This window comes from Zonotrichia leucophrys, chromosome 1 (genome assembly GCF_028769735.1).
Source record: "Zonotrichia leucophrys gambelii isolate GWCS_2022_RI chromosome 1, RI_Zleu_2.0, whole genome shotgun sequence".
In the NCBI taxonomy this organism is placed as follows: Eukaryota; Metazoa; Chordata; class Aves; order Passeriformes; family Passerellidae; genus Zonotrichia; species Zonotrichia leucophrys.
In genome coordinates this window covers 100788518-100930122 of record NC_088169.1, presented here as the reverse complement: position 1 = coordinate 100930122, position 141605 = coordinate 100788518, and the positions used below count along the sequence as shown (strand labels likewise).

The 141605-nt window shown below is 47.2% G+C and overlaps 4 protein-coding genes and 1 long non-coding RNA gene across 12 annotated transcripts; 4 read left to right on the top strand and 1 right to left on the bottom strand.

The window, feature by feature from the left end:
- Positions 1 to 71148: 71148 nt before the first annotated feature.
- Positions 71149 to 74642, bottom strand: LOC135454087 (uncharacterized). 3 transcript variants are annotated; one of them, XR_010442026.1, is made up of 4 exons: positions 74051 to 74642; positions 73707 to 73811; positions 73026 to 73147; positions 71149 to 72317 (listed from the first exon to the last, which is right to left on the bottom strand). It is a non-coding gene; the product is annotated as an uncharacterized LOC135454087 (long non-coding RNA). The 3 variants fall into 3 exon arrangements; XR_010442028.1 differs by having other exon boundaries at positions 71149 to 72279; XR_010442027.1 differs by having other exon boundaries at positions 71149 to 72279; positions 73026 to 73811.
- Positions 74643 to 74763: 121 nt separating this feature from the next.
- RNF121 (ring finger protein 121) lies at positions 74764 to 90854 on the top strand. 3 transcript variants are annotated; one of them, XM_064725780.1, is made up of 9 exons: positions 74764 to 74857; positions 80602 to 80639; positions 82430 to 82571; positions 84266 to 84420; positions 84899 to 85006; positions 85431 to 85551; positions 87438 to 87571; positions 89156 to 89257; positions 89549 to 90854. In XM_064725780.1, exons 1-9 carry the CDS (start codon positions 74801 to 74803, stop codon positions 89667 to 89669), a joined length of 978 nt encoding a protein of 325 aa, XP_064581850.1. In that variant the 5' UTR covers positions 74764 to 74800; the 3' UTR covers positions 89670 to 90854. The 3 variants fall into 3 exon arrangements, with proteins under 3 accessions (XP_064581850.1, XP_064581867.1, XP_064581858.1); XM_064725797.1 differs by having other exon boundaries at positions 74770 to 74857; positions 89156 to 89254; positions 89535 to 90854; XM_064725788.1 differs by having other exon boundaries at positions 74770 to 74857; positions 87438 to 87587; positions 89131 to 89257.
- Positions 90855 to 90920: 66 nt separating this feature from the next.
- IL18BP (interleukin 18 binding protein) lies at positions 90921 to 101828 on the top strand. 3 transcript variants are annotated; one of them, XM_064725819.1, is made up of 5 exons: positions 90921 to 92108; positions 92320 to 92382; positions 92567 to 92632; positions 92869 to 92978; positions 98618 to 101828. In XM_064725819.1, exons 1-5 carry the CDS (start codon positions 92030 to 92032, stop codon positions 98702 to 98704), a joined length of 405 nt encoding a protein of 134 aa, XP_064581889.1. In that variant the 5' UTR covers positions 90921 to 92029; the 3' UTR covers positions 98705 to 101828. The 3 variants fall into 3 exon arrangements, with proteins under 3 accessions (XP_064581889.1, XP_064581880.1, XP_064581896.1); XM_064725810.1 differs by having other exon boundaries at positions 92869 to 92998; XM_064725826.1 differs by lacking the exon at positions 98618 to 101828 and adding an exon at positions 93107 to 93765 and having other exon boundaries at positions 92869 to 92998.
- Positions 101829 to 107523: 5695 nt separating this feature from the next.
- On the top strand, positions 107524 to 109498 carry EPCIP (exosomal polycystin 1 interacting protein). Its single transcript, XM_064703271.1, is given in 3 exon segments — positions 107524 to 107957; positions 107960 to 107996; positions 108985 to 109498. Coding segments are annotated over 3 exon segments (702 nt in total). The 5' UTR covers positions 107524 to 107678; the 3' UTR covers positions 109371 to 109498.
- Positions 109499 to 111906: 2408 nt separating this feature from the next.
- Positions 111907 to 134454, top strand: PAXBP1 (PAX3 and PAX7 binding protein 1). 2 transcript variants are annotated; one of them, XM_064725767.1, is made up of 18 exons: positions 111907 to 112483; positions 113254 to 113382; positions 114837 to 115013; positions 116087 to 116182; positions 116857 to 116960; positions 117311 to 117531; positions 118474 to 118663; positions 122591 to 122714; positions 124690 to 124789; positions 125305 to 125420; positions 127759 to 127958; positions 129367 to 129511; positions 129720 to 129841; positions 130418 to 130494; positions 130756 to 130822; positions 132300 to 132446; positions 132845 to 132999; positions 134167 to 134454. In XM_064725767.1, the coding sequence occupies exons 1-18, from the start codon at positions 112024 to 112026 to the stop codon at positions 134282 to 134284; spliced, it is 2748 nt and encodes a 915-aa protein (XP_064581837.1). In that variant the 5' UTR covers positions 111907 to 112023; the 3' UTR covers positions 134285 to 134454. The 2 variants fall into 2 exon arrangements, with proteins under 2 accessions (XP_064581837.1, XP_064581827.1); XM_064725757.1 differs by having other exon boundaries at positions 111909 to 112483; positions 116087 to 116308.
- The last annotated feature ends 7151 nt before the right edge of the window (positions 134455 to 141605 follow it).

Sequence of the window (141605 nt, the reverse complement as noted above, 5' to 3'; positions counted from 1 at the left end):
GGGACATTCGCTACATATGATCTCACGCCATATGATATTCAAAGTATTGTGGCAATGATTCTCACTGACACGCAAAGCCTTGCCGGGGAAAAAGGTGGAAAAAATATCTTGCTGAATTACGGAACAGATACCAAGGTGGACCAAATGCAAACCTCACAGAAGGGCAGTTAGCAGGAGATCCTCCAGATGACAACCCAGGGGAACAAGCAGCGCGGCTTCCACGAAGAGTGTTAACCGACATCAAGGAAGCAGCGCGAATGGCAATCATGCAAATCACACCAGCAGGAGCTCCAGAAGTCCCGTTCTCTTGCATCAAGCAAGGTCCCACAGAGCCATTCATGTCGTTCATCGATCGACTCACGCAAGCCGTGGATCGATAGAAGAAGCGAAGAGGCCTCTCTTGGAAAGCTTAGCTTTCGGCAATGCCAACCCGGATTGTCAACGGGTGATTAGCGCCATGCCAGGACGGCCATCCTTGGCAGAGATGGTGGAGGCATGCAGTAAGGTGGGAACACCTCAGCATGTCGCAGCGATTGTGAAGAACGAATTAAGAGAGGAATGGGAGAAACAGTTAAAGGGACATTCAGAAAGGCAAACAGAGGACAAGACACTGGAAAAGATGCTGGAAAAAATACTGCATCAACAGGATGAGAACATCAACAAAGTTCTTGCGACGATGCAGAAAAAGAACAATCCCCCAAAGGACAGAGCTACAGATGTGGGGAGTTTGGGCACATGAAAAGGAATTGTCCACGAACACATACGCCAGCGCCAGCACAGAAGGCGGAAAGGCCAGTTTGCGCACGGTGCGGAAGAGGAAGACACTCTGCGAAAGAATGTTATTCCCAGACAGACGTAGACGGAAATCCGTTACCGCATCCGGGAAACGCAAAGCACAGCGCGGGCCGGCGCGCTCAGACACAAGTACTGGCGGTGACACAAGAGCAGACGGGGCAATCTTCAGTGAGCGACAAGCAGACGCCCTCAGCAAAACCCTCAGCTGATTCCAAAGTGACCCAGACCTCCTCCCACCAGGGGCACAGTGTGCATTGGCAGCTTCAAAATTAGTATGCTTTCTAGATGAAAGTCATGCGGAGATACCAACGGGTATCCGCGGGGACTCATACAAGAAACAAGATTTCTTGATAATTGGACAAGATAAGTGCAGTATTCTTGGACTCATTGTCTATCCAACAGTTATCTCAGCGGACAAAAATACAGAGTTGACAGTATTGGCAAGAGCACTTCGTCCACCATTGACTGTACCAGAAAACACTGTGGTTGCGAGAGCCTTCGCACTGCAGCCACACGCAGTTGGAGTGGTCATGTCAATCTTCGACGAAGAAGGTTTCCCTGTGAAGGAACATGTTGAAGTATATGCAACATGGGTGAAGCACATAGGTCGAGACCGACCCATATCTCACATGCCAATTGACATGTGGGAACGGAACAATAGCGATCAGAGGTATGCTCGACACAGGGGCGGATGTAACGGTAATATCGTACATCTTTTGGCCACGCAGTTGGAGCTTGGTCGCGCCATTGGGTTCTCTCTCAGGCATGGGGGAGCATCTCTGTGTCTGCAAAGTGAGAATTCTGTCGTTGTCACGGGACCAGGAGACAAGACGGCGATCATTCGTCCTTTTATTGTCCAAAAGCCAATCACAGTCTGGGGTCGGGACCTTATGGCAAAATGGGGTGCGAAGATCGAAGTGGATTTTTAGTAGGGGTCACTGCAGCACTCGCCACATTGAAGCTGACATGGAAAACAGATGATCCAGTTTGGGTGGATCAGTGGCCCCTTGAGCGGAAAAAGTTGAGTGCTTTGAGAGACCTGGTCCAAGAACAATTGCAGAAGGGACACATCTAGCCAACAGACAGCCCTTGGAATTCTCCAGTGTTTGTCATCAAGAAAAAACTATCGGGCAAATGGAGGTTGTTACACGATCTCAGGAAGATCAACGAAGTCATAGAAGACATGGGACCACTTCAGTTGGGACTTCCATCTGTCTCAATGATTCCCAGAGATTGGCAGCTTGTGGTCATTGACCTCAAGGATTGTTTTTACAGTATTCCGCTCCATCCAGATGATGCTCCGAGATTTGCCTTTTCAGTTCTGAGTATCAACAGAGAAACGCCTCTGCAGCGGTACCATTGGGTCGTTCTTCCACAGGGTTTAAAAAACTCTCCGACGATCTGTCAATGGTACGTGGCACGAGCTTTGGCACCAGCGCGGAAGAAATTTCCGAAGGTAAAGATCATTCATTACATGGATGATTTGCTCATTGCAGCATCAACACAACGGGAGCTGCAAGAAGCTCGTGACTGTGTGATCGCAGAGGTGCAAAAGGCAGGTCTGGAAATCAGCATTTCGAAGATTCAAGAGGTTGCACCTTGGAAATATCTAGGGTGGAAAATTTCAGAGAGAACAATAAAACCTCAAAAAATGGAGATCAGCACCAAGATCAGCAATTTGCATGATTTGCAACAGCTTCTGGGAGAAATCAACTGGATGAGGCCGGTTTTGGGAATCACAAACAGCGACATCCCAGCGTTGCTCGATCTTTTGAGAGGAGACACAGACATTCGGTCTCCCAGGACACTCACGCTAGAAGAGAAAAAGGAGTTGGAGAAAGTTGCAGACGCGATACAGAAAAGGCAGGCACATCGATTTGTTCCAATGTTGCCTTTTCAGTTGGCAGTGCTGGGGAAGAAAACACAGTTCCATGGTTTGATCTTCCAATGGGACGAATCGCAAAAGGACTCTTTGATAATCATAGAGTGGGTTTTCCTACCACACAGGCCCGCAAAAACAATTCTTACAGATTTCGAGATGGCAGCACAGATCATCATAAAGGTGAGAACAAGGTTGCTGACAATGGCAGGAAGAGAATTCTCAATCATCAGGTTACCCTTGAAACAAGACTATTTCGATTGGGCAATGCAACAATCGAAAGACCTGTTAATCGCGTTGTTAGCGTTCCCAGGAACTTGCACAGTCCACTTTCCATGACAGCGAATACTGCAATCGCAAATATGCTATAGAGCAAAACCAATAATAAGTGAAGAACCTTTGGAGGGGATCACAGTGTTCACGGATGGCTCAGGGAAGACACACAAGTCAGTGATCACGTGGAGAGACTCAACGACAGGGGATTGGGAATCTGACGTGAGGATGGTTCAGGGCTCTCCACAAATTGTGGAGTTGGCAGCTGTTGTCCGAGCATTTCAGTTGTTCAAACAACCTCTCAATCTGGTGACAGATTCCGCATATGTTGCGGGTGTGGTCAAGAGATTGGAAGGTTCGCTCTTGAAAGAAGTCAGTAATGGGGTTTTATACTCCTATCTGACGAGCTTGAAAACACTGCTAGAGAGCAGGGAAAGAGAGTATTTTATCATACACATTAGAGCGCACACGACACTTCCGGGATTTTTAGCGGAAGGAAATGCTCGAGCGGACAGGTTGACAATGCCTATTTCGCAAACACTGCCGGACATTTTTGAGCAGGCAAGGTTAAGTCATGCGTTCTTTCATCAGAATGCGCAAGCGCTGATGGAGTCCTTTCGTCTCACAAAGAGTCAGGCGAGGGAGATCATTAGTGCTTGTCCAGACTGTCAGTTTGTGAAGCCACCTTCTTCCACCGGAGCCATCAATCTGCAGGGGCTGCAAAGTCTTCAGTTGTGGCAAGCTGATGTCACGAAATATCCATCTTTTGGGAGGCTCAAAAATGTTCATGTTTCTGTGGATACATTCTCAGGTGCAGTCTTTGCTTCAGCACATGCAGGGGAAACAGCAGACCATGCTTGCTGACATTTTCTGCAAGCATTTGCAGCATTAGGTGTGCCTCAGGAGATAAGAACAGACGATGGTCCAACATATACAGGCAGGATGCTTGACAGATTCCTGAAAAGATGGGGTGTCAGACACACGTTTGGTATTCAACATTCACCCACAGGTCAAGCGATAATTGAAAGAACACATCACACCCTGAAATCCCTTCTGGACAGACAAAGAAGGGGTGAACCAGAGGCAACACCTCACATGAAATTAAATAAGGCACTGTATGTGTTGAATTTCCTAAATAGCTCATCCTCAGAACCTAATCAACCAATCATGAGACATTTTCTAAACAGCACACAGGCAAAGCTAAGGGAAAATCCTTTAGTTTTGATCAGAAACCCAGAGACAGGACAAATAGAGGGCCATTTCAAACTAATCACTTGGGGCAAGGGTTTCGCTTGTATCTCCACAGATCGAGGTCTAAAGTGGGTGTCGGCACGGCACGTGAAGCCATTCCGAACGCGAGAACACGAGAACGCTGATCCGAGAAACAAAGAGACGAGTACTCAGACAGAAGTCGAGACTCAGACCGGAAAGAGCGATTCCGAAGAGAAATAAAAAGAAACTAAGGACTTCGGGGATTTTTATATAAGACCGAAATAATGAGTTTCATGATGCTTATGTGCATCATCCTTTCATTCATTGCAGTAAGCAATGGAGGAAATTTACCTGTTAGTCAACCAAGGCAAAATGTATGGGAGACTTTAGCTCAGGCAGCGAAATTGTATAGTATTTGCCTGACACATTCAAGGCCAGGGAAACCATTTTCAGCATGCATGGTTGCATTGCCAGTGGACGAATGGCCAGTTCCAGGGCACTCCGCAGTTAACATCTCGCAGGTCATTAAAGATCCTGTGAAAGAGTGGTGTGCTTGGACACATCTACTTCCTGTGGCTTCTACAGAACCTCAGGAATTGGAGATTTTTGGGTCCATGACAATGGAATTCTGCATGCAGTTTGAAGCTCCGAAGGTCACAAAGGCAAAAACTATCGATTTGACTCCCATTCATGAGTTTTATAAGAATGCATCAGCTTGTGTAAATATACAGAGAAAACTACCAAAGGATCGATCCAAGTCCCAGTGCAATCAATTGCCACGGGGTTTGTTCTTAATTTGCGGGGACAGAATTTGGCATGGCATTCCTGCTAATGCCACGGGACGTCCATGCAGCATTGGGGAAATTTCAATGCTGTCGCCTGATTTGAACATGCTAAGAGAGAAAAGGCACAGAGAAAAAAGATCAATAGAACAATATGCGGCAGATTGCAATGACAAAATATTTTCTGGGGACAAGAAAGCGAGTATTGCTACAGCAATTTTCTCACCTCAAACAGCATCAGGGGTGGCTTTGTCTCAGATCGACCGCATGGGTTGCTGGTTGAGCAAACATGCACGGTCTGTGTCTGTCGCATTGGATGACATGTTAAAAGACATCAGTGGTGTAAGACAGGCGACTCTTCAAAACAGAGCGGCGATCGATTATCTATTGCTCGCTCATGGACATGGGTGTGAAGAGTTTGAAGGGATGTGCTGCATGAATCTCTCAGATCATTCAAGGTCAATTCATGAAAGTATTAAAAATATAAAGGACAGCATAAATAAGCTTGGCGAGATCACAGGATCATGGATCGATCAGCTGATAGAATTCTTTGACATCTCTCCCATTTGGAGAGGAATTTTAAGAGTAGGGTTCTATGTTTTAATAGTTCTCCTAATCCTCATACTTGTCGTCCCATGCATATTTTCATGTTTAAAACGTGCCATGTATCGGATAGCAAAAGAGGTTTTCTTGGTGCAAACAGAAGGGGGAGATGTGGGATCTCAGCACCTCAGGACTGAGGTGCCGAGTCACCGAGACCACCCTTGGGGGGCTCGGGAGTCCTGGAATGTTGCCAGAAGTGTCTGGTGGCTGGACTTTGATCCTACACAGGAGACAACACCTGTATGAGGATAGGAGGATTTCACCGGGGTGAATGGTGAAGGGATTAGTTAGTTAGAGAGTGAAACACAGGGTTTAGGATTTCTGTACAGGGGGGTTTAGAGAAGTAAGATGGAGGAATTGGGGCGTGTCCTGTCCTTCTTCTTCTTCTTCTTCTTCTTCTCCTCCATCTTTTGTGGTGATGTTGGCACTTTAGGATTGGTTATTACTAAAAGTGCACTGGTTAATAAGGGTAAAAGGTATTGGGGAAAAATGATAAATATTGTATACGTAACTTTGAGTATAAAGATAGGTGACCGCCCCGGGGGTTCGGAATGTGCTCATGGCTGGCTGCTGAGCAGACCTCTGTCGGGCCGAGAGAAAATCTTTTAGATAAACAATTAATAAACACCGAGACCGAGAAAAGATCTGAAGCCTCTTCTCGTCCTTTGAAGCGCGGGCTGCCCAAGGCCTCCCCGGGCCTTTCCAGGCTATCTAAAGAGCTGGGAATCCGACACCCACCAACTGATAAGAAGGAAACACAAGCTTTCTTAGGTGCTATAGGTTTCTGGAGGATGCACATCCCTGAGTATAGTCAGATTGGGAGACCCCTTAATCTTGTCACCCGCAAGAAGAACGAGTTCCATTGGGGCCCTGAGCAGCAGCAAGCTTTCGTCCAGATCAAGCAGGAGATCGCTCATGCTGTAGCCCGTGGTCCAGTCAGGATGGGACCAGATGTGAAGAACGTGCTCTACTCTGCAGCCGGGAGCCATGGTCTGTCCTGGAGCCTTTGACAAAAGCTACCTGGCGAGACCCAAGGCCGACCATTGGGATTTTGGAGTGGGAGCTACAGGGGGTCTGAAGATAACTATACTCCAACAGAAAAGGAAATCTTGGCCGCCTATGAAGGAGTCCAAGCCGCCTCGGAGGCGATTGGTACAGAGGCACAACTCCTTCTGGCACCCCGACTACCGGTGTTGGGATGGATGTTCAGAGGAAAGGTTCCCTCTACCCACCATGCCACCAGTGCTACTTGGAGTAAGTGGATTGCCCTCATTACGCAGCGCGCTTGAATTGGGAAGTTAAATTGCCCTGGGATTCTGGAAATAATTACAAATTGGCCCGAAGATGAAAGCTTTAGTGTCGCAGATGAGGAACACGAGCCAGTGACCCGGGTTGAGGAAGCTCCGCCATACAATCAGTTGCCAGTAGAAGAAACACGTTACGCTCTATTCACTGATGGTTCTTGTCGCGTCATAGGGATGAAACAGAGGTGGAAAGCAGCTGTATGGAGTCCCACTTGACGGGTTGCAGAGGCTACTGAAGGAGAGGGTGAATGCAGTCAATTTGCTGAAATCAAAGCTATTCAACTGGCTCTAGATATTGCAGAGAGAGAGAAGTGGCCAAGGCTCTATTTGTATACCGATTCTTGGATGGCAGCCAACGCTCTATGGGGATGGCTGAAGAGATGGAAAGAGGCCAACTGGCAGCGCAGAGGAAAACCAATTTGGGCTGCGGAAGAGTGGAAAGATATTGCTACTCGGTTAGAGAAGTTACCTGTGAAGGTTCGCCATGTAAATGCCCATGTCCCCAGAAGTAGAGCTAATGAAGAGCAGCAAAACAACCAGCAAGTACATCAGGCTGCAAAGATAGGGGAGTTGAAGATAGATCTCGACTGGGAGCATAAGGGAGAGTTATTCTTAGCACGATGGGCCCATGATGCCTCAGGCCACCAGGGTAGAGATGCCACCTATAAGTGGGCACGAGACCAAGGGGTGGATCTAACCATGGACAGTATCTCTCAGGTTATTCGTGACTGTGAGACGTGCGCTGCCATAAAGCAGGCCAAGCGAGTGAAGCCCCTCTGGTATGGGGGGCGGTGGTCTAAGTACAAATACGGGGAGGCCTGGCAGATTGATTACATCACACTGCCTCAAACCCGCCAGGGCTAGCGCTATGTACTAACCATGGTAGAAGCCACCACAGGATGGTTGGAAACCTACCCTGTGTCTCATGCTACAGCCCATAACACTATCTAGTGTTGTGGTGTGTTGCAATATCCTGTTTTACCTTCTCCCTTCCCCTCGCCCCTCGCTGAGTGTGCCCTGTCAATCAGGCTAACATACCAGCAAGGCGTCGTGTGATTCGTCGATTTCAAAGGATGCTCCTCAGGCCTGGGGGTCATTGGCCTGTCTAAGTGTCATCCTCCCTTGAGACCCTGCCCCCTTCACCTGGTTGGTAACTCACCTGTCCCCTCCCCTTCCCCTGTCCCCGAGCTTATAAAATGTGAATGAGACCACGCGGCCTTTATTCTGTTACCAGCAGTGGCCCAGTGCAGACGTATCTGTACTCATGGAATAAACATCTGGCTACCTTCTAGCAGAATCCATTCCCTTTCTCTCCACCATCGCCAGAAGCTCTCTCCTGAGGAGAACGGAGTCCTGTCTTGTGCCCCGCTGCACTCTGCCGCCAGCCAAGGTATCTCTGCGGTTAAACACCGCAGCGCTGCCTCTGGCCCAGCAGCGAAGGTCAGAACTGGCCTAGGCACCATCTAACTGGTTATATTGGGATACCTATTCCAATATATTGGCGTCCCTGTGGGTGGCTCGACTCTGCAGCCCGAAAACAGACTCGCAGTTCCTCAGAGAAGCTTCTGCCAGCCGTGCATCCAGCTGAAAGGAGCCTGGCTTCAAGACTCCCAGCTAGAGACTTTGGGAATACTCCCAGAAAAAGTTTCGTGGACTGTTCGGCGCCTTTGGAAAGCCCTGCTTCATTGTGGTGAACAGATTTTCCAGAGGGAGAAAAGGGCAGCCTCTCTTGCACCCAGAGAGAGGTCCTTTTCCGGTGGAGACCTGCCTGCCTGTACCCAGCCTACAGCTTCCATTTCACGTGAGTATCTCTGCTTTCGGTAGAGCAGAAGCTCAAAAACAGACTCTGCCGCGAGTTCTGTTCCTTTTTTGCCTTTGCATTTTGGCTGCGCAGCCCCACAGACGAGAATTCATAGCGTTCTAGTTTAGCTTTCCTGCTGCGTGTTTCACTGTTTTTTAGAATTCGCGCCGGAGCGGGATCGCTCTCTGCCCTTCCCCCCCGGCTCAGCAGCGTGTTCAGACACGTGTTAGGAGATTTTCTTTCTCTTTCTCTTTGCGGGGGAGGGGGGGGCTCTCTTTCCACGTGGCCGGGGGATCTGCGGGGTCGGGCGTGCTCTGCACACGCGGCGGCGGGGGGGGGGGCGTCCCGGTTTCGGCTGCCACGTGGAGTGGCTGCTGTCTCTGCTCCGCGGGGGTGTTGCATTCCACCGCGGGGGAGGCTTTGTGTCTGCCTCTGTTCGGCAGGGCGTGCCCTGCTGCTGCTGCCCGGGAATTTTAAAAGCAGTATATACAGCTGCATTGTGAAGCTTTTGTCTGCTCGTTATCGCTTTCTATCTGTGGTTTTTTTTAGAAATTGGTAGCTGATTTTAGCTTTGTTTTTGGTCAGGCGGGATTAAGTACTTTGCTTTTTAACATGGGTTCCAAACTTAGCATTGTACAAAGGGGAGTGTATTATGATATTGTTAGCATTTTAATCAAGAGTAATGTGAAATTCTCTAAAGGAAAATTGAAACAGTTTATAAGATGGCTTTTTCTGCAGTTCCCAAATATTTCCCCTGAAGAAATCCACAATATTCAATTCTGGGATAAAGTTGGGAATGAATTGATAACCTTAGGACAATCTGGCAAATTATCCTCAGCTAAATTTGTGTTCTGGAGTTTACAAATTCGAACAGCATTGCTCAAACAAAAGGAAATGGAGAAAAAGCCAAATGTAAAGCCATGTGCCTCTGCTCTCCCTGTTCCTCCCTCTCCCTCTAAAACCCCTAAACCTCTTTCCCCAGAAAAATCCCGAGCACGTGTTAGCTTTTCGGAGAGCAGTGATGTCCAAAATGGCCCCCAGTCCCTAGGGGGTCTGCAAGATGGTGGATGCCACGTGGCATCTTCCCAAACCTGGTCTTCTTCTTCCCAAAATCCTCTTAAGCATCCCAAAATTCCATCCCCATCCCCTCTCCTCCTGTTCCTCGTGACACCTTCCCCCCTCCCCCCGCCTTTCCTGCAGTACCCTCAGCTCCGCCCCTCTACTCCTGCCAGGGGGCGGCTGCTGACGTGATGTCACCAGGTGACCCCGCCCTCTGTTCCCATGGTATCCCCGCCCCCTGCCAGCCCCTTGACTCCGCCCCTTGTTCCCACGGTTTCCCCGCCCCTTGCCGGCTCCCTGTCCCCGCCCCCTCCCCGGGTTCCCACGGTGGGGACACACCCACTGCCTGTCCCCAAACCTGTAGCTGTGATCCCAATGCTTCTGATTCAAGGGATACAGAGCAGGGGACAGCAGACCCAATGCATGGTGCCATGTTGTCACTGGCCCCTGTTACGTTTCAGCCTGCAGCTCAAGCTGGAGCAGCCCCAACTGCTAATTGGAGTTCTTTTGGACGACAATTGATTAAAGAGATCTGTAAATCTCATAAAGAATATGGTCCACACAGTCCATATTTCCGTGGCCTTTTAAATTCTGAATTAAGTAGGACTATTGTAGTTCCACATGATTTAAAACAACTGTTTTCATGTCTCATGACATCCACGGAATTCAAATTATGGGAATCAGCATTGAAACAACTGCTAAAAGATGCTCTCCAAGCTTACAGGCTGATCCAAACACAGCAAAAGACAACAATGGTAACCTTATTACTATTGACCACCTCTGTGGTGAGGGTCAATGGTCTTCTCCCTCAGTCCAAGCTGCTGCAATTCCTGCAGAAACACTTGAGAAAGTAAAGGAAGCAGCTGAAAAGGCATTCTTTTCCCTTCAACCTGAGGGGCCTTTTGAGCCCTATAGTAAAATCAAACAACTACCATCAGAGCCTTTTGTGAAATTTGTAGAAAGGCTAACTAGAGCCATTGAAATACAAGTTAAAAAGGAAAATGCAAGGGAAGCAATTTTAGAAGAAATAGCGTTTACAAATGCAAATGAACAGTGTCGAGCAGCAATCCTGAGCCTTCCTATGGAACCTTCCCCTACATTAAAAGATATGCTTCTAGTCTGTAACAGGAAAGTGCCTCTGATGAGTGTTGCTGAAGACTCCAGACCAAGGCTGCTGCCAAGACCACCTCAGCGTGTCGCTGTTGCCAGCCCTGCACCTTCTCTTTCAGCACAGCAGTACCCTGGGCAGCAGCGGAGACCAGCAATGGTTGAGCCCACTAAACCATGCCTGCTTTGTAATAAGCTAGGACACTGGAGTAACCAGTGCCCCCTGAAAAGGGAATTTGATGAATTTAAAAATAGCAGGGGAGGAGAACTGCAAGCCCTCCCTGGGGGTCAACAACAAAAAAACGAAGAATAAAGCGCCAGCCTGCCAGGCGTGCAGACATAAAAGGAGCAGGCCAAGAGAATAAGGGTAGCAAAATAAATCAAGCGCGCGATAATATTAACATTTGTGTAAGTGAAGCAGGTGCTTCAAAGACCAAGTCCGCTAGTCCACTGTTAAATGTGAAACAAAATAACCTTTGTTATGATTTAAGTGATTCTATATTAACCGCATCTTCTGTCAATGAGCCTTACAGGTTGCAGCTGACAGAGTCACTCCACCTGAAGGACACTGACTGGCATATTGTCTCTGTAAATCCTGAACAGAAAGGTACTTGGAACCAAATTCGTTGTAAGTACATCATCACTGGGGACAAAAACACACCACAAGAGATCGAAATTGCTCCGGGAATGACAACATCAGATCCCAAGCAATTTGTTCTCAGCCTGCACTGTTTCCACCCACCCCTGTTTCTTCCCAAGGGACAAATTGTTGCTCAAGCTATCCCTGTGCCATCTTTACCTGAAAATGTCGATAAACAAGGGCCCACAGTCGCCCGGGTCCAAGTTATTGGGACAGATAAACCCAAATTGTGGTGCAATGTCAGTGGGGGTGGGGAGTCTAAACGCATTGAAATGCTTGTAGACACAGGTGCAGACTGCACAGTGATTCCAGTACAAGACTGGCCAGCACACTGGCCTTTACAAAATGTTGCTGGTCACCTTCGAGGTGTAGGAGGTCTGCAATTGGCAAGGCAATCCAAAAGCATTATTCAATTCGAGGGTCCAAACGGACAATTGGCAAATATCCGTCCATTTGTGTTAGATTATTCAGAACCTTTGTTAGGGAGAGATTTAATGGCCCAGTGGGGTGTCACAATTAATATTCCAGACTCTCCACAGCATTTTTGTGCAGCAGTCATTAAACAACAGCGCCCCACCCAAAAACTTAAGTGGAAAACAGACGAACCAGTTGATGTGAAACAGTGGCCACTCAGTAAACAAAAAATAAAAGTGCTTGAAGAACTAGTACAAGAGCAACTAAGAAAGGGCCACATTGTGGAGACCATGTCCCCATGGAACTCTCCAGTGTTTGTCATCCAAAAAGCTGACAAAAAGAGGTGGCGACTTCTCTGTGACCTCCGACAAATTAATAATGTAATTGAAGATATGGGTTCTCCCCAGCCTGGTATGCCATCCCCAACAATGCTTCCTCAGGATTGGAAATTAGCTGTTATTGATATTAAAGATTGTTTTTTCCAAATCCCATTGCACCCTGACGATGCACCGCGTTTGGCATTCTCAGTCCCTTCTATCAATTCAGAAGCTCCTATGAAAAGGTACCATTGGACTGTTCTTCCTCAGGGCCTGAAAGTATCTCCAGCTATCTGCCAGTGGTATGTCTCTTCCCTGCTTTCCCCAGTTCGTGCAGCCGCAGAGAAGGCCATCATCTACCATTATATGGATGATATCCTTGTGTGTGCCCCCAATGATGATTTACTAACACATGCGCTTGACCTAACGATCGATGCATTGATTGTTGCAGGGTTCGAGCTCCAGGAACAGAAAATTCAAAAGATGCCACCTTGGAAGTATTTGGGCTTAGAAATTGGAAATAGGACCATTGTTCCTCAAAAACTAGAAATCAATCCAAGGATCAAGACCCTTGCGGATGTCCACAAGTTGTGTGGGTCTTTGAATTGGGTAAGACCATGGCTTGGTCTGACTAATGAAGACCTTGCCCCTCTTTTCAATTTACTGAAAGGGGGAGAGGACCCAGGTGCTCCTAGGTCTATTACCCAGAGGCACGGAAAGCTCTAGAAAAGGTTCAGATTGCAATGTCCACAAGACAGGCCCACCGATGCCGGCCTGATCTGCCATTCAAATTTATCATCCTAGGTAAGTTGCCACACCTCCATGGAATTATTTTCCAGTGGGAGGAAAAACAAACACCTAAGGCAAAGGACACACCAAAAAAGGACCGGGACCAGAGGGACTCTCTCTTGATCATAGAATGGGTTTTCCTCAGTCACAAAAGGTCCAAGAGGCTGACAAAGCCTCAGGAGCTGATAGCAGAACTGATCCGGAAAGCAAGGACCCGGATCAGGGAGTTAGCAGGATGTGATTTTAAGTGCATTCACATTCCAGTTGAGTTAAAATCAGGTCAAAATACTATGAAGATACTGGAACAATTGTTTCAAGAAAATGAAGTGTTGCAGTTTGCTCTGGATTCCTACTCAGGACAATTTTCGGTAGCAAGGCCGCTTGCAAATTGTTTGAACAAGATGTTCAATTTACTTTAAAATTAAGAACTGCTCTAAGTAGGAGACCTTTAAAAAGGGCTCTAACTGTCTTTACAGATGCGTCCGGGAGGTCCCACAAGTCCGTTATGACTTGGAAAGATCCTCATACCCAGCAGTGGGAGACGGACATTGCTGAGGTGGAAGGTTCACCTCAGGTTGCTGAATTGGCTGCAGTTGTTAGGGCTTTTGAAAGGTTCTCAGAACCATTTAATCTGATTACAGACTCTGCATACGTGGCAGGAGTAGTATCCAGAGCAGATCAAGCAATACTGCAAGATGTATCTAACATTGCACTTTTTGAATTGCTTTCCAAACTGGTAAAGTTAGTCACTCACCGAGAGCAACCCTTTTATGTGATGCATGTCAGGTCACACACTGACTTGCCAGGGTTTATTGCTGAAGGCAACAGAAGGGCAGATGCTCTTGCTGCGCCTGCAGTGATGGCCACTCTCCCAAATGTTTTTGAACAGGCAAAAATCAGCCACCAGCTTTTCCACCAAAATGCACCTGGCCTGGTTCGCCAGTTTAACATCACTCGAGAACAGGCCAAAGCGATTGTGGCCACGTGCCCAAATTGCCAACAACATGCACTTCCTACAGTGAGTACGGGAGCAAACCCAAGGGGACTGAACAGTTGTGAACTGTGGCAAACAGATGTAACACACATACAGGCTTTTGGACGGCAGAAATATGTTCATGTTAGTGTAGATACCTTTTCTGGAGCGGTCTATGCTTCTGCCCACACAGGAGAATCATCTATTGATGCTATTAAGCACCTCTTACAGGCTTTTTCTTTCATGGGCATCCCCAAGGAGCTGAAAACTGATAATGGGCCCGCTTATAAGTCCAAGGAATTCGGGAGCTTCCTGCAGCAATGGGGAGTAGAGCACAAAACTGGCATCCCCTACTCCCCTACAGGTCAAGCCATTGTAGAAAGAACTCACCGTGATATTAAAAGGGTCCTGGACCAGCAACAACAGGTTCTGAAGGTAGAACCTCCCCACATCCGGTTATCCAGGGCGCTATTCACAATAAATTTTCTGAATTGTTCTTTTGACAGCCTGAACCCTCCCATCCTACGCCACTTTGGGGGGAACAGTCACAGGTTGATGAAAGAAAAACCTCCAGTTTTAGTAAAGGACCCTGAGACTTGGAAAATGGTGGGACCTTACAAATTGGTTACTTGGGGACGTGGATACGCCTGTGTGTCCACCCCTCTGGTTTAAGGTGGGTTCCTTCCAAATGGGTAAAGCCCTATGTTCCCAAAGTCTCAGAGAAATCTGCAGAAGCACCCCAGGTTGCTCACGCTGCCTGGAGAAGAAAACGCCGCGCACGTTCTCTGGAGGAAATTCCATTTAAGCCTCCTATCTGGAATAGTTTGTAATATATGTTTGTCTCAAGTTTTTGTACCAGTTTAGATCCCACTGTTCGTGTGTAGCCTCGAGACGTCATGAGACCGAGCCTGCTTCTCGTCCTACTCGTGATCATCCCACCTGCAATCTCCTACATAGTACCGCAGCCCAAACCACGTATGGACTACCTTGACAAAGGCTCTCAGACATCAACAGAGAAACTGACAACGAGCTGAATGGACTTTTCAATGGCTGGGGACTCTCGGGCTGGTTGGGATCTATTCTGAAAACTGTAATTTTAGTGCTGTTTATTTTAGTTGTAGTTATTGTAGTTTTTAGCATTGTTTTTGGAGTAATCAGACGCATGGTTCTCAAGTTAATCTCAAACTCATCTCCCCCTCCTGAAGTCTACCATTTGGAAGCCCTCAGTGCTCCAGTGGATGACCTGGAAGCCTCAGTAGAATCATTCTGCACCATAAACACAGCCCTCTTCTTTTTAAACAAAACTAGGGGGAGATGTTGTGGTGTGTTGCAATATCCTGTTTTACCTTCTCCCTTCCCCCTCGCCCCTCGCTGAGTGTGCCCTGTCAATCAGGCTAACATACCAGCAAGGCGTCGTGTGATAGGTGTCCCTAGTACCTTGAGACCCTGCCCCTTCACCTGGTTGGTGACTCACCTGTCCCCTCCCCTTCCCCTGTCCTGAGCTTAAAATGTGAATGAGACCATGCGGCTTTATTCTGTTACCAGCAGTGGCCCAGTGCAGACGTATCTGTACTCATGGAATAAACATCTGGCTACCTTCTAGCAGAATCCATTCCCTTTCTCTCCACCATCGCCAGAAGCTCTCTCCTGAGGAGAACGGAGTCCTGTCTTGTGCCCCGCTGCACTTTGCCGCCAGCCAAGGTACCTCTGGGGTTAAACACCACAGTGCTGCCTCTGGCCAAGCAGCGAAGGTCAGAACTGGCCTAGGCACCATCTAACTGGTTATATTGGGATACATATTCCAATAATCAAGGGGCCTTGAAAAGCAGGTCCTTTGGAGGCACGGTACTCCCGAGAGAATTGAGACGGATAATGGAACTCATTTTAAAAACAATCTTATTAATACTTGGGCTAGGGAACATGGCATCGAGTGGGTATACCATATCCCCTATCATGCACCAGCTGCAGGGAAAGTGGAAAGGTACAATGAATTGTTAAAAACCACCTTAAAAGCATTGGGTGGGGGGTCTTTAAAAAACTGGGAGCAGCATTTGGCAAAGGCTACCTGGTTAGTTAACACTCAAGGTTCCACCAACCGAGCGGGTCCTGCTCAGTCTGAGCTCCTTAATATAGTAGATGGGGATAAAGCCCCAGTGGCCCATGTCAGAGGTTTGTTGGGAAAGACAGTATGGATCAACCCTGCCTCGAGTACAGACAAACCCATCCGTGGGATTGTCTTTGCTCAAGGACCAGGTCATACATGGTGGATAATGCAGAAAGATGGAACAACACGGTGTGTACCTCAGGGAGACCTGATTGTGGGATGAGACTCATATATGAATGTCATTGTCTGTTGAATGTGAGACAGAAGGAAACTGTAAGTGTCAAAGGTCTAAGCAAGTAAGATGAGAGGAATGTGTAAGTGTCAAAGGTGTGAGTAAGTGAAATGAAAGTTTTTTATTGTATGTTCACGATATGGGATAAGGGGTGGAGTGTCGTGGGGTGACAGCCTTTATCCCAATATCGTGTGTTGTGTCTGGCAGCTGTGCCTTTTCTCTCTCCCCCCCCCAGCTGTCTTGCTGCGGCGGGGCGGAGAAGAGAGGAGGGAGTATGTGAGCAGGCACTTTTGCTTTTGGCTGCTTGGCTTGGCTAGCTGCTTGCTTGCTTGCTTTCTGCTTTTTGCGCTGTTTTTTTTTTTTCCTTTTCTTTTGTTCCCTCTTTCTTACCCTCCCCTGAAGATACTGGACCGGCTCCGGACCTGACCTGAGAGCTCCAGGACACCCGGAGCTTGCGAGAGAAGCTCAGCGCCCTTCACAACACAGTCTGGTCTCTTTTCTTTTCTTGTGTTGGGGAGTGTTCTTTTGTTACTTGTAAATAAATAGGTTTATTTTTCCACTTTGCTCCTCCGAGAAATTCCTTCCCGAACCCGGTGTTGGGGGAGGGGTGGTTGGAGGTTTGTTTTGTTTTGGGGGGCTCCCTTTTGGAGATTTCCCCTAATTTGTCCTAAACCAGGACAGCCTGTCTAGGTGTCCCTTGCCTCTTGAGACCCCGCCCTCCCCACCTGGTTGGTGGCTCACCTGTCCCCTCCCTTCCCTACCCCCTGAGCTTAAAAGGTGTGTCCAGCCATGTGCTCGCGATTCTGTTGGAGGTCTTCCCAAGATTCAGACCTCTGTAACCATGGAATAAACCACTGCATATAACCGTCTGGCAGAATCCCTCCTTTTTTCTCTTCACCTTCGCCTGAAGCCTCTTCCTAAGGTCAACGGAGTCCCTAACAAGCCTGGACTTGTATAGTGCCCTGCTGAAACCACCAGCAAGCTAAAGGTGTCTCTGGGGTGAAGCACCACAGAAGCCGCCTTTGGCTCAGCAGCGGGGGTTAGACTAGCCCAGGCACAATCTAACTGGTAATATTGGGATTCATATTCCAATAGAAGGCGGCTCAAACTTTTGGGCTGGATTCATAATATTTCAAACAACTATTAAGAGGGACATTCACCACGTATGACCTTACGCCATATGATATCCGAAGCATTGTGGCAATGATTCTCACCGACACACAGAGTCTCGTCTGGGAAAAAAGATGGAGAAAGTATCTTTCCGAGTTGCGAAATAGATATCAAGGTGGGCCAAACGTGAATCTCACAGAAGCGCAGTTAGCAGGGGATCCTCCGGATGACAACTCAGGGGAACAAGCAGCGCGGCTTCCACGAAGAGTGTTAACCGACATCAAGGAAGCAGCACGAATGGCAATCATGCAGATTACGCCAACAGGAGCTCCGGATGTTGCGTTCTCTTGCATCAGGCAAGGTCCCGCAGAACCATTCATGTCGTTCATTGATCGACTCACGCAAGCCGTGGATCGACAGGTGACGATTGAAGAAGCGAAGAAGCCTCTCTTGGAGAGCTTAGCTTTTGGCAATGCCAACCCGGATTGTCAACGGGTGATTAGCACCATGCCAGGACGGCCATCCTTGGCAGAGATGGTGGAGGCATGCAGCAAGGTGGGGACACCTCAGCATGTCGCATCAATTGTGAAGAATGAATTGAGACAGGAATGGGAGGAACAGATAAAGGGACACTCAGAGAGGCAATCAGAAGACAAGGCGTTGGAAAAGATGCTAGAAAAAATACTTCATCAACAGAATGAGAACACCAACGAAGTTCTTCCAACAAAGCAGAAGAAGAGCAATCCCCCAGGAGGACAGTGTTACAAATGTGGGGAGTTTGGATACATAAGAAAGAATTGTCCACGAACACATACACCAGCGCCAGCAATAAAAGGCAGAAAGGCCAATTTGTGCGCGGTGCGGAAAAGGAAGGCACTCTGCTAAAGAATGTTATTCTCAGACGGACGTGGAAGGAAATCCGTTACTGCATCCGGGAAAAGGGAAAAGGAGCGCGGCCGTAAATCGCCAGCGCGCTCAGACACAATTACTGGCGGTGACACAAGAGCAGACAGGGCAATCATCAGTGAGCGACAAGCAGACGCCCTCAGCAAAACCCTCAGTCGATTCCATAGCGACCCAGACCTCCTCCCACCAGGGGCACAGTGCGCATTGGCAGCCTCTAAATTAGTATGCCTCCTAGATGAAAATCATGCAGAGATACCAACAGGTGTCCGCGGAGATTCACACAAAAAACAAGATTTCTTGATAGTTGGACAAGACAAATGCAGCATCCTTGGACTCATTGTTTATCCTACAGTTTTCTCTGCAGACAAAAATACAGAATTGACAGTTCTGGCAAGAGCGCTTCATCCACCATTGACTGTACCGGAAAATACTGTAGTTGCGAGAGCTTTTGCCTTGCCACCACACGCCATTGGGGAAGTCATGTCAATCTTCGACTAAGAAAGGTTCCCTATGAAGGAACATGTTGAGGTACATACAACATGGGTGAAACGCATAGGTCCAGAGCAACACACACTCACGTGCTGATTGACATGCGGAGACAGGACAATAGCGATCAGAGGTATGCTCGATGCAGGGGCAGATGTCACAGTAATATCGTATATCTTTTGGCCACAAAATTGGAGCTTGGTCGCACCCCTGGGTTCTCTCTCAGGCATAGGGGGAGCATCTCTGTGTCTGCAAAGTGAGAATTCCGTCGTTGTCACGGGACCAGGAGACAAGACGGCGATCATTTGTTTTTTTGTTGTCCAAAAGCCAATCACAGTCTGGGGACAGGACTTTTTGGCACAATGGGGCGCGAAGATCGAAGCGGATTTTTAATAGGGGTCACTGCGGCACTCGCCACATTGAAGTTGACATGGAGAACAGACAATCCAGTTTGGGTGGATCAGTGACCCCTTGAGCGGAAAAAGTTGAGTGCTTTAAAAAACCTGGTCCAAGAACAATTGCAGAAGCGACACATCAAGCCAACAGACAGCCCTTGGAACTCTCCAGTGTTTGTCATCAAGAAAAAGCTACCAGGCAAATGGAGGCTGTTACATGATCTCAGGAAGATCAATGAAGTCATAGAAGACATGGGACCACTTCAGCTGGGACTTCCATCTGTCTCAATGATTCCCAGAGATTGGCAGCTTGTGGTCATTGACCTCAAGGATTGTTTTTTCAGTATTCCGCTCCATCCAGATGATGCTCCAAGATTTGCCTTTTCAGTTCTGAGTATCAACAAGGAAACGTCTCTGCAGCGGTACCATTGCATTGTCCTTCCACAGGGACTAAAAAACTCTCCGACGATCTGTCAATGGTATGTGGCACGAGCTTTGGCACCAGCACAGAAGAAATTTCCAAAGGTGAAGATCATTCATTACATGGATGATTTGCTCATTGCAGCATCAACACAACAGGAGCTGCAAGAAGCTTATGACTGTGTGATCGCAGAAGTGCAAAAGGGAGGTCTGGAAATCAGCATTTCAAAGATTCAAGAGGTTGCACGTTGGAAATATCTAGGGTGGAAAATTTCAGAGAGAACAATAAAACCTCAGAAAATGGAGATCAGCACAAAGGTCAGCAATTTGCATGATTTACAACAGCTTTTGGGGGAGATCAACTGGATGAGGCCAGTTTTGGGAATCACAAACAGTGATATTCCAGCATTGCTTGATCTTTTGAGAGGAGACACAGACATTCGATCTCCCAGAACACTCACGCCAGAAGCGAAGAAAGAGTTGGAGAAAGTCACAGACTTGATACAGAAAAGGCAGGCACATTGATTTGTTCCAATGTTGCCTTTTCAGTTGGCAGTGCTGGGGAAGAAAACACAGTTCCATGGTTTGATCTTCCAATAGGATGAATCACAGAAAGACTCTTTGATAATCATAGAGTGGGTTTTTCTACCACACAGGCCTTCAAAGACAATCCTCACAGATTTAGAGATGGCAGCACAAATCATCATAAAGGCGAGAGCAAGGTGGCTGACAATGGCAGGACGGGAATTCTCAGTCATCAGATTACCTCTGAAGCAAGACTATTTCGATTGGGCAATGCAGCAATCAAAGGACTTATTAATCGCGTTGTTGGCTTTTCCAGGAATTTGCACAATCCATTTTCCACAGCATAGAATATTACAATCACAGATATGCTACAGAGCGAAACCAAGAATAAGTGAAGAACCTTTGGACGGGATCATAGTGTTCACTGATGGCTCAGGAAAGACACAAAAGTCAGTGATCACGTGGAGAAACTCAACGACAGGAAATTGGGAGTCAGATCTGACGGTTCAGGGCTCTCCTGTGGAGTTAGCAGCCATTGTCCGAGCGTTTCAATTGTTCAAACAACCTCTCAATCTGATCACAGATTTCACATATATTGCGAGTGTGGTCAAAACATTGGAGGGTTCGCTCTTGAAAGAAGTCAGTAATGAGGTCTTATACTCATATCTAGCGAGCTTGAAAACATCATTAGAGTGCAGGGAAAGAGAATATTTCATCACGCACATTAGAACGGACACGACACTTCCGGGATTTTTAGCGGAAGGGAATGCTCGGGCAGACAGGTTGACAATGCACATTTCGCAAACACTGCCAGACATTTTTGAGCAGGCAAGATTGAGTCACGTGTTCTTTCATCAGAATGCACAGGCGCTGATGGAGTCCTTTCGTCTCAAAAAGAGTCAGGCGAGGGAGATCATTAGTGCTTGTCCAGATTGTCAGCTTGTGCAGGCACCTTCTTCTACAGGGGCAGTCAATCCGCGGGGACTGCAAAGTCTTCAATTGTGGCAAGCTGATGTCACGAAGTATCTATCTTTTGGCAGTCTCAAAAATGTTCATGTTTCAGTAGATACATTCTCAGGTGCAGTCTTTGCTTCAGCACATGCAGGGGAAACAGCAGACCATGCTTGCCGACATTTTCTGCAGGCATTTGCAGCATTAGGTGTGCCTCAGGAGATAAGAACAGACGATGGTCCAACATATACAGGCAGGGTGCTTGACAGACTCCTGAAAAGATGGGGTGTCAAACATACGTTTGGTATTCCACGTTCGCCCACAGGTCAGGCAATCATTGAAAGAACACATCACACCCTGAAATCCCTTCTGGACAGACAAAGAAGGGGTGAGCCAGAGGCAACACCTCACATGAAATTAAATAAGGTGCTGTATGTGTTGAATTTCCTAAACAGTTCATCCTCAGAACCTAATCCACCAATCGTGAGACATTTTTTAAACAGCACACAGGCAAAGCTAAGGGAAAATCCTTTAGTTTTGATCAGAAACCCAGAGAAATAGAGGGTCCTTTCAAACTAATCACTTGGGGCAAGGGTTTCGCTTGTGTCTCCACAGATCGAGGTCTGAAGTGGGTGTCGGCGCAACACGTAAAGCCATTCCGAACGCGAGAACAGGAGAACGCTGATCCGAGAAACAGGGAGACGAGTACTCAGACAGAAGTCGGGACTCAGACTGCAAAGGACGACTCGGAAGAGAAATAAAAGGAACTAAAGACTTTGGGGGTTTTCCCTTTGGGGTCTTGAATGGAAAACATAACAATGGTTTCGCACAAAAGTGAAGTCATGAGTTTCATGATGCTTATGTGCATCATTTTTTCATTCATTGCAATAAGCAATGGGGCAAATTTACCTATTAATCAACCAAAACAAAATGTATGGGAGGCTTTAGCTCAAGCAGCGAATTTGGATAGTATTTGTCTGACACACTCGAGGCCAGGGAGACCATTTTCAGCATGCATGGTTGGATTGCCAGTGGACGAATGGCCAATTCCAGGGCACTCCGCAGTTAACATCTCACAGGTCATTAAAGATCCTGTGAAAGAGTGGTGTGCTTGGGCACATCTACTTCCTGTGGCTTCTACAGAACCCCAGGAATTGGAGATTTTTGGGTCCATGACAATGGAACTCTGTATGCAGTTCGAAACTCCAAATGTCACAAAGGCAAAAACTATTGATTTGACTCCAAATCATGAATTCTATAAAAATGCTTTAGCATGGTGCAAATACACAGAGAAAACTGCCAGAGGATCGATCCACGTCCCAGTGCAATTGCCACGGGGTTTGTTTTTAATTTGCGGGGACAGAATTTGGCATGGCATTCCTGCTAATGCCACGGGACGTCCATGCAGCATTGGGGAAATTTCAATGTTGTCGCCAGACTTGAAGCCGCTAAGAGAGAAAAAGCGCTAAGAAATAAGAGCAATACAACATTATGCGGCGAATTGCAATGATGAAATATTTACTTGGGACAAGGAAGCGAGAGTTGCTACAGCAATCTTCTCACCTCAAGCAGCATTGGGGGTGGCCTTGACTCAACTCGACCGCATGGGTTGTTGGTTGAGCAAACATGCACGGTCTGTGTCTGTCGCATTGGATGACATGTTAAAAGACATCAGTGGTGTAAGACAGGCAACTCTTCAAAATAGAGCAGCCATCGATTACGTATTGCTCGCTCATGGACATGGGTGCAAAGAATTTGAAGGGATGTGCTGCATGAATCTCTCAGACCATTCAAGGTCAATTCATGAAAGTATTCAGAAAATAAAGGACAGCATAAATAAACTTGGCGAGATCACAGGATCATGGATCAATGATCTGGTAGAATTCTTTGACATCTCTCCCATATGGAGAGGAATTTTAAAGATAGCATTCTATGTTTTAATAATTCTCTTAGTCCTCATGCTTGTTATCCCATGCATCTTTGCATGTCTAAGACGTGTCATGAGTCAGGTGGCAAAAGAAGTGTTTTTAGTGCAAACAGAAGGGGGAGATGTGGAATTTCAGCACGGCAGTCCTGATGTGCAGGGTCACCGAGACAACCCTTGGGGGGCTCAGATGTCCTGGAACGTGGCCAGAAGTGTCTGGTGGTTGGAGTTTGATCCAGCACAGGAAACATCACCTGTATGAGGATGGGAGAATCACACGGGGATAAATGGTGAAGAGATAGATTAGTTATAGTGTGAAACACAGGGTTTAGAATATCGGTACAGGGGGGTTCTAGGGAGACAAGATGGAGGAATTGGGGCGTGTCCTGTCCTTCTTCTTCTTCTTCTTCTTCTTCTTCTTCTTGTCGTCCATCTTCTGTGGTGGTGGTGGCACTTTGAGATTGGTTCTTACTAAATGTGCACTTGTCAATAAGGGTGAAAGGTATTGGGGGGAAAAGGTAAATATCTTATACGTAGTTTTGGGTATAAAGATAACTGACTGCCCTGAGGGCACGCAGTGCTCATGGCTGACATGCTGTGCGGACCTCTGTCAGGCCGAGAGAAGATATTGTAGATAAAAAATTAATAAACACCGAAGACCGAAAAATCCTGAAGACTCCTTTTGTCCTTTGGAGCGCGGGCTGCCCCAAGGCTATCCCGAGCCTTTCTAGGCCATCAAAACCAGCCGAGAATGGGACATTTGGCAAGTCATTCAAGCGGAAGATAAAACAGTTGTCGATCTAGCATTTACTTGGGACTTGCTCTTTGAGGCATTAAAGGAATGGAAAACGGTGAGAACAAACAGAGCAAGATGCAGACAAAGAGTTGGGGCTGATAACAGAACCTGATGGGAGGGCTGACGCAGAGGGGGCTTCTGATGGGGAGCTTGGTGAAGAAAGTCCGGGTGCTGTGGAAGTTACCTGGCACGCTGCCAGAGCTTCTGGGAAAGCTGCCAAAGTTTCTGGGAAAGCTGCCAAAACTTCTGGGCAACCTGCCCTAGCCTCTTCTTATCAGACTCCTAAACCTTCTTATCTCACACATGCGCAGCAGCTCGCGATGGTGCCTGTATATACTACCCCGCTACACCAGTTAGCTGAAATGTTCTTTAGCAGAGAGAGAAACCCAGCCATCTGCCCCCCCGCTGCCCTCTGAGCGGCTTGAACAATCTGCAAGGCTGTATCCTCCGTTACCTGACAGCGACAGCAACAGTGAATCAAGTGGTGAGTCACCCGCAGTAACACCTGAGTTGGGGCAAGGAGCTCTGGCCCCTTTACCTCCTAAGAGCTCTAGCCTTACTGCCCCATGGACTTTGCCTCCACGTCAAGTAACTGTGCTCCCTCGACACCCTCAGGAGTTTTGGGAATTTATTAGGAGGAAAGCAGTTGAAGAAAAGAATTGGGACATCATAGAAAGATTAGGTGCTCCAAGAGTACCTCAGGAGAACAGTGCCAATGCAAATGTTGCTTGTGATAACCCTATGGCTTTTCCAGTTTTCAAAGCAGCTCCTGGAAAAGGACAGAATGACAGTCATCACGTCTTTGCCTGGAGGGTTGTGCAAGACCTCCAATCAAAAGTAGCTCAGTATGGTATTAATTCCTCAGAGGTAATGCAATTAATACATGTAATTAATGCAGATTTGCTTGCACCATATGACATCACGCATCTTGCTACAATTCTATTCCCGCCAGTACAATATGGTATATTTCAAGAAACTTGGAGGCAAGTGGCTGAACACACAGCTTTAACAAATATGCAGTTGCCTCAACACGACCATCGTCATGCTGTGGGTATTGATGCCCTACTGGAACTGGGCCTTTTGCCAATCCAGATTTACAGGCAGGTGGGATCCTTCAACTTTGGTGCAAGCTCAGCAAATTGGCATGAGTGCCTTAACTAAAACAATGGAAATGGCAGCTCCAAAACAGAAATATGTCACTATACAACAAGGGATGAGAGAACCATTTTTGCAGTTTTGCAGAAAAACTTGCTGCAGCTAATGAGAAACAGGTTGATGATGAAAATTTGTGATACAAATTGTGCGTACAATTGGCTATAGAAAATGCAAACCCAGACTGCAGAAAGATTACTGACACTTTACCTGGGGAACCCTCCTTGTCTGAAATGGTTACTGCTTGCTCGAAAGTTGGTTCAGTTGAGCATAAAATGGCAGCTCTTGCTGCAGTGCTAAGACCTTCAGCAAAGTGTTATAACTGTGGAAAACAGGGGCATGTAAAGTCACAGTGTACTGTCCAGAAAACAACATTTAGGCCAAGTGCAAGCAGCGATGTTGTATGCAATCATTGTGCTAAATCTGGGCACTACACTAAACAATGCAGGAGTAAATATCATGCAAATGGTCAGCCATTGCTGGGAAACCCAAAGAGGAGTGCGAGGGGCCGCGTGGGGAAAAAAATACCCCAACAACAACAACCACCACAACAGCAAATGCGGGCCTTCCCAGCCCTGCAAAGCTACCCATTTGCGAACAATACTCAGGGGCAACAAGCGGGTTCGCAGGCATCACTTCCTCTACTGATGAGAGGCAATTGACCTCAGCAGCAAAAAAGACCCTAGAAGAAGTTGAATTAGCCCTAATGCACAAATTTGTTAACAGGATAGATACCTCTGTTGGTGTTCAATTGTTCATTTTGAAAGACCATGAAATACCATGTGGAATACTGTGTCAATGGAATGATAATTGAGAAGATCAACTGCATATTCTGGAATGGATATTTTTATTTTTCAGATCTCGGAAAACAGCTCCAGGACTTTATGGGCTTTTTGCAGACATTATCATCAAGGGCCACAGGTGTTGTCATGAGATTTTGGGACAGGACCCTGTGACTATTGTGATACCTGTACAACAGTGGTATTTTGAATGGTGCTTTCAAAATAATCAGGACTTGCAATCTGCCTTATCTTGTTTTACAGGCCAAATCTCATATCATTTGCCTTCTCATCCTGTTCTAACACTGACTAAAGAGATTCCTTTTGAAGACAAGCAAATTTATTCTCCTGTTCCAGTGGAAGGTATCACGGTTTTTACCGATGGGTCCGGGAAAACTGGAAAAGCAGCTGTGGCTTGGAGAAAGGATAATCACTGGGAATATCAGACAGTGATTCAGCAGGGATCTCCTCAACTGGTTGAACTTTCTGCTGTTCTTTTGGCTTTTACTTTGTTTCCTGGTTCTGTAAATATAGTTACTGATTCAGTTTATGTTGCCAATTTGGTTAAGCATTTAGATCAAGCAGTGTTGTATAATATTCAAGAGAAACCATTGTTTACCATGTTAGTGAAGTTATGGACAGTTATTGGTGCTCGAAAACATCCTTACTTCATCATGCACATTCGCAGCCATACATCATTACCAAGATTTTTTGCTGAAGGCAATGCCTATGTAGATTCTTTAGTAGCTGCTGCTGCAATCAAAACTGTACCCAATGTGTTGCAACAGGCAATTTTATCGCATCAATTTTTTCATCAGAGTGCTCAAGCTTTACAGCAGCAATTCAGCTTGTCTACTGCCAAAGCAAAATCTATTCTTTCCTCTTGTCCTGACTGTCATATGACTCATGTCACTCAGTATTATGGTACCAACCCTAGAGGTATTTCTGCAATAGAAGAATGTTGGACAGTCTGTGGGAGTGTCTGTAGGAGTGACAGGGGTCACGCATGGTAGGGACGGACGGAGATGAGATCTCTTTGAAGCCAAGTCGTGAAACTATTGGTTTATTACAAAGGGCGTGGGTGCAGGGCCCTGTTGCGAGCTGCCAGCCGCAGCTTGGAGCAGGGCCGAGAGAAGAGAGGCTTAAAGTGTAAGAGAATTAAAGGTTTAAGAGCGGAGAGCACGTAGAAAGGAGGGGGTGAAGAAGTGCAGAGGTGAGCGCAAAAACAGAAGAGAAGAGGAAGAGGAAGAGGAAGAGGAAGAGGAAGAGGAAGAGGAAGAGCAGAGGAAGGGCAGTGGAAAAGCGAGGAAAGAGAAGAAAAGGAGAAGTGGAAGAGAGCGAAGTTCCTGTTACAATACAATAAATCATCTTCAGTGTTGAATATTCAGATTCTCACTAACCAATCTACTACAGCATGCATATCCTATAACATTTCCATACAACCTATAAGAATCACTACATTACCATACTGTGTTACATTTTAAACCCTAAATCTTACTCTTTGGGCCCTATCTGCCAAGCTGCAGGGTCTGTTCTGACCCTTGGACCTGCCTGCTTGCAGAGGGTGTTGTTTCATCAAGAGGGGATTACCTTCGGCTGGCCACACCATTGTTTTCCAGTTGTTCAGTAACTAAGGGATCTCAAAACTTGCTTCCATTCCAATCTCGCTTATAGTTTCTATATTCTCAAAATCTTTTGCCAGGCAATCATATTTATAAGGCTTTCCTGTTCCATCCTCACCAACAGATGTTACAAAAATGCCAGAATTTGGTCGCTTTAAGTATGTTCATGTTACAGTTGATACTTTTCTCATGCAATGGTTGCTTCAGCATTCACAGGAGAAAAAACTCAAGATGCTATTCATCACTTTTATCATGCCTTTTCTATTCTAGGTGTTCTGTGTCACGTAAAAACAGATAATGGCCCAGCATATGCTTCGCAGAAAATGCAAGCATTCATTTGTGCTTGGGGCATTGACTATTCAACAGGTATTCCATATGTCCCCACAGGCCAAGCAATTATTGAAAGAGCTCATGGGCTTCTTAAACGTCAGGTTCAAAAACAAAAAGGGGGAATGCAACAGGAGTCACCTCAAGTGAGATTAGATAAAGCTGTTTATGTGTTAAACTTCTTGCATCCCCTACCTGACTGACAGTTATCTCCAATATTTTCCCATTTTTCTTCTTTGAATTCTAGGCAACCAAATTTCCAGAGAAATGTCAAGGTATGGGTCAAGGATTTGATTACTGGTATATGGTCTGGTCCAGTGGAACTAATAATCTGGGGGAGGGGTTATGCTTGAGTTTTGACAGATACTGGTCCTCGATGGGTTCCTGCTCGCTGTGTCAAACCTTACCTAGAGCGTGTGGGAAAGGACAGGATCGATGGTTCCACAGCTGAAGCAGAACGTGCGGATGACACTGGCTAAGACCATATATCAGTACTTAAAGATGGATGAAGGACAGGAACGATGGTATTAAGAATGGGAATTTTGTTGATGGTTGTGATTGTGGTTTTGTGTGTCCCCTCTCTGCTTGGGTTTTTGCAAAGGGCCCTGCAAAAATCCATAGCAGCTGTATTTACAGTTCAAAAACAAAAAGGGGCAATTGTGGAAGAGGCTAACAGCAGGCCTGTGGAGAGCTTGGTTCAAACATGGCTTAAAGAAAGAGGCCATGAAAATATACAGCTTATGGAAAAGTAAAAGGCAGCTGTAAGCAGCAATTCCCAAGCCTGCTTCTGTAAATAACTAAGTTCTCAGGCACATTCTTATAAACAGCAGGGTTCTCAGACAGTTTTCTCATAACAGGTGAACATTCTATCTTTGTCTGTTTTGGGAAAGTAAAAGTAAGTTTTGAGAACCACTCATATCAGGGTGAGAACACAAATCTTGGTTTCAATAAACAAACCACAGGTATTGAAAACAAAAGGAGGGGTAAGAGTTTGATCTGTAGCCTATGATGAGCTCGGATTTGCAATATGTATGAGCTTAATTAACACTGTTATAAAAAGTGAATGGTTGAATCAATAAACTGGAGTTCGATGCTCATCAATCGGATGGTCGTCTCCCTTCACTTCATCAAATGGTGAACCAACTGACATGAGACTGCGAAGCACCACGGAGGAGTGAAAACGGGTCGGGTTCAGTAGCAGCCGGGACAGCAGAAGCGTGAAAAAGAAAAGCAGAGAAAAAAGACACAGAGACCCGCCGTGCTCTAGGTGATCGTAAAGGCGAGCCTGGCCAAAACGTGCAGCCGCGACCTTGAGGAGCTGCAAAAGCGCTTACGATTTATAGGTATGCAGAGGCAAGCCGCATATGATCTTTTCATTGCTTTTTTGCAGAAAAGGCAGATTAAAGGGATAGACTTGCAGAAAGAATTACTGGGACTTCTGGCTTATGGTTATGATAGAGGACTTTTTATTAACCCCCATATGGTTCATGAGTTATCGGAGTGGCGTAAATTCAGTGATATATTATGGCAGGCTATTTTAGAGGACAATAAAACTGCCAAAAAGTGGGGTAAATTATGGCGAGTCATTAACAATGAATTGCTGCAGTTTCAGGCTGAAAAGAAGGCTGCTCAGCAGGCTACTGCCGCTTATGACCGTAATAAAGATTTCGACCAAGATAGGGAATTTGATAAGGAGAGGGGAATTCCGTTAGCCCCTGCAATGAGGACGGTTTCACTACCTGCTTCACCGCCCCCCTCGGCAAGCCAGGCTACACAGAGCGCTTTATTACCAGCTCCGCCGCTTCCTTCGGCGAGCCCGGCTTTATTACCTGCTCCGCCGCTCTCTTCGGCAAGCCAGGCTACACAGACCGCTTCTGAAACTCCCGCACTCTCTCAGCAACAACAGCCATGGCTGAAACCGCCCAGTCAGTTCCCGAAAAGCAATCAGCCCATCCCTGGGGCAGAAAACGACCTAGGGGCGGCTATCGCGAGGGATCGAAGGCAGGCATGGGCTGCTTTGGGGAGAGATGCAATGGGAAAGGGAGATCAGGAGGTCATAAGTGTGGCCACTGAGCTTGCCCGGTTATCTTCAGTCCTCAGGACGGGAACGGCATGCAGGTAACCGTTACCGCTATTGATTGGAAATTGTTGTCTCAACTACGATCTACTGTTAGTCAGTTTGGAGTTAAAAGTGAACCAGTTAAACAGATGCTAGATTGCATTTTTGATACTAGCCTTCTGCTGATTAATGATTGCCGTGGATTAGCTAAATTGATTTTTACCCAACATCAGCAATTGCTATTTAATGCTCATTGGCAAGCACTAGTTAACGAGTGTGTGGCGGTTCAGAGGCAGCCGGGTGACCCTCTCCATGGTATTATTGTTAATGAGCTTATGGGCCTGGGACCCTTTCTTTGTACTGAGGCACAGGCTCTATTGGGCCAGGAGAAGTGCCGGGAGGCTATGAGGTTAGTTAGACTCACTATGGAAAGGGTAAAAGAACCAGGAGGGGTACCTGTGTATATGGGAATCAAACAAGGCAGAGAAGAATCATTTGGCTCATTTATTGATAAAGCTGCTTCTGCAATTGAAAGAGCTGGTGTACCAGAGTATATGAGAGGGGCACTACTCAAACAATGCGCTCTTCAAAACTGTAATTCTGCTACTAGGAGTGTACTTAATACCCTAGGTGATAATTGGACTATAGAAGAGGCATTAGAGAGGATGGCCTTAATACCTACCGGACAGCAGGCTTTTGTGGTAGATGCGATTAAACAGTTAGGAATAGGCTGACAAGAACAGGCAAAGTCCTCTCAGAGCCAGGTGTTAGCTGCTCTTGCACCGCTCCAAGCTTCAGCTGCATTGGCACCAGCAAATAGAGGAGGCCGCATGAAATGCTACTGATGTGGAGGCATGGGCCACATGCGCCGGGAACGCCAGGCTGTAGGACTCTGGTGCCAAAAATGCCGCTCAGACACTCATAATATGGGCGCTTGCAGATGGAAATCGGGAAACTTCCCCAGGAGTGCGCAGCGCAGTGGCCGCGCCCCGACACAAGTTGCCGCTGCAGCAACAACAGCACCCCCTCCAGCCTTCAGCCCGCCGCAGCAGGGAGCCTCAGCACGGACCTGGCAGCCACAGTAGATGTTACATTGATGACTCTGCACCCGTAAAAAATCCCAACAGGGATCCAAGGACCTATTATCATACAAAATGAAGCGGTGGGTGCTTTGCTCTTCGGAAGATCATCTGCATCTATGTTGGGACTATTTGTTTTGCCTGGCATTATCGACACGGATTATACGGGAGAGATTATGGTGATGGCATACACCCCTTTTTCCCCACTTCAAGTTAATAAGGGACAAAGGATTACTCAGTTGGTACCACTTGAACAAATGACTAAGGGAATACAACCCATAAAAGGTCAAGAGAGGGGAGAAAGTGGTTTTGGCTCTATGGGAGGCCTTACCTTGTTGACTCTAAACCTTTCTGAAAGACCCAAGAAAAGAGTAGAAGTAGCGTTCAAAGGACACAAAAGGTCATTTTCAGGCCTACTGGATACTGGAGCAGATTCCAGCATTATTAGTCCTAGCTGTTGGCCTCAACACTGGCCTTTGCAGCCGGCAACCACTGCAGTAACTGGGGTCGGAGGATTTACCCTGGCTAGCCATTCGCCTCCTCTCCGAGTTTACATAGACGGAAAACAGCTCACAGCGATTTTTTCAGTGGTTCAGCTACCACCTACAGTACAATGCCTTATAGGGTGGGACACTATGGCCCAGCTAGAGGTGGTTTTGACTAATGAGCACCCTTTGGAGTAAAAGCCATTGCTTGGACTTTCCCAATTCCCATCACCTGGATTGTTGACACCTCAGTATGGGTTAAGCAATGGCCTTTGAAAGGGGAAAGTCTTCAACATGCACATCAGCTCGTCTCAGAACAGTTTCAACAGGGACACTTGCGCTTATCTACCAGCCCCTGGAATACTCCAATTTTTGTAATAAAGAAGAAGTCTGGAAAACACAGGTTGCTCCACAATTTGCGTGCTGTTAATGATCAGATGGAACCTATGGGCTCATTACAACATGGATTACCTAACCCGGCCATGATTCCAATGGACTGGCCTCTGCTAATTATAGACCTAAAGGATTGCTTTTTTACTATTGCCCTCCATCCACAGGATATGTGACGGTTTGCTTTCACATTGCCTGCGATTAACAGAGAAGGACCTGATCAAAGGTTCGAGTGGACCGTGCTTCCACAAGGAATGCGCAACAGCCCCACCTTGTGTCAGCTCTATGTTAATGCAGCATTGCAGCCAATTAGGAAACAATGGCCTAATACAGTGATATATCATTACATGGATGATATATTATTTGCTCAGCCTATGCCTTTTACACAGCAACAAATCCAGTTAATAAGGACCACGCTGGCACAATATTCTCTAGTAGTAGCTCCTGAGAAGATCCAAGCAACTGCTTCATGGAAATACCTGGGATGGTCCATGACAGAACAAATCGTAAAACCGCAGAAATTACAACTAAAAACAAAGATGACCACTTTAAATGATGCTCAAAAATTTTTGGGTGATTTACAGTGGTTAAAACCAATAGTGGGAATACCCAATGACTACTCAATGAGCTGTGCCCACTGTTAAAAGGAACTGACCCAACTCATCCGGTGTGTATCACCGACAAACAACAGTGGGTTATTCAGCAAATCATGGACTGTGTTACATATGGGCATTTTTATTGAAGAGATCCAGACTTACCCGTAGACTTGACCATTTGGAATGGCCCACAATATCTTTTGGGAGCACTTACGCAATGCAAAGAAAAAACGGAGGAGACACGGATATTAGAATGGATCTCCCCTCCACTACAGCAAACTAAGACTCTTTTACAAAAAATTGAAATGTTAGCGGATCTAATAAAGAAAGGCAGAGGAAGGATGTTGCAGGTGGCTGGGGTAGAGCCAGCTACCATCAGGATGCCAATGAAACAGGATACTTTGGACTGGTATTTGACTAATTCAAGAAGAACTGCAGGAAGCTCTCTTAGGTGCATGTTGCCCCATTGAAACAGATAAGCTTCGACCAGCTCTGATTCAGTGGATAGGGGACTGGGACTGGATAATTCGTCCAAAGCGAGAAAATTCCCCTATATCAGGTGCCATTACTGCATTTACAGATGCTGGAAGGAAGTCAAGAACTGCTGCAATAACTTGGCAGGAAAAAGGAGTATGGAAACATCACATTCTGCAAGCGGAAGCAGTGGACAGTTTACAAACCATTGTAGTAGATAGGGCCTGGCGTTCGGAAGATCTCGTGATGTTACGGGAAGACAGGGCCCCTGCCCCCTTAGATAAGAAAATTAACATAGAACGTACTCCCCTGAACCAGATGCCAGTAACTTTCCACTTGCCCAAGTAACTTTCCCTCCCTACTAACCATAGATAGTAAGGACAGACCCTCACCTGACGTAGAAGCCCCCTAGACTATAAAACCCCACGAGAAGAGAGAATAAAGGCCTTTGATCCTCCACCATATTGGTGTCCGCATGTTTCTTAGGCCCGAGCGACCCTGGGGAAGAGGGTCGCCGTGCTGTTTCCCTAAACCAGGCCGCCTGCCTTGTATCAGAAGGCAACATCTGGTGCCGAAAACCCGGGAAGCCGATCAGCACCCGGGGGAACGGGAATTCGCCTGGACGGGAAGCAGCGGCTGCAGCGGCGGGTCCCGACTGCAGCGTGGGGGATGCCCCAGACCAACAAGGAACATGGAATCCTATGCAAAGGTATTATCAGATATGCATGCACAGTTTGGGATAGAATGTAAAATTAAGGATTTATCTCTCGCATTGCCGAGACTCATTAAGCTTGGGGCTATAGAAAGCCCCACGGATATCCTCCATCCGGAGGTGTGGGACGATTGCACAAAGGTCCTGGCAGAAGACACTATGTGTTCAGGCTCAGAGAAAGCCCTAAAATCCTGGGGCAAAGTTCTCCAGGCTTTACAGAAAGCTCGACAAGAGCAGGAAGCCTGGAAAGCCGCACAAACCTGCTTGCTAGCCCCCCGGCAGCCCGGGGTAGGTGCGGCAACACAGACTGCGGAGATTCTTGACCCGGGCGGTCTCGCAGGGGGGGCGCGGTCGGCGGAAACTCCCCAGAGAGCGGACTCGCCATCGGGGGGTGGAGGACACGCACGGGCGTTCTGGCGGAGGTTGGCGGAGGAGGTGCGGAACGCTGCCAACCCCGCCAGGAGCGGCGCGGACTCCCCGCTGCCGTATGAGTTTGAAAATGGCGCCGAAGCATGTGGTGAGGGCAGAAGTAAGGAGACGGGGGGCGGAAATGCAGTCAGCGCGCTCCAGAACGCACTCGCGGGAGAGCGGGGAGAAGGGGCGGCCCCCACGGTACGGCGTAAGACCAATCAAAGCGCTCTATTCAAATTAAGTCCTTATAGAGCAAGAACCTCCCCCAGCAGGAGGCGGGGGGACCCCAGGGGGAGGGAACGGCCCGACCCCCGCCGGAGGGGGCGGGGTCGGAGCCCGGGAAAAAGGCAGAGCAGCCCGGAAGTGCTGACTCACTCTGCTTCCACCTCTGACTCTGACTCGGTCTGGGACAAAAGGGAGTCAGGGAGTTCGGATTCAGAGAGTTCGGATTCGGATTCTAGCTTTAACAGAGGGAGATCAGCGGCATACAAGGTTTCTAGTCGCAGGGCTCCTGCGTGGGCGAAGGGGTCATTAGAGAAAGACCGGACTCCGCTTACTAATTGGCGGAAAATAAAGATGTTTTGCGCGGAGTGGAGCCCGTCTGCTAACCTGGTGCTCCCAGTCCGCGTGAGGGGAACAGGCGATAATCAACAGAGGACTTACTCCCCTGTAAACCCAAAGGAAATCCAGGCAATAATCAAAGCGATTGCAGACAAGGGAATTAATTCTGCCATGGCTACCACACTCATTGATGGCGTTTTCGGACGGGATGATATGTTGCCTTTTGATATTAAACAGACGTGTAGAATGATTTTTGATGGCGTGGGGATGATAGTTTTTAAACAGGAGTGGGAAGATCAATGCACAAAGGAGCTGGCCCAAGTGACAGGACCTAACCATCCACTGCATGGCTCCAGCATACAGAGGCTCATGGGCAGAGACCCCACTATAATCACCCCCCAGGCGCAGGCTGAGGGCTTGCGGGCTCATGAGGTTATGACAACCACCTGTGCTGCCCCAGAAGCCATCTGGGCAGCTGCTAAAGTAGTAGCCAGTCCGTCCCCATGGTCAACCATCAAACAGAGTGAGAGCGAGAGCTTCACTCAGTTTGTGGACAGACTTCAGGCAGCATTGGACTCCTCCTCGTTGCCGTCGGAGGCTAAGCGTCCCATGCTGGCAGACTGCCTGCGCCAGCAGTGTAACTCGGCCACCAAGGACATTTTAAGGTCACTGCCACCTGAGTCTAATACAGCAACCATGATCAGGCACGTTTCAAAGGAAGAGCATCTGGCTCCCATCCAAGCAGCAGTTCACACTGCAATAACCAGTGTGATGGCATGCCTTAAGTGTGGCCAGGCAGGCCACCTGGCAGTAAACTGCCCCCAGCCAAGGCGCCTATCAGCATCTGCTCCACCACGCCAAGGGGGATATTGTGGGCACTGGGGCTGCGAAACCATTGTTACAGATGCCAGACCGTCGGGGCCTGGGTGGGATCCACAAGAGCCCGACAAATTCTTGCAGTTCACCTGGGCACCCAGTGGCTGCAAAACACCCGTCTTCCTCCAGGGAAGCTTTTAACAGTCTTGCAGCCACATCACCCCAGTTGAGCCATAGGCCGAACGTGGACAGTTGTCCTTCAAGAGTCAAAAGAAAGAGTAAATGTGCGAATTATCAGGCTCCAACCGTCAGTGCCCCGAGCGGTCAGACCAAACAAAGTGATTAAAAGCGTGCCGAAAGAGAAAAACGCAACCTACCCTAAAACCCTACCCACTAGAGTTAGCAAAGTCCCAACCGGCCATGCGGAAGTCTTTCAGACAGACCGCGCAGCCAAGTCAGACTCAGACCCAATCCTTCGTATGTTAGAAGCTACCTTTATATCCCTGAATGAATCCAACCCTAACCTAACCGAATCCTGCTGGCTTTGCTACTATGTCAAACCTCCCTTTTATGAAGGAATCGCTTTAAACACTCCCTTCAGTTACTCCACAGCCGATGCCCCTCACCAGTGCAGATGGGAAACCCCTCGGAAAGGAATCACCCTGAGTCAAGTCACAGGCCGGGGCAGATGCTTTGGCAATGCAACCCTAGCTAGGCGGAGAGGCAACATCTGCACCAAAGTCATCAAGCCTAACAGGAAAAACAATAAGTGGGTAGTCCCATCCGCACCTGGGATGTGGGTTTGCCAGCGATCTGGAGTGAGTACCTGTGTGTCCCTTGCCAAATTTGATGACTCTAACGACTTTTGTGTCCAAGTTCTGATTGTTCCTAGGGTCCTGTACCACTCAGACGAAGAAGTGTACCACCTTTTTGAACTATCGCGATGTTGCTCGGTTTAGGAGCAGCAGGAACGGCAACGGGTGTCTCAGCCCTAGCGACATAGCACCAAGGACTGTCCCAGCTGCAAATGACCATCGATGAGGACCTTCAAAGGGTCAAGAAATCCATCTCCTTCCTGGAGAAGTCAGTCTCCTCTCTCTCGGAAGTGGTCTTGCAGAACAGGCGAGGTCTGGACCTCCTGTTCATGCAGCAAGGGGGCCTGTGGGCCACCTTGAGAGAAGAGTGCTGCTTCTATGCTGACCACACAGGAGTCGTAAGAGACTCCATGGCAGAACTCCGAAACAGACTGGCTCAGAAGCAGAAGGACAGGGAAGCTCAACAGGGCTGGTTCGAGTCCTGGTTCAATCAATCACCATGGCTAACCACTCTGATTTCTACCCTAATAGGTCCATTGGCATTGCTGCTTCTAGCGGTTACCTTCGGACCATACCTGCTGAACAAGCTAGTCTCATTCGTTCAGGCCCGCCTGGAACGAGCCAACATCCTGTTCATTGGCCGGCGAATCCAACCAGGGAACACTGCCAGCCACAAGTCCTAACCTTGACTGGCGAAAACTTACTCAGATTTACCAAACCCCCTTTTCCCTATCGAACTGCAACCTTATATCTCATTTCAGTATATGACTACCTCATTCATTTGTGAAAAAGCGGGGGGGAATATGTAGCAGATAGGGCCTGGCGTTTGGAAGATATCGTGATGTTATGGGAAGACAGGGCCCCTGTCCCCTTAGATAAGAAAATTAACATAGGAATGTAGTCCCCTGAACCAGATGCCAGTAACTTTCCACTTGCCCAAGTAACTTTCCCTCCCTACTAACCATAGATGGTAAGGACAGACCCTCACCTGACGTAGAAGCCCCCTAGACTATAAAACCCCACGAGAAGAGAGAATAAAGGCCTTTGATCCTCCACCATATTGGTGTCCGCATGTTTCTTAGGCCCGAGCGACCCTGGAGAAGAGGGTCGCCGTGCTGTTTCCCGAAACCAGGCCGCCTGCCTTGTATCAGAAGGCAACAAACCATGGAACTGTTAGCAGTGGTATGGGCAATGGCACAGCTTAAGGAACATTTGAATGTTGTTACAGACTCTTTGTATGTGGCAGGAGTTGTAGCAAGAATTGAAGATGACTCTATAAAAGAGGTGCAAAATCAAAGACTGTATGAATTATTAATGCAGTTAAAGAGGGCCACAAGATCCAGGGAGCATGCTTATGCCATAATTCACATTAGAAGTCACAAATGGAATGTTGGTTTAGGTGAAGGGAATGATCGGGCAGATAGATTGGTTACCATCACACAAAGCACACCTCTGTCAAATCACCAATTGGCACGAGAAGCCCACTCAATGTTTCACCAAAACGCAAAAGGTTTAAGTAGAGAATTTAAGATAACACTTACAGAAGCAAAAGCCATTGTGAGGGCCTGCTCGACTTGTAGTCACCATAATGGGGGAACTGGTTTAGGTATAGGTGTAAACCCACGAGGCCTGCAAACAAACGAATTATGGCAAATGGATGTCACACATGTCCCTAGTTTTGGCAGGCTAAAATACATGCATATGTCTATTGATACTTATAGCAAATATATATGGGCAACAGCTCAGACAGGAGAAAGAGCTATACACATGGAAAGGCATTTGTACAGTTGCTTTGCAGTAATGGGTACACCAAAAAGATTTAAAAGAGATAATGGTTCTGCCTATATCAGTCAAAGGATAGGGAGATTCTTAAGAGATTGAGGAATTGAACATGTTACAGGTATCCCAAATTCCCCAACAGGGCAAGCTATCATCGAAAGAGCCAATGGTACCTTGAAAAGGTACTTAGCCAAGCATGAGGAAGTAACTGACCCCCAGGCGAGATTGTTAAAAAGTCTATTCGTGATAATCACTTATGTGTATTTGGAGAAGTAGGGCAACCCCCAGCAGAACTACACTATAAACCAGAGGAAATTGTTGAGCGGAAAAAGGAAATCTGGGTAAAATATCGAGATCCTAAGACAGAGTTATGGAAGGATCCTGCTAAGGTCCTGTTCTGGGGAAGAGGGTATCTCTGTATTTCCACCCCTGCAGGAGCATTGTGGGTACCTGCCAAGTGGACTAAACCTGTTCTTGATGCAGCGATTGGTGGACCACCTCACGGAAGAGGACAAGGAACGTCTAGAGAAGAAGCTGCCCCTGATCCTGCGACCACTACTGCTACAACTGAAGGGACACTCGAAAGTGATCGACAGGGCAATAACACGCCGTTGCCGGACAGCCAGGGAGCTGACTGACATTGTCGAATCATTGTCATCTTTCCACATAAGAGGACCAACAAAAGAGAACTGTCTTGAATGCCATAGCCCAAATTGTGCTGCTTGGGTTGCACTGTGTTGTGGGGGTTGTGATAAGACCTTTTGGGTGGAACAGTCATTACTTTTTCATTTGTGGTGCAACCCCTGTAACCATAAACATACATGGGAACATGATTGGGAATGGGCACTACAGAGTCAGACAGGGCTAAACACTGCCTCAGCTTTAAATCTTTATGAATCTCACGAGCAGAAAATCTTAGCCTACTATCGGTGGGAGGTACAGTGTATTTTGAAAAGAGTTAAAGCTCAGAGTGGGTCATATATAGCCTCTGCAAGGTGTAGAAAACTGGTGCCCTTAACACAACATTCTGTTGTAGGACCCATAAGTGGAGATCCTAATAAGGCATTAGATCATTGCATTCAGAGATTACAGAGGTGTGGACTACAAGTGTCGGGAACAGCAAGGTTAAAAACTGATAAGAAAAAGAAGGCAAGAGAAAGAACAGAAAAATGAGGTTCGTGTTTGTCATACTGTTTAGCGTAGTGGTAGCTGAAGAAGTAAGGGTAACACATTTTAATCAACCTAGAGATAATATATGGATAACACTGGCTAGACAGATTAACCAGTCATCGCTTTGTCTCAGCCTTGGAGGAGTCACTAACCCATTTCGAACGTGCTTGGTAGGACTTCCAGTATGGTCTCCTTAAGAATTTTGCGGTCTTATTAATAACCGAACTGTATGCATGCGCAATATACGAACATTAAATTGCCCGTACAAAGAGGGTACACTGCCAGTCAGAGTGATGGCTACTGCCAATGTTTACTAATTCAATCACTTTAATACTTCTTTGCACTCCCCTCCTGAGGAGTTGGATCTTTTTGGAAGTGCAAATGCCAGCATGACTAGCACTTCAAACGGCGGATGGTTCGGCTTTAATTCTTTAAACCTTCAAAAGGTGAATCAGCATAGAGGGACATGGGCTACTCTGGATTCATCCCTGGGTCTGGACATGGTATCCAAACAACTTTACAACCAATGTAAAGGCTCTAGTATCATGACACCTAAGAAATTACCCACTGGGATATTTTTAATTTGCGGAGATAGAGCCTGGAATGGTGTACCGGCCCAGCCACAGGGTGGACCTTGTTACTTGGGTAAATCAGAGACTGGCATTGTGAGTCAGAGAGGAGCAGAGGGTGGACCTTCCTCAGTTGCTGCTGAGTGGCTGAAGTATATAATAGATCGTTGAGCAGGTGTGCCAATTGCATTGTGAGTCAAAGAGGAGCAGAGGGTGGAGCTTCCTCAGTTGCTGCTGAGTGGCTGATTATAAGAGGTGTCTGGAGAGTGCGGCGAACGGGGTTGTGGTGAGTCTCTGGGGAGTATACAAGGCAGTTTGCGCGGCAGTTCGTGCGGGCAGGTCAAGCAGGCAGGGTTGCCAGCTTTCTTGCTAGTAAGGAGTGCTCTGTATTGTTTGAGGTCTTTCTGCTGCCTGGTTATTTTTGAGGTGTTTGTCAGTAATGGTGTCTACACGGTCAAAAGCTGTGGCTGGTATAAGTGACCAAGTCGGGCCCTCCAAAAAGGATGTGTCTGTACAGACCCATCCGTGTCCAGAGTGTTTGAGCTTATCGGTGGCCTCAGGGAGTGTTGTGGAGGAGTCCTGCCTGCGCTGTGAACAAGTGAATGACCTCCTTCCACTGGTGGCTGAGCTTAGGGAGAAAGTCGAAAGGTTAAGGAGTATCAGGGAAAGTGAAAGGGAAATAGACTGGTGGAGTTCAGCCCTACCATCTTTAAGGGAGGCTTCTGACCAAGAGACTGAGGACTTATATGCCTCCCGCTCTCAGGTAACAGAAGGGCACCTGGTAGATGAAGAGGAGTGGAAACGGGTCCCCATTCGGGGAGGTAATAGCAAAAAGTCTTCCCCCTCCCCATCATCCAGCCAAGTACCACTTCAGAATAGGTATGAGATCCTGGATAGAGAGACCCAACTAGATGATTTAGGAGAGAATTGCCTGCCCAGTGAACCCCCCAATTATGATTCATCTGCAAGATGGATCACTACCTCTAGCATCAAGAAGAAAAGAAGGGTAATCGTAGTAGGTGATTCCATCCTGAAGGGAACTGAGGACCCCATATGTCGACCAGACCCATCCCACAGGGAAGTCTGTTGCCTCCCTGGGGCCCGGGTACAAAATATCACTGAGCGACTTCCTGGGCTGTTTCAGCCCTCTGATTATTACCCACTGCTGATACTCCAGGCTGGCAGTGATGAGATTGAGAAGAGGAGTGTCAAGGCAATTAGAAAGGACTTCAGGGTACTGGGTCAGGTAGTTGATAGGGCAGGAGCACAGGTAGTGTTCTGCTCAGTCCCTTTGGTGGCGAAGGAAAACGATGAAAGAAACAGAAGGATCCGCATCATCAACAAGTGGCTTAAGGGTTGGTGTCATCGGCAAAATTTTGGATTCTTTGATCCTGGGGAAATTTTTACAGCATCTTCTCTGCTGAAACCAGATGGGGTACACCTCTCTGTTAAGGGCATAAGGTTTTTAGCTCATGAACTGGCAGACCTCATAGAGAGAGCTTTAAACTAGGTTTGAAGGGGGGAGGGGAACCAGCTGAGCTATACGGAAACAGGCCCAAGAATTGCATGGCTGAGTTAGGGGTGAAGTCAGTTGCCCAGATGAGGTGCATGTATACCAATGCACGCAGCTTGGGCAACAAACAAGAAGAGCTGGAGGCCATGGTGCAACTGCAGAGCTGTGATGTAGCTGCCATCACGGACACATGGTGGGATGACTCACACAGCTGGAGTACTGCACTGGATGTATACAAGCTCTTCAGGAAAGACAGGAAAGGAAGAAGAGGTGGAGGGGTGGCCCTTTATATTAAGCAAAATTTTGATGCCATTGAAATTGAAACTAAGGAAGATGGAGTTGAATGTCTATGGGTAAGAATAAAGGGGAAGGCCAACAAGGCTGACACCATACTGGGAGTCTGTTATCCTCCATCCGACCAGGAAGAAGAGGTAGATCACTTATTCTATAAGCAGCTAGGTAATGTTTCAAGATCATCAGCCCTTGTTCTTGTGGGTGACTTCAACCTACCAGACATCTGCTGGGAACTTAATACAGCAATAAAGAGGCAGTCCAGGAAATTCTTAGAATGTATGGAGGACAACTTTTTGTTGCAGCTGGTGGGTGAACCCACCAGGGGAGGGACTATGTTAGATCTGCTGTTTGCAAACAGAGATGGGCTGGTGGTAGATGTGGTGGTTGGAGGTCGCTTGGGGCAGAGTGATCACGAAATAATGAAGTTCTCAATATGTGGTGAAGTCAGGAAGAGCACCAGTAAAACTGTTGCATTGGACTTCCAGAGGGCAGACTTTGGCCTGTTTGGGAGACTTATTCAGAGCGTCCCTTGGGAAGCAGTCCTAAAAAACAAAGGAGTTCAGGAAGGGTGGGCATACCTCAAAATAGAGATCTTGAGGGCACAGGAACAGACCATCCCTGTGTGCCAAAAGATCAGTCAACAGGGTAAACGTCCAGCCTGGCTGGGGAAGGAGGTTTTGGAGGAAATTAAGAATAAAAAGAGGATGTATCAGCTTTGGAAGAAGGGTCAGGTCTCTAAGGAAGTATTCAAGAAGGCTGCTAGAGCATGCAGAAAAAAAATTAGGGAGGCCAAAGCTCAGTTTGAACTTAGAATGGCAACTTCTGTAAAGGATAATAAAAAATGTTTTTACAAATACATTAATGGTAGAAGGAAAGGTAAGACCAGCCTTTGTTCTTTATTGGACAAAGGAGGGAACTCAGTATCTGAAGATGAGGAAAAGGCAGAAGTGCTTAATGCCTATATTGCCTCAGTTTTTAGTGGGAAGATGACTTGCCCTCAAGACACCTGCCCGCCTGGGCTGGTTGATGGTGACAGGGAGCAGAATGGTCCCCCCATTATCCAAGAAGAGGCAATCATAGAACTACTGAAATGCTTAGATATTCATAAATCTATGGGACCAGACGGGATCCACCCCAGGGTAATGAGAGAGCTGGCAAATGAGCTTGCAAAGCCACTCTCCATCATTTACCAACAGTCCTGGCTCACTGGTGAGGTTCCGGATGACTGGAAGCTGGCCAATGTGATACCCATTCACAAAAAAGGTGCAAAGGAAGATCCTGGTAATTATAGACCAGTCAGCCTAACCTCAGTACCTGGCAAAATAATGGAACAGTTTATATTAAGCGCCATCACGCAAAATTTACAAGATGGCCAGGGTATCAGACCCAGCCAGCATGGATTTAGGAGGGGTAGGTCATGTTTGACCAACCTGGTCACCTTTTATGACCAGGTAACCCGCCTAGTGGATGCAGGGAAGGCTGTAGGTGTTGTTTACTTGGATTTCAGCAAGGCCTTTGACACTGTCTCCCACAGCATACTCCTAGACAAGCTGGCAGCCCTTGGCTTGGACAGGAGCACTCTTTGCTGGGTTCAGAACTGGCTGCATGGCCGGGCCCATAGAGTGGTGGTGAATGGTGCTGCATCCAGCTGGTGACCAGTCACCAGTGGTGTCCCTCAGGGATCTGTGCTGGGGCCAGTTCTGTTTAAAATTTTTATTGATGACATGGATGAGGGCTTAGAGTCCTTTATTAGCAAATTTGCAGATGACACTAAGCTGGGAACGTGTGTTGATCTGTTAGAGGGACGGAGGGCTTTGCAGAGGGACTTGGAACGGTTGGATGGATGGGCAGAATCTAATGGGATGAAGTTCAATAAGTCCAAGTGCCGAGTCCTGCACTTTGGCCACAATAACCCCCTGCAACGATATAAGCTAGGAACGGTGTGGCTGGACAGTGCTCAGGTGGAAAGGGACCTGGGGGTGCTAGTTGACAGTCGGCTGAACATGAGCCAGCAGTGTGCCCAGGTGGCCAAGAAGGCCAATGGCATCCTGGCCAGTATCAGGAACGGTCTGGCCAGCAGGAGCAGGGAGGTCACCCTGTACTCAGCACTGGTGAGGCCTCACCGGGAGTATTGCCTCCAGTTCTGGGCCCCTCACTTTAGGAGGGACATTGAGATGCTTGAGCGTGTCCAAAGGAGAGCAACGAGGCTGGTGAGGGGCTTGGAACACAAGCCATATGAAGAACGACTGAGGGAGCTGGGGTTGTTCAGCCTGGAGAAAAGGAGACTCAGGGGTGACCTTATCACTCTCTTCAACTTCCTGAAGGGTGGCTATGGTGAGCTGGGGGTCGGTCTCTTTCTCTAGGCAACAACAGACAGAGCAAGAGGACACAGTCTCAAGCTGCGCCAAGGGAGATACAGGCTAGAATTAAGGAGGAAGCATTTTACAGAAAGAGTGGTCAAATACTGGAATCATCTACCCAGGGCGGTGGTAGAATCACCATCCCTCGAAGAGTTTAAAAAAAAACTGGATGTGGCACTTGGTGCCGTGATCTAGTTGAGGTGTTAGAATATGGGTTGGACTCGATGATCTTAGAGGTCTCTTCCAACCTAGAATTTCTGTGATTCTGTGATTCTGTGAACTGTTAATGCAGCTGAAGAAGGCTACAAGATCAAGGGAACACGCTTATGCTGTAATTCGTGTCAGGAGCCACAAAGGGAATGTTGGTTTAGGAGAAGGGAATGATAGGGCGAATAAATTGGTTGCTATAACCCAGAACACACCCCTGTCAAATCACCAATTGGCACGAGAAGCCCACTCAATGTTTCACCAAAATGCAAAAGGCTTAAGTAGAGAATTTAAGGTAACACTCGCGGAAGCAAAAGCCATCATGAGGGCCTGTCCAACTTGTAGTCACCATAATGGGGGTAGCAGTTTAGGCTTAGGAGTAAACCCACGAGGCCTGCAATCAAATGAGTTATGGCAAATGGATGTCACACATGTCCCTAGTTTTGGCAGGCTAAAATACGTACATGTGTCTATTGATACCTATAGCAAATATATTTGGGCGACAGCTCCGACAGGAGAGAAAGCAATACATGTGGAAAGGCATTTGTATAGTTGCTTTGCAGTAATGGGTACACCAAAAAGATTTAAAACAGATAATGATTCTGCCTATATCAGTCAGAGGATAGGGAAATTTTTAAGGAATTGGGGAATTGAACATGTTACAGGCATTCCAAACTCCCCGACAGGGCAAGCCATCATTGAAAGGGCAAATGGTACCTTGAAAAGGTATTTAGCCAAACACGAGGGAATAACTGACCCCCAGGCAAGGTTGTTAAAAAGTTTGTTTGTGATCAATCACTTGTGTGTATTTGGGGATGCAGGGCAACCCTTGGCAGAACTGCATTATAAGCCAAAAGAGGTTACTGAGCAGAAAAAGGAAATGTGGGGAAGATACAGGGACCCCAAGACAGGGTTGTGGAAGGATCCTAAGGTCCTTTTCTGGGGAATGGGATATCTCTGTGTTTCCACCCCTACAGGAGCGCTGTGGGTACCTGCCAAGTGGACTAAACCTGTTCTTAATGCAGCCATTGGTGGACAACCTTACGGAAGGGGACAAGGAACGCCTGGAGGAGAAACTGCCCCTGATCCTACGGCCACTACTGCTACAGTTGAAGGGACACTTGAAAGCGGTCGACAGGGCTGTGACATGCCACCGCTAGACGGCCAAGGAACCGATTAACACCATTGAATCATTATCGTCTCTCTACATAAGGGGACCGGCAAGGGAGAACTGCCTTGAGTGCCGCAGCCTGGGTTGTGCCGCTTGGGTAGCACTATATTGTGGGGGTTGTCGTAGGACCTCTTGGGTAGGACAGTTGTTGCTTTGGCACTTGTGGTGCAACACCTGCGATCATGAACACACATGGGGTGATGACTGGCAAGGGGAACTAAGGAGACAGGGCGAGTTGCAGCTTCGGCTTTAGATCTTTACGAGTCTCCTGAACAGAAGATTTTGGCTTACTGTTGGTGGGAGGTGCAGTATATTCTAAAAAAGGGTTAATTCTCAAAGTAGGTCGTACATAGCCTCCGTAAGGTGTAGAAAATTGGTGCCCTTAACACAGCATTCTGTTGTAGGACCCATTAAAGGAGATCCTGATAAAGCATTAGACCAATGCATTAAGGAACTACAGGAGTGGAGACTACAAGTGTCTGGAGTGGTAAAGTTAAAGGTTGATAAGAAAAAGAAAGCGAGAAAGAAAACAGAAAAATGAGGCTTATTTTTGTTATACTGCTTAGTGCTGTGACGGCTGGAGCAGTAGGGGTAACGCAATTTAATCAACCAAGAGATAATATATGGATAACGCTTGCTAATCAAACTAACCAATCATCGCTTTGTCTTGGCCTTGGAGGGGTTACTAACCGATTTCGAACATGCTTGGTGGGACTCCCAGTGTGGTCTTCTGGGGAATTTTGCAGTCTGATCAATAATCAAACTTTATGCATGCACAATATGACAAACATTAATTCAACCACACCAGTACACACTGCAAGTCAATCTGATGGCTACCGTCAATGCCAAATAATTTTGTCACTTAATACTACCTTACACTCTCCTCCTGAAGAGTTGGACCTTTTTGGAAGCGCAAATGCCAGTATGACTAACACCTCAAATGGTGGTTGGATCAGTTTTGAAACCTTGGACCACGGCAATTTAAATAAGCATAGAGGAACATGGGCTACCCTAGATTCATCCCTGGATTCGAGTACAGTGACGAATAAACTTTACAGCCAATGCAACGGTAGCAACATTACGGTCCCGATGAAATTGCCCACAGGGATATTTTTAATTTGTGGAGACAGAGCTTGGAATGGCATACCAGCCAGGCCACAGGAAGGACCTTGTTATTTGGGAAAATTGTCCTTGTTTCACCCTAACGTGTCTTTATTAATGTAATTGAGCCAAAATTCACACATGTTGTGGGGTGACAGCCTTTATCCCAATATCGTGTGTTGTGTCTGGCAGCTGTGCCTTTCCTCTCTTCCCCCCCCCGGCCGTCTTGCTGCGGCGGGGCGGGGAAGAGAGGAGGGAGTGTGTGACCAGGCACTTTCGTTTTTGGCTGCTTGGCTTGGCTAGCCGCTTGCTTGCTTGCTTTCTGCTTTTTGTGCTGTTTTTTTTTCCTTTTCTTTTGTTCCTTTTTTCTTACCCTCCCCTGAAGATACTGGACCGGCTCCAGACCTGACCTGAGAGCTCCAGGACACCCGGAGCTTGCAAGAGAAGCTCAGCGCCCTTCACAACACAGTCTGGTCTCTTTTCTTTTCTTGTGTTGGGGAGTGTTCTTTTGTTACTTGTAAATAAATAGGTTTTGTTTTCCACTTTGCTCCTCCGAGAAATTCCTTCCTGAACCCGGTGTTGGGGGAGGGGTGGTTGGAGGTTTGTTTTGTTCTGGGGGGCTCCCTTTTGGAGATTTCCCCTCATTTGTCCTAAACCAGGACAATATATTTTTTGGTGCGTTGGCCGGGAAACGGAGGCCAAAAACAGTGGAAAAAAAACCTATAACAATAATATTTTGGTTTTGGTTGTTTTGTGGGCATATTGGTGATTCATAATGTCATTTGGAGTGGAAGCTTGCCGGTTTTTCTGGTCCCTAGGGGTTTTTGAAGTTTTAATACCTTTGTGATCCCTAGGGTTATTTCCTTACCCAAAAATAGCTCTGGTGTTGTCCCTAATAAGTAGCTTTTGTAAGCGGGGGGCACTAACCAGAGTAGTCATTGTGCTGGTCTTATGTGTGATGATGTGTCAGATAAAAATGCTGGACTTTATTTCAGGAATGTATGGATTGTTGTTATGGCTGTGTACTCAGTTTGTTTGGGGAGAAGAAGGGGAAGGGGCTTTTCAGCCTTTGTTTTCCTTCTTCTCCTCCAAATTGTTGACATCTCTATTAGAAAATACTGAATTTGCCCTGAGTTTGAAAGAAACCATCTTTCTGGCATTTAATTTATTAAGCCTTTTCTATACTGTCTGGAGTGTATATAAAATGAAAGCTGAGATTTCTAGAGGGGTTAGAGAGACTCCTGATTCAGGAGTAAAACAAAGCAGGAAAAATCTTGACTGGAGTGGAAAATGGGAGGGTATGGGCCAGACTTTAAAGGAATTTTCTGATCCTATAGACTGGGATTTTCCATCTGATCAAATTCAGAATCCAGTCGAGGTGGCAAAGTATTTGAGGGAGAAGCACCATGGTAATACTAAGGAAGAAAGGATTACTGCAGTGAGCTGGGCCTTGGTGTTTGTTTACCGTACTCTGTTAGATACTGTGGAGCAGCAGATAGCAGAAAGGGAACAGGGAGATAAGTTAGTTACTATCCCAGTGACCCAGGCTGCAGCTAACATCCCAGGCTCCAGGCTAGGAGCTGAATTAGACAATAGGCCCCAAACCGTGGCTGTTGCAGCTAATACAAGAGGTGGACAGTGTAAAGGCAAGACCGATCGAAAGGTGGAGGATGATGAGGATGATGCGACCGATCGAAAGGTGGAGGATGATGACGATGATGCAGGAGAAGGACCCTCACCAAAATCAGAGGCCACATCAAGGGGCACAGAATCTGGAGCTAATATTGACTCCTTTTCTCTGAAGGACCTCAGAGGCCTAAGAAAGGATTACAGATGACAACCTGATGAATCTATAATTAGTTGGTTAGTCCGCCTTTGGGATGCTGCAGGGGAGGTTACGATTTTGGATGGTACTGAAGCGAGGCATTTGGGATCCCTGTCATATGATCCTGCCATCGATCAAGGTATGATGAGGGGGGCTAACCCTCACAGCCTCTGGGAACGGGTCCTAAGAAGCGTAGCAGAACGATACCTGTGTACAGATGATCTCTATATGCAGCAGACATGGTGGAAGACCATAGAACAGGGGATCCAACGCCTGAGAGAGATGGCGGTGGCAGAGCTCATTTTCTCAGATGACACAACAACTAGGAATCCGGACCTGGTACCATGCACTCCTGTAATGTGGAGGAAACTTGTGCGACTTGGGCCACCTGAATACGCTTCTGCCCTAGCAATAATGAAGCGGGATGATACATATGAGACTGTGCTCGATATGGCAAAGAAGCTTCGAGCGTATGCAGATGCTGTGCATGGCCCAACTCATGCCAGAATTGCAGCAGTGGAAACCTGACTGCAGAAACTAGAGGACAAAATAGAGGAGAATCATAAGAAACTCTGGGAAGAGATTAAGGAGGACCTTATTCAAATCTCAGCTGTACAAATTAGAGGCCCTGGTGTCCAACGCTGGTGCTCCTTTGATGGGGAGAGAAGGTACATCCCACGGGCTGAGTTATGGGTTTTTCTGCGTGAGTCTGGAGAAGACATGAGGAGATGGGATGGAAAACCCACCGCTGCTTTGGCACAACGGGTGCGTGATTTGAAGAAAAGAGAAAGTATCACCAAAAAGATAGCAGCTCCGGTCGCTCGTAGCCGAGATGTTAAGTATGATGATGACGATGACATGTCCGATCCCCTTGAAGGAACTTCTAAGGCATATGCCCAAGGAAAGAAGGACAATCTGGCTGAGAGGGGCCCTGCCTCCAGCCAGGAAGAGGCACGGGAGTACTGGGTTTTTTGGAAGGTGTGGATCAGATGGCCTGGCACATCAGAGCCACAAGACTATGAAGCATTGGTTGACACTGGATCACAGTGTACCTTAATGGCATCGGAACACGTGGGGACAGAACCTGTTTCCACTGTTGGAGTGACGGGTGGATCACAACAGTTGACTTTGTTGGAAGCTGAGGTGAGCTTGACTGGGAAGGAGTGGCAGGAACATCCGATTGTGACTGGTCCAGAGGCTCCGTGTATTTTGGGCATAGACTTCCTCCGGAATGGCTATTACAAAAATCCTAAGGGATTCAGGTGGGCTCTTGGAATAGCTGCAGTGGAGATAGAGGGTATTAAACAATTGAATGCCTTGTCTGGACTATCAGAGAACCCATCTGCAGTAGGACTCTTGAAGGTAGAGGAGCAGCGGGTGCCAATTGCCACCTCAACAGTGCACCGCAGGCAGTACCGGATGAATCGAGATGCCGTGATCCCCATCCACAAGATGATCCGAGAGCTGGAGAGCCAAGGGGTGAACCCACTCACCCTTTAACAGCCCTATCTGGCCCTTGCGAAAATCTGACGGAGAATGGAGATTGACTGTGGACTATCGTGCCTTGAATGAAGTGACTCCACCACTGAGTGCGGCTGTACCGGACATACTGGAACTGCAGTACGAGCTGGAGTCCAAGGCAGCAAAGTGGTACGCGACCATTGATATAGCTAACGTGTTTTTCTCCATCCCTCTGGCAGCAGAATCCAGGCCTCAGTTTGCTTTTACATGGAGGGGAGTGCAGTATACCTGGAACCGACTGCCCCAGGGGTGGAAACACAGTCCTACCATCTGTCATGGACTGATCCAGGCTGCACTAGAAGAGGGTGAGGCTCCAGAACATTTACAATATATTGATGATATCATTGTTTGGGGGAACACGGCAATAGAACTGTTAGAGAAAGGAGAGAAGATAATTCATATTCTCCTGGAAGCCGGATTTGCCTTTAAGAAGAGCAAAGTCAAGGGACCTGCCCGAGAAATTCAGTTCTTGGGGGTGAAGTGGCAAGATGGATGGCGTCAGATTCCTGCGGATGTTATTAACAAAATCACTGCTATGTCCCCACCAACTGATAAGAAGGAAACACAAGCTTTCTTAGGTGCTATAGGTTTCTGGAGGATGCACATCCCTGAGTATAGTCAGATTGTGAGACCCCTTAATCTGGTTACCCGCAAGAAGAACGACTTCCATTGGGGTCCTGAGCAGCAGCAAGCTTTCATCCAGATCAAGCAGGAGATCGCTCATGCTGTAGCCCTTGGTCCAGTCAGGACGGGACCAGATGTGAAGAACGTGCTCTACTCTGCAGCCGGGAGCCATGGTCTGTCCTGGAGCCTTTGGCAAAAGCTACCTGGCGAGACCCAAGGCCGACCATTGGGATTTTGGAGTGGGAGCTACAGGGGGTCTGAAGATAACTATACTCCAACAGAAAAGGAAATCTTGGCCGCCTATGAAGGAGTCCAAGCCGCCTCGGAGGTGATTGGTACAGAGGCACAACTCCTTCTGGCACCCTGACTGCCAGTGCTGGGATGGATGTTCAGAGGAAAGGTTCCCTCTACCCACTATGCCACCAGTGCTACTTGGAGTAAGTGGATTGCCCTCATTACGCAGCGCGCTTGAATTGGGAAGTTAAATTGCCCTGGGATTCTGGAAATAATTACAAATTGGCCCAAAGGTGAAAGCTTTAGTGTCGCAGATGAGGAACAAGAGCCAGTCACCCGGGTTGAGGAAGCTCCGCCATACAATCAGTTGCCAGTAGAAGAAACAAATTACGCTCTATTCACTGATGGTTCTTGTCGCGTCATAGGGATGAAACAGAGGTGGAAAGCAGCTGTATGGAGTCCCACTCGACGGGTTGCAGAGGCTACTGAAGGAGAGGGTGAATGCAGTCAATTTGCTGAAATCAAAGCTATTCAACTGGCTCTAGATATTGCAGAGAGAGAGAAGTGGCCAAGGCTCTATTTGTATACCGATTCTTGGATGGCAGCCAACGCTCTATGGGGATGGCTGAAGAGATGGAAAGAGGCCAACTGGCAGCGCAGAGGAAAACCAATTTGGGCTGCGGAAGAGTGGAAAGATATTGCTACTCGGTTAGAGAAGTTACCTGTGAAGGTTCGCCATGTAAATGCCCATGTCCCCAGAAGTAGAGCTAATGAAGAGCAGCAAAACAACCAGCAAGTACATCAGGCGGCAAAGACAGGGGAGTCGAAGATAGATCTCGACTGGGAGCATAAGGGAGAGTTATTCTTAGCACGATGGGCCCATGATGCCTCAGGCCACCAGGGTAGAGATGCCACCTATAAGTGGGCACGAGACCAAGGGGTGGATCTAACCATGGACAGTATCTCTCAGGTTATTCGTGACTGTGAGACGTGCGCTGCCATTAAGCAGGCCAAGCGAGTGAAGCCCCTCTGGTATGGGGGGCGGTGGTCTAAGTACAAATACGGGGAGGCCTGGCAGATTGATTACATCACACTGCCTCAAACCCGCCAGGGCTAGCGCTATGTACTAACCATGGTAGAAGCCACCACAGGATGGTTGGAAACCTACCCTGTGTCTCATGCTACAGCCCGTAACACTATCTAGGGGCCTTGAAAAGCAGGTCCTTTGGAGGCACGGTACTCCCGAGAGAATTGAGACGGATAATGGAACTCATTTTAAAAACAATCTTATTAATACTTGGGCTAGGGAACATGGCATCGAGTGGGTATACCATATCCCCTATCATGCACCAGCTGCAGGGAAAGTGGAAAGGTACAATGGATTGTTAAAAACCACCTTAAAAGCTTAAAAGCATTGGGTGAGGGGTCTTTAAAAAACTGGGAGCAGCATTTGGCAAAGGCTACCTGGTTAGTTAACACTCAAGGTTCCACCAACCGAGCGGGTCCTGCTCAGTCTAAGCTCCTTAATATAGTAGATGGGGATAAAGCCCCAGTGGCCCATGTCAGAGGTTTGTTTGGAAAGACAGTATGGATCAACCCTGCCTCGAGTACAGACAAACCCATCTGTGGGATTGTCTTTGCTCAAGGACCAGGTTATACATGGTGGATAATGCAGAAAAATGGAACAACACGGTGTGTACCTCAGGGAGACCTGATTGTGGGATGAGACTCATATATGAATGTCATTGTTTGTAGAATGTGAGACAGAAGGAAACTGTAAGTGTCAAAAGTCTGAGCAAGTAAGATGAGAGGAATGCGTAAGTGTCAAAGGTGTGAGTAAGTGAAATGAAAGTTTTTTATTGTATGTTCACGATATGGGATAAGGGGTGGAGTGTCGTGGGGTGACAGCCTTTATCCCAGTATCGTGTGTTGTGTCTGGCAGCTGTGCCTTTTCTCTCCCCCCTCCCCCCCCCCCCCCGGCCGTCTTGCTGCGGTGGGGCGGGGAAGAGAGGAGGGAGTAAGTGACCAGGCACTTTCGCTTCTGGCTTTTGGCTGCTTGGCTTGGCTAGCTGCTTGCTTGCTTGCTTGCTTTCTGCTTTTTGCGCTGGTTTTTTTTTTCCTTTTCTTTTGTTCCCTCTTTCTTACCATCCCCTGAAGATACTGGACCGGCTCCAGATCTGACCTGAGAGCTCCAGGACACCTGGAGCTTGCGAGAGAAGCTCAGCGCCCTTCACAACACAGTCTGGTCTCTTTTCTTTTCTTGTGTTGGGGAGTGTTCTTTTGTTACTTGTAAATAAATAGGTTTTGTTTTCCACTTTGCTCCTCCGAGAAATTCCTTCCTGAACCCGGTGTTGGGGGAGGGGTGGTTGGAGGTTTGTTTTGTTTTGGGGGGCTCCCTTTTGGAGATTTCCCCTCATTTGTCCTAAACCAGGACAATGTTCAAAGCAAAAGTTCCCTCTACCCACCATGCCACCAATGCCACATGAAGCAAGTGAATTGCTCTTATCACTCAGCACGCCCGTATTGGAAAACTGAATCGCCCTGGGATTTTGAAGGTAATTACAAATTGGCCCGAAAGGGAGAATTTTGGTGTCACAGATGAAGAGGAACAAGAACCAGTGACATGGGCTGAAGAGGCTCCTCCATATAACCAACTGCCCCCAGAGGAAACACGCTACGCTCTTTTCACTGACAGTTCCTGTCACATCGTAGGCATTGAACTGGAAGTGGAAAGCAGCCGTATGGAGCCCCACACAACAGGTTGCACAAGCTACCGAAGGAGAGGTGGATCAAGTCAACTTGCAGAACTCAAAGCTGTTCAACTGGCCCTGGACATTTCTGAGAGAGAGAAGTGGCCAAGGCTCTACCTTTACACTGATTCATGGATGGTAGCCAATGCCCTGTAGGGATGGCTGGAGAGGTGGAAAGAGGCTAACTGGCGGCGTAGAGGAAAACCAATTTGGACTGCTGATGAGTGGAAAGACATTGCTACCAGGGTAGGGAGGCTACCTGTGAAAGTCCACCATGCAGATGCCCATATCCCCAAGAGTAGAGCCAATGAGGAGCACCAAAACAATGAGCAGTAGATCAGGCTGCATAGATAGGGGTGTCCGAGATAGACCTAGATTGGGAACACAAGGGAGAGTTATTCCTAGCTCGATGGGCCCATGATGCCTCAGGCCATCAGGGCAGAGATGCCACCTATAAGTGGGTGTGAGACTGAGGGTTGGGTCTAACCATGGACAGTATTTCTCAGGTTATCCATTATAGGGGCCTGAGTAAATCTATGTATTGCAGTAAAAGATCTCTGTATTGTATAAGTGACCCTGCCCTGATTCTAGTTATTGTAAATGGATGGCAACTGTGATGTCTTTAATCGGGCAGCAGCTGCAGCCCGTGGAGGTAGCCAGGATAAAAGGGGGTAGAGCATTCAGTGAGAGCTGGAGAGGAGCCCTGACTGGGAAGACAACAACACTGCTGTGAAGAGCTGCTGTGAGAAAACCACCTATAGAAGGTATGGACCCTAGAAATATGATATACAAAAATATGAATAACAACAATCCATGACTGTGAGACGTGTGCTGCCATCAAGCAGGCCAAGCGAGTGAAGCCCCTGTGGTATGATGGGCGGTGGTCCAAGTACAAGTATGGGGAGGCCTGGCAGATTGACTACATCACACTGCCCCAGATGCGCCAGTGCAAGCGCTACGTGCCGACCATGGTGGAAGCCACCACTGGATGGTTGAAAACCTACCCTGTGTCTCATGCTACTGCCCGAAGTAGCATGCTTTTCAAGGCCCAGCACCATCCTGGGCCTGGAAAAGCAGGTCGTTTGGATGCATGGTACCCCTGAGAGGATTGAGTCAGACAATGGGACTCATTTCAAGAACAGCCTTATCAACACCTGGCCTAGGGAACATGGCATTGAGTGGTGTTGGAGAATTTTGCTCAGACATGGCTTGAAGGAAAAAAAGCCATGAAAATATACAGCTGATGGAAAAGTAAAAGGCAGCTGTAGGCAGCAGTTCCCAAGCCTGCTTCCCAGGCACGTTTCTGTAAACAGCAGAGTTCTCAGGCAGTTTTCTCATAACAGGTGATCTTTAGCTGTTTTGGGAAAGTAAAAGTAAGTTTTGAGAACCACTCATATCAGGGTGAGAACGCAAATCTTGGTTTCAATAACAAACCACAGGTAGTGAAAACAAAAGGAGAGATTAATGTTTAAATCTGTGATCTATGATGAGCTCGGATTTTGCAATATGTATGAGCTTAATTAACACTGTTATAAAAAGTGACTGATTGAATTAATAAATCGGAGTTCGATGCTGATCAATTAAGATGGGTCGTCTCCCTTCACTTCATCAGAGTGGGTGCATCATATCCCCTACCATGCACCAGCTGCAGGAAAAGTAGAGAGGTACAATGGACTGCTAAAAACCCAGTTGAAAGCTTTGGGTGGCGGAATCTTTCAAAAATTGGGAGCAGCATTTAGCAAAGGCCACCTGGTTAGTTAACATCCGAGGTTCCACCAACTGAGCAGGTCCTGCCCAGTCTGAGTCCCTGAATATAATAGATGGAGATAAAGTCCCAGTGGTACATGTCAGAGGTTTGTTAAGGAAGACTGTGTGGATCAATTCTGCCTCGAGTACAGACAAACCCATTCATGGGGTTGTCTTTGCTCAGGGACCAGGTTGCACATGGTGGATAATGCAAAGAGATGGAACAACAGGATGTGTACCTCAGGGAGATCTGATTGTGGGGTGAGAATGATATGCAATATCACTGTTTGTTGGATGTTACTGCCATTGTCTGTACATTAAACCATACAGACATGAGACAGAAGGAAATGTGTAAATGTTGAAGGTCTGGGCAAGTGGAAGATGGAGAAGGAAATGCGCAAGCGTCGAATGTCTGAGCAAGTGATAGATGGAGTGTGGTGGTTTGACATTGACAGGAAACAGGCTTTCTGGGAGGTTGTAGTCAAACCAATGGGTGCTCAGATTTTGGTATTGGCACTTGAATTGACCACTGAGATTTGGATACGCCTCTGAGAACATACAGGGGTGAGAAGCAGAGCTGCTCCTCTGGGAGGCTCTTTTTGGATTTCTGGTGGGAGAGAGTTCGATCTCTCCCCCAGCCCAGCTCCTGGCTGGGTGGGGGGAGGGGAAAGCCATGCAGCCTGGGAGAGGTGGGCCTGACCCTGAGGGGCCCGAGGGTGGAAACATCGAAGAACTACTGAGAGGTATTCCCCCTTCTGGGAGACAGAGCCAGAGAGAGAGACAGAGCTGTGCCTGGGAGTTATCCTGAAACTTGATAAACGTGTATGGCAGCAGGCAGCACGGCTGAGAAGGAGGAAAGGAGGGGGAAGGAGGCAGCGATGTGTCCAGCCACTTGTGGGAGCTTTTAACCCCTTTGTGGATAATGAAAACTTTACAGAACATTATCCTTTCTAGAAGAGAGATAAGAGTAGAGGATGAAGAAGGAAATGGGCAAGTGATGAAGGTCTGGGCCAGAGAGATGATGGAGGAATGGAGAAGACGGAGTGGCATTTTTGCTGGACTCTTTTTTGTATAGCCATGGACAGAGCCATGTTTCGTTGTGATACAGAGACTGCATCCAGGGGGGGTAATGACCCAGAGCCAGGAGGGTTCAGTGTGGGTACCCCTCGGCCCCAGGGGGTGCAAAAATATGGGAGGGACAGATGTCCCAAAGTTGAGACTGTGCCTTTTTTGGAGTGGGACGAAGCATCCTTACAAGAGGAAACCCTGGAAGCAGCCCTGGTCCATGCACAGTGGTGAGAGAATTGGGCATGGAAAGATGTGACAATGGCAAATGATCTCCGGGTGGTGCCACTTGTGACAGGAAGCCCATGGCACAAAGAAGGACTCCTTCTCCTCTTGATGAACTGAGGATTGAGTATTCTAAAAGGTGGTGAAGGACCAAGAGTTGGTGATTTGAGAGATTTATTGTATTGGAATTTGGTGGGGGGAGGAGAAAAATGCTTTTGTAAGGTTTTCCTTGTGTGTTTTTTTTCTTTCCTTGTAGTTTAATTATTTTCTGGTAGTTTAGTTAATAAAGTTTTCTTTATTTCTAAGTAGGAGCCTGCTTTGCTTATTCCTGGTCACATCTCACAGCAGAGACCAGGGAGAGGGTATTCTCATGGGGGCACTGGCATTGTGCCAGTGTCAAACCATGACATGGAGCTATAAGTGAGTAAAGTGAAAGGGGGGAATCCTGCAGTTCTGTAGTATAGGGCTTGGATTCAGTGGTCCAGTGTGGGAATGTGATGAGGGCATCACATGTGATGGGTATTGCTTGTAAATTTTGGGGGAACAGATGGAAATTTTGTATGAATACATGCATGATGTGTGGGAGTTGATGTGATGTTGATGATATGGCGATAAGGGGTGAATGTCATAGGGTGATGTTATGATGCTTGTATCCCCATTCATATGTTCTGTGCCTTTAGGACTGGCTCTGAAGAGTGAAAGTTTTGTTTGAGTTTTTCTTATCAGGGACACAGAGACAGGCAGTACATAGGGCTGCTCTCACTTTTTTGCTTTTGGCTTTTTGCTTTGCTCTCTCTCTCTCTCTCTCTCTCTGGCTCTTGCTTCTGCTTTGCTTCTGCTTGCTTTTGCTTCTGCTTGTTAGCTAGTTTAGCTAAGCAGTCCAAATTTCTTCCTGGACTGTTTCTCCTCTCCTTTTTTTCAACCATCTTGAACCTGCTCCAGACTGGGACCTGGGAACACCGAGAGTTTACACCTTGTGGCCTGCAGCAGCTGCCCCAGTACCGGAGGGACTGAGAACTGACCAACTGCATCCGAGTGAGATTTTCTGAATTTGTCTTTTTCAGAGTGGTGTCATCCGGTATTGTTCATTTTGTGTGCTGGGAGTGCTGTGCCTGTTAAATAAGGAGGTTCTTTCCACTTGTCTCTGAGGAATTCTTCCTGAACTGGTTGGGGGGAGGGGCTATGTGGATCTGCTTTCTGGAGGGGCCCTCCTTTGGAATTTCTCTACCAAGTTGTCCTAAACCAGGACACTCCTGGAAGAGAAGCAGGGACTGACAAGTCAGGTAGGGATTGCACTCCCAGCAGGAGGGATGTGGATGGAGGTGCCCTCCTGGAAAAGGGATGTGTTCAAACTTCTGCACACCCCTGAATCCATGTCCTGCTCAGGGACAGGGACTAGGGGTGTGGGACACATTTCTAGGTGTGAAAGGGACTGTCACATTCAGGTGCTGGAGTGCTTCCAGAGAAGGGCAGCAATGCTGGGGAATGATCTGGAGCACCAGTCTGATGAGCAGCAGCTAAGAGAGTTGGGAGGGGGGCTAAGCCTGGAGAAAAGGAGGCTGGGGAGGGACTGTCTCTGCCCTTAAAGGGTGAAACAGGTCCCTGAAAAGAGGATGCAGCCAGATGGGGATCTCCCAGGTAACTTGTTCTGCCAGTTAACAAGGGGCATGACAATAGGAAATAGTTTCAAGTTGTGTCTGAGAAGCTTAGGTTGGCTGTTAGGAGAAAATTCCTTCCCTGAAAGGGTTGTCAAGCCTTGGCACAGTCTGCCCATGGCAGTGGTAGAGTCCCTATCCTTGGAGGGATTTAACAGACACGTGGATGTGGTTTAGTAGTGGTCTTGGCAGTGCATTCAGTCTCAGAGGACTTTTCCAACCTAAATGACTCTGTGATTGTATGAAAAACTGCCTATGTCTCAGCTGTGTACTCACCTCTACTTTTTGTGCTTGTGGGTGGAGCAGTTGGAGATAATCCAGAAGAACCAAAAGAAGCAGGTAACACACACCAAGAGCTGGCTGCTCAGTGACAGTGCACAGCCCTCCTTGTTTGCCACTTCCTGCTGGAGCCACCCTCTCCTCTGTACTGTACTGTGAAATGCCATGTCCTCAGCTGATCCCCCCCAGCACAGTGGGAAGTGGTGCAATGTGGGGATTTTGCCCCTCTGATCCACTCTGCAGGTGAGACCCCATCTACAGAGCTGCTTCCAGCTCTGGGGCCCCAAGGTCAGAATGACATGGAGTTGCTGGAGCAAGGACAGAGGAGGTCACAGAAGCTCTCCAAGGGATGAAGTCCCTCTGCTTTGGAGATAGGTTGAGAAAGTGGGGAGTGTTCAGCCTGGAGAAGGCTCCAGGAAGACCTTATAGCCTCTGCCAGTGTCTAAAGAGGCTCCAAGAGACCTGGATAGGGACTTTGGACATAGGCCTGGAGTGAGAGGACAAGGGGGAGGGGCTTCCCATTGACAGAGGGCAGGGTTAGATGGGATATTAGGAAGAAATTCTTCTCTGTGAGCGTGGCAAGGCCCTGGCACAGGTTGCCCAGAGAAGCTGTGACTGCCCTATGCCTGGAAGTGTTCAAGGCCAGACTGGATGCAGCTTAGAGCTACCTGGTCTAGTGGAAGGTGTCCCAGCCAAGGGAAGGAGGAGGTGGAAGGAGATGAGCTTTAAGGTCCGTTCAACCTAAACCCAGATGGGATTCTTCCCCAAATTTGCTCTAAATCTGGACAAATACATGAATTGGTGCCCAGTGTGGGGCTGGAAAATGTGGGAAAAAACTCTATTAATTGTGTGTTTGTTGTTGTTAAAGCAGTTAGTAGCCATGCTGCTTGAATCCCTGATGTCTCCGGGTGTGAAAGCCTTTGTGTGGTTCTGGGCTCTAGACCTTTTTGAGGTTTCAATACCTTTCTGGTCACTAGGATTATTGTCCATAAGAAGTAATTTTTATGGTAGAGGGGTACGGATTGGAATAGCTGTTGTGCTGGCCTAGGTGATAATGATTTATAAAGCGTTTACAAAGACACTGGCGTCTGTTTACGATATGTATGGTTTATGGTTTCTTCATCCTACCCTGCATCCCAATTCCAGTAGTACGTTTTGGGAATTTATTAGTAATTACACTCAGTCTGTTAGAGGAGGAGCCGAGAATAAGACTTTCCAGCCTTCCCTTTCCTTCTTCTCCTTTGGATCGGTTATGTCACTTTTTGAGAATGTTCAGTTTCCCCTGAATGCTAAAGAGAACGTCTTTCTGGTATTTAATCTGGTAAGCTTCCTCTATATGGTCTGCAGCTTCTCTAGAATGAGGGCTGAGATATCCAGAGGAGCTGGTGAGACCCCTGACCCAGAAGCAGATGCAGGCGTGAAAAATCCTGAGTGATGTGGACAATGGGAAAATATAGGCCAAACCCTAAAGGAGTTTTCTGATCCTGTAGACTGGGATTTTCCACGGGAAACAAATTCAGAACCCAACTGAAGTGGGCAAATACCTAAAAGAGAAGTGCCATGACAATTCTAAGGAGAAAAGGCTAATTGCAATAAGCTGGGCCTTGGCCTATGCTTATCGCCCTTTGTTAGATAGTGTAGGGCAGCAGACAGAGGCAGGGGGGCAGGGAGATAAATCAGCTATCCCAGTCACTCAAGCTGTAGCCAACAGCCCAGGCTCGAAGCCAGCAGCCAGACCAGACAGTGAGCCTAAGTCAGCATCTAAACCCATAGCTGTTGCTACCAGTACTAGAAGTGGGAAATGCACGGAAAAAACTAATTGACCAGTGGATGATGATGATGATGGTGATGCAGGAGAAGGAACCTCAATGCCTCCTGACATAAAATCAGGAGTCCAGGCAGCAGGTGCAAGATCAGACGCAAATATTGAGTCCTTTTCCCTGAAGGACCTTCATGGCTTACGGAAGGATTACACCTGATGACCTGATGAATCCATAATTAGTTGGTTAGTCTGTCTCTGGGATGCTGCAGGCGAGGCTACAATTCTGGACGGCACTGAAGTGAGGCATGTGGGATCCCTGTCACAGGATCCTGTCATCAACCAAGAAATGATGAAGGGGGCTAATCCATGCAGCCTCTGGTCATGGGTCTTGGAAAGTGTTGCACAAAGATACCTGTGTGCAGATGATCTTTATATGCAACAAACTCAGTGGAAGACCAGAGAGCAAGGGATCCAACACCTGAGAGAAATGGCAGTGGCCGAGATTATCTTCTCAGATGATGTGACAACTAAGAACCCAGACTTGGTACCATGCATGCCTGTGATGTGACGAAAACTTGTGACTTGGGCCACATGAATATGCTTTTGCCTTAGCCATAATGAAGAGGGATGAGAGGGATGCGACTGTGCTTGACATGGCAAGGAAGCTCCAAGCATATGCGGATGCTGTACATGGCCCAAACACATGCCAGAATCGCAGCGGTAGAAACACGTCTGCAGAACTTAGAGGACAAGATAGAGGAGAATCATAAGAAGCTCAGAGAGGAGATTGAAGAAGACCTTCTCCAAATCTCGGCAGTACGGATCAGAGGTTCTGGTATCCAAGGCAGATGTCTCCCAAATGGTGAGAGACGGTACATCCCGCGAGCTGAGCTGAGGTTCTACCTGCGTGATTGTGGAGAAAACATGGGGAGGTGGGATGGAAAACCTACTGCTCTTGTGGCACGACGGGTGCGTGAATTGAAGGAAGCCACCAGAAGGAAAGCAGCTCCAGTTGTCCATAGCTGAACTGCCAGGTATGATGGTGATGACCTGTCTGATCCCCATGAAGGAACATCCAAGACATATGCCCAGGGAAAGAAGAATAACTAGGCTTAGAGGGGCCCTGCCTCTAGCCAGGTAGAGGCCAGGGAAAATCGTGTTTTCTGGTCTGTGTGGATTCGTTGGCCCGGCACATCGGAACCACAAGAGTACAAAGCTTTGGTCGATACTGGTGCTCAATGTACATTAATCCCATCAAGACATGTGGGGACAGAGTCTGTTTCTATTGCTGGCATGACAGGGGGATCCCAGGATTTTACTTTGGTGGAAGCTGATGTGAGCCTGACTGGGAATGAGTGGAAGAAACATCCTACTGGCCCAGAGGTCCCATGTATTTTGGGCATAGACTACCTTCGAAGTGGGTACTTCAAAGACCCAAAAGGACTAAAGTGGGCATTTGGGATAGCAGCTGTAGTGGCATAGGGCATCCAGCAATTGAACACCTTGCCTCGGTTGTCTGAGAATCCATCTGCAGTAGGACGCCTGACAGGAGAAGAGCAACAGGTGCCAATTACCACTTCCATAGTGCATCGACAACCAAATGTTGTATAGAACCACTCGAGATGCTGTGATCCCCATCTATAAGATGATCTGAGAGCTGGAAAGCCAAGGTGTGGTCAGCAAGACCCACTCACCCTTCAACAGTCCCATTTGGCCTGTGCGTAAATCTGAAGGAGAATGGAGATTGACAGTGGACTACCGTGCATTGAATGAAGTGACTCCACCCCTGAGCACTGCTGTGCCAGACATGCTGGAACTCCAGTATGAGCTGGAGTCCAAGGCAGCGAGGTGGTACGCCACTATAGACATTGCCAATGCATTTTTCTCCATTCCTCTGGCAGCAGAATGCAGGCTTCAGTTTGCTTTCACCTGGAGAGGCGTGCAGTACACCTGGAACCGACTGCCCCAGGGGGGGAAGCACAGCTCCACTATCTGCCATGGACTGATCCAGGCTGCACTGGTAAAGGGTGAGGCTCCAGAACATCTGCAATATATTGATGACATCATTGTGTGGGGGAAGACAGCAGCAGAGGTGTTCGAGAAAGGGGAGAAAATTATCCAGATTCTCCTAAAAGCTGTCTTCGCCATCAAGAAGAGCAAAGTCAAGGGACCTGCTCAAGAGATCCAGTTTCTAGGAGTGACGTGGCAAGACGGACGGCGTCAGATTCCCACCAATGTCATCAACAAGATCACAGCAATGTCTCCACCATCCAGCAAGAAAGAGACACATGCTTTCCCAGGGGCCATAGGTTTTTGGAGGATGCATAGTCCCGAATACAGTCAGATCGTGAGCCCTCTCTACCTGGTCACCCATAAGAACACTACTTTCCACTGGGGCCCTGAGCTGCAACAAGCCTTTGCACAGATCAAGCAGGAGATTGCTCATGCAGTAGCCCTTGGCCCGGTCAGGATAGGACCAGATGTGAAGAACATGCTCTACTCTGCAGCCGGGAACCATGACTTGTCCTGGAGTCTTTTGCAGAAGGTGCCTGGGGAGACTTGAGGCCGACCCCTAGGATTTTGGATTTGAAGCTACAGAGGGTCTGAAGCCCACTATACTCCAACAAAGGAATCTTGGCTGCCTATGAAGGAGTCCAAGCCCCCTCAGAGGTAATAGGCACTGAAGCACAACTCCTCCTGGCATCCCGACTACCAGTATTGGGGTGGATGTTCAAAGCAAAAGTTCCCTCTACCCACCATGCCACCAATGCCACATGGGGCAAGTGGATTGCTGTTATCACACAGCGTGCCCGTATTTGAAAACTGAATCGCCCTGGGATTCCGGAAATAATTACAAACTGGCCAGAAGGTGAAAACTTTGGTCTCGCTGATGAAGGGGAACAAGAAGTGACACGGGCTGAAGAAGCTCCACCATACAACAAACTGCCAGCAGAAGATACACGATACACTCTCTTTACTGATGGTTCTTGCCGCATTGTGGGAATGAACCAGAAGTGGAAAGCAGCCGTATGGAGCCCCCACACAACAGGTTGCAGAGGCCACTGAAGGAGAGGTGGATCAAGCCAACTTGCTGAACTCAAAGCTGTTCAACTGGCCCTGGACATTGCTGAGAGAGAGAAGTGGCCAAGGCTCTACCTCTACACTGATTCATGGAGGGTAGCCAATGCCCTGTAGGGATGGCTGGAGAGGTGGAAAGAGGCTAACTGGCAGCATAGAGGCAAACCAATTTGGGCTGCTGAAGAGTGGAAAGACATTGCTACCGGGGTAGGGAAACTGCCTGTGAAGGTCCACCATGTGGATGCTTATGTTCCCAAGGGTAGAGCTAATGAGGAGCACCAAAACAATGAGCAGGTAGACCAGGCTGCAAAGATAGAAGTGTCAAAGATAGACTTAGATTGGGAACACAAGGGAGAGTTATTCCTAGCTCAATGGGCCCATGATGCCTCAGGCCATCAGGGCAGGGATGCTACTATAAGTGGGCATGAGACCGAGGGGTGGATTTAACCAGGGACAGTATTTCTCAGGTTATCCATGACTGTGAGACGTGTGCTGCCATCAAGCAAGCCAAGCGAATGAAGCCCCTCTGGTATGGTGGGCAGTGGTCCAAGTACAAGTATGGGGAGGCCTAGCAGATTGACTACATCACACTGCCCCAGACATGCCAGGGCAAGCGCTACGTGCTGACCATGGTGGAAGCCACCACTGGAAGCCACCTGCAAACCCACCCTGTGTCTCATGCTACAGCCCAGAACACCATCCTGGGTCTTGAAAAGCAAGTTCTATGGAGACATGGTACCCCTGAGAGGATTGAGTCAGACAACGGGACTCATTTCAAGAACAGCCTTATCAACACCTGGCCTAAGGAACATGGCATTGAGTGGGTGTACCATATCCTCTACCATGCACCAGCTGCAGGAAAAGTAGAGAGGTACAAAGGACTGTTAAAAACCACACTGAAAGCTTTGGGTGGGGGATCTTTCAAAAACTGGGAGCAGCATTTGGCAAAAGCCACCTGGTTATTTAACACCCGAGGCTCTACTAACCGAGTGGGCCCTGCCCAGTCTGAGCCTTCGCAGAGAGTAGATGGAGACAAAGTCCCAGTGGTACATGTCAGAGGTTTATTAGGGAAGACAGTTTGGATTAATCCTGCCTCGAATACAGACAAACCCATTCATGGGGTTGTTTTTGCTCAGGGACCAGGTTGCACATGGTGGATAATGCAAAAAAGATGGAACAACAGGATATGTACCTCAGGGAGATCTGATTGTTGGATAAAACCTGTGTAAATATCACTGTTTGCTGAATGTTATTACCATTGTCTGTGTATAGCTGTATAATGGTTGTATCATATATGTACTTGTAGAGTTAGAATTTATATTAGTGTTAGCAGTAAGCAGACAATATGGGGTTAAGGGGTGGAATGTCCTGGGTTGACTATATGATGCTTTTATCCCCAATCGTCTCATTCTCTTTATGTTGAATAATAAGTTTTGTACTTTTAAGAGGGTTCCAGAGACCAAAGGGGGGAGAGAAGAAGCACGGCAGTTTGTTTTCAGACACTGCACTCACTCCTCCACATTCCTGCTCCTGACTGTGTTGTCTGTGGACAGACAGCGGGACAGAGCTCTTCTTTTGCTTTTCAGTTAGTGTTAGCTAGCTGAGGCAAAGAAGTTCCCTGGACTGTTTTTTTTTCCCTTTTCTTTGGACCTCTTGAAACTGCTCTGGACTGAACACCCAGGAGAGCACCAGCAGCTGCGGCCCACCAGGCCAGGCCTGGCCTGCGAAAATTCCAGCACCAGAGGGACTGATCAGAGACTGAGGGAGCAGCAACCCGAGGATGGGGTTTTCTCAGTTTGTCACTCTTTTAGAGTGGCAAGGGGTCTCATTGTTTGATATTGTTTTGGTTTTATTGTTTAATAAACAGTTTTTTTCCACCTTTCTCCAAGGAGGTATTTTTTCCTCCCACACCAGTTGGGGAGAGGGGCCGATTGGATCTGCTTTTCCCACCAGAGCTCCTCTGGGGGATTCTTCCCCAAATTTGCTCTAAACCTGGACACCCAGAACCAGGGAGAGTCTGAGGAACTGGTCTGCATCAAGAACATCCCATTGGCTCAGTCCACAAAAACATCTTCCCCTGCTAAGGGCCGTCTGCGCTCAGGTGCCTCCACCCGCTCCCTCACCAGCTTCCCCTCCCAGGAAACCCTTGCAAAGCTGGAAGCCTCCTCCCCAGAAAAGACCCCTGGCCATTCAGTACTGCTGGGCCTCCCTGGCTACCGACCAGTCACCCGTAGCTCCCTGCGCTTGCAGCGGACCAGCAGCTCCAGCCTCGGTGTGTATGGGCGGGGAAGGCACTGGGACTGCTGGCTGTGGGGTTCTGCCCTGCCTTGGCGGAGTCAGGTCTTACTTGGAAGCCCCCTGACCCTTCCTTGCTTTGGATTTAGGCCAGAGCACCATGAAGCTGGGCATGTGCCAGGATGAGCCAGAGCAGCTGGATGACTGGAACCACATTGCAGAGCTGCAGCGACGGAACCAGGCCCGCCCCCCCCACCTGAAAACCAGCTACCCCCTGTAATGGGTTAAAACTTCAAGTTTGTTCATCAAAGCTGACAAAGTCGCACCACCTCAATTTTTTTGCTTAAGTAAATTTCCAGACTTAAAAGGATAAGGAAGGTGAAACCAAAGACAATGGGTTTCACAAACATTTGTTTATCTGTTTAGTAAACTGTTAATATGGGTGGGGGGTTTGCTATGATTGATAGCACAGTATCAGCTTATCCGCTCAGTAAACCTAAGATTCCAGGAACTCAGCAGATTAAGCCTAAAATTCCAGGAATCAGACAAAGGAAAATACCAATCTTCATCTTCAGACCTCTGGGGGGTGGACTATGACCACCTAGACACGAAAGAAGAATACGCAGAGTACTACACATCAACCTGGAAACAAGACTGTATAAGAACTCAACGAAATATCAGAAGAGTGTGGCAGTAGAAGAGCGGGGACTCTCCTGTCGCCCAGCACGCCCAGGGTGCTGACTTTGCCTATTATCGCTTGCTGAATCAATTAATAAATTTCATTTTATTTGGACTTATTAGTCGGTGATTAATTCCCCACCGCAATTAACCAATAAGACCCCCTAGAGAGCATGGTAAGGGCTGGGAGGGGGGGGTCAGGCAGCCCTTTGTCCAGAACTGGGGTTTGGGAGGGGGTCTGGGAACGGACAGTGCCCCTCAGCAACATCCCCACATCCCCTCCCCAGCCCTCCACCTCCTTGGGAACCATCACGGATGAGGATGTGAAGATGGGGGACCCAGAAGAGACGCTGCAGCGTGGCAGCAGGCAGTCCTCCCAGCCCGTGGCCGCCAGCAGGCAGCGCAGCAGCCAGGCCGGCAGCGTCACCACCCGGCAGCGGAGGAAGCGCCTCTCGGAGGAGACCCACCAGGGCCCTGACACCCCCCCGGTGAGCTCAGCCCAGTCCCCCAGCACAGCACCCTACTGGGAACAAGGAGCTCATCACAGCTCCTACTGGGAACAAGATGGGTTCCAGGGTTTGAGGGAGCTGCTGTGGCCTCCATTTGCCACATGTTCCCAATGATCCTGGATCCCAGTGCCCAGTATTCTCAGCATCCAGTGGTGTGTCTGGTACTCGTGATGCTCCCAGCGCTGGCAAGGAAGCCATTCCAGAGGCGAAGGGCTGAGCCTTCTGCCTTCCCTTGGCACAGATACCCTCAATCACATCCCCTCCCTGTGTCCCCTCAGTTCCCTCATTGCAGCCAGCCCCACAGCAGGCTGACCCCCAGATGGCAGTACTGGTGTCTCCCTGCAGTTGCTGGCATGCTGCTCTGTGGAAGGGGCTAACAGTGGGCCTGTTAGCTAAAGGAGCGAGAAGAAGCCGAGAAGTAAGAAGAAGCTGATAAGGAGCTCTCTCCAAGGCTGTAACCAAGTAGACCAAGAAAAGAAAGATAAGAGAACCTTGCAGCTAGACGAAGTATTTTTAGAAAGTTAGTTGAAGTCACTGTAACTTCTCACTAATAGTATTATGTTGACTTATTGTGGCCAATAGTTAGGGTAGAAGCAGCATAAACAACTGGAGAGTGTATAAATTCAGCCATGTTCAATAATAAAGAGTTGCCAACTGAGACTGCTTGTGGTCTCTGCTTTGTGTCGTGACCGCCTCGACAGTGACACTACTCCATCCCTGCCACGCCAAAGGGCAATGCCAAAGCTGGCAAATGGGGCAGGGCACTCAGGCATCAGGGGACAAGCAAGGCCAGGCCACAGTAGGTTCTTCTCTGTCGCAGACATTTTTTCATAGAAATCCTTTCTTTGGGATTTGTTCATCTTCTGGGAAGCTGAGGCCCTAGAAGAAGAATGTAAACAATTGTTACTGGCTGGTGTGGAATGCAACAGGTGCAGCGGTGATTGGGCTTCTCTCAGTGTTTGGATTTGCTGACCACTCACAGGAGAGTTTGTCCTTGCTTTCTGCTGGACACAGAACTTTGTTATTCACTCTTTTCTATGCTATTCTTAGCTTAGCAGCCTCTGCAACTTCACTCTTTATTCCTTTTAGTATAGTAATAATGTATTATATATCATATATCAATAAATCCAGCCTTCTAATCTTGAACCAAGATTCTTGTCCACTTCTCTCACCCTGAAGACCCTCATCAGGTCGCTGTAATACTTCTCCACACTGGGAGGCGTGTGGGGAGCAGATTCACCAGGAAGTGGCCTGTGGAAAGGGAAGGTGATATGGCTGTCACAAGCTCACTAGTGTTGGGATGATGTGGTGTTTGGGCTGGCACCCTCCCTGATGGTTCTCATGGCAGCCTGGGAATACACTGTGATGCCCCTCCATCATTTCTCCTGACTTGACTCTCTTGGGAATCACAGGCTTGGGCTGTTCCTTTCACCCTGGGTGTCCTTGAGGTGGCAATTGAAGCCCTGCACAGGGGTGACATGCTGGAGGCACCCTATGCCACATAGTGCCAGCCCAAAAGAGTGAAGGGCAGTGCCCAGAACTGTCTGGGAAAGGCTGAGAGCAGTAAACAGCCAGGTGAGGGCAGGAGAAGGCCGTGACCCATGGACCCATGGGATTACCTGCCAACAGGACTGTGGGCACAGTGCCTGTCCAGCTGCCTGCAGGTACTCAAGGGAGCAGCAGGCACATGCAGTGCAGAGCCTGGGGAAAAGCAGGCAGGAATGACAGAGGCAGAGGGCAGTTTGGGTTGGAGGAGATTTTACATCTCATCTTCTCCTAAGCCCTCCCCATACCATGGGCAGGGACACCTTCCACTAGACCAGGTTGCTCCAAGCCCCATCCAACCCGGCCTTGGAACACTTCCAGGGATGGGACAGCCACAGCTGCTCTGGACAACCTCTGCTGGTGTCTTACCACCCTCACAGGGAAGAATTTCTTTGTAATATCCCATATAACCCTATCTTCTGTCAATTTGAAGCCACTACCCCTTGTCTTGTCCTCCCAGGCTATTGTCCCTCTCCAGTTCTTTTGGAGCCCCTTTAGGCAGTGGAAGGGGCTTCCAGTTCTCAGAACCTTCTCATCTCCAGGCTGAACAGCCCTGGATGTCCCAGCCTGTCTCCACAGTAGAGGGGCTCCAGCAGTGAAGAGCATCCTCACAGCCTCCTCTGTGTCAGAACTCCGTACATCCCTCTGGGTGTCCAGAGTTACCAAGGACCTGCTGGGGAGCTTGGAGACCTTGGCATGCTGTCCAGAACAGCCGGGGACTTGATTTTGACCCTGTGCATCGTATGTCACTGGCATTGTGATGTCTCCCCAACCTTGTAATAAGTCTCTTTCTTTTCCTAGTTCTTTTCTAATATCTGTCCAATCTGTTGTTCAACTTTCTCTTCTTCTAGAACCCGCATCTCCATGGGTATCTGCATGTACAGTGGAGTTGTAGAAGTCATTGCTGTCTCTGGAATCCACATTCCTTTTTGTTGAGGTCTTTGGTATTACAGCGACTTGAGGAGGTCTTCATGGTGAGAGAAGGACGAGAATCTTGTTTGATGATCAGAAGGCTGGATTTATTGATATATGATATATAATACATTATAACTATACTAAAAAGAATAAGGAGAGAAGTTGCAGAGGCTTGCTAAGCTAAGAATAGCATAGAAAAGAATCTACAAGAAAGTTCTGTGTTCAGGGAATCTTTCTCCAAGCTTGCTCCTGTGATTGGCCCTTAATTGTACACATGGAACATGAACTAATCACAGGTGCATCTTATTGCATTCCACAGAAGCTGATAACAATTGTTTACATTCTTCTTCTGGGGCCCTTGCCTCCCAGAAGATGCACAAATCCCAAAGAAAGGATTTCTGTGAAAAAATGTCTGTGACACTTTGGCCTTGCTCCTAAATCCGGAACAGGAATCTGAAATTCTCGTGCTTGTGTTCCCATGGCCGTGCTCAAATATTGTAGAAGGTATTTGGCTTCCTGCCTGAAGAACTGGCTGCTGTTGCTGCTGAAAACATCCATGCTGGAACACCCTCTGAGGCAGTAATGCCTATTGTATCATCCTGTTGCTGTTCCTCATCAAAGTGTCTTGAGCTTCATGAGATTCAGAAGCTGATGAAAACTCCATTTGCTGTGTTGTACTTGTCTTTGATTTAGATTTCCTTCTGTATGCAGTGTGAAAAAATGTTGCAATGTTGCTGTCCCGCCACCAGACGGCGCTGTGGCTTGGCCGGGCAGGTCTGGACGGTGTCCTGCAAGGTGGTGACCCTACCACAAGGTGGCGCTGTCGCCCGCCTGGCTGACCGCGATGGCGGCGCGACCGCGATCGGCTCCCGTTCGGCTGACTGCAGCGTTCGCGATTTTGAGTGAGACCGAGACTGTGCGATTTTTGACTGAGCCAGCAGTTGAGATTGGGCACGTGTGTGTCTCCCTGGGACTGGAGAGGTCGGGATCGAAGGGACTGGGACTGAAGGGATGGGAACCGGAGAGGGAGCGGAGCCCCGGGATGTGCCCGAGCCCCGAGCACGCCCCTCCCCTGCCCGTGTCGTCACAGGGGAGCGGACCCGCCTCCGCCCGCGCTCAGCCCGCGGCTTCCGCGCACGCGCGATCTCGGGAACGCCTCTTTCCTCCCCCAGACTGACGTCACTGTCTCCTTCCCGTTTCGCCTCCGATGTTTCCCCCCCGCCCGGTTTGATCCGTTCCTGAATCCCCTCCTCTCCCCCCGGCACTGTATCCGCACCCCCACCGGCGCGCGCAATTCCCGCTCGGCTTCTGCCCGCGCCGCGATTCGGGCAGATCTCCGCGTCCCGAATCCGGGTACGGCGTCATCACCGCGCGCCTGCCTACGGGTGCCGGCTGGGACTGTGCCGCTGCCCCGCCGGGTTTGTCCCCAGACGCGGTCGCCGCGGTCTGAGAGCTCTCCCCGGGTGGCTGCGCCACATTTGCCTCGCGATTTCTGCCCCTCGCTCGCGTTTTTTGCACCGCGCCGGGCGAAGCTGCCGCCGGCACCGCGCCCGCGCAAACCGCGTCAGCTCCCGAGTCTCCCACCGGGTCCTTCCCCCCTCGCCGCCGCCTGAGGCCGCCGCCCGCGGGACCGCGCCCGCCGCCAGAGAGCTTTGCCCCCTCTGGTCCCACTTCGGCCCCCCATCCCGACTCTGCTGTTTTCCCTTCCCTGTGGCTCCTGCGAATCGGGAGGGCGCGCCCCGATAATGGCACAGTCCGATTCCTCGAATTCGCTTGGGGAAATTTCAGCCCTGAGCTCTCCCAGGAATGAGAGGGTGTCTGAGTCTCAGCCCGATAACCCTGAAGTATCTGGGGTTTCTGGGCATTTTGGAGGTCCCGTGGGCTTTCGGGGTGATGAGGGAATCGGAGGTGATGAAGTTCCCTCCTGCTCCCCTTTTATGGGAGCTGTTTCTGTTTCCCCTGGGACAATTGGAACAAGAGCCGCCCTCCGCTTCTGCCTCTGCTCCCCTCCCTCTGCCCCTGTGGGAGGTTCAGCAACCTGCTGTTCGGCAACCTGCCCATATCTTGCTGAGGTTGCTTCCAGCATCATCCGTGCAGGTGGTACGGATAATTACAGCATACCCATAGCAAAAGATCTCTAAGTTCTTTTTTTGAAATTTCCGTCGGGTGTGCCTTTGACATGCCTTGTAAGGCTGACAAAATCCTTAACTGCTTTTGGGAAGATGTCCCCCCCATGTTCTTAATTTTGACCTTCTTACCAAGTCCGAGTCGTCAGGTCAGTCTGAAGGTCCAGCTGGAAACGCCAGCAGTTCACAGGAGAGCGGATCCAGGGCTCCTTCTGGCTCCGCTCCGGACTGGTCTGCTGCGAGTCCCTTCGGCAGCAGCTCTCTGGATGGCCTTGAGAGTGGCTGCTGCTTCCCGGGCTGTGCTGGCTGCTTCCCAAGAGGTTTATCAGTGCCCCCTTGGAACGTGCCCAGCCAGGGATGCCAAATCTTGGGTTGCTGTCAGTAATTGTGCCCTGAGATGCGTAGGATGTCTCTGCACAACTGAAGAACGAGTCTGGACTCCTCACTTTTCGATCTTGAGGTTGTTTATTAATTCTTATCTATAAAATTTTCTTTCTGCCCAGCGGAGATCCGCTCTGCAGGGCAGCCATGAGCACTCTGACCGCCCCCGAGGTGGTGCTGTCCTTTTATACTACAAACTACGTATTTCCTATTTACACTTAATTCCCAATACCTATCACCTATGTTGGACAGTGCACTTCTACTCTAAACCAATCCCAAAGTGCCAACACCACTGCAGAAAATGGAGAACAAGAAGGAGAAGGAGGAAGGCTAGACACACCCAGATTCCTCCATCTTGTCCCCATAACCTCCATACCAAAAATCCTAAAATCTACATTTTCACCCTGTGATCATTTTGTTATTACACTGTTCAAACCTGTGTGACCTTCATGTCCTCATACAAAGCTGGCAACTTGCTCCAACGGTCAAAATCAAATCTCCAGGTGTTCTGGGCAGCATGCCAGGGTCTCCGAGCCCCCCCAGTGGGGTCCTCGGCACCCGGAAGGATGTACTGAGTTCTGACACCTCTGGACTCATTCCAGTTGCTCCACACTCTTCTTATGTTGGGGGTCCCAGAGCTGGGGGCCAGCCCAGGACACAGCTGTGCAGATTCACTCACCTGGCACTGCAGGACCTCCCACATCCTTGGCCAGCAGCTCCAGGTGACACCCCAGGGGGCTCGTGCCAGCTCTGGGCCTCAGGGCCTGGTTCTGGTTCTGTGTTGTCAACAGCTCCATCCAGGCAGAGTGGCTGAGGTGGGCTGGGCTCCAGGCAGCCCATCCAGCTTCCACAGGCAGCTCCTCTGTTGGTTCTACTCCCTGGATCTCCTGGCGATAGGGAGGGGCAGCCTTGCAGGAGGGTGTCGCTATCGGACACCAAAGAACACAAGCAAACACTGAACACACTGAGTTCCTGCAGCAAGAGCCAAAGTTTATTGGTGGGCACCCCCTTTTATAGGGGCTTCAGAATTCCTGCACTTGAACATTTGATTGGCTGGGGTCTCAACCCCACCCAGCTCACTGGGCAGCTGGTGCCTGCATTCAGGATTGAATGGGACTGGCTGGGCTCCCCTGCTGGAGTTCCAATCCTACTTATCACTGTCTTACCCAGGAACTTGTTTACCTCTACTCTTTAATGTACCAGGCTGGTCAAGTTGGGGTCTGTTGTGGCCAGTTTTAACTGTGCAGCTCCAGACCAGCTGCAGCTGTCACAGCACGTGGTCCCATGTCTGCCCCATGGTCAGCTCTGAGCTCTGCTGTGGGGAAGGGCACTGGCCACTGGCCCAACAGCACTCCTACCTCTGCTTGTTGCTCTTTTGCTGTGCCACCCAGGACATCTGGGGGATTATGGGCACAAGAGAGGGCAGGGAAGCAGAGCTGGCACAGCTTTCCTGAGCCCATAAACAACCCTAACCCCTGGTCTACCTGTCCTCTTCCCTACCTGTCCTTCTACCCTCCTATCAGCCTCATCCTACTGCCAGCCCCATTCCATCACCATCCCCCCAAATCAGCTCCATCCCACGACCAGGCCCACAGCTCTTCCCCATGCCCTTTTCCTGTGGATCAATCCTTACCTTCCTAAAACATCTGAACCCTGCAGCGATTCTGGTCCAGCTTTGAGTCAGCTGGTGCCATCAGTGGGCACCAAGGTGTGACAGGGCTGGTCACAGGGCCACGAGGAGCATCCCACCTCAGCCTGCAGAAAGGCACAGCTGTAGTTCCCTGGGGAGCAGCGAGAAGGACAGGGGCAAGGGGGCTCAGAGCTGCTGACCCCACTGTGGGACGTGGCCCTGGCTCCTGCACGGGAGTGGGGAACGGGGAAGTGTCAACGTCAACACAGCCAATGGGACTGGCTCTCTCCAGTCACAGCCCCACTCTCAGCTGCCTGCTGTGACCCTTGGGGCAGCCAAGCCAGGGCTGTGTGCTGTCCTCACTCAGCAGGTTCTCTGCCTTGGGGTGCCTGGGGTCCTGCACACACACCAGGGACACAGCATCAGGTACCAACCCCTCCCTAAACACCCTCCCCTCCAGCTCTGGCTTGTTCTGGACATGGGGAGAAGCATGGAATTCTCTGGTAACCTACAGGAACAACATCCCATTTTGAGAGAGCAAGAATGATGTGAATCCTTGCCCTTCTGCTTAACAAGGTGAGGTAGCACTGCACCCTGTCATGGCCTGACCCACCTCTTCCAAGACCCCAGCAGCTCAAAGGGATCAGCCCCACACCCAGCCCCCCAGAGGGAGCCCCCAGGCACCTGGGAGGAGAAGCACACCCCTCAGCCGATTTTAACCGGAGCCATTCAGGAGCCTTTGGAGACAGCACTGCCAGAGTGTAACTTCCCTTCGGATGCCTCCGGTGCCTGGTGGGGAGAGAGGAGAGCCTGATGAGCTTGGACATCTCCTGGCTTTGGTACTATTCAGCAGCTCCCCAGTCCCACCCCACCGCCTCGGTGCCTCCCAGAGCTGCCCCAGCACCCCTCAGGTTCCCGTCCCCAGATCTGAGTCACAATTCCCCAGCTCAGCCCACAACGCCCCATTCTGCCACCCGGGTACCACCCACACGCCCCAGCCCTGCTCTCCAGTGCCCTCAAGTGCTCACCCGCAGCTCCACGGGCCGTGTTCCCAGACGCACGAACACCGCCTCAGCGCCATTCCGCTATCGCTGTAGCTCCCCAGTCAGTCTCCGCTTTTCCCAGCCCTGTTAAAGCCGCGGCTCTGTCCCACAGCCTCTCCATGGCATTTCCCAACCCAGTGCCTGACCCCACAGCTCCCGACTCACCGCCCAGCCCCATCCGCGCCGATCTCGGCCGCCCAAGTGACGCGAGCACCGATCCCCGCCGCTCCCGCCTCCCATCAGCGCCTCTCCCCGCCGCGGGACCAAGGGGACAAGCACTCAGCCCGCGGGGACGGGACACGCACACAGCCCGCGGGGGGCACACACACAGCCCGCGGGGGACACACAGGCGGCGAGACACGACACGCAGCCCGCGGGCGGAGCTCAGGAGCTATCTGCACCCTGTGCGGAACAGCGCGCGGCGGTGGCGGAGAGTGGCGGGCATGGGCAGGGCAGTAGCGGCACTGGCGGCACGGCGGTGCGAGGCGCTTTGTGCAGCCAGTGCTGGCCACGCGTCCCGCTGCGGGCCCACACCCCGGAGCCAGCGGCCGGCGGTGACAGCTCACCGCTATGATGCGCCCGGAGGGGCGTGTACGGCAGCCGTTCCCCTCCTCCCCTCGCCTCATTGGTGGCCGGAACAGCGCCGCGCCCAGGGATTGGCTCAAGGTGCGGCAGCGTGCCCGGTGATTGGCGGACGGCGGCGGAACAGGCTGGCTACTAGGGGGGCGGGGCAAGATGGCGGCTGTGCTGGAGGTGGAGGTTGGCGGCCCCGTTGAGCGTGAGGCGGAGGAGGTGCGGGCACGGGGCCGGCGGGGCGCGGTTTGCGCCGAACCGGGTCGGGCAGGGGAGGCGAGGCGCGGACGGGCTGCTTCAGCGCTGTGGGGTGCTTTGTGAAAGGCAGACACAGTGGACGTGGGGCCTGGGGGACGCGGGGTCCGGGAGAACGGGTTAGGGATGTGTGTGAGGGGCTCGGAAGGTCCCTGGAATGGGACAGCGGCGACTCTGGGTCACTTTGATCTTGTAGAGCTTTGGGGAAATGGGTGCGGGGAGTGTTAGGAGAGATCCTGGTGTGGGAGCACAGGGGCAGGGTGGCACTGGCAGCTCCGGAGGGCCCATGGGGCAGGGACAGTGCGGGCTCTGGGGGCAAGAGGGCAGCCATGGAGACATCGCTGTTGTTCTAATGCTGGCTTCAAATGTTTCTGGGGATGAAAAATTACAGAACTAGAAAAAAATCTGTTTGGAAAGATGGAATTGTAAGCGGGGTGGGTGCTCTGTCACAGGGACGTGCCACTTTCCGGCACTGCTGCCCCGGCCTTTGCAGTGGCTTTTCACCTTCCCCTGTGCTTCGTGCATGGGGGGTTTTTTCCCACTTGTAGAGAACCAGGAGAACTTGGTTCCATCCTGTCTGCACTGTGGGAGCAGCTGCACAGAGGTCATAAATTTACTTAGCTTGTATAGTTAGGTAATTTTTTCGTGCCTTTCCTCAAGAATTGGTGGTGTGGCTTAAAAATTGTCAGATGCTGGTGGTTGTTTTGGAGAAGATTGCTGGCAGGGCCCAGTTGTGGAGATTCCCTAGAGCATGGCTGAGCTGTGGGAGCTTGTACCTGCCCTGTGCCTTGTGTTGCTGCCTGAGAGTGGTGCAGTGGGGTGATGGGAGGATTGAATCCCAGATCAGTCACTCTTGAGTTGCTGCTGGTTATATTTTAAGATACTTCTTGGTGACCTTGTATGTAAAAATGTGGAAGATTCTCTGATCCCTTTTCATTCCATTAGGGCCTGGCAGAGAGGGCATCACAAGGAGGCAGCAAATGAGGAGATGCATATAGGACTGTGCTTATCCCTAGGGTTCCACAGATTGTTGTGGCAAAACCTGTTTGCTTGTGCTGTCCTGAGGTCTTGGCAGCTCTTTGGGCAGAGCAGTTTGCTGATGAGCCACTCATGGTGGGGACCAGAATAAAGCCAAGCATCCCATGGCCCTGGCTCTGCCTGTGCAGAGGCAAAGGTTTAATTTCCAGTTATCCAAATGTTTGATCAGTTGGGAGATTTCCGCTCCCTGCTCCTTATTCCTGCGTCTTACAAGCAGAAAAAATGCAGAATTGAGATTCCAGAATCTCTTCAGGCTTTCACTAAAGAGTATGCCTCATCCCAACCTGCCTTGGTTGCACTTAGAGCACTGTGGAAATTTATATTCCTCTTATTTCAGGCTATTCCTGGTAGGTGCTGGGAGACAGAGACTGAAGTTGGGGCAGTGGGAAAGTGAGATCAGGGCTGTTGATTGCTCTGGAGCTTTGAGGTGAAATCAGCAGCTGCTTATTCTCCATCCTCAAGGCATTCTTCTTGCCTCCCTTGGAGATTTAGAGTGTAAGTGGATTACAGTCAGCTCATAGCAGTGTGTGTTTGTCCAGAGATCCTCCCAGCTCCCTGGGCTGTGAGGAATGTCTGCTCCAGCTTTGCTGTTATCCATATCAACAGTCCTTGTGGTTTTCTTGAGGAGGTTATTCTGTGACTGTCCCAGTGGTGGGGATCACAGGTTTGTGGAGGCTTTGGGGCAGCAGCTCCTGCAGGAAACCAGGGAGTGGCACAAGGTTCTTCCAAAGGCCATGATGCCATGTCCAAGGAGAGGATTAGACTTTAGTCCTAGATATCCAGTTTCTCCTAGTCATCACCTGGAGGAGGCTGAGGTTTTTGAGAGGATCATGAATTACAGAGGAGACAGAGAGCAGAAAAATTGTTCTTAAATCCTTTTCTTAAAAACAAAATGTTTGTCTGAGAGCTGTAGTTGGTATCACGCTGGGTCCTGTGTTAGTGTGGCAGCTGAAGGATGCTGAAACAGGAGTAGGCTGGTGTTGAACACTTGGTAGAGCTGATCTTCAGCTGCTTGAGTCACCCTAAATGTTCTTGTCAAACCCCTCTGTGGGGGTGTTCACAGGGGTCCCAGCACAAGGGAAGAGATGAGAATCTTGGCTCCATGTTTCAGAAGGCTGATTTATTATTTTATGAAAAATTAATTATATATTATATTGAAAGAAAATGATATATTAAAGCTATACTAAAAGAATAAAAGGAAGGATTTCATCAGAAGGCTAGCAAGCAATAAAAAAGGAATGATAATAAAATCTTGTGACTGACCAGAGAGTCTGAGACAGCCAGACCGTGATTGGCCATTAATTAAAAGCAACCACATGAGACCAATCAAAGATGCACCTGTTGCATTCCACAGCAGCAGGTAATTATTGTTTTTCTTTTCCTCTGAGGCTTCTTAGCTTCTCAGGAAAAAAATCCTGGCAAAGGGATTTTTCAGAAAATGTCTTGGCTTACACCCCTCTTCGTAAAGGGAAATTTAGGAGTGGAGGTTCTTCTACCTAGCTGTTGGGGTTAGAAAGGGACCCAAAAGACTCAAAACCTGCATGTTAAAATCAGACAACCCCAAACTAGAAGTGGAATAAGTGCTTGCTGGCAAGAGCAGGTGCTTCCTTCACCATTCCTGTGCATTTTTAGTTCTAATCCAAAACTTTTGTGCTGAGAGTGTGCAGCTCAAGGAGGGGTTAACTGGAAGGTCTGGCTCAGGGTGGCTGCTCTGCCAAGTCCTGTCTGACCGTCATCAGATCCCTCTCAGATCCCCTCTGTCATGTCCTGGCCCCCCCTTAATAAAGTTATTTCAGGAGCTTTGAGCTCTGGGGAATCTGGTGAAGCTCACTCCTTGTACTTGAGAGAAAATTGTGTCCAGGGCCATGGATCCCTGATTGGCTTGGGAGCACAGCTCAGGAGAAGCCTGCTCTGAGCAATGCCAGCAGTGTGTCCACAGGATTTGGAGCTGAGGCATCTTGAATGCATTTGCTGGAAGAATTTGGAGATTCAGGGAACATGCCAAAGGAAAGAGGCTGGTAAATATCCCAGTCTCTAAGATGGGACCAACACTGTGGAGTGGTTGCTGGTGTGGTACAAAGGAGCAAGCTGAGCCACTGTACAGAGATGAAAATTATTGCTGTGGTTGGAAGGGGCTTGTCAAACATCTTCATCCAGCAAGGGTGGGGCAGAGCCTGGGAGGAGTGGGGGTCTCGTGGGGGGAGGCAGTGGGAGCACCCAGGTCACTCTCAGAGCTTGCAGAGGGATTGAGCTGTGCTGGAGCCAGCAAGCACTAGGGGATTCTCAGAGTCTCCTGTGTGCAGTGACTAGCAAACATTTCAAAATCTCCTTTTTCCTGTTTGTTTGGAGAAATTGTTGCTCCAAATTGCATTGCAACTACTGATGGATCTGGATGTGGCTGCTTTAGGAGCAGAGGTACTGGGGAATTTGGTTGACACAAACACCCTTCTTGGTGTCAGGTTGTCACCACCTTCCCTTGGCTTCTGACACAGTTCAGTGAGCTCCAACGAGGATTTTCATAACTTTAGATTTTGCATCTAAGTCCTGGAGTGTTTCTGCAGGCCTTGGTTCCCAAGGGCTGAATTTCTCACAGGTGTTGCTTTGGGGTGAAGCTCAGCAGATGTTCCACATCAGGCAGATGGATTGCTGTGCTGTGTTTTTCCCTGCCTCCTCACCCTGGGGTAAAATTAGGTGTCACAGAGGAAACGAGGCAGCTGTGCATCCTCTGCTGAGCCTGGCTGTGATCAGAGCTGCTGCCTGCAGACACCTGTGTGCTGGTGATGGTGAGCAGGCAGCTGAGGTGACTGCTGCACCATCCTATGGAGAGCCCCAGCATAAAGGTTGAATCCAAGCCTGTGGCCCTGTACCCAGTGGGGTGAGGTGGAGCTCGTTCCTGTGTACACATCTCTGGTGTGTGCAAGAAGGAGTGATAACAGTCTGTGTTTGTGGAAACAAGTCTATGGCTTGTTTCCAGCCTTCATCTCCAGTGCCTCAGCAATACTGGAGTGTCTCCAGCACTGTGAGGATTTGTAAACCCCACATGTATGTTCCCAGCCCAGATGAGCTGCTCTTGATTTAACCTGAGTTTGTGTCTTACCAAGAAAAGGTGATGGGAAGAGCAGTGGGGTTCCCTCTGCAGTGCCATGGTCAGGGTGTGCTGCCTGCTCAGTGACCCTGGTGGGGACGTGAGGGATGCTGGAGGCTCCTCAGCAGTTAGGTGAAGATATTGTGAAAAACGCCAGTCACTTGTTTTTAAAATTGTAAAAGTTTAATAGTAATAAAATGGTTATAAAAATAGTAATGCAATTAGAGTAATAATAATTTGGACAAATTGAATTAGGACAATATGAGACAATACAAACAAAGAGTTACAGATGTCTGGGTACCTTTTCTGGGCAGAATAAGCCCAAAAAAGGGCACATGTTAACAAAGGATTAACCCTTAAAAACAACAGCCTGTTGTATATTCATACACCTCATACATGATGCATAAATTCCATTCTAACACAGGATTCTGTCTGGTCAGTGTCAACTTCTTCCTCTGAATCCTAACAGTGCCTTCAAGGCAGGAAGAAGTTTGTTTCTTTTGATAAGAGAACCATAAATTCTTTTTCTCTGAAAAATTTAGGTGTCCTGTGGCCGCTATCTGGTGTGAGTGCCTCGTTATTTTCTTAAAAAAATATCCCACTTACATAGTTCTTATTTTAACTACAAAAGTTACCTTTTAACTACAAGACTACATTTATCATATTATTAAAATGTTTATACAGCACTACTAATCAATACATCAAAATGCATACAGTAAATTTCTGCGTAGAGCCATATAATGTGCACTTTTCACAATATCAAAGGAAGGTTTTGCCCAGGGAAGCTGTGAATTCCCCATCCCTGGAGGTGTTCAAGAGCAGGTTGGATGGTGCTTGGAGCAACCTGGTCTAGAGGAGGTGTCCCCATGGGAGGAGGGTTGGAGTAAAATGAGCTTTAAGGTCTCTCCAACTCAAAGCATTCTGTGGTTCTATGATTCTATATAAAGCTCCAGGTGAAAGCAGAAATATGGTGTTGAAGCTCCCCTTACTCCTCCGCTGTTCAAAAGTGAGAATATTCACACTTTTTGTGAATCTTACTCGAGAAGATGGGATACAAGTATCCATTGTCAATCATCACTAATAACAGCAGCTCCCCTTGCTCTCTATAGTTCCTGCCTGTGAAGTTTGGGAGGAATTTCCAATTATCTCAGCCAAGCAAGGCCTAAATATTTATTTTACTGTGATTTTGAAATCTCAATGGCATTGATTTGTTGCTGGTGTGTGACATGCTGTCCCCTGTCCTGCAGCCTAGGGGGATTTTGGACTCCTACCACTGGTGGGAGCACTGGCTTCACTGGGATCACCACTCTGTGCCCTGAGACACCTGGCTGGGTTGTAAATGTGGGATTTAAGCCAGTCCTTTTGTTCTGGTCACATGGGATGTTGCACAGAGCTTTGGCTCCAATAAAATATGGGAGTGTAAGTAAGGTGGAGGAGCAGGGAGAGTCGCTGCTCTTCCTGGGAAGGTGAAGGACAGCTCTGGGCTGTGCTGGCACTGTGGGCATTTGGAGGTTTCTTATTTAAAGCATCTGAATCCAGAGTTTCCCAGCAGCTGATTTCATGGATGTTTTTTTTTTCTCCCTAGATTGATCTTTCACACTTGTCCCCAGAGGAGAGATGGAGGTGAGTTTTGGGAGCTGATTTGGAGCACACAGCTCAACTGAGCTCCTGCTACTGAGCAGAGCAAGCAGCAGCAGCACAGCCTGTGGTCACAGTGGGGCAGGAAAGGATCACCATTTTTTGATAGGGGGAAGTATGGACTGTCTTAGAAGGCAATAGTTTTTTTTTCTTTTTAACTGCTGCTTAATATAGAATCACAAAATAGTTAAGGTTGCAAAAGCCCTCTGAGAGAGTCCAACCAGTCAGCACTGCTGAGGTCACCACTAAACCATGTCCCCAGGTGCCACATCTACATGTCTGTTAAATCCCTCCAGGGATGGGGCCTCCACCACTGCCCTGAGCAGCCTGTGCTTGGGCTGGACAACCCTTTCTGTGTAGAAATTTCCCCAATATCCATCCTAAACCTCTCCTGGCACAACCTGAGGCCATTTTCTCTTGTCCCCTCACTTGTTAGCTGGAAGAAGAGCCCAATCCCCACCTAGGCCCACCCTCCTGTCAGGGCCTTGTAGAGAACAAGAAGATCACCCCAAGCCTCCTTTGGTCCAGGCTGAACCTCCCCAGCTCCCTCAGCCATTCCTCAGCAGACTTGTGCTCTTGACCCTTCTCAAGCTCTTTTACCCTTCTCTGGACACCCTCCAACCCTTCAATATCTGCCTTACAGTAAGGGGCTTGAAAAATTCCTCTTTTTTCCTTGGCAAAACCAATTTAATCCAGATACTTATTGAAAATGACAGTCAGACTGGACTCTCAGTATTGCACCAGCACAGGCTGACTTGCTGGAGCAGCTGTGAGGAGAAGGGCCTTGGGGTCTTGGTGGAGAACAAACTGTCCCTGAGCCAGCAGTGCCCTGTGTGCCAAGGAGGCCAATGGGATTCTGGGGTGCATTGGGAATAGCATGGCAGGCAGGTCAAAGGAGGTGATCCTGCCCCTCTGCTCAGCCCTGCTGAGGCACCTCTGGGAGTGCTGTGTGCAGTTCTGAGCTCCTCAGGACAAGGGAGACAGGGAGCTCCTGGAGTGGGTCCTGTGGAGGCTGCAGAGATGGTGAGGGGACTGGAGTGTCTCCCTTAAGGGGAGAGGCTGAGGAAGCTGGGGCTGATCAGCCTCAAGAGAAGATGACTGACAGGGGACCTCATCAGTGTCTGTCAGCTCTTAATTCCACCTTGCTTTTTGGTCAAAAGCACAAGCTGGGCAAGGAAACTCCAGGTATCTGGCAAGTATCAGGCTGGAAATCACTTGTTCCAGAATGCTTAGGGTACAGAGAAGCAATTTGCTGGGGTTTTGGGGGTTTTGCCAGATGTCAGCTGTTCCTCCTGCTCTCCATGCCGGCCCTTCCAGCCTTTCCCTTGTTGGACGAGAGGGAGAACAGTGTTAGTGGTTCCAAAACTGGGCTGAGGGTTTGGTATTGAGAATTAGCATACACTCTGGGTCAAACAGGTGCAGTGTGCTCCAGGAAGCACTGCTTGATCAGGAACGTTGAGAGAGATGACCCCACTGGTGGTCCCTTCTAACCTTGCCCATTCTGGGATTGCAAGTTATGCCAGCTGTGCACTCCATGTTCATTAGGTCAGGTCACCTCCTTCACGCTCGGGCAAGGTGGCATTCTTGACTTTCACAGCGTAGAAATGAGCTGGTCTCAGAGCAGCCCTTTGTCCCTTCCCCTCTGGATTGTTCACAAACACAATTCTTCTTCGTGCTGTTTATCCATCTGACCTTCTGGCTCTCCTGAGGTGTTTGTAGCCCAGCATGCAGCCTGCACCAGCGTGCTCTTCAGCTCCTTTTCCTGGTTGTTGCAGGGTGGAGCACGTGCGGATGCACGCCAAGCACCGTGGGCACGAGGCCATGCACGCCGAGATGGTGCTCATCCTCATCGCCACCCTCGTGGTGGCACAGCTCCTCCTGGTGCAGTGGAAGCAGCGGCACCCTCGCTCCTACAATGTGAGTTACCCCACAGCCAGTCTGCATGGGAGTGCTGAGCAGTGCCCTCCTTTTGCTGATGAGGAAAGTGTTCCTGCTTTTCCTGTTGTTTCTCCCAGCATGTGTGGGATTCCAGCTGGGGATGAGGATGGATGACTGGGAAGGCCTCAGGTTTCTGTTGGAAGTGATGCAGATAACTTGGTGTGACGTAGTGCTTTCAGTCAGGGATGGACAAGCAGATCTTGGGGGTTGTCCTGAGGGAAGCTGCATTTTGTGGGTGCTCCCTTGGAAGCAGTGGGGGCTTCTTGCTGCTGGCAGCCTGGGTTTGATGGTTCCTGTGGTGTCTATAGAGCATGACACGGCACAAAGCACCAAGACTCCATCAGAAGGTGCATAAGAGCAATTTGCTATAACAACATATTGCCTTTATAGTTTTTCAAGGTGTTTGCCTTTACTTAACAGACACATTCACTGCCCATTGGTCATAAGAAAGAAACAAAACTCTCAATAGGTGAAAAGGAGCCACACAATTCTGTGAGCCAGCTCAAGTCCATCTCTCTTTCTCTCCTTCATCACGTCACCATGGTGACAGCCTTGGTGTCTTCCTGGAGAGAGATACAGGGCTTTCCTTATCTTCAGGAAGCCTTCCCTGGCTCACAAGAACAGCACAAAATGCCTTTCCTACACTGCAGCACTCTGCTGAGCAGACCTGCCACTTGCTGATGCCACCAGCTTGTCTGGGTCTGTTAGTTACCTGAAGCAGCTTCCCAGTCATAGTAATAATATTGATTAATGTTTCCAGGTAGCACCTGTAGTCCTCTGTGAACTTTAAACCAAACTTTTTTGCCTGTTTCCCTCCAGCAGCACTGTGGGAGCTCAGCTGCACAGCTGTAGATCCTTTTGGGAATAGGCTGTAGTGCAGAGGCAAGCCAAAACCTTGCCTTATGTAATTCCTGTCTCAGATGTCTGTGGTTGCAGCGTTGGGATCCTGGGAAGGTGAAGGTTTATGTAGCTGCCTTACCACAGCTAGTTGTGTGTATCATCTCCCATACATTCCTCTGGAGATGATTCCTCTGTATTCTCCTGCCAGCTGTACCCTTTGCTCCCAAAAACCATGTGGCTGCTGCCTCTGACTCCCTCACAAAACCACTGAACTGTGTGAGTTGGAAAAGCCCTGTGAGATCATTGAGTCCAGCTGTTATTCCTGCGCTGCCAAGCCCTGCACTAAACCTTGTCCTCCAGTGCCACGTCCACATGGCTTTTAAATCCCTCCAGGGATGGTGACTCCATCACTGTCACAGGGAGCCTGTGCCAGGGTTTCACCACCCTTTCTGGGAAGAAATTTTCCCAATATGCAACCTTAACCTTCTCTAGCAAAACTTGAGATTTTTTCTTAGTGTCCTGTCACTTGTTTCCTGGGAGGACAGACTGAGCCCCACTTGGCTATAGCCTCTTTCCAGGTAGATGCAGAGAGCAGGATGGTCCTCTCTGAGCTTTCTTTTCTTCAGGCTAAGGCTTCCAGCTCCCTCAGATGCTCCCTGTCTGACTCATGTTCTGAGCTTTGAGCTCTTCTCTAGGTGCCACAGGTCAAACCTCCCCAGGTTCTTGGTGCAATCCAGGGCCATTTGATGCAGGCAGGAGAATGACTGACAGTGTGTTTCTGGTGTCTGAGGAGCAGAGAGCGAGCTCCAAATGCTTTTCCTCTATTCCTGCAGATGGTGACCCTCTTCCAGATGTGGGTAGTACCTCTGTATTTCACTATCAAGCTGAACTGGTGGCGGTTCCTGGTGATCTGGGTGCTCTTCTCAGCAGTCACAGCTTTTGTCACCTTCCGGGCAACTCGAAAGCCTCTGGTACAGACAACACCCAGGTTTGTCTGCTGTTCCTGGGAAACTCCTCAGCCCCAGGGTAACCATTACAAGGATCTCTTTCCAGTTTCCCTGCACAGATGTGAGTTAAGCTTTGCATCCTGGCAGTGTGAGAGCCCTGCACATGTGAAAGGGTGTGAAGCCCTTAGCTGGCAGCCAGCCCAATATACCTGGTACCTGGGTGGTGGGTGGAAAGGTGGGGAGTCCATGTGGGGGGGTATCCTCACCCAAGGCATTCCCAGCATGCAGCATGCTTCTTTATGGCCTTTGGAGATCATGAGGATTCTATTTTGGAAGTCAAGACTGTGAGCAGCCTGTGACAGGTTGAATTAGGAATGTAAAGCTCTTGCCCGTGTGTAGGGGTAGGTGAAGTGTCTGCAAAAATGCAACAGGTGTGAAAAATAAAACTCTTCAGATGATTGGCACGCTTCCATTCAGGGAAAATGAAGTAATGAAATTCTTTGTTTTAATGCTTTACAGACTGGTTTATAAATGGTTTCTACTAATATACAAGATCAGCTATGCCACTGGGATCGTGGGGTACATGGCTGTCATGTTCACACTTTTTGGACTTAATCTGTTATTCAGGTGAGTGAATCTTTCAGCTCCCACTCCTGGGGCAATGGGGTGGAACACACCTTTGGCTATTACTCCGGAAAATCAGTTTACTTGGCAATCTGATTAATGGGACCAAAGAGACTATTGGGGTGTTCTTTCACTCCTGGGAGGATGACAGGATGCTGGTACCTGAACTGGTCTGGCTTGCTGGAGAGCCCTTCTTCCAGCTCACTTGTTGGGAGCTCCCCCAGCTCTGGGGGCGGCAGTGACTTTTTTTTTTTTTTTTGCCATACTGTAAGAAGCAGCCAGTCCATAGGTGGTGGCAGAAGACTCTGCCCCAAACTAGCTGCATTGTTAGAGAGTTTGACTGCTTCTCTGGAGTAATACATTCTCTAGAATATGGTTACAGTGGCTTTGCCCTCCAAAAACCCTGTTGCTGGTTTTTCTGCTGTAGAATCAAACCAGAAGATGCGATGGACTTTGGCATCTCCCTCCTCTTCTATGGTCTTTACTATGGAGTGCTGGAGCGGGACTTTGCTGAGATGTGTGCGGATTACATGGCCTCAACCATTGGGGTGAGTTCAGGGTGGATTGTACCCCAGGCCAGAGCTGTGCCCCAGATCAGGAGGTCTGAAACATGTTGGGCTCTGCAGCAGCTTTGGCTTCCCTCAAAAGGGAATTCCCCCCCTCAAGGAAGGGTCCCTGGATCTAATATAATAAGAGTTTCTCTGAGATCCTTCCTGAAGAGCGCAGCCTCTGCAGGATTCCATCTCCAGGACAAGAAGTTCTTTCCTCTGAGGGTGGTGAGACACTGGCAGAGATTCCCCAGAGAAGCTGTGGCTGCCCCATCCCCTGGAAGTGTACCAGGCCAGATTGGATGAAGTTTGTAACAACCTGGCTTAGTGGAAGGTGTCCGTGCCCATGGAGGAGATTGAACTAGGTGACCTTCAAGGTCCCTTCCAACCCAAGCCATTTTCTCATTCTATGGAGAAGTGGAATGATCTGTTTAGCCCTGCTGAACTGACAAATATTTCTTTTCCTGGGCATTTAAAATCTCCAATGAACACTCCCATTTCTGACACCACTGTGCTTGCATTAACTTGTGACCTGCAGCCACCAGGGAAGGATTCACACTGTGGGCTTCCTTCCTTGTACCTGCTGCAACTTTAGCTGTCCTGTGGACAGAGGATGCAGTGGCCTAAAATCTGACCTAGGACACGAGTGGAGTAGGTCATGTTTCCTCTTTTCAGCAGCTGTTTAGGGTCTTGGACTTTGTGTTTCCATCTTTCTGAGCTTTCTGCTGCTGCTCCTTGAGGTTCTGCTCCAGCCCCTGGCCTGCCACTCTCGGACACCTTGGCACAGGGTGTCTCTTAGATTCTCAGGGCTCTGTTGGATGTTCAGAGCAAAGCTGTGCCAGGGCTCTGCCAGAGGCATGTTTTGCTGAGGGTACTAAACCAGGAGGAGCTGAGACCTCCTTGGAGAGAGAGCTGGGCAAGCTTCAACTGTGTGAAATTTAACAGGGGCCAGAATCCCCACCTGGGATGGTGTAATCCTGGTTATAGGTACAAATTTGGGAACAAGAGTCCAGAGAGAGTTCTTTGGAAAGGATTAGGGTTGACACCAAGTTGAATATGAGCCAGTAGTGTATCCTGACAGCTAAAAGGGGCCAGCTGTGTCCTGGGGTGCATCAGGCACAGCATCAATGTGTGGCCAGGGGAGGTGGTTGTCCAGCCATGAGGAAAGGGAGTGAAACTGAATTGAGGGGGTGCAGGTTGGACGTGGGGTAAAGGTTATTTATCCAGAGGGAACAGGCTCTCCAGAGACGTGATCATGTCATCAAGTCTGCCAAAGTTCAGAAAGTCCCTTAGTCATATGGTTTAGTTTTAGGTAGTGCAGTGGAGCAGGGAGTTTGACTCAATGATCCTGGGGGGTCCCTTGCAGCTGGAGTGTGTGGGACCTGGTTTTGTGACTGCACTTACTGTGGTATGTCAGCCATGAGGCTGGGAAATGGAGAGGGGTGGCTGCTCTCTCTGTGCTTTGCTGAATGAGTGTCAGGCACCTGCAGGGCTGGAGGTGGGGGCTCTATCTGACTGGCAGCCCAAGGTTGTTATTTTGGGTCAAAGCTGTGACCTCCAACTTGTCCTGCTCTCTCCCCAGTCTCACCCTGGCAGGCAGCTGAGAATCCCCCTGGCTGTTGGGGAGCAGAGAGGGCTGGCCCCTCGACACGGGGAGGGGATGCATGGGGCTGGGGTGTGACAGGCCACTGCATCACTGAGCAGCCGTCCTGTTGTAGTTGTTTCCCACAGCCGGAGCTGTAACAAGGTTTTTAAGCCCCAAAGGCCAAAGCTGGACTCCTGAGGTGCTGAGCCCAGCCCTCCTTAGAGCTTAGCTGTGCCATTGCGGGTGTGGGACACGTGGCGTGCCACTGTCACTGCTGTCCCTCTGCTCTGCCCTCACTCAGTTCTACAGCGCCTCAGGGATGCCCACCAAGCACCTCTCTGACAGCGTCTGCGCCGTCTGCGGCCAGCAGATCTTCGTGGATGTCAACGAGGAAGGGATCATTGAGAACACCTACCGCCTCTCCTGCAACCACGTGTATCCTTCTCTGCAGGTGCCAGCCCCCTGCCTCACTAGCCCCACGCTGGGGTGGGCAGCAGGGAGCTCCTGCCCTGTGGCTTCTCCTGTGCTGGGCGGAGAAATGCCTGTTCTGGGAAGCGGGGCTGTCCGGCTGACTTTGCATGTGATCTGTGCCTGTGTCATCACTGACTTGGCATGGGAAGAGGTGTCCCTGAAATTACTTCGTTGCCACTCCCAAGTGGTTGTTTTCTCTTCCTTCACATCCCCAGCTCCCTCTGCTGAGTCATGGAGCTGCACCTCAGTTTTTACCTGCTTTTGACAAATCTGCTGTGACCCATCCGCCTGGCAGTGCCCCCAACAGATATTCTGGTGGAGGTCATGGTGTGAGGTCAGGACACAAGGCATCCCTGCTCCATGCCACACTGGTTTCTCATCAGAGACACATTGTAGTGGGTCCCAAGTGTCTGTAAGAAAGAACTGTGGGGAAACACTGCTGGCCCCCTCTGAAAACAGCCCTCTGGTCCAGCACTGCTGATTGCTACCTGCTCTGGCCACAGCCCAGCAGCTTCCTCTTTCTCCAGAACTCCTCCAGGGTTTTTAGCACGCTGGACTCACTCAGCCCTTCCTGTCAGCTGATTGATGAGAAGTGGGTTTTGGAACTGGAAGTCCTAGTTGGTGCTCAGTCCCAGCTGAGGTGTCACGTTGGGGTTTTTTCCCTGTGGTGACTCAGTGTACACATGGGATGTCCTCTGGCACTGTGTGTTGCTGCCTGCGAGGTGGTTTCCAAACTGGGCTTGAGCAAAGGTCATGCTGGTAGAACAGGAGCTTAAATTTAACTCTTGGGAGCTGTTGAGATTTATGGCTGACACTGTGCAAGGGCCTGGGACTGCAGCAGCTTGGGGTGGCGTGGCTGCCAGAGGAGCTGGTTGGTGCTCCTGGTGGTCCTCAAGGGTGACGGCTGGCTGGGCACTCCTGCATCTGTGGCTCCAGGGCTGACAAGGAAGTGACTTCTGTTGCTGCTGCCTGGCATTCTTCTATGTTTTGAGCAGCAGAGATATTCTGGGAAAAGTCTGTTTGCTCTGTGACACCCCTGTACGTGGCAGAGTCATCTGCTGCCACCTCATATTTTCCTGTAACTTCTTCAGGCTGTGCTCAGGTTGTGCAAATCCTTTTTGACAGAACATAGCAAGCACTTGTAAGTCACACCCTTACTTACAGAGAAATTCCTTAAATGTTAATTCCAGGAAGCCTTTGAAGAAGGCTTCCAAAATGCATGCAGGTCACAGAGCTCTCCCAAGCTGTCCAAACCTTCTCAGTGCTTGGGCACCATCACCAAAGAGTTTCAGTCTCCCTGGTGCCCATGCATGGGTCAAGGCCTTCGTGCTGCCACCCTGGCTCTGTTCTGCTGCCCCATGAGCTCCTTCCACTGTCCTGGAAGCTGCTGCACCTTCTAGAAAAGGCTGTGGTTTTGCAATGCACCATCCTCACACGGGGGGATGTTTCCATGGCTCTGGGGGGACTTCCTTGGCCTTGGTGGTTTCCTCCACACTGAGCCATGTATCCCCCTCTTCTTCCAGTTCCCCTTAACGTGCCACTCCCCAGGTTCCATGAGTTCTGCATCCGGGGCTGGTGCATTGTCGGGAAGAAGCAGACATGTCCATACTGCAAAGAGAAGGTGGATCTCAAGAGGATGTTCAGTAATCCGTATCCTTTCTCCTGCTGGGAGCCAGCACTTTGGGAAGGGAAGCAGTGGGTAGAGCACACAAGGGGTGAGAGGCTTGTCTGGCACCCTCAGTAGGTCTCTGCAGCATGTGGCTCTGGCAGAGATCCTGCAAAGCCCAGGGCAAGCTTCGTGTCTGTCCTTCCTGGGTGCTTGTCCATCCCTTTGGGACCTGGCTTCTCTGTCCCTGCTTTGGGACACCTTTGGGTGGCTTCTGAGTGGGCTGTGCTTCTCTCATGCACTTCCCCAGGACTCTTTAACTCCTTCCTGCCCAGCTGGGAGAGGCCTCACGTCATGTACGGGCAGCTGCTGGACTGGCTGCGCTACTTGGTGGCCTGGCAGCCGGTGATCATCGGACTGGTCCAGGGAATCAACTACATCCTGGGGCTGGAGTAAGGGCAGGCGGTGGGGAGCCGCGGAACCACGAGAGGACATTGCCACCAGGGATGCTGGCTTTGCTCCGTCACCTCTCAGGACCTTGGCCACCACCAAGGACAGCAACATCAGGGCCCCTCCTGCTGGGGCTAGGGGAGGATTTTTTTAAAAAGCAATTATTTTAATGAGCATATTTAAAACTTTCTATTGCAGCCAAAAAGAGACGCTTGTCCCCTTTCCCTGTCCCTGTCCAGCCCTTTGCAGTGCCCTGCTGGGCTGAGCTTTGGGCTGGGGGCTGTTCTCCAGCTCCTTCCTGCCACTCTGTCAGGAGAGGCCACGACAGAGAAGGGCCAAGGCTTTGTCAGCTCCCAATGCCAGCACCCTGGAGCAGCCTTGCTGGCAGCGAGGATGGGATATGGGGGCTGCAGAGGACAGGCTGGAGCCCAGTGCTCTGAAAGAAGGGATGAAGGTCACCTGGCTATCCCCGGCTGCCAGGTCCGCTCTGGGCACCCCGGGTATGCCAGCAGGAACCAGGCTGCTCTCCAGCATGGTGATGGTGGGCTCTGCCTCGGGGAACCCTTTTATATGCTCCCAAATTTTCTGTGTTCCTCCCTGGAGTCCAGCAGTGTCCCCTGACTGCTCAGGGGGGGTCAGCCAAGGCATGGGGTGGCGCCAGTGCTGCTCCTCTCTGTGCCCGTGTGGGTGATGGTGACGGTACTTCAGGAGCAGCCAAGAGCAGGTGCCCCTGCCCCGGGCGCAGGTCCGCCCTCACTGCGTATTGCTCTTGGCACTGGAATAAAAGGGATGGAGTGAAGAAGATTGGGCCGGTGCTGGCGTTTCCCTGCCCCAGCATTACTCCATGACATCCTCCATGGCCTTGCTGGTAGGAGCCATGCCAAAGTCCTGCTGGGGCAAGTGGACTTGGGCTCAGTTTCTGGTAGTGGGTGGGGTAAAGTCCCCAATCCCAGGGCCAGCGGTGGTATTTTGGCATGTGGAGACTTGAGTCATATTCCCTGAGGGCACTGGGGTCTGGTGGAGAGCTACAAGGCAGCTCCTGGCTCAGGGGATTTAGGAAGTGGCCACAGTGCTGTCATGTCTGTGTGGGCTGTGTTCCCCCTGGGGAACCCCAGCATCGTTCTGAATCCTCTGAGTGAAACCACATTGCAGTGTTGTGCCAAACACCAAAATAAGAGCCCCGGAAACGGAGATGTGGCCCTGGGTTTTTCTTGATTGTCTTCCTTGCTGCAGGGCATGGAAGGTTTCTCCTTTCATCTCTCCTAGGGGACGGATATTGGGTGGATGATGACCAAGCACCCATCTGCATTCCGTGCTCACCTCTTTCACCCTGTAGCATCCAGAGCTAAGCTGCTTGGTATTGGTGGGAGCAGGAAGGTGGCAGAGGAGCTGGGTGCTGCCCTGGGAGCTGCCTCTGATTTATCACTGCCCATTTGACACCCGTGGTTGCTGTGAGGAGGATGCAGCCACTGGCTGTATCCCAGCAGGAGGCTGGGAATGTATTGCACTTGCAAGGTCTCCAAGATAACCCTCCTGTTCCTCTCACCCTCCTCCTCTACTGGGAATGGATAACAAAACTCACTGGGAGTTCAGGGACTATTTTCCAGGACTTGCCAGGGCCTGTGACTCAGGTGGCTGCTTCTGCCCTGTTGCTGTACCCGCACTGGCTCCCAGCCTTGGTGCTGCTGGGGTGTGGGGTGTGGGGGCTGGCTCTAGGGGTAGGGGACTGCTGTGGGACACAGGAGATGACTTCTTGCAGCCAAGAACTAAAGCCCTGGGGGTTTCTATCTGCTAAGCAATTGTCCTACCCCAGCTGGGACATCCAGAGGCCAACATCCAGGCTCTGCCAGCCACTATTGTACTCATCTCCTGGGGGCTTCACTCACCTTCTTCCTGTGCAGACCCTGCCTTGTCCCTGATCCCAAAGCATCGGAGAGCAGACCAGCTTGTTCAGAGTCCTGTGATACTCAGCCAGCGCCCCATGTGCTGGACACTGGGGGGCCCAGCTGTGCCCTACATCCCTGTCGAGCCCATGGATGCTCCTCCAGGGGTGTGGGGGAGGTCGATGGGGTGCGATCACGGGAGTGCCTGCGGGATGTGCGTTGTGTATCCCCGGGTGCAGGCGACGCAGAGCACGGGGCACATGGAGTGCTGGGGACACAAGACACGTGCAGGGGGCTGTGGGACATGGACATCGACACACAGCAGCGTCCAGGTGCGGGTCTCCGTGCGGTGCCGGGGCCGGGGCCGAGGGCGGCTCCCGGTGAGTCACGGCTGCCTCACGCTCCTCCCCGCGCCGCCTCATAAAGCGCCGCTGTGCCGAGCTGAGCTGAGCCGAGCGCAGTGCCCGACCGCGAACTGTTCGTATGTACCGGAGCGCTGGGCGGACAGCCTTGGGGGGCACCGGCCGCCACCTGAGTGACCGCGGGAGGAGGATGCTGGGGGGTACGGGATATCCCACACTCGGGGGGTGCTGGACGGATACGAGGGTACGGGATCGTCGCCTTGCGGAGTCCTGGGGGGAGCATGCTGGGTTACCATGGCCAGCTGGGAGGATGCTGAGAGGACGGACCATCCCAGGCTCAGGGAGTGCTAGGGGAACCATCCCAAGCCCATGAGGATCATGCCCAGCACTGAGGTCCTGTTTTGTCTGCAGAGCCCCTGGGAAGCCCTGCCTTGGTCCTCCTGCTCTGCTGGAGCCTGGCTGCTTGCTGCACAGGTAAGTGGAGGGTACTGAGGAGCCTAAGGTCAGCCCTGGGCTCTGTGCCTCTCAAGAGGCCTGTTCAGGGGTCTGGGGATGAGCAGTGCCTCCGTCCCTTTGTGGGACCCTGCCTCCTCACCCACTACAAAAATGTCTCGGTGTCACTCTCAACCTCCCAGCTCATCCGTTTGTGCTCCCCCAGGTGCCATGGCCTTGCAGCTGCCCAGCATCACCGCCCTGCGGATGCCAGCAGAGCTTCCTCGCCCAGGTGAGAGACCCTCGGGGCCATGGCAGGGCCTGGGGGTGAGGAGGTTGTAGTGGGGTTCAGCTCCTGTGTCAGCCTCCAGCAGACACAAGGTGAATCCTCCACCCACAGCCAAGATTTCAGGGTGCTGATGAGGTGGGGGAACGTTCCCCTTAGTTAGGGAGGGAGGCTGTGGCTGTGACTGGGGGGCACTGGGGGCCCTTGCAGCCCCCCGACCTTCACACCCCCTCTGGCTGCAGGTGAGAGTGTGACTGTGTCATGTGAAGCACTGAGTGAGCTTCCAGAGATGACGCTGCTCTACTGGCTGGAGAACGGCTTCTTTGTGGAGAGCCTGCACCCGGACGGGGCTGTACGTGAGGGGACAGTGCAGTGAGTATGGGGACAGGGGCAGTGACAGTGGGGCAGCCCAGGCTGGGACAAGGCCCCTGGGTCTGCCCATCCAGAGTGGGCACTGACTGGTCCCCGCTGGCTTCACAGAGAGGAGCTACTGGGCTCGGGGTGGGTCCTGCGCCGTGACCTGCACTTCAGCTCCTTCAACAAGCAGCACCTGCACACCAACTTCACCTGCGTGGTGCTCAGTCCCCTCGGTGCCGACACCAGGGAGGTGCAATGGCCGTCCCAAGCACCGGCCCCTGTCACTGGCAACAGTGGGGGCCTGGGCTGAGCCAGGGGGCAGCTCCCATGCTGGGTGAGCACCCAGCAGTGCAGCTCCCTGCTCTGACAGCCCCATACTACTGCATGCACATGTGATGCCCCCAGGCAGGCCAGTTTCTGTGACCTCCTTTGGGGACTGCATAGCCCCACGTGTGCTGGCCCACTGTGAGTGGGGCTCCTGGTGCCCCAAGCTGAGTCAGGAGCATTGCCTGGGCTGGAACCAGCTCTGCCCATAGCTGGCCTGGGACCCCAGAGTTTATTAAAGTACATCAAGGCTGCCCAGTGTCACCTGCATCCTGGGGATGGTGCTGCCCAGGGGTGTAGAGGGCACCCATGGGATGAGGAGGGAGGGAGAGGAGGTAGCCCTGGTGCCTGTGAAGGGCAGGATCCATTCCTCACCCCCTTCCTGCCTGGCAAAGGGCTAGAGAGCCACAGTCAGTCTCAGTTCTGCCCAGGGAATTCCTGGCACAATGGCTGTGCCCTGCCCTGGAGGAGAGGGTGGGTGGAGAAGCCCTGGGTTGCAGGCATTGTGGAAGATGGGGCCATCACATCACTCTATGCACTTGGGGGGGTTGGGGCTGTTCCTCAACATGGCATTGTTCCATCTGCTGCTCCATGGGGCATTCCCCATAGCCATCCTGTGCTGGCAGGGCCCCTGCTCTTGTGTCCCAGCCCCCTTCTTGCTCCCCCAAGTGCTTGTGGGGGCTGCAACCCCTCTGGGCTGTGGGACAGATTGGGGAACAGATCCCAAACCCCTTGAGCAACCCCTGGGCTCTGGGCATCACACTTCAGATGCTCAGAATGTGGAAATGATAGAGATGGGGGGATGGAGAAGCCTCCAGATGGAGCCCCCATGAGCTGCCCTCAGCCCAGGGAGCCACAGGAGTCCCCTGGGGACGCCCCAGTCCCACAGTGACTCTTGGGAGCCAGGAGAAGGCAAGCACTGGAGCAGCCACTGGTCGGGGACTTGCCCAGCAGCCCTGCTGCACCCCCTAGCCTGGTTAATTCCAGCCTCCATCCCCTCTCACAGACCCACACACAGCTGCCACTCAGCAAAGGTCCCTGCCAGCCTCAGCCAGTGTCCTGGGGACAGTAGCACTATGGCCAGGCTGAGCTGGGCACAGATACCTGCCATGCAGGACCCTATGTGGGTGTCTCTGTGTCCCCCATTCTGTCCTACTGTCCCAGGGATGCTGGTGGCTCCATCCCTGACCCCTTCTCCTTGCCTGGCGTGATGGCAGTAGCACACTCCTCACTGCACAGCATGGCACCCAGGCCTGCCATGCTGTGCCATCTTGTGCCATGCTGTGTCACACTGTGTCACACTATGTCACACTGTGCCATGCTGTGTCACACTGTGTCACACTATGTCATGCTGTGCCATGCTGTGTCACACTGTGCCATGCTGTGTCACACTGTGTCACACTTTGCTGCCCACAGACCCCACTGCAAACCACAGGTCAGAGCAGCTCGGAGATGTGCAAAGCCCTGTGCCCATGGCACGCCCCCCACCATGACCAAGATGGAGACCTCCCTGTCTTGGCAGAGCTGGTGGGACAGGACCATTCCCTGCCACATGTCCCCATGGCCCGGTGGCAGGAGAGACTGTCCTGCAGGGACATCAACTCTCACAAAATCACAGTTGTAGGTGCTGAGCACAGTCAGAAACAGAGCTGGATGAGGGTGATGTCAGCTACCTCAAACATCTGGAAAAATGGGATGAGGACCTCCTTGTCCTCATGGAACAAGTCCTTGGTAGGGACTTGCAGCAGGTCTCCATCATGAAGATGACATCCTAGTTGAAGGGCAACTGCCGTTTTCCTGAGGGAAGTGGAGCAGCCAACATAGATAGGTTGGTGGCACTGGAATTCTCCCGTAGACACAGTAGTAGCTAAGAAGGTGGGAGCCATGTCCAGCACCATCTCCTTGATGAGGTCTTGCTGGTGTGGGAGTCTACCAATGGCCAGAGTCCTGGCCAGCAGATGCTCCATGGTGGGCAGAGCCACCCTGAGGGAAGCCCCCAGATGCTGCAGGACAGGGAAGCTGTTTGCTCCACAAGTGGCTGGGGAGGTGTGGCAGCAGGAGCAAGGTCAGGTCAGGGAGGGTGGTAGGGCCTGGGAAGGGCTGCTGAGAGATGCAGGCAGGCTGGGGGGAACACCCCAGCTACATCAGAGGGCAAAGCCCCTCCTCTACACACGTCCTGGCACTGACCCAGACACTGATGCCAGCACCAGCTGAGACCTGCCCTGCTGTGTCACCCACCAGGAACAACCCCACAGCAGCATGTCCTTGGGGAGACATGCTGGTGCATGGGTGCAGGGTGCTCCTGACCTGGGATGTGGTGCTTGCCCCAGTCCCCTCATGCGGCTGAGGAGAGCGTAGGCTGTGGCTCAGGTCAGCAGCAATACCTCTCCCTGGGTACCCAGGTCTGCACAGCAGGGCACAGCACACTTGGAGGGTCAGAGACAAAGCAGGGGGACCATGGAGTCAGTGCTCATGACACTGGGGTGGCAGCCTACAGCTAGGCCCTCAGGCTCACTTCCAAGCCAAAGTGAACCCCCAAGGCTTTATCACTAGTGCTCAGCCACCTCTGACTCCTCCTTTGCAGCAGTGACTTGGCCATGCTCACCCATCACCCCCACATACCGGCAGGATTCATGTCCATCAGAAGCAGGGTCCTCCCCAGACGAGGGGCACCATCAGCCAGCAGAGAGATGGACAACAGCCAGATACAGGGGGATATCCATGGGTGATGGGGAGATGAGAGTTGGAGGTGCTGGGGATACCAAGGAGGAGAGGTCCTGGGGATTGCTGGGATGGCACACAAGGGATTTGCTATAGTGGGGGAAGTGCAAGCAGCACTATCCCTGGCTGAGGGCAGGAATCCAGCTGGGGGAGCTGTGGAGATGCTGTCCCTTTGGATCACCTGGGATGAGGAGTAAGATCTGCTGTGAGGAGAGCCTGGCCAGGCAGCCCTGGAGGCCAGGGAGAAAGGGAAAGTAAAACCACAGGGCTCCTGTGCTCAATTACTGTAAATTAGTCTGGTTATTGTTAGTGGCTGCTGCTGCTTACTGTGACCTGTGGATGTGCCCATGTGGAAGCAGGACACCCCAAAGCATCGGTGACCGTGGGTATGTCCATGGTGCAGCAGGAACACCTCTGAAGGGAATGTGGTCCAAGGATAAGAAGACCATGCCAGAGAAAGTACACCTTGAAGCATGTGTGGCTGTGCTGGAGGTCATGCTGGAACACCTCAAAGTGTGTGACCATGCATAAACCCCCAACAGAGCAGGTACACCCCTGGAGGCACTGCAGCCATCCAGAAGGCCAAACTAGAGCAAGTATATGCTCCATCCCCAGAAATGTTCAGTGTTGGATGGGCCTGGAGAGCAACCTGGTCCAGTGGAAGGTGTCCCTGCTTATGGCAGGGGATTGGAACAAGATAAGCTTTAAGGTCCCTCCCAACCCAAACCATTTTGCGATTCTGTGACTTTGTGAATGTTTGCGGACATTTTATGGGCATTTCATGGACACTTCATAGGAATGGTCTATAGGCTAAGGGAATTATATCTGTGCATGATAGCTTAGGGTGGGAAGGGGCTGGTGGGTATTGGATACCACAAGACCTGAGCAGGATGTACATAATTTAGAATGAGGGATTGAGAACATACTGCTTTGGGCAGAGAATAGGTTCCATTTCTTCCCTGGGGCTGTGGGTTGGGTTTTTGCTGGAGGGAGGATTGATAAACCAGGGATGTTTCAGTCAATGCTGAGTGTCAAGGCCTCTGCTCCTCATGCAGTCTCACCAGCAAGTAAGGTGGGGGTGTAAAAGGAATTGGAAAGGGACATGGCCAGGACATTGGACCCCAGCTGACATATTCCCAACCACAGGTTGTCATGGTCAGCAGTAGAACTGGGGGAGGTTGGTCTGGGGGGGGTCCACTGTTCAGGGGAGAAACAGGAAAGTTGTACAGACAAATCCCTGGCTTTAAGCCAACAGAACTTTGAGGTTTTTGATCATGGAATGGTTTAGATGACAAGTCTACTGGTGACAAGCCTACTGGGTACACCTGTCTCAGAGGGAAAAGGATCTTTGTGCAAGAGTTAGCAGGGCATGTTGAGTGAGCCTTAAATTGGATTTGGAGGGGGAAGGGGATAAAAACCAGGTCACTTGAGATAAGCCTGGGAGTGGCTTGACACTGTTTGAAGGATGGTGTGTTAGTGAGGTCGTTCGGGCTACCATCTCCGTAGACATAGGAAATGTCTACTTCATTGCCATGGAGCAGCAAGAGTGCAAGTGTTATTGATGTGCTAGAAACCATGGAAGCTCCTAAGAATGGTCACTCAGGAACTCTCCCTAAAAAGGCATTGAGATTGATAACCCAACTGAAGTGCATCTGCCCCAGTGCCTGCAGCGTGGGCAGCAAACAGGAGATCCTGGAAGACATGTTGCAGGAAGAAAACCATGGCATAGTGCCATCACAAAGACATGGTGGGATGACTGGCACCACTGAAATGGTGCAATGGTTGGTGGTGAACTCTTCAGAAGGGACAGGCAAGGAATGAAAGGTGATGGGGTAGTCCTGTATGAGAGGGAGTGTTTTGACTGTCTAGAGCTTGACAGCGATGATGCAAGTGTTGAAGGCTGGTGGGTAAGAATTGTGAGGAATGCCAACAGGGCAGATATCCAGGTGGAGCAGGGTACAGATCACTCAACCAAGGACCAAGAGGCAGACAAGAAGTCTCATGATGGCCAACCCTTGTCTTCATGGGGGCTTCAACACACTAGATGTCTGCTGAAAATACAACCAGCACAGAGGAGAGAGTTCAGGAGGTTCCTTTATGTTACTGTACAAGCTGATTAGGAACCTCAGCCAATGACATTCTGTCCTGAGCTGCAGACATCTCACTGGTCTGGGAGCTGGGCAGTGTAAAAGATCAGACCAATGAGTTATCCAGACTGGGTTTTTCAGATCGCCTTTATAGAGAGGAGTTTGAAGAATAAACTTGCTCTTTTGCCACATGGACATTGGGGTGTGTGTTGTCCCTGTCTCTGGATGTGGTCACCTCTCTCACAGTAACCATAAGTACCTCAAAGGTACATAAGATCCCTCTCAAGGCTCAGGCACCTATCAGGAAAGGATTGAGTGCACTGTTAACTGGAAAGTCCAGTACCACAATGCAAGGTATCATTGTGCACCCTGACGTTGTTGATGCAGATTTGACTGGACAAATACATGCAATGGTTTCTACCTCTACTCCACCCATGACTATACCTGAAAAAGCCCAGAATTGCTCAACTTATCCTTTTTTAATCTTCTGTCCCCAAAACAGAGTCTCGGGAGTGCGGAGACCAAAGCTTCGGATCAACAGGAAGCCTCAGGTGAACTGGATGCATGTCATAGGAGATCAAAGACCTAACATGGTTTGTGCTGTTATGATGCCTAAGGCAAAGCCTTTGCAGACAAAGGTCAGTGTTTGCAACTGAGTGCCAGAGATCCTTCACAATTTATTATTCCTACAACACAAGAGCAGTTTGAACGGTGTTTTGCTAACTGTACAGCCTTGCAAAGTGCTTTGCAAAATTTTTCTGACACCTCGGGAGGCTGTCCTGAAGGGCAAAGGAACCCAGGGAGGCTGGATGTGCTGTAAGAAGGAATCTTCAGGGCACAGAAGCAGGCTACGCTGAAAGAAGAGCCAGAGGGAGGGGAACTTTGTCTGGAACTCAGAGTAAAAAGGAGAGTTTATAATATTTGAAAGAAGGGGCAGCAAGTCAGGAAATAAACAAGGATGTGATGAGGCAGAGAGAATACAAGAAGAATGGAAGCTCATCTGGCCACTGCTGTAAAAGACAATAAAACAAATGTGTCTATAAATACATTAACCACAAAATGAGGGCTAAGGAGAATCTCCTTTACTGGATGGCTGGGGAAATCTAGAGACAAATAATGAAGAAAAGTCTCAGGTACCTTGAAAGGTGGTGGAGCAGACCATCCTGAGTGCCATAATTTGGCACGTGCAGAACAACCAGGGATCAGGCCCAGCCAACATGGGTCTGTGAAAGACAACCTGGCTTGACCAACCTGGCTTTTGTGACAAGATGACCTGCTTGGTGGGTGAGTGAAAGGCTGTGGATGTTGCCTACTTGGGGTTTAGTAAACCTGTTGACACCATTTCCCACAGTTTTCTTGAGGAAAAGCTTTCAGCTCATGGCTTGGACAGGTGTGCTGTTTGCTAGGAAAAAGAAAATGCCTGGATGTTCAGGTCCTGAACGGCACCCTAACTCCTGACTTTGGCCAAACTTTCTTACCATGTGTCTCGGTTTGGAAAGACAGGAGTCTGCTAAGGAAGGCAGGAGCTTCTTCTGAAATGGAGAATGTAAACTCTCCCCACCCTTCTGAATTGCTATAAACTTTAAATGAAGGGGCTCAGGCAAAAAATATGGAGTAGGAAATAACAGGCCTTTAATAGGGAAGAAAATAAAAGGATAAAATAAAACATGCAGTACACTAGAATAACACTGACAGAGTCAGAACCCAAGCTGACACCCTGTTGGTCAGGGTGTTGGTAGAAGTCTAATTGGAAATGTGGCTGCAGTGCTCCTGGAGTGTCAAGTGTGGTTCTGTTGGAGCAGAGATCTTGTAGAAAAGGGTGTAGTCCTCCTCCAAAGATGTAGTGGAAGAAGAGGCAGCTGCTGTTCCTCTGGGAAATCCAGTGGAGAAGCCGTGCAGTTATTCCAGTCCCTCCAGATTATATCTGGGTAGGAATGCTTGGCTCCTCCCTCTGGGTGGAGCATCTCACAATGTGATGCTGTAGCTCTTATCAGTCATGCAGTGACATTCAATAGCCTGTTATCAGCAGATGTCCCCTCCTGAGGGAGGAGTGGGTGTGATCATTCAGAGAGAGATAAGGCAAACTGCCCACTTGACAAAAGACAACTGCCACACAGATGGTAATAGAATACATCTTGCCTTGCCATGTGGAGCACCAGTATTTGCTGTTTGCAGAGGGACCTGGAGCATGTAAAGGCCAGGCATTATTTTTGAAAAAGCAGCAAATATCTTCTCATTTGAATCACAGCAAATCTTAGTCTTTGTTCCTTACACATGCCCTACTAGATTGTATTTGCTCCACAGCACTTTGCCTCATTATTTTTTTAGTGTAGTTCTACTGCATTTCCTTGTGAAGCTGCTCATAAGTTCTTGCAAATGATCTCACTGCTCATTCAGGAGACTTAGTCCCAGGCTAGCAGCAGAAATTCTAGCATTCAGTAGGTACTCTGCTGTGAAAACAGGAATGTAAAACATGCCACAAGGGTGGTGTTTTCCATGTGGACTGGGGAGAAGTCTACACAGTGTTTGAACAGTTGAGAGCCAGTTGTGCCTCTGCTAAGCTGTGGCTGAAAATTTCATAGAGTCACAGAATATCCTGAGTTGGCAGGGAGCCACAAGGATCATTGTTTCCAGTTCCTGGTCCTTCACAGAACACTCCAACAATCCTACCCTGTGCCTGAGAGCATTGTCCAAATGCTTGTTAAGCTCTGGCAGCCTTGAGGCCATGAACACTGCCCTGCGGAGCCTGCTCACTGCCCAACCACCCTGTGGGGGAAAAACCTTTTCCTAATATCCAGCCTAAACCTCCCCTGATACATCTTCAGGCCATTCCCTCAGGTCCTGTCCCTGGTCACAGAGAGCAGAGAGCAGTGCCTGCTCCCTTGCTCCCTCTTGTGAGGAAACTGCAGACTGCTATGAAGTTTTCCTTCACAGTCTCCTCTTCTCCAGGTTGAACAAGCCAGGTGACCTCAGCCGTTCCTCTTATGGCCTTCCAGTTACTCCCTCCAGTTGGATGACAAACCCATCTGCTGGCATCCAGAGAAAGAAGGCTCTTAAGAAGGGGGGGGTAAATAAGAGAGAAACATTTAACAGCTTGTATTTTTATGAATGAGGCTGTCTCTCTCCCTTTCCAGTAACTCTTCATAGTAGGTATTTGTGTTTCAAATTTGTTGCTTTGTAATTGAGGTGAAGTAACAGATTCTGCAGTTTGCCTTTCATGTGTTGCCATTGTTTATACACTGTATCTGCATGCCGAAGGTAATAATTAATAGTTCTATGAAAAATAACCACAAGGAATGGTGGAGTGATTTTCCTCCATTTTGCAAAGACTCCTTTAGGCAAATCTTAAAAGAGGACAGGAATTTTCATGGGAATTATTCCAGCTGACAGGATTTGAGACATTTTATTTAGTTAAAACTGCTGAGAAGAGCATTGGAAAAGAAGTCTCAAGGAAAGAGCATCTAGGACCTCAGTTTTATTCTGCCATTTAATTTATAAATAAAGTCAGTGATACAATAAGGACAAACTAAAGTAAATTTACTATTTCTATATAGCTCTGGAGTCTCAATGGCAATGATAACATTCACTATCTGAGTGAACAGAGCTGAGATTTTCTGCCCCAAGGTGCTCTTCTCCAGAGTTCCATTCTCCATCTGCTTAGTGATCACTAATATTTCATACCAGTTTTTTGATCTTGCAACTTTCTGCTCTAACTTTTCTCCCCTAATTTAGGATCTGAACAATAGAAAATCAGGTGCTACTATAGACTGTAATTTTCGCATTATGTTTTGGGATTAGGTAATATTTAGTTTCATGTAATGTTTAACTTGAACTTTTGTCCAGGTCACGTTAGAAAGGTACTGGGAAGTAACCAAAATTGCTGTAAAACTTTATTTCCTAACATTCACTCAGTGTAAGTGCCCCTGTTCCAGGGAGTAGTTGGTTTGACATACAAAAAAGAAAATTTAAAAAGGTCTTTAAAAAATAAATGTAAGTACTTTAGTATTGAAGTGCTCAGCTTGAGCCACCAAAGGTAGCTCTGGTTTTTGGACAGTGCTGACCACCCATCCTTGGGACACCTGGCTTCCCAGAAGTTTGTCCCTTTCTGAGGACACATGAATAAACAGGGCTTTGACTGTGCATACCTTACAATTACAAAAGTACTTCTTGTATGAAAATACAATTGTGTATTTGTGAGCCTGCACATTCATGCTTTATGCATGGATATAGACTTGTGGGGTTTTTTTTGAATACTTGGACTTTAAATCCCAGGGAGCACAACTCCACCAATCATTCTACCTTACATCTGTGCAAAACAGTTATTTCCTCACGTGCTGGTAAAGCTTTATAACACTTCCTTCTCACTTTTCATTTATGTAAATGCTTATCCTGATGCAATTCAAGTGTGAATACCCAGGTCAGTGTGTGTCTGCCTTCCCAGACAGCATGCACTGTGCACACCTCCAAGCTGAAATAGCACCGGGTGTGTTCTGGCAAAGCAAATCCTGCCACTCATCCTGACCCTCTACTCTTTATTAGGAAAAGTGCAGGCTGCGTGTATGAAACACAGCACGAAAATGAAATTCTTGTACATGCTTTCTTTCTGCCCTCTCAGGGTTGGGAATAACCAGGTTGTGACCTTCATCTGGGGGGAAAAGGGAGATATCACCACTCCCAATTCTTTGGGAGGAGAGGGTTTCCTCCTTTCCCTTGAGTTTTCTTCTGTTATTCTGACTCCCTGCAGTTCCATGTCACAGCCTTCCCTGCTGTAACATTTGCCTCTGCTGTGGACAGAAGCTCTACAGAGGATGGACAGGCTTGAGGATTTTACAGAGATGTTTATAGATGAATTGCCTCTCCTGAAGTCTGTGTACACCTGAAAATCAAAATACCCATACAGTTAACATTTCAAGGGTCAGTGTGTTGTTCAAGTTCAGTGCTATAGTATTGCCTATTTTATCTTGCATTTTTATCTTGCTGGGAAGGAATTTGTTCCACTACCCTTGAGCACTCCACCTCTACAACCCAATGCCAGTAGCCCAGGCTTCAGCTGCACAAGCAGACACAAATATAATTTTCAAGCTATTGACAACAAGAATGAACCATGCAGCAGTCTGAAAGGCTGTAGAACTTTGATCACAAACTTATTTGCCTCAATTTATTTATGGACTAACTAAATAAGTACAGTATTTGTTTAAGGAAAGAGACTGAAAACAAAATTCCTCTCAGACATCAGCCCACTTAGGGAATTCCTAAAATCCCCATGGAGTAAAACCAGCAAATCCAGCATTTTGTTTTCCTTAAGACCACGGTCTCCCTAGGGCTTTCTGATCAGATTATGTAGCTAGTCAGATTAGGTTTATTCAGGGACTGACTCATTGCATTTTCCTGTAATCTTGTATTTTAACACCTGCTCAGTTTAAAATGCCATTTTAATCTAAATTAGATGGGTTTTCTATTCATCCTGTGTGCATTACTCAAGATTTAAACTCCTCTTTGCTTAATACACCACTTTCAGATAGGCATATGTTAGCACAAGTGATGAATGAGGGGTTTAATTAGTTTTTTTCTGAAGAAAGAATGGAAGATAACAATTTTATAGGTTTGGAACTTCCATTGAATTGGGTAAATATTCCTTGTGACAGTAGCATTCTCATACACAATTGTCAAAGGCTTTTTATTGCTTTTTTGCAGTTTTCTTAATACACAGACCTGCAATTAGAGGGGAAAAAAAAGTGGAATTGTCAAAGCAGATTAAAAAACCCTGAAATGATGCTACTACTAAATAAACATTGAAAATCTTCTTTAGCAGTCAAAACCTGTGAAGCAAAAGGAACAGGGATGGAATCTTGTGCTAGAAAACTTTTGGGATAACACGTAATAAACCATGGGCTTCCATGCTGGATGGAAGACACACATCTAAAACTGTGCATGGCTGAAACAATCAAACTAATAATTTGCTGCTATTTATATCTAGTCTGATTTTCACTTGAGAGGCCCCCCACTCAGGACAAAACAATGAACAAATAATTTACTACATTTAGATCACTCAAAATAGTTTTTTTCAGAAGCAGGTTTTTGCTACTAGAAGTAAGTTTTTCCCTAAAATAATTGGTATTTTTGCTTGTGCCTAAGCAGAGGAGGCAGCTTCCCTTCTCCCCTCTCTATTGCAGAGATTCCAGCTGCAAAGCAGCAGTGGCCTTACCCCTCCCAGGCCAGCACTGCAGGCTGCAGGTAGCTTCTGGCATCCAGTTTTCAATCACTTTTGGTGTGCAAATGTGCTACCAGTTTTATTACTCCAGCCACTTTCAAGCATTGATGAACACTGGGTATAAGGTTGGACAAAATAATGGTCTAATCCAGCTGTCTTGAACAATTATATGGAAATAAAATAAAAACCAGCTCCCTCTTAGCTTGAGCTTCTGTAGACAAAGGAGTTTGGAGTTATTCTTTTCATCAGAATAGATGCATAAAAGCAGGTAGGTTTTGGTTACCCATCAGTGAGTGAAGAGCATCCAGATAATTTGCCAAGTTCAGATTTGAAATCCTATTCTTGTTTCCTGGGTTCCTGAGTTCAAAAGTCTTCTAAGATAAACTAGAAAGCTGAAAAAGTCTTCTATGACTTTTACAGAACTTCTATACCTGCTACATTACATAAAGACGTCAAATAGCTTATGGAAGCCAGTTGTAAAATCCATTGTTTCAGGTGGATGGGACTTTGAATAGTTGTACTGATTATACTGGAAGTCTAGCTAAATTTTACTGAAAAATTAGGGAAGAGAAGAAAGTATACCCACCAGTTTTCTGAGAAAATTGCATAGAAAATCTTGACATTTAGCATAATCTGCTGCATTCTTTGCATTTCTATAGGTTATGCCTAAAACTATTTTGGTGAGTTCAAGAGATAAATTATCTCTGTTAAGGGAAGTGGGTAATGCTCAGAGAGCGACCATGGTGGAAAGATGCACCACACACACCATATTCTCCAGCTTTCTGAAATACTTCATTTTTAAATTTTGGAGATGATGGAGAACAGAACTACAACAGGCAAGAAAATCATTCCATATTTTATTTCATCTTAATGGTAATATTGCAAAAAAGGGCTCTGCATATCTCCAAGAGCCCTGCTGAAAGCAATTCTCCCATTCCTAAAAATTAAAGCAAATAATTTTCAAGTCTTAAGCCATGGAAACAGCAATGTGATTTGATTAAGACCCATATAATGCATATTTTTCTGAGGATAGTCGTTAGCTTAAGAAAAGATGCATTGCAGGTGACTTTGACACTTCACAGACATACAAGTCTGAATATATATTTAACTTCTTGCATATCCCTCACCAAAGCCACACAGAAACTAAATCCTGAGAACCGGATAGAAATGTTTCTGATTTGCAGGGAACAGAGAAGAACAGATGTATTTCTGGAGTTTAAATTTCCTGGAATGCCAGAATTTAGACTTTTGTTTGGATTCAGATGGATGGAGCCCAAATGTTATCTGCTAAGCTAAACCTGATTGGTTGGCTGCAAACCAGTAGAGAACTTTAAAGGTTCTCCACTCTTCAGGTACTGAGAAAAAAGAGTTAAAACTAATGAGGATGCATCAAAGCATTTTAGTCTAATGTCTGATGAATATTAAGCCCTCAAATATTAAGTGGAAAAAGCAGTATCACTCCTTTTGACACAGGTGGGAGTTTGAATCTCTTTTACCTAGTCCAAACTCATGCTGTCAACATTGTCTAGGATTTCTTACAAATAGTGCTTCCAACACAGAAAAATCCAAATAATTTAATTTAGCTGTCAAACTGTGTTGATGTTACAGACTTCTGGTCTATCACAACTGTTAGTCACTGTTAAGGACTGAGAAAATGAGCAGTGTGGAGGTCTAGAAATAGGATTTCCCATGTGATTAAATGCTTAGATAGTGGAAACATTTCTAGCAATAATGATACTACAACAGCTACAGCTTGTGTGAGTCTGACCTTTGGAGTTAAACACCAGCCAGCAGCTGGACTGGAATTTCTGGTATGTTCCACAACATAGATTAAATATTTGATTTAAAAACTTAAATATCTGCATCCTTTTGTCATGGTTTGGGAATGGTATTCTCCACTTCAGTACTCCCACTGAAAAAGCCTCCCATGCTTCCTTTCCCCCACCTCCAACTGGAGGTACAAAAGGCAAAGCTCACGGATTGAGATAAGAACAGTTTACTGGAAATAGCAATGAGATAAGAAAAGAAATAGGAACAGGAATTGGACAAACAGGAACAAGAATATTAATAACAGAAGTCTAAAAAACTAGGTGTATTGCCATGTTTTCTGAAGTGCTGCAGACAAACATTATGGATGTGAATCAATCTTTTTACATGATAAGGATCAAATTCTATCCATCATGTGCTCTACTGCTGCTTTCATTAGAACATGTCATCTTTGGTCACAATTTGTCTCTAATGCTTCTTGGTGCTTCAAACCAGTTACATCAAATTAGACAAACTTTCCAATCTTTATAACTTCTGTTAAGAAACTGCTGGTACTGCTTCATTGGCTGTACCATCATATAATAATACGTCAGGAAAACACAGATGGTCCTGGTAAAATTCAACTCCAGTCTGAAAACCAAAGGGCTGGCAACTGAGAATCCAAGAATCCCACCAAACATGCTCCTACCTATTTGAGGTGGCCCATGGCTGGGATGGGAACTTGCTCCATTGTCATAGGTATGTGTGGAGCTGCTATTTTGCTTTGCAAGGGTAAATTAAGTGGAGGCAGAGCAACTGACAGAGCCTGGATCTATCCTATTGTCGTTGTTGTGCAAGACAGATTGAGAGGTGGTTCCTGGTCCTCAAAACTTACCGACTAAGGCTGGAGCAGATGTAGCTTGACATGGATCAAAATCAGGTTTTATCAGCACCTCCCATAGTTCAGAAGGATATGTGCTGTGCCCAGCAATACTTCTGCCCTTAACTGCCCTCCCTCCCTCCCTTTTCCCAGTATATCCCACACCAGTTTAAGGGAAAGGTTATCACAATATTACTTAGCAATTCAGGTGTAAAACAAAACTATCACTTCCAGCCCTTCTCAGACTGCCTCACTCAGGGAAGTGGAGAACAGGGTCTTTTGTCACCCCTATCTGGTTGGAAGCAAATAAAGCAGAAAGGAGAAACAAGCAGCAATTGTCCTGCACAACTCCTGGTCCTGTCTTTACCTCTGCACAGGCCAGGCCAAAAAGCTGCCATAGAAAAGAATGTGTCCAAGCTGTCTTATAAGCAGATGAAACAACAGATGAAACAGCAGATGAAAATTTAGAACAAAAGAAGAATGAAAAAATAATCCCAAACTTTAGTCACAATCTGTTTTCTAAATCAGTGTAGTTGTGCTTTCTCCTTAATGCAGAACTGAGAAATGGCTCTAAAGAGATGTGACAGATAATGAGTGGAAAAGCAAAGTAATATTAACCATTGAGAGATCTTTAGTATTATAAAGAAATTGCTTTTCCTCAGTAGGTAAAGCTGATCGATCTAAATCACTCAGTAAAAGGAGGAGACATTTGGCAGCTTGGCACCAATGCTAATGAGGCCAATCGCCTACCCTGCTTTCTCCATTTGTCTGGCTCTCATTTTGGCCAGATTCCTTGGCATACACATCAGTTTTGTGAGAAGTAAGAAGAATCACATGCTAATTTTCACTAAGGAAAACACAATTCACAACTGCAGTTGTTCCATGCCTATCCGTGACTGCAATTACTGCCTGGCAAACTTGGTGTGCAACTGCAAAACAGTGCTGCTTTCTACCATGGGAAAAAATACCTGCAACAGCCACCTGACCATCTGGTTCACAGACACCTCTCTGTGCTGGAGATGGTCCTCAGCTTCACAAGATGAGGTGTGGGATTGACACGATCCATAATTATGAACAGGTTTCGTGATGGTTCGTTAATTGATCTCAAAGTGCAAAAAAATGGTAAGGGGATTTGCAGTAATAATCAAAAACAAATGCACCTTTATTGAATGACCACAGCCAAATGCATTGGGGAGGAATTGTGGAAAAAGGAAAAAATAGGGAAAAGGGAGGGAGGGAGAGAAAGGAAGGTATATAGCTACCAAATGTAGAATGACAAAGTCCTTTGAAGTCCAGCTGACAGAGCTCCCCTGGTCACGGCAGGGGAGATCTCAGAGATACTGGTCAACTCAAGCTTCTATTATAGTCCTGTTTTGATGGGGGAAGGGGACAAGTCTTGAAATCGAATCAAATGTAATAAAGAACAGTGTATTGTAATTGCTGATGGAAAAAAAAAGAAGGCATTGAAGAAGGGTACAAACAATCCATATTCTCAGCAGTAGGTGAGAACCATTGTCTTCTTGGTCCAATGGTCACACCTGCAGGCATCCATCTGGCTTTGGTCAGCTTGCCTTCCCCACACACCTCCCCTGGGTTAGGGGTTTCAGTCTCAGTTGTTGGGAGGAGGGGGGGGCTTTTCTATATAGGGGTTTCATGTCTCAGTTCTTGAGGGAGAGGCTTCTCCCATCTCAGTCCATCCATCACGGTGGTTGTAAAACAGATGAAGGGTCTTCCATGGGGACCACCAAAGGCTACCTCAGAAAAGTCCAGCCAAGTCGAGAGGTGGGGAAATTCCAGGGCCATTGTTGCAAAGAGCAGGTGCAGGTGAAGAAAGGGCAGAGTGCCCCTTCTCCTTTCACTGGGCTCAGTGTTGCATATAGCAAACACACCTGCAAACAATAGCTTGGCAGGCCAGAAGCTCTGCTTGGATCTTGGCAAGCAACCATCTCCAACAAGACCAGGATTCCAAGCAGGGTCTTTCTCGGTGGTCCCAGTTTCTGTCCTTTTTCATGACGATTGTGAGGCAGATGAGAGAAACTTTGGACAGAGACTTACAGGGATTTGAAGCTGTCCTTCTGTAGCACCACTCCTCTCCCAGTGGAATATTTGGACGTTTGGGGACTTCGAAAGCTCCAGGTAAACAAGGTCAAGGGACAATTTCCAGAGCAGAGAGTACCTATCTCCAGTAGCAGCAACAATGACAAAGAAGACTTGCTTGAGGTGCACAACAAAGACAGGCAAATGCTTGCATATATTGTCTTTTCTGGATATCTCTCACTTTTCAATGGATATTCATTGCTGAAGTCATACAGTGTGGAAAATGTCTCTAGTATCATTAAGCACTTTCCCAGCCTGCTGTACTCTGATGTTTTCTCCACTTCAGAAAATGAGAGCTGTGTTGTAACATTCATTTACTGAGTTATTTAACACAGTCAGTAGTGAGAGGCATAGGAGGCTGCTAAGAGTGATGGGATGCCTTTAAGTTTGTCTGGTTTGTCCAGGAGGATGTGTTAGGGGACTGTGAGAGAACTCCACAAGAAGGTGTTTGAAATAAGAGACTCATCAGATTAATTCAGCAAAGTTTTTTTAAAAGAACAAAATAAATGTGAAACAGCTATTTTCCAAAGCATTGTTAGGTTTTTTTTTTGTTTGTTTGTTCATATATTCTAGGTTGACAATTAAAATCTGCAGATAAATTTTGTTTTCAGGTTTTGCCTTGACAGAAAAAGGCATATCCATGTAGCTCCCATTGCAGAAGATTCCAAGCCAATGAGAAAAAAATATATGAAACCTTCTGTCCAGAGAAGTTGTGGCTGCCCCATCCCTGTGAGTGTCCAAGGCCAGGCTGGATGGAGCTTTGAGCAACCTGCTCTAGTGGAAGGTGTCCTTGCCCATGGCAGGGGGATTGAACTGGGTGGTCTTTAAGGGCCCTTCCAACCCAAACCAATCTGGGATTCCACGAGTCTCTGTGCACTTAGGGGAATGCCTATCAAGATTCTGAGGAACCAGTGAAGCTTTCTATTTTAAATAGTCATATTGATGTAACTGTAATCAATGATGGAGCAGTTTTGCTAGGAAGCAAAATTTAATTTTTCAGAAGACTTAAATACATGTCCAACATCCATTACTGTGAGCTTTCCCACTGAAATCAGCAATGTGATAACAGTGGAATTAATGGGGTCTATTTGCAATTGCAAATAGATTTAAGCACACTGGTGTTTGCAAGCTGGGTACCAAACTCCATTTAACTCAGCCAGAGAACAATTGAATCAGCTGTTGTAAAGACATAGTTTCCTCTGTCAGCACCTTGGCAACAAACCATAAGCCATTTTCTCCAAATTACAAATATTTCCAGTGATACCTCTCATGACTGCCTGTTACAGACACAGGCAAATAATTCATGTCATCTGCCCTAATCCAGCTGTCTCTGCAAGAGAGCTAACCTTGCTTTCACAAACTAGCAACTCACCAATCCTACATAGGAGAGTGTTGTGTTAAAAAAAAAAAAGCGCCAATGTACACAAGTATGTTGATTTCTATATGTTACCAAGGCTTTCTCCAAAATCTGGAAAAATTAACCTAAATGATGTTCAGCAAAGATCTACTGCCCTCTGGTAAAACATGTGCTGAAATCACAGTAATTCCCCATTATCATGACAGTGGTGTCCAAAAATTCACACATGCAGCAGCAGCTGAGGATGTATGTATGCTGGCCTTGTTGGGAAGAAATTAGGTTAATAAATCCATGGGCTTTCTTACAGAGCAAATTAAATTTCTAGTTACTTTTGCTGCTGTAGTGTTCTGAATAAGGCTCAGGCCAAAGAGATTTTATTCCAGTGCCCAAGTAAGCACAGCAGGATTTTTTCCTGGAAAGAGCAAAAAATCCCCAACTACAGAAATCCACAGCTCTGATATTGTGGTGAGCTTCCCAACCACCCTATTTTGCCCCAGCAGATACCACGAACATGTTACCAATTCTATTTTATACGGCTTTAGAAGTACTGCATTAGAAGATTGCAGAATTTTTCCAGAGCAATGTCTCCAAAACGCATCTCTGTCTGGTATAATAAAACAAATTTTATACAACAAACTCATCTCACATGATGAACCTTTTCTTTAATGTGAAAAATGCCAATCACTTGTTTTTAAAAAGTTTAATGATAATAAAATGGTTATAAAAATATAAATATAATTAGAGTAATAATAATTTGGAAAATTTGGATTAGGACAATATGAGACAATACAAACAAAGAGTTACAGACAGTCCGGGTACCTTTTCTGGGCAAAATAAACCTGAAAAAGGACAAACGTTAACAGAGGATTAACCCTTAAAAACAACAGCCTGTTGCATATTCATACACTTCATACGTGATGCATAAATTCCATTCAAACACAGGATTCTGTCTGGTCATGTCATCTTCTTCCTCTGAATCCTGACGGCGTCGTCCTGAGTGAGGCGGGAAGAAGTTCGTTTCTTCTGATAAGAGAGCAATAAATTATTTTTCTCTGAAAGATTTAGGTGTCCTATGGCTGCTATCTCGGTGCGAGTCCTTTCTTTAGAAAAAAAGTATCTTACATAGCATAGTTTCTATTTTAACATTTTGTTATAACCTAAACCTATATTTAACACGCTACTTAAGAGTCTTAATACAGCGTAACTTTCTAACACAACCATACAATATTAATATTTGCAAAAAAAATAATAAAACACGCATTTTTCACATTTAGTATAAGTCACTTTATACTTCTATCACCCTCCTCTCCCCTTCCACGCCCCACCGCCCTTTCCCGCCCGGGTCGCGCCGCTCTCCCGGCACAAGATGGCGCCGGACGTGAGGGTGCAGCGGGGGCGGGGCGGGCCGCTCGAGCCGCCGCTCGGCGCGCTGCCCGCCGCGCAGGCGCAGTGCCGCTCTCCCCGCCCGCCGCTGGGGGAGCCGGCGGCAGGGGGCGCTGCGGGCAGCGGTGCCATGCTCGCGGGGCCGGGCCTGGGCCGCAGCGTGGGGCGGCCGGAGCGGGCGGAACCGGGGCCTGGCGGGGCGGCCGGCGGGGCAGCCGGCGGGGGCCTGGCGGCATGTTCCGCAAGGCGCGGAGGGTGAATGTGCGGAAGCGGAACGACTCGGAAGAGGAGGATGAGGAGCGCGACGAGGAGCCGCCTCAGGAGCCGGCGCCGGCGGCCGGGACGGCGGGGGAAGGGCCCAGCGAGGCCTCCGTGCCGCTGGCGTCGGGCGCTGGGCTCCTGCCGCTGCCCGCCGGCTGCGTGCCCCTCGCCCTGCCCGGCAGCCCCGCGGCCTTCGCCTGCGCCGCGAGCTACGGAGCGGCTCTCGGCCTGGGGCTGGGCTTGATGGGAGGCGACCGAGCGGGCCTGGGGGCTCTGCCGGCGCCCGGTGTGCCGCGGCCCCCGGCGCCGCCGCCCCAGCCCCAGCAGGGCAATGGGCTGCCGGTGGCCGGGCGCCCCAAGGAGAAGAAGAAGTCGCGGGAGAACAAAGAGGTGCCGAGGGCCAGCCTGCTCAGCTTCCAGGACGAGGAGGAGGGTGAGGCGGCTGGGTGCCCGGCTTTTGGGTCTCTTCTTGCGGGAAAGGAACCCGGAGCTGCTCAGCCTGCATTGGGCCTCCCCCGGCCCTCCAAGCGAGCCGGGATCCGTGTTTATTTTTTAGGGCAGACCTCCGTGTGGCCGGGGGTGACGCGGGATCACATAAGGGAGGGCGGGCCCTGAGGGCTCGGTGCGGGGGGCCAGGGATGCCCGGGCCCGGTGAAGCTGCGTCTTCCCCGGCCCGGCATGGCTCCGGCGGGGCCTGCAGGCTCCCCGAGGGCTCGGCTGCCATGTAGGGCTTCAAATTGCTTCTGTGCTTCTGGTGCATCGCTTGTGCTGCGTTCACTGCACCTGCGTGGCCCGCAGGTTTGTGCGGGAGTAAGTGCAGCAGTAGCCTCCCCTTGGAGCCAGCAGTGTTAGCTGAGGAGCATCTGTCCCGTGGCTTGTGTCGAGGTTGTTTTAATGTGATGTGGCTGGTGCTGATGGGTCACCTCGGACTCACTGCCTGTTGTCCGAACAGTTCCTGTAGTTTTGAGTCGTCTTAGAAGGAATTCTCTTGAAATCACTGAAACCTGGTTTCTGAGACTCGTGATTTGAAATCTTGATGGAAGTACTGAAGGCATAGAATTAGACTTTCACTATAGACTGTCAAAGAACCCTACAATGTTTGTTAATGGCATTTGTGAAGTTCCAGGTACAACATTTAGAGATTTGATAAATAACACCTGTTTGACAGATCTGATGTAACGTTATCCAATTTCTCTTTTAAAGAAACAGAAGAAGTTTTCAAAGTGAAGAAATCAAGTTACAGCAAGAAGATTGTAAAACAGTTGAAGAAAGAATACAAAGAAGATCTTGAAAAATCAAAAGTTAGAACAGAGGCCAATTCTCCAACAGATGGTAATTGCAAAACTAATAATAATAGTAACTTATGTAGTGGAAAAGATAAAGTACTGTAATTTAATGTATTGTTTTCAGAATGAATTGTTAGTCCTCTAGAGAACTTCACATTTAGAGCTGAACTAAAGCACAGATGAAATGTGTTACTTGAGCCTTAGGAATGCTATTCTGCGTTGGTAGAGAGTACTTTGGTTCTCATGTAGAAATTAACATAAAAGGATGGAACTTCTCAAATCTGTTAGATGGCTGTCAGTAGACATCAGTTTTCTGAATTGCACCTGTGTTTATGACAGATGAATTGGCTATTGAATTAGGAAGGAATTCCACTTGTTTGAAAACATACCTGGTGCTTGTCTGACAAGATGTGTCCTTGTAATGCATTTTCTTCAAAAAGGAAGATTTTAGGGGTGAGCAGAGTGATGGTCTTTGTTATTAAGTTAATTGTTAAACAACTGCCTGTTTCAGGACTTGGACCTTCCAGTAGACTTGATTAGGATGATAGACTCAAAGTGTTGGAGCAGAAGGATCTGTTAACAATGTGCAGTCCTTAAGAGCTTGAAATAGAGCCTGGGACTTCAATTTCATTGTATTGTTGGTTTTTAGGAAGCTCATTGGTAAAGAGTAGTGCTTCCTTTTCCACTTAAGTTTTTACATAGATTATGTAATGCTACGAGCACGAGCTGGGAGGCTTATGATCTAAAGATTGCCATGATCTAGAAAAGCACATGGGGGTTGAACATGGTCCCATGCAGGAAATATCCTTTTTAAATTTAATTAAATTATTTTAAAGGTTTTGTCTGCATTTAGAAAACCCACCTATTCTTTCTTATTAGAATCCTTATGCAGTGGTGTAGGGTATGAGCAAAACCAGAAATTATAATTTCTGTGGCTGGTGTTCAGGTTATCTGTTGGATGGGACAGGACTGAGAGAGTAGCCTGGATTCTCTGAACAAGAGCTTGAGTCTGAAACCTCAGATATGTGCAGCTTGGTTTGAGTAGCTGGGTTTAGCATGCATCTTTTTACACATTATTTATACTTGCTGCCTGTGTCTGTATGTTAGCCACCTAATGTAGGATGTAGCCCAAGAGGGAAATGAAGGGATATTTTGGAATCAATCACTTCTTGGGGAAAGACTTGATGTAACACAGGCAGTGCTTTCTCATTGAAAGAGACTTTGACAAGGTTGCAAAAGGTTGAGTTCCCCCACTCTCTTAATACTTGACAATATGGAGAATGTTTAGTGGTTGGTGGGGCCTGCCTTGTCACATTTTATTTTGAGAGGATGTCAGTGATTTAATTACAATTCAAGTGTGTGTTTTCCTAGATCTCAAGCAATTAAATTATTATTTAACATTTTCATTTGTTTTTCACTTTTGGTTGTTGTGTCTTTAAAAAAATACTTCTGAGTGATCTTTATGAATGGAGTAAAACATGGACTTTGCTCTCTTATCAGCTGAAGCACCACCAGAAAAGGTAGGACAGAATAAGGATATAGGCCAAGAAGATGGGACTGCAAACAGTGAGCATGGTGAAGAAGAAATGGAAGTTGAAAGTGAGAAGGAAGAAGAGAAACCAAAAGCTGGTGGTGCTTTTTCAAGTGCTCTGTCATCACTGAATGTTCTCCGCCCAGGTTGGTTTTTGTAATATGTCTGATAAGTTACCAAGTGATTTAGCCAATGTTGTAGCAGACTAATGTGTGTGAGAAATTAGGAAATAGTTTCCAACAATTTAGCATCTGCGAGTTCAAGCAACTGCTATTTTCTAAAGGTGTTCAGTTTTACAAGTCCTATGGGAGAAAATGTTTTGCTATGGAATGCTTCATCCTGATGTCAGAAGCAGGAATTCGTCTTTTAAGTAGATGACAAACTGCAAGGAAATCTAGATTTGGAATCACATGAGATTTAACTGCTTTCAGTTAAAATTTCTTTAATTAAAATCTTTCAATGATGGGTCTGCAAGGTATCTGAAATATTTCCCTATCCTGTTTTGTATACTGAGGTTCTAGTCAGGCCCTGAGGGCAAAGAAAACTCTCTGAGAAAATATTTTTGAAACTGGTTTGCTGATTATGGCAGTTTGCTCCCCAAATACCAGCTGTGTGTCCTGGGCCCACACATTGATTTATATGACATATGTAAGTTGTGTTAAGTTTTGTGCTGTAGATTTTAGAGTTTTCTGATTAGGTCTGATGCTTTTCATGTTTCCCCTTGATTATACAATTTTCTGTGTATTAACTGTGTCTGATTTGGTGGCCTCTTAATCTCTGACTGATGTCTGTTGAAACAGTTGATGCTTTTTATTCCTCAAAATAAGAAGAGCTGGGAGCAATACTGGGATAGGAAATTACCCAGTCATGCACCTCATTTTCTTCCTCCCTTTGCAATAGTCAGCTCCTCTAAAGGGCTTCCTCTTGTTTGGGAGTATTTCACATAGGAGCATTAGGCTTCTGTCTTATGACATGAGCTACTGGAAGCAGAGCCAGACTTTCTGTGATGATCCTGACTTTGAGGGTTTCTGGTCAGAAAGTTGACATGTTAAACATCTAAGATACTTTCAGATGTTTTCTGTGAGTATGAATTTGCTTCCACTCATGCTTTTTTCTGTGTGCTGAGATGATTTGATACAATGACAGAGATGAGCAGTAAGAAATTGTAACACCTGTTCTGTTGCAGAGGTTGTTTAACCGTGCTCACATCTGTCTCTAGGAGAAATTCCAGATGCTGCTTTTATTCACGCCGCTAGGAAAAAGCGCCAAATGGCTCGTGAGCTTGGAGACTTTACCCCCGTTGACAGTGAACCAGGTAAAGGCCGCCTTGTTCGAGAAGATGAAAATGATGCCAGTGATGATGAAGATGATGACGAGAAGAGGAGGATAGTTTTTACAGTGAAGGAAAAATCCCAAAGGCAAAAGATTGCTGAGGAAATAGGTAAACCCTTTTTTGGAAGGTCAGCTGATAAATGTTCACACTGTTTTCACTGCGAGTGCTCCCATTCAGCATTTTTAAACAACATGTTTTTCAAACAATCTGGAGTTGCATAACATTTCTGAGGGAAAGTACTACATAATGGAATATGCTTGTAAAATTTTGAACACAAAACTCTGTTCCTGTGCACACTGCTGATTGTGATAGAAACTTACACTAAGGATCGATTCTTGTTTTTCCTGTACTCTGTTTTTAGGAAGTATATAATTGTGAAAAGAAAAACATTTGATATAGAATTCTTCTTGCTGGCTAGCAGGTAAAATAACCTTTTGGAAAAGGAGTTAGACATTAGAGGATTACCAGCAGTGAATTGTAAATTTTCCCACTGGATCTTTCCAGTGGAACCCGTGTGCTAATAATTCACAGGCCAGTGTCCTTAATTCCTCATGAAGAGGAAAGGAAGGTGCTCACTGAGGCATGGTTTCAGGTTTTTGAATTTGTGGCCCTTGCAATTATGAATGCATTATCTTCTTTTTCTTACTTGTGTGAAGGTATTGAGGGAAGCGATGATGAAGCACTAGTGGCAGGGGAGCAAGATGAAGAACTCAGTAGATGGGAGCAAGAGCAGATACGAAAAGGAATCAACATACCCCAGGCATGTATATAATTGTGCACTCTTTTTTGACTGGTTTCTGCAAGTATTGGTAAATCCTTTACAAACTTGAGTAGTTTCATTTGAGAAATAAAGTCTGTAAATTCTAATGCTCTTTAAAGAGAAATAGTATAAGTGTTTAGAATGGTAATGATATTAAGAATTTTCCATTTACCTTCTTGAGGGCATTTGTTTCTTCTATCTTGGATATTGGATGTTTAAATCCCTTTGATAATTACATTTTGTAACTGTATCTCCTTACATTTTCCACTTTGATTTGGAATGTGTAAAAAAGTAAGTCTCCCCTTTCTTTAAAGTCTAACATAGTACAACTACATTTCCTCTGCCACTAGGTTCAGCCAAGTCAGCCTGCAGAAGTGAATAATGTGTACTACCAGAACACTTACCAGACACTGTCTTATGGTTCATCATATGGCATTCCATACACCTATGCTGCGTATGGATCGTCGGAAACCAAGTCTCAAAAAACAGATAATACAGTTCCTTTCAAAACTCCCAGTAATGAGATGACTCCTGTTACTATTGATTTGGTAAAGAAACAGCTTAAAGACAGGTAGGACAGACCATCTTTTTAGACTTAAAGACCTGTCCCCTAGGTTTCTGTTCCTCAGGTGTCTTTTAGTCCTGGGGAGCAAACACAGAGTTTCATCGCTGGAAACTGACTGGTACATCCATTAAAAAAAAAAAAAAAAAAGGCAAACAAAAAAGCTCAAAGTGAAGATGACATTGACACTTTGTTCGAAAATCTCCTTGGATTGCTTCTCTGGAAGTGAAGCTTTAAATATGAGGCCATTGATCTTGTTGAAGAGAGGTCTGAGTTCCATCTTCTGGACACTGCACAGTCTTATAGTGAAGAAATAAAAGGCCAGTGAGGTGTTTAGCTTATCAAGCTGCATTCCTTTAAACTGTGAATCAGAGGTTTCCCCTTCAGTAGATAAGGAATTAAATTTTTAGTGTATACAGGGATTTTTTTGGCTTAAACACTGTAATCTGCTTGTCAGGTACGCAGAAGGTATGGAATGAGCAACACAATTGCAATGAGAAATCATATGTAAGGAACAGCTTGCACTTTACATGTCTTCAAAATTGGTTTGTATGCCCCTTGTAGTGTTGCAGCCTTTGACAGTGAATCAAGTTAGTAGAGGAAAAAGAATGCTTTGTATGAGCTGTAGTCCCCATTCACCCCCAACCTGTTCTGCCAGCTTTTCATTGGGGACAGCCTTGCACTGCTCTGTGTGCTGTCAGCTCCTGTACAAGTTTGTAGGAGTGGCCAGTGCTGTGCACTGCAGCATAGTCTAGCAAATGAGTGTGGATCATTAGCCTGGCTGTTCATGAAGAGAGGGGAGAAGGTGACAAATCAAAGGTCAAGAATTTCTTTGCAAAATTTCCCTTATATAGGCTCAGTACTTGCACTGTACTGTCTGTTTGATGTCTCAATGGTCTGAAATAGACAGACTTTTGGATGTAAATTTACTATTTATCCATTGCCCTTCAGGTTGGACTCTATGAAAGAAATGCACAAAGCTAATCGGCAGCAATATGAGAAACATCAGCAAAGCCAAGAGGACTCTACCAAGGCAATTGAAAGATTAGAAGGGTCTTCTGGGGGTATTGGTGAACGGTATAAGTTTTTGCAAGAAATGCGAGGGTATGTCCAAGACTTGCTTGAGTGTTTCAGTGAAAAGGTAAGGATGCAAAAACATTCATCTCTTTACAAAAAAAAAAAAAAAAAAGGTCTCTTATTACATGCCAAACAGTACATCTCCCTTTGTTTTTGAAAAAAGTCCTTTGAGAGCATATTCTTCAAAAGGTTTGGTTCTTTGAGGATTGGAAAGAACTTTCTATCATGCTAAGCTTGTTATCAGAAATCTCTCCTCCCAGCTCCCTGACTTTAGGTTGCCTAAAAACTTGCAGATTTTATGTCTTCAGGATTTTTGTAGATACTCTGGCGTTTCAACTTTACTCAGATACTCCTTTTTACTTGTGTTGGACATCAGGTTAGCAAAAATAAGGGCTGAATTTACATTACTACTTTCTGGAGTGCTTGATGTACACAATAACAGAGGCTTGTATTTTCTGTATTATAAACTTCCTCCTGCCAGATGTTTGTTGGTATTGCTCTGCAGTCTGAAGGAGAGAAGTTTTAAAACTAGCATAGCTGTTCAAAGACACCTCACTTTAAAATATATTTCTTTCATGTAGTGTAACACTTTAATGCATCCCTGAGTCAAAAACTTAGTCTTTTTTTATTATGTTATGCACCGTGCTTTGATTACTTACTTTGTTGTAAATATAATAGAAACTCTTGAATATATATATATTGATATGTACACACACATATTAGGCACACACAGAAGCTGTAAAGTTCAGCTAGCAGTATATTGGCTATTTCTTCATTGTCTTCTGACTTGAATACAGTAGTAGTATATTAATTTCTTAATATCTTGTCAGAATAATTGAGTAGTTCTAAGCTACTGCTTGCCCAGCCTGTTAGGTGTGGGAGAGGAATAGAGAAGCATTTTGGGTGCTGATGGGTTAGATATTAATTGTCCTCTCTTAGTGGAGCTGGGACAGTCTGGTCTTCATCCTGTAAAAGTGAAGAGTAGCTATGTCATGAGGAAACCCAGGAAGGGTGGGACAGTTAATTTATCTAGCTGATTGATTAGTATAACTAATCAGTACAATTAGTATAATTAGTTGCAGTTGATTGTTCACTTAAGAAGCCATATTCCTGAGTCTGTGTTAGCATTAGGTACTTTCTTAGACAGTGCTGGTTACCCAGATGGCTGATTTCCTATTAAAGATAAGTTTTTACATTTTTACTCTGAGGTAAATTTGTATTTCAGAAGTCAAGTTAAATATCTGTTTCTATTCAGTGTTTTCTTTCTAAAGACCTTTTGTTAAATTACTTTTGTGATGACTGTAAACCATGTCTGGAGGTTCTCCTTGCTAGCATAAGCTGTCTTGTTCAAATATTTTTAAAATGTGACTTTTATAATCTCAGGCTTCTTAGAGACATTCACAGAGTTTTGCTGGTTTCAGGTGGAGGCTGCTGCTGTACTTGTATGTAAAGTGAGTTGCAAAAGTAGCAGGTTATGTGGTCAGTCTAACAGAAACATTTCATTTATTTTGATAATGTTTGGCTAGATAATGTGGTTTGGAATGCAGTGCTTTCAGTATGACAAAAGTACCAGCAAATTCAGACCCAGTAGCCCACAGGACACTGAAAAGTTTTCTATAAAGGAGGTGCTGGAAGGGAACAAAGTCAAGTAATAACATCAGTATCAAGTTTTTACTTAAATGAAATGCAGTAGGATGGTAAATAGTTATAAACTTTGGAGTGTAGATATAAATTACCTTCAGCTTTTTTATAGAACCTGTGGCCCTGACTGCTTCTATTTAAAGTGTTGTTACTATTATTTACAATAATGTTTGTAGTTATTATAATATACATGAGAATATATGTCTAATAATAATACTGTATGTGTGTATACATATATATGTACATACATATACAAAAACATATATTTAAGTATAATATTTTGAAGAGATTCTGAATGTTAGGATCACTTTGCCAAGTCTTAAGGCTCAGCAGAGTATGAGAAGACAGCTATTACACAGATTTTAGAAACAAGCACTAGAAAGGTCAAATCCTGTGTAATACCTTTTTTCCTCCATAAATAAGAAAAACAGTAGAGTGGAAGATGGTTGCATGACTTCCTTCAGAAGTAATTACTGTAAAATTATGTTTTCTGAGAAGGCTGGCGAGTCACACTGGCATTTTTACATTTTGAATGTAGGAATATATAGTGGATACTGAAAGATTGAATTGTTCTGGGCATGCCTTTGACAGCACAAGTAGATAAACTGCTACTTTACCTGCAAAAATGAATTACCAAAACACACTCTGTGTATCTGAATTATCCTTGTGATCTGAATGTTTAGAGACCTTTCTGCTTTTCCTCTTCCACTGTTTATAAGGAAAGTGAATAAAAAATCCCCTTGAAAACACTGAATTTAAGGTACTGACTAAACAAAACAGGGAATGAGGGTTATAACTTTATAGTAGTCAGTGAAATTGTCAGCCACTCATTAACCACAGTATTGATTAGAGAAAAATAAGGGCTTCTAAGTCTCCTGTATTCTGAATGGGAAATATTTTGAGTGGATTCATATATTTGAATACATTAATATATTTTTTTTAAAATCCTGAGAAAATTACAGAAAGAACCACTAGGGATGCATTGAAAAATTTTCGTTTAACTTTGCAGTCTTAGAATTTCCTCTACATACTTAAGAGAAGAAGCTGTACTTCCTATGGTAAATTGCAGTAAAGCTAGTAGTTTTTAACTATTATTTCTGTTTTCAAAACTGTCTTAAATTCCAGATGTGAACTTCCATCTCTTGGAAGATTTTTCCCTCCTTGTCTTTCTCTCTACTCTTTTCTCCAAAAGAAAGGTGTGTGTATTTTGAGTTGGTGCAGAGCTGCTTTCATTTTAATCCCTGGAGCCACATTTATCCCACAGAGCTAAAACCTTTTTCTTCTCTGATGTGTATGTCAGTCTCAGTGAGCTGAAATGGCCCTGTAGCTATCAGCTCAGAATTTTACATTTTACTGAAGGAGGTTCTTTAATAGTTGCTGAGTCACATTCTAAAATACTTCAGGAAAAAATATCTGATTTTATCTTCTGTTTTGAAAAAAACATAATCCTGGATGGTAGGCAGCAATGAAATATAAAAGGCTGGAAGACAATGGAGTAAGCATACATCTCAGAGGTAAGGAGGACATGGCTTAAGTGTGCATACCAAAAGGACTTTTTTTCAAAAGAAATGAGAACAAAAAAAGAGCAATGAACCTTCTGTTTAATGTCAGGAAATTCCTGGCTGCCAGAATATCTTCTATTTTTATTAGAGATGCCACCAAAATAGTTCATTAAAGGAAAAAAAAAACCTGACAGGTCTGACATGACCTACCTGATTAATTCAAGGTTATACTTAATGCATAACTTGCACAAATTATTCTGCTTTAATTTTAGTGGTAAGCTAGAGGAGTGTTTGACCGATTTGAATTACCTGTTGGCATAACACCCTTATGCAGGATTTTATTTTATTTCAGTAATAATATTTCAGCATGTGCTATTAAGAGTTAGAGGACACAAAATAGTAGCTGCTGGCTTCAGTAGCTTGGATTCATGGGTGTTTTTTCACTGTGTACAGTCAGATTATTTTCTCACTGAAGTGTAAAATTCTTGTTTAGAGGTAGAGAGGAAACAACTGACATCTGAGAATTGCAGACCTTGACATAACAGGTAACACACTTGTAGGGAAAGCAAGAATACTGGAGAGAATATTTCACACTCTAAATAGGATGTCTGGCTGTGTAGACTCATTCACTGCTTTCAGGATGCTTTTGTTGTGATTGAAAGCTGCCAGTGTTACATGTGTGCACTTTCCACACGGAGCTATTTCCTGGTGCAGATGGCACAGAGGAGTGCAGGCAGGTTTGGTACTGCTGGGAGCGCAGTGGCAGCGTTTGCTCCGCCATAGGCTGGGACCCCAGAAGCTGAGCAGCCCCGGATCCGGGTGTTACGTGGTGTGTTGTATTTTTACAGGTGCCTCTGATTAACGAGCTTGAGTCTGCAATGCACCAGCTGTACAAACAGCGAGCTTCCCGCCTTGTCCAAAGACGACAAGATGATATTAAAGATGAATCTTCGGAGTTTTCAAGCCATTCAAGTCAGTCCATCTTGAAGGTTTTTATTATTCATTAAACAACCTTGTTTACTTAGTATGACTTAATTGAAATGTGAATGTTTAATGTATGACTGTCTTATTAAAGTTTATTCTTACTCTTGAGATGAGTAGAAGCAAGTTTAGATGAAAGTTCTCTAATCTGTTTTGTTTTAAACTCGAAACCACTGTAACTCTGACTTTATCTCTCCTTTCTGTTTCTCTTAACTATATTTTCTCCTTCCTAGCACTAAAAATGTGTGCATGGTGGCTGTGAGAGTAGTGGTAGTATGTGACTCCCCATTTTCTTATATCAGGACTTTAAAAAAAGTTATTTTAACCTTCCTGAATCATAAATGTCATTTAACATGTACAGTTAACTGTATAAAGCCACGAAGCACTGGGCTAGACTTCTGTCTCATGTTCTGTTTTGTAGCCAGTATAAGTATTTGATTTCAGACAGTTAACTGGTAAATTAAAGAACTGGAAGACTAATCAGACTAATACAGTGCCCCTGTATGAAATACAGCTTAGGAATAGCCAGTTAAAATGCCTGCTTCCTGTGAGTTTGTGGATGGGGGATTCTCACTAAGGAGGTTTCTTATGGTGATTACTCTTCAGTATGTAAAACTCTACAAAAGCGTAAATGTTAATTTGGATGGAAATACATCTTTCTTGGAGGAGGTTTTAATCAGTGTATTAAATCAGTGGATGAAATATCCTATTAATAGGAGTCCCCTTTATGCTTCAGAAAGCTTCCCATTTTTAAAAATGGCATTCTGTCCTGTTGCTGATGTAAAATTCTGTGATCAATGCCATTTCCCTCTTCTGCCACAGTTGTCAGAGATGAAGTCTTATTAATACCATTAGCTCAAAGTCACTGAAGATGATGAAATGTTAGGGTGCCAGAGCTGGCCATTCCTTTACAGAGTGGTTAGCATACATATTCTTTTTAGGACTATTATCTGGAGTTCCAGGCATCACATGGCCTTGCAGTTTTATCATGAAAATGCTATTTTGAGAACTAGAAACGGATTTCCTAAAAGAAGCTTAGAATGGATTTTTTAATAGGATGGGAATAATTCTCATTGCTGAGGTTGGGTTTTACAGAGAGATCTTATTTAGTATCTGGAAGTTTAGACAAGGCTCTTAGTAGTTCAGGTGTTGCATTGAAATATTGACATAGATTGGCATTAATACTTTAAATTATGGATTTGTAAATAGATTTTGTCAGAACATGTAAATTTATTCCTGAAGTTTGGATAGGCTGTTGTTTAAATGTTTATACTTTAATGGGTGGACTTGAGCAGTGGCTAGCATTCAGTCTGCTGTTTAAAATTTACCTGGAAAGGAGGAACTGGAAACACTCCTGCCTGTTATCTGCTCTTCTAGCTGTGTTGTTTTCTATAGCCAGGAACAGATAAGCAGAGCTTGAAAAAAGGAAGGAAGATGGATTATCTTTCTATAGATTTTGAGGTGTTTTAAACTTTAGGGATATCTGAAGCATATGAACTTAGAAACAACATGACTAGAACTCTGAAATAACATATATTCTTGCCCCAGTCACTCTTGTCTGCTTTTTTTTTGCTACTTTTCTTCTTAAAAATTATGTGGTGAATGTGTTTATGTAAGGCGCACGTTTTTCTTGGACATTTCATTTAAGCTATTTCTGTTAAAACTCTTAACTTCTGTGTAGTTCAGCACTGTTGTGAGAGAGATAAGAGTGAAGTACAGTGAAAACTATTTGGCATTTAAGTGGAAATTTTTCCAAAGTGCACTGCTTTCTGTTTTAACCTCTACACGTCATGAATTCGGGCTTCTGGGGGGACATTGTGGTTTTTTTTTCTTTTTTGATACTTCGACTTTCTATTTCAAATTACACTTAGTTTAAAAGTGGGTAAAAGGCTCTTATGAAACTGCCTACAGCACATTTATAGAATCATAAATAAGAATTTTAATTTTCATTGATGTAATTTTACAGATAAGGCACTGATGGCTCCAAATCTTGATTCTTTTGGGCGAGACAGAGTGATCTATCAAGAACAGGTCAAGCGTCGGACTGCAGAGAGAGAGGCTAGAAGGTAGACAGTGAGATTTCTTTCCTCCTTTAGGAGTCTTTGTCTGCTTGCAAGATATAACTGTCCTGTATGACTTACTAACATGGGTGGCAATGTTTGCTTCTTCCCTGAAAAGGGAAGAAAACACTTCAGCTGGTCTGCAGAGCAGGAGTATTCTTATATACCCCATCTTACTGTGCAAGTGTACAAAACATTCCATGATACTGATTTAAAATCCCTAAAAGAAAGCACAGGAAATGCATTCCATATCTATGTGGAATATAGATACAGATATTTCCATATAGATATGGAATAGAGATATAGATATGTCCATATCTATATGGTCTCTGCCGGTTTTGTTTCTTTTCACTGTTTGAGGCAGCAACGTAGGGGAATGCTTGAGGTCATGGCATAGCACAAGTTCTTTTTAGCTTGACTTTCCTAGAACTAAAAGGACAAGTCTGAGTGGGCTTAGGTGGGGAAAACAGCTGCTTTCTCTTGCTTTATTGGAGCTGGTTTGTACTGCTGCTCCTTTGCAGGGCTCGCCGCAGACAAGCGAGAGAGCAGACTGGGAAGATGGCAGATCACCTGGAAGGCCTTTCCAGCGATGACGAGGAGACTTCAACAGATATCACAAACTTCAACCTGGAGCGAGGTTAGAAAAGCTACTCAAGCTTTGTCACAGAATCACTGCATGGTCTGGGTTGGAAGGGACCTTAAATCCCACCCAGTTCCACTGCCTTGCCATGGGCAGGGACACCTTTCACTAGACCAGGTTGCTCCAAGCCCCATCCAAGCTGGCCATGAACACTTTCAGACATGGGGCAGCCATAGCTGCTCTGGGCAACCTGTGCTAGGGCCTCACCGCCCTCACAGGGGAGGAATTTCTCCCCAGTATCCTTTGTAACCCTGCCCTCTGTCAGTGGGAAGCCACTCTCCCTTGTCCTGTCACCCCAGGCCCTTGTAACCAGTCCCTCTCCCATCCTGCAAACTCCCTTCAGTACTCTAAGGCCACAATTAAGTTACCCTGAAGCCTCTTCTCCAGGCTGAACAATCGCAATTCTGTTACATAACAACTTATTTGACAGGATCCAAACACAGCCCTGTTTATATACTTCACCAGATTTTGGAGGGAGTTTGGGGATTTTTGATTCCTGGATCATCAGTGTGACCAGAATAGTCTCTGTCACCAAGTTGTTGCGTGTCTTGCAGCTGACTCAATAACCCATCGTTATTGAAGTTCTGTTTATTTAATTCTAACATGCTTTTGCTGGCAGGCAGTAAGCTTTTGGACTGTCAGTAAGTCTTCCCATTTGTAAGATAGTTTATCATTCTTGAAATACGTGTTTCTCCTACTTGGGAAATTTTGAAAAACTTAGTGCTTTAGAAGTCTTTTGGTTCATGGCAAGTATTTAGTGGAGTTGTGAATAAGCTTCTAGAAATGCAATGACAAAATTTTTGTACAGTCTTGTTGCAGCCTGGCAAAGTTTGCAAATGATAGAAAACAATGTTGAATTCAAACATTGCAGAAAGATCTTGTGGTACAGTTAGCATTTGCTCTGATTAAAAGAGAATCAGATTAGAAGAAGTGAGGAGGAGGAGGAGGCCAGCAAGGATTGCATACATAGAATTGCTTGTTTTGGATTTGAGGAGAGATTGAATGGTTTTGGTCTCTCCAAGTAGAACAAAATCAACTTTTCACAGTATGATAGCTGGGGACCATGAAATTAAGTGGTTGGAGAGGTTTAAAATAAAGAGGTCATTTCTCACAGAGAAGGTAATAAATGGCAAAGTCATTTATGTAGGTGGTTGTGGAGACCTGAAGTATGAACATACTAACTAGAAAAGCACTTAGATGATCTGCCTAGCTGTTAGGTCTTTTGGAGGTGCAGACAGTTTCCACACCTAATTTACTGCAATTTTATGATTGCACTGATTTTCTTCCTGCAGGGAGGGGTCTTGGATAAACAGAACAACTGTTCAGGGTTGTTAGGTGCTGTAATTAACTTTGTTAATTAAATTATCTAGATTCAGTGGGACAGGATTGCACTTGGTAACTTGGCAATTTATGCATGCAAAAGCATTTTGTAGAAATTTCTTCAGTTTCTGAATAGGCATAGTGTTTGTAAAGCTTTTTTACTGTTGTTTGTAGTTCTCATGTTAGTCCAGAAGCAGCAGTGGAATAGAGGAGTGCACTTTGGACCCAATAACGTTATATGTAGTGTATTTTCTTAATCCCAGTTTGAACTGTGTGGTTATATGACAGAATCTCCTGTTCCCTCAGCCCTGCCTCTGCCTGCTGTGTGTACTAGTTGTGTTCATTGTGTAAGGGTTACTACTGTGACCAAACATTTACAACTGTGGCTGCAGCAAATACGACTGATTAAAATGAAGTAGAAAAGATAAAGGGAAAATAACATACAGAGAAAAAGGTCTGGACTGCCTAGAAAAAAAAAAAAAGAAGATGCTGGAGGATTGTAATCACTACCCAGTGCCAACAGGCGTGTCCTGGGCAGCATTTTAGCCTGGTGTCTGCCAGGACTCACCCTGTCTGAACTGCCAGTTCAGTTGGCTTATCTGAGATGCCCTCCCATATTTGCACTTAGATTATCAAAGATGTAGAAGAATCTGGGTTGGAAGGGGCCTGGAGATCAGTTGTTTGAAAGCCCCATGCAAAGCAAGGCCAGCTTTGAAGTTAGATCCACTCTGAATACAGCTCAGTATGTCACAATCCTCATTACATCTGGTAACTTAAAATCCTGCCATGAAATGTTGAAAGTGAGACCTGTGATAAATGAGTCTATGGGAGAGTATTTGTGCTCCTGTTTTTATAGCTTTGTGTGTTTGAGGCAGGAGTAACAGAGCTTCTGAAGGTGAGGGGTTTTTTTTAATTTATGGGAGTTAGCTTATGCCAGTGAGCATCAAAAAATGTCTTGAAAGAGGCATTACAGGGAGTAGGTGATGAACTTCTTGTTCCTTTTCTCCCCTGCTAGATCGTATATTGAAAGAATCCAGCAAAGTTTTCGAAGATGTTTTGGAAAGTTTTTACTCCATTGATTGCATCAAGTCCCAGTTTGAAGCTTGGCGCTCCAAGTACTTTGCTTCTTACAAGGATGCTTACATTGGCCTGTGTTTACCAAAGCTGTTTAACCCTTTAATCAGACTTCAGCTGCTCACCTGGACTCCTTTGGAGGTAAGCTTGTCTGCAAGCAGCTTCTGTGTTAACTGCTACCTGGTGGTTCTTTCACACTGGAGCAAAGTCAATTGCACCTTTGATGTGTGCTTCTCCTAAAGGTGTGTTCTAGGCATGAAGTTTCAAATGGGCACCTGTCTTGGGGCAAAGTTTTTCTAGAGAGTGCCTGGACTAGTTGATTCACTATGTTCCCAGCAAGCCAGAGTTAAGTTTGGCACTTTGTCAGGAAGTGGTGTAGACCAAAAAATCTGCAGCTTCCCATGGTAATGGGTTGGAGCTAGATGATCTTTTAGGTCCCTTCCAATCCAAACCATTGTTGGTTCTGTGAAAATACATTATTCTTTAAAATACTTCAGAGAAAATTATGACTCTAGATAATGCTGTTTCATCAGAAATGGAACTAAGAAGTTTGTTCTTACATGGAATTACAACCTGTTTCTCTAGGTTATGTATCTGTCTCACCTACACCTCCATACCCTGTAGAATTCTGACTGGCAATTTCCAAGTCTTTCTCATAGTACTCACTGCCCAGTTATTATGTAGGGAACATGGGAAAGGCAGGACAGCACCGTGGCAGCCCAGTATCCCTGGCACACATTTGTTGTCCAGCCTGGATATCAATGCTTTCATGAGATGCCACCAGAACAAACAGTTCAGGTAGCTTTTGACTCCCTCTCTGTTCCTCCTTTTTTCAGAAGTGCTTTTTTTTCCCTTAACCTACCAAGAGAATATCTGGAGAAGGGGTTTTTCTCTCACCTCTTCTTCAAGTGCAGAGAAAGGAGAGGCATGACTTCTCTTCAGAGAAAGTTCAGAGTATTAAAATAATTTTATTAATTTGATGTTTGACTTCATTCAAACAAGGAAAAATCTGAGAAAGATGCCATCATTAAATTGAAAACATTTTTTGTGCATTCTCATTTCCCCCATGCTATTTCTCTGAGTTTTCAGGTTGACAAAACAAAGCTCATGTTAGTTGGAGACATGGTACAGCATTGTAAAGTCTAACTCTATTCACTACTCTCTGTTATTATCCTGGTAAGCATTTTGTTGAGGTAGAAAAATTACAAGGTGCTCATAGAAAGGCCTTTTAAATCCAGAAGGCATAATTTTAAAATGCAGCACAATTGAGCTGTACTTCAACTTACACCCTGATCTGTAGGCTTTTGTTTGGTTTAGGTGTAGAAATTAAAATCTGTGGTGCAAAAACTGTTTAAAAATCAGTCTTGCTTCAGCCATTTTCTCTTTTCATCACATCTAGTGGCTATGCTGGTAGGAAGAATTGGTTCATTTGGCAGAGTGTTTTAAAGCTGTTTTTGTGGTGTATCATACTTGCATGCATAATACTTTTTTCTATGTGTTAACTTCAAACCTTTGTTTAGGAATCTAACCCCAATTCTTTTTTTATTAGGGCAAGTGTCGAGATTTTGAAACAATGTTGTGGTTTGAGTCATTGCTGTTTTATGGCTGTGAAGAGCAGGAGCAGGTGAAAGATGATGCTGATATTTCACTGTTGCCTACCATTGTAGAGAGAGTTGTTCTTCCTAAATTAACAGGTAATTACAGGCTTAAAATTGGGAGGGAGGGAGTTGTGGAATCTGATGCTTGTTTGTGCTTTCAGATTTTACTGTTTTGTAAATAATTGCATGAATTTGAGTATATCATACTCAAATAATTATTTGTATAATACTCAAATTATTATTTGTATAATAATTACTGTATTTTAATATTTGCAAAGTGGAGTAATTCTTTAATCTCTTCCAGTAATTTCTGAAAATATCTGGGATCCTTTCTCTACCACACAGACATCTAGAATGGTAGCAATTGTACAGAAACTAATAGATGGATATCCCTCAGTGGTGAATGCAGAAAACAAAAATACACAGGTAAATTGTTGGATTTTTTCTTAAATATGTTGCATTAGTTAAGGAAGTTGAATACATTTTTAATACCTTATGTTGGAAAGTACAGCAAGAAAAAAAATTTAAAATTATTTGGTGCTCTGCAGTCTGATTGTGGAGAGTAAAGTAGGGTGATAAATTAAAAGAAGAAACTCAATTAAGCCTTCCCAAAATACATGCTAGAGATAAAAAGATACACCAGATGTAGTAAGACTTGCTGGTCTCAAGTTTTGCTGTAAGGGATGGCTACAAGTACTTGGGCTTTTCTTTTTTAGGTTTTTGCAGCCTTTTCAAATGTATTGCCTGGAAATTGGGTTGTTTTACTTGCCTTCTGTGAATGAAGGAAGTGGTAATAAGAGTTCAAGTTTTAATTGAAACTGTCAAATTTCTGCTCTGTTAATTATTACAGACTTCTTTAAGACTATTTATTTGTATGCTCAAATATGTATGGATGTTTACTGTTATGGTCACAAGTGTTCTTTGTTGCTTTAAAAATCAGTTTCTGAGTGTTTAACTACTAAGCAATGCACTGGACATTTAAAACAAAATTACTTGTTTCAGATGCTTTTAAAGGCCTTGTTGCTAAGAATGAGGAGAACACTAGATGATGATGTATTCATGCCCTTGTATCCAAAAAAGTAAGTTTACTTTCAGCTATGGTGTTAGACCTTTCTTAGACAGTCACTGTTTGTCCATAGTTAAGAGGGGTTTTTCCCAGTGTGGTTCAGTGCCTGGGTGCAGGAGATCTTCTGTTGTCCTTCTGGGAGCATTTGGCAGAGACAAGGAGGATGAAAGGGAATATTTATGGAAATGAGCTGTGTCTTGGAAGGAAAAAGCCAGCAAATTCAAGACAGAGGTGTAGTTTTGGTTACTCATTAAAGAAATGTCTTACTTTCCAGCATCTTAGAAAACAAGAACTCTGGTCCATATTTGTTTTTCCAACGTCAGTTTTGGTCCTCTGTTAAGGTAAGTCAGTAAATATGTCTGGTAAATCTTTGGTCTAAGACAGTGTAGCAATAAAATCCTCCTCAAATTTATGGAAAACAGTAGATGGAAACTGCTTCAACTTCACTTGCAAAACCTCCAGCTCTGGATTCTTAGTCTTTGATAACACACTGTGCCCTCTTCATGGTGTGTCCAGTCACTAGAGGTGTCTCCAAGGCTCACTTTTGGGCCCAGTCCTGTTTTATATCCTTATTGCTGATCTGCACCCTCAGTGAATTTGTGGACAACACCAAGTTGGGCAGGAGTGTTGGTCTGCTGGAGGGCAGGGAGGCTCTGCAGAGGGACCTGGACTGGTGAGGCCAGTGGGATTAGGGTCAGCAGGGCAAACTGCTGGGTCCCTACACTTTGTCCACAGTAACCCCAGAACTGGGGGCTGAGTGCCTGGAAAGCCACTGGGCAGGAAAGGCCCTGGGAGTGCAGGTCAGCAGCAGCTGAAGGTGAGCCAGCTGTGCCCAGGTGAGCAGGAAGGCCAAGGGCACCTGGCCTGTGCCAGCAGAGGTGTGTCCTGAAGGACCATGGCAGGGATTGTCCCTCTGTGCTGGGCACTGCTGAGGCCACCCCTCGAATGCTGTGTCCAGCTCTGGGCCTCTCACTTCAGGGAAGGCATTGAGGGGCTGAGCATGTCCAGAGATGGGAACAGAGCTGGGAGGGGTCTAGAGGAGAAGTCCTGGGAGGAGCAGCTGAGTAGGAGTTGTGGGGAAGGGTGAAGACAGGACAGTGGAGTGTGCTCAGGGGGGTCTGGCTCTGCTCCCAGGCAGCCAGCACAAGGATGAGAGGAAATGTCCTGAAGCTCTGCCAGGAGAGCTTCAGGATGGACATGGGGAAGAATTTTTTGACAGAAAGGATAATTAACCATGGGGATGGACTGCCTGGCAAGGTGGTGGAGTCACATCCCTGGAGGGGTATTTGAAGATGGACATGGCACTCCATATTCTGGTCAAGTTGACAAGGTGTTGTTTGGTCTAAGAGCAGACTTAATTTCAGAGGTCTTTTCCAACCTAATTGGTTTTGTAGTTGTAGAGGTTGTCAAGTGGAAGCACCATCATTTCAACTTTATTGTTATGGGGTCATTTAGCTCACTCACTCCAGGTTTTTTATATCCTTGTGCTTGTCAGAATAAAATACACTGCTTTTGGGGAATGTGGGAGCTCAAAGCTGTGGCTGTCATAGTTTATTTCCAATAAAAGACTGTGAAGAAAATTAACTCTCAGCTAAGCAGAAAAGTAGAGACTGATGTTGATTGAACAACTGCTCTCCATGATCACACAAACAGAATTCTTCTCTGGAATTTTCTGTTCAAATGGCAGCAGAAAGGGAGACTGTATTCTGAATAGGTTTGCAAAACATTTAAAATATTTTAAAATGTTTGATATGTTTGATCAACTTCCTGGTTTCAGTGCATTTTGGAATAATTATTTTCCCTGTGTTGTATTTTTAGTTATTGGGAAACTTCCTCCAGTGGTATGGAATCCTCTCAAACAAAACTCTACAGGAGCTGTCCATAGATGGGTTGCTAAATAGATACATTCTTATGGCTTTTCAAAACTCAGAGTATGGAGAGGACAGCATTAAGAAAGCTCAAAGTGTAAGTAAAATCAAGCAATGTTTAAAGTAATGGATTTTTATATTTTCCTGAAAGGAAAATATAGTTAAAACTTGAAATTGCCTATGATATCTTGGCTTTGATACCTCAAAAGCTGTAGTCAGTGAAAAATGGGTGTGGTTTTTTTTTGGTATAGTGTACAGAGTAAAGAAAGAACCTTCTCTGGCTCATGCCTGTAGATGGATTAGGTATACTTTGGGTTTCAGTGCTTTACTGCTTGGATTATGGTGTGGGGTTTTTTTGGTAGTTTTCTCCCTTTTTCACTCAGCTGGGCCTTATCCCTGCAATCTTACTAGGCAAATTTCAGAAGTTATACATCTTACATAGCTTTAGAAATTTTGTTACATTGTGTTTAACTTCCTTTTGCCCGTTTTTCATAGGTAATTGCTTGCTTCCCTAAGCAGTGGTTCACTAATCTAACAGGAGACAAGACTATTTCTCAGCTAGAAAACTTCTGTAGATACCTTGTTCACCTGGCTGATACAATTTACAGAAACAGCATTGGTTGCTCTGATGTAGAGAAGAGAAATGCCAGGTAACTTACTTTGAGTTCTTGTGATTTGATTTATTTTGCCAGTGCATGCAAACATGGGTAACTCTCTCCATCCTGCTGTGTGTCTTTGGAAACTGCTTTGAATTCACATGTCAGAAATGGATATTTTTAAGGTGTCTGAATATAGCAACTGCTGGAAATACTGGAACACTGATAATATATTTTGCACTACTGCTTAGTGTCCTGGATTCTTAAGGGGGTTTATAAAAAGCAGGGAGAGGCATTTTTTACGTGAGCAGACACTGTCAGGACAGGGGGGAGTGGCTTTAAACCTGCAGGAGGAGATATTTGTGTTAGATATTGGGAAGGAATCCTTGGCTGTGAAGGTGGTGAGGCCCTGGCACAGCTGCCCAGAGAAGCTGTGGCTGTCCCTAGCAATGTTCTGTGCCAGGCTGCATGGAGCTCTGAGCACCCTGGTGTGCTGGAAATGTCCCTGTCCATGGCAGGGAGCTGGACTGAGATAAGCTTTAAGGTACCTTCCAACCCAAAGCATTCCATGATTCTGCCAAATTTTGTAGCTACCATGTTTGGAGTGATTCACCTTGTGAGCCTGTTGCTGATTCCTGTGTAGTGGCTTCTAAATTCCAAACTGTCTTTTGTGAACAGTTCAAAAGTTCTGACTATTTACACAGCCAACTAGATGAAACTGTTTTGCCTGAGATCCAAGAGTAATTTTATTTGAATCCAATGATCAGCTTAATTAAAAGTTTGCATTAGACACGTTACTGCTGGCCAATGGGAGCAGCAACAGCGCAGGAGTGAACAGTCTTGGTACAGTCCTGTGTTTCAGTGTAACAGTTTGGGATGTAATTTTATTTAAGTTTTTGAAATCTCTTGTTTTGCTGGTGTGTTTCTAAATTTGAAAGAACTTTCTTCACCAGGTGAAATGATAACTTGGTAAAAATTTTTATTGGAAGAGAAACATCCAATTATCCTGTATTCATAGCAGGTTCTAATTTGATTTCTGTCTTCTGTCTTGCTTTTTCGCAGCATTAACAAATCTGTTGCCATTACCTCCATTAAGCCAATATAATAAATCTGCAACAGGAATATGAAATATATGACTCCATAATGTAATCTTCTGTTGGAAAATTAATCAATGCCATTGATTACTCTGTTTCTGTATTGACTTTTCCTGCCTTTTTTTAGGGAGCACATCAAGCAGATCATAAAGCTTCTAGCAAGTGTCCGAGCTCTGGATCATGCTGTTACTGTTGCAAATGATCACAACGTAAAAGAGTTCAAGATTCTAATAGAAGGAAAATAGACTTTTCCCACCACTCATTTTGAGCTTTAAAACCATTCCTGATATGTAATTTATGTACATATGTAAAGTTTCTTAAACTGTAAAGTATTGATCTTTGTTTTAATACAAAGTGCATTCTTATATACAGCATCCTTAAAAATAAAAATCATTGACTTCATTGAAAACAAAAATGGAATCCCAAGATTGTCATCTTTCCAGAAACAGGATTTTTCCTCAAGTTTCTCAAAATCTTGTTCACAAAAATACTTTGTGCCCATAATCAGTGGTCATCTACTCCTGTTGATTGTTCCATGGTTAACTGGAATGTGTATAATAGATTCTGTGTAATACAATGATGCATATATTTATACCACCATGTTGCTTTCACACTGGATATAGAGATGTTGTACTGTTGCAATAAGCTTTTCATTTGCTAAAAAATACTTATTTTGAAAATAAAATGATCGTATTATTGGTCAAAAGGGCTGGTAAAACATTCAAATACGTGAAAAGTCATGAGTTGAAGAATAGGGGCACATTGAAGTGGATCCTGACCTTTAAAAAGCAGCTGGAGTAACCAAAAAGTGATTTGCATTCAGAATATTGAACTCTTGTCACTGTTCTTCAAAAGGAAGATCTGGATAAATGGTGAAGTATTTTTTTTTTAATACAGGCAAACACTGAGAATTTGTGATTATTGTGCATGTGTAGATGGTGTCACTTCCTAAGCTCAAAACACCTTTCATTTTCTAGAACTAATGGTTTAGCTCTGAATTCTGGACCCTCCTTCCTTTTCTAAATTGCTTAAGTTGTGCCACTTGGTGGGGAGGTGGTTTGGTTTTTTGTTTGTTTGCTTTGTTTATTTCATTTTGTTTTGTAACGTCATTCATGGAACCTATTTCTTCAGGTTAGAGTGGCTGAAGATATGGAGCAAAATGAAGGTATTTTGAAACCTTTGAAGTATTTATATTGTAAATATTAAAATGTTACACTTCCCACTGTTAGGAAAATTAATCCACAAACACCAGAGGTTTATGTCCAAAAAGGAGACCGAGGAATTCTTTCTGGCTTTATTCGAACAAAGGCAGAGGTCATTCCCCTGGGGTCTCAAATTTTTGGAGGACGCAGCCTCCTTTTTATCCTGATTTCCTGGGCACATTTCCCTTCTCTCTTTCCCCATTGGCTGAGGTGCTGGAGAGGTACAGACTCCCCAGCCTGATACTGAAGATTTCCTTCTGATGTATAATCCTCCCCTTTAATTTTTAATTCTTACAGAATTTAGGAGTTTTTCTTCCCCATTGTTTCATATATCTTTCAGTGTCTAATTTCATTTATCAGGAAACCTAATTTTATTTGTAAAAGCAAATATCTTTTTCCATTCATCAATCAGTGGAATCCTTCCCACTGTTTCTTGTATCTCCCAGTGCTAGTTTTACCTACCAGCAGACCCACAGCTTGTTTGGGAAGACAAATCAGTCATTCCTGTCACCACTAAATATCATCTAAGTGTAGTCCTAAAAACCCCAAGGTGTTTAAATGTATGTGAAAATGACTTCAAAAATCTGTTGCTACAGATGAGAACACTAGTGCCTTGATCTTGGGGTCCAAGGCAGGTGGAGAGCTGTAATAGCCCTGGGTTAAGAGCTTTTCTCAATGTGTGCCCACCTTTTTTTCAGGGAACTGTAGCAAATAATCTGCATACTTACAATATTTATGCTTATGGCATGTGATATAAAAGAGTATATGAAACACATACCATTGGTAACATGGACACTTCCTTGAGACACTGGATAGTTGATTTTTTGAACAGTTGGGATTGATGGGGCACACTCAGAAATACCTGCTTTTAAAAATTGCTTCAATAAACTCATCTGTCAAGGAGCTGTTGCAGTACAACTTGGTAAGCTTTGTTGATTTAGGAAGGGAGTGAGGGAAATGATGAGAGTACTGGTTCTGGTTGATGATTTCAATATGTCAGAAAAAAATAATCTTTCAAAGCTGGATTTCTCAAGTGAACACAATAGGATTAACACTGGAATTCACATACCTACATAAATCATAGTTTAGCTATTTGAAATAGTATTGCAGTTGTAGTTGCATGATTTAATAGTGACATATTTGATCTTTCTCTGCTTAAAATGTTACTGATTTCAGTATCTTGAAGAGGAGCTGAAGGGAGCTGCAAGAGAGCTGGAGAGGGTTGTTGGATTCGGGCTGGGAGTGACAGGTAAGTGCCAATTGGAGCTGAGGGAGCTGTCACAGTTCTCTTCATTATTGATACTATTGCTGTTACTGGGTTTTTTCTCTCCTCACTTTTTTCTAGGAAATTGTTCCTATCTCAACCCATGATCTTCACCTTTTGTACTCCCAAATCTCCTGCCTTGGGGAGGGGGAGAAGTGAGCAAGTGGCTCATAGATTAGAGTGGTTTCAGTGGGAGCAATAAATCTGGAAGTAACATTCCTACACCCAGACCACCTCACTTGGGTCCCAGTGTGAGGCACAATGAGGGCACAACCACAAAAGAGTGGGTTGGAAACAAATTTGATCTCAGCATTTGCTATATTGGGTCCAGGGCCACTGGTGACAGTGGTGCTTGGTCTGTCCATGTGGGTTGGTACCTGACCCTGGCTCTGATCCTGTGTGTGCTCCTCGGGGTGACCTTTTACAGAGCAGGGACAGGGATCAGCATTTCTTTGTTGCTGTACTGTGGGAGGTGAGTTTATGACACAGCAACACCAAGGGCAATGAGGGCACTCTGGGATGTGTATCCAGTGCTGCTCTCCTGCCCTTTGAAGCCCATTAATAACCATACCTCGTCTCAGGGGGGAACAGGGTAGGATGATTTTCTCCATTCCACCCCCCCCCCCTTTCCTCCTTTGGGCCTGCTACAACAGCTTTTGAGCATTTTTAATTCCCTTTGGATGGTAAGAAAGCCTGTTCCTGTTGGTCTCAGTGCAGTCCTCACTGTGTTCAGAGTCACCTTTGGGGGCAGAACAGAGATTTCCAAGAAGGCCATTCAGGGACCTGTCCTGAGGGAGAATAGTCATGAGTGGCATGGAATGTGCCAGAAAATTGGCCAACTTTTTGAGACATTCTCTGCTCTGGTGGTTTGGGAGTTCACCCCTGAACAACTGCAGCCTCTGCTAAAGTGCCAGAATGTTTGCAAGGAGATGCTGTGTGAGCTGCAGAGATGAGCAGCTTACTGCAGTGTGCTGGGCCCTGGCTACTCTTCACTGCACACCAGTGGTCAGTGGAGAGCACCCTCAGGGGAGGAGGAGGAGGAGGAAACAGCAACAGCACCACGGCCACGGCAGCTGCAGCTGAGCCAGGGAACAGCCCATGCTGGGAGCAGCCACCCCTGCAGGGAACAAGGAATCCAAGGGAAAACCAGCTCAGTTAGTGAGGGATGGCAGAGCAGGGCCCTCAGAACAGGGGCAGGAGGCAGGGCCAGAGAAAATCACCTGGCCCATGTCCCCAGGTGAGCTGTAAGATGTGTGAGAAGGCCCAGCCACCAGCTGGGTGAGCCCCTGGTGACCTGGCTACTCCAGTGCTGGGGTATCCTGGCCCATATGGAAGGGGATGGTAGTGAAGCCAAGCAGCTGGGATCCTTGTCCTGGGATGTGAACACTGACAAGGGCATTGGGAAGAGCACAAAAACTCTCAGGCTCTGAAGGCAACTCCTGCCAAGTGTGAGGGAAAGGCACTGTCCCAGGGATGATCAAGTAGTGCACTGAGATGTGTGGAACACCATGGAGCAAGGTACCCAGTATCTTGGAGAGAATTAGGGGTGCTGGAAGCAATCTATAAAGGTTCAAATGATAAGCAATCCCCTGTAAATCCGGATGAAGTCCAGTGTACAAAAACTCTGGCAGAAGTTCTGACAGAGCATGCCAGTGTCATATGAAAGGTCATTGGCAGTGCTGTCATGGAAAGAAGAAGAACAAGAGTAGTTATCAAACTTCTTTATCAAACTCCAGCTATATATGAAGTATTTTTTTTTGCACCCCACGCCCCAGTCCTGTGTCCTGTCCATGGAAAGACTGTCCAAGAATCTGCAGCAATTTCAAGAGGACTACCAGTGATTAAAGGAAGTGTCCCACACCCCAGCCCTAGAGCCTGGAGTCTCTGCTATTGGAAGCAGGAACCTTCTGCTTGAGAGAGGGTGCACACCACGAGTAACCTTTGCTTTTCCCTGCATGACTATGGAGAGCACATTAAGAAGTGGGATGGAAAACCCACCTCTGCCCTAGCAGCACAGGTACAATTGCCTTTCCCATTTCCTGTGGGCAAGTCCTCAGACACAACAGGAAGGCTGACATTACTTTCCATCCTCTTGAAGGATACCTGCTCCCATTTACAAGAAGTGAGCAGTGAGTACCATGATGAGAACTAGAGGGGCCCTGTCTCCTGCCAGGTGGAGGAAAGGGGCAATCTGATCTATTGGACTGTGTGGATCCGATGGCCTGGCATGGGATATAAAAGCTTTAATTGACACTGGTGCACAAAGTACCCTGATGCCATCAAGATATGTAGGGGCAGAATCCTTCTGGATTTCTGGGGTGACAGGGGGATCCCGACAGTGACTGTGCTGGAAGCTGAGTGAGCCTGACTGCCAGCAAATGGCAGAGTCACCCCATTGTGACTGGCCCAGAGGCCCAGGACATCCTGGGCAGAGATTGTCTCAGGAGAAGTATTTCAAGGAGCCAAAAGGACATAATTGGGCTTTTGAGATAGCTGCTGTGGACACAGGAAATTAAACAGCTACAGCTCACACAGAAAAATGTACCAGTAAAAAGGAAGTTGCTGGACTGCCCCTTCTCCTCAGTGCCTATCAGTGCACCAGAAACACTGGGGCTGTGCACTCTTTGTGCCAGCTGTATGTAGGGTCTCATACTCCTAGTCTGGTGAGCCCATGTGCCATTTTGAAATCTCCAATAACCCCCAGAGAAAGGTCCAAGAACATAAAGAAAGTGCTGGACATCACCTGTGCACACCCTGGTGCTGTTCAGTTTCCTTGTCTCTGTAACTTCCCATTCCTTCCCTCTTACAGACCCAAGATCCCAAACAGCTCACTGACTGCTCCCACACTAACAGTGTCCCAACAAAAAGCCTGGGGTGAGTTTTACCTTCCCCGCTGCAGTTGCTCAGCTCCACACGATGGCGGCAGTGTAGCTGCAAAAGAGGTAAATGTCCTGATTCTTCAGAAGCGATGAGTTCTGCACATCCCAAGCTGAAATTGTCAGTACTGGCAAAAAGCAATGTGCCAGGGCAGAAAAGTTCGTGTGGCCTTCAGATCCCTTTTGCAGCCCTTAATTCACATCACACTCTAGCAGCATTCACTCCCCTCTTATCTCTGGCAAACTGCTGTTCCACGGGAAGGAGAACCCGGAGATCCAGTGTATTTCTAAGTGCTGATCATAGGCTGCCCACTGGAGGTGAAGGCCAGCAACAGCTTTCCAGCCTGGCACCTGTTGTGTTGGAGCAAGCCTCGGACATATTCGAGTTTTGAGCTTAGCCTGAAATTTCCAAAGTGGGATCCAGGAACTGAGTGACAGTACCATTCCTTAGGAAATACAGAACATAATGCCAGTGTTGCTGCTGCAGATCACAAGCTTCCAAAGGAAGGTAAAGGCCAGCAAGAACTTTGTCCTAAAATGATTTTTGTGCAAGCAACCCTTGGATGTATTCAAAATTGCAGGAGGTATCCTGAAAGAGAGCAACAGTTCTTTTACATGGGAAGGAAAGCACCTACCCCATGTGTTCTATTAGGAGAAAATAACTTACCCAGGGGAGGTAAAGAACAGCAACACTTCTCCCTTTGGATCCATTTGTCAGAGCTGGTGTCCTGAGTGTGAATCACATCACCTTTCCTTGGAAATACAAACAAGCTCAGCATGCAGATGAGAGGCTGCCTCACAGACGTGAAGGCCAGCAGCTGCTTTCTGTTCTGGAACCTCCTGTGTGGGATCATTCCCTGGATGCATTCAGTTAAGCAGTGATATCCAAATTTGTAGGAAGGAGAGAGAAAGGGGGTGAAACAGCCTTCCTGGCCAAGGAGAGCACCTTGTCTGTGGTTTTTGTACAGATGGTAGGCTGCCCAGAAAAGGTAAACAGCACCAAAACCTTTCTTCTTGGGACATTTTTTTTTTCTATGAGAGTAATCCTGTGCCCTATTAGTTTTGAAGATTGAATTTAAATTTTGCAAATGCCCTCCAAAAAGTGAATGGTATCTTTCCATGTGAAGGAAAGCATGTAGCCCCAGTGGTGGTTGAAGTCACCAGGCTGCTCAGGAGACCTAAAGCCAGTAACCGTTTGTTCTCTTGGGGCTCCTGTATAGCCTCAATTTTGGAACCCATTAAAATTTGAATGCTGTATTTCAATTCTGAATGTGGCCTCCAGAAAGTGGATGAGACTGCATTTCCTTGGGCAGAAAAGCACTAAGCTCAATATTGTTGGAGCAGATGACAGTCAGTCAAGGAGAGAGAAGGACCAGTATCAGCTTTGTGTTCTGGCATCCTTTGCTTGGGAGCAATCCCTGGATGTCTTTAATGATGGTGCTCAGATTCAAATTTTGGAGGAGGTATTCTGAAATTTATGGCAGCACCATTCAACTTTGCAAGGAAAGCACTTAGACCAATGGTGGCTGTGCAGATGAGAAGCTGCCCAGGAGAGGTAAAGAGCAGCACAAGCTTTCTGTCCTGGCACCTTCTCTTTGGGCTCAAAGCACAGACTGATTCTGTTTTGGAGGTAGTAACCAAATAGGGGATGATGTCATCTGAAGACTATGAGAGTAAATAATTTATTTTGCTGTATCTGGTTGGCTATCCTTGATCTTGAAGGACAAAGAAATTCCCACCAACACTGAGACTATTGTGCATTCCTTCCCAAAGAAAAGTAGTGACATCCTATTTCAGAATCTCACCTCTGGAATTTGCAGCTGAGCTCCAAAATCGAATATGTTCAAGATTTGCTCCCACACAGAAGGTTCCAGGACAGAAGGATGCTCCTGGCCTTTACCTCCATCAAGCAGACCATCATCTAGAGCACCCTAAGTGTCAATACGTGCTTTCCTTCCCCAGGAAAGGTGCCTCCTTCAGGAGCCCACGTACCCAGTTCTGCATGCTACCTGCAGAATTATGGAATACATTGCTCTCACACAAAAAGTGCCAGGACAGAAAACCCTTCCTAGCCTTCCTATCCCACAAACAGCCTCTCACTTGCATTACCAGCACTGGGAGTGTGTGCCTTCCTTCCCAAGGAAAGGTGCTGTCATCCTCCTTCATGAGCCCAACACTGAATTTCAAAACAGAGCTCCAAAACTGAACATGTCCAAGGAGTGCT

Bases quoted from the DNA above. Each gene is read 5' to 3' on its own strand.
- IL18BP (XM_064725826.1), top strand. From the start codon at position 92,030: ATGTACCGGAGCGCTGGGCGGACAGCCTTGGGGGGCACCGGCCGCCAC. The intron at 92,633-92,868 runs GTGAGAGACCCT...CTCTGGCTGCAG, and splicing joins AGCAGAGCTTCCTCGCCCAG to GTGAGAGTGTGACTGTGTCA. The intron at 92,999-93,106 runs GTGAGTATGGGG...CTGGCTTCACAG, and splicing joins GTACGTGAGGGGACAGTGCA to AGAGGAGCTACTGGGCTCGG.
- RNF121 (XM_064725780.1), top strand. From the start codon at position 74,801: ATGGCGGCTGTGCTGGAGGTGGAGGTTGGCGGCCCCGTTGAGCGTGAG. The intron at 85,007-85,430 runs GTGAGTGAATCT...TTTCTGCTGTAG, and splicing joins GGACTTAATCTGTTATTCAG to AATCAAACCAGAAGATGCGA. The intron at 85,552-87,437 runs GTGAGTTCAGGG...GCCCTCACTCAG, and splicing joins ACATGGCCTCAACCATTGGG to TTCTACAGCGCCTCAGGGAT.
- PAXBP1 (XM_064725757.1), top strand. From the start codon at position 112,024: ATGTTCCGCAAGGCGCGGAGGGTGAATGTGCGGAAGCGGAACGACTCG. The intron at 124,790-125,304 runs GTAGACAGTGAG...GCTCCTTTGCAG, and splicing joins GCAGAGAGAGAGGCTAGAAG to GGCTCGCCGCAGACAAGCGA. The intron at 130,495-130,755 runs GTAAGTTTACTT...CTTACTTTCCAG, and splicing joins ATGCCCTTGTATCCAAAAAA to CATCTTAGAAAACAAGAACT.